At 49.2% G+C, this 144,179-nt stretch overlaps 5 protein-coding genes across 9 annotated transcripts in view; 4 read left to right on the top strand and 1 right to left on the bottom strand.

Moving 5' to 3' along the window:
- LOC140065294 (phospholipase A2 inhibitor and Ly6/PLAUR domain-containing protein-like) overlaps positions 1–6,059 on the top strand; it is a 7,703-nt gene extending 1,644 nt beyond the window's left edge. The window contains exons 2-5 of the mRNA XM_072112888.1: positions 1,226–1,348; positions 1,886–2,032; positions 4,082–4,225; positions 5,725–6,059. Of these exons, the coding sequence (XP_071968989.1) occupies positions 1,226–1,348; positions 1,886–2,032; positions 4,082–4,225; positions 5,725–5,852 (542 nt within the window). The 3' untranslated portion in view covers positions 5,853–6,059. The remainder of the gene's footprint in view (positions 1–1,225; positions 1,349–1,885; positions 2,033–4,081; positions 4,226–5,724) is intronic.
- Positions 6,060–14,849: 8,790 nt separating this feature from the next.
- LOC140065293 (phospholipase A2 inhibitor and Ly6/PLAUR domain-containing protein-like) lies at positions 14,850–18,890 on the top strand. Its single transcript, XM_072112887.1, has 5 exons — positions 14,850–14,943; positions 15,065–15,184; positions 15,257–15,403; positions 16,442–16,585; positions 18,614–18,890. The coding sequence occupies exons 1-5, from the start codon at positions 14,892–14,894 to the stop codon at positions 18,739–18,741; spliced, it is 591 nt and encodes a 196-aa protein (XP_071968988.1). The 5' UTR covers positions 14,850–14,891; the 3' UTR covers positions 18,742–18,890.
- A 7,669-nt stretch (positions 18,891–26,559) lies between these two features.
- LOC140065292 (phospholipase A2 inhibitor and Ly6/PLAUR domain-containing protein-like) lies at positions 26,560–34,147 on the top strand. The gene is made up of 6 exons (XM_072112886.1): positions 26,560–26,714; positions 27,512–27,619; positions 28,011–28,166; positions 30,105–30,251; positions 30,371–30,461; positions 33,944–34,147. The coding sequence occupies exons 1-6, from the start codon at positions 26,663–26,665 to the stop codon at positions 33,993–33,995; spliced, it is 606 nt and encodes a 201-aa protein (XP_071968987.1). The 5' UTR covers positions 26,560–26,662; the 3' UTR covers positions 33,996–34,147.
- A 12,982-nt stretch (positions 34,148–47,129) lies between these two features.
- On the top strand, positions 47,130–77,812 carry LOC140066246 (ly6/PLAUR domain-containing protein 3-like). Its single transcript, XM_072113816.1, has 5 exons — positions 47,130–47,355; positions 57,765–57,902; positions 58,092–58,262; positions 72,640–72,786; positions 77,317–77,812. The coding sequence occupies exons 1-5, from the start codon at positions 47,277–47,279 to the stop codon at positions 77,703–77,705; spliced, it is 924 nt and encodes a 307-aa protein (XP_071969917.1). The 5' UTR covers positions 47,130–47,276; the 3' UTR covers positions 77,706–77,812.
- A 5,769-nt stretch (positions 77,813–83,581) lies between these two features.
- On the bottom strand, positions 83,582–143,591 carry PHLDB3 (pleckstrin homology like domain family B member 3). 5 transcript variants are annotated; one of them, XM_072113812.1, is made up of 16 exons: positions 143,461–143,591; positions 126,850–127,100; positions 122,319–122,450; positions 120,765–120,902; positions 120,445–120,573; positions 118,383–118,538; positions 114,413–114,523; positions 112,691–112,774; positions 105,833–105,889; positions 104,178–104,268; positions 103,884–104,070; positions 103,732–103,810; positions 86,239–86,367; positions 85,948–86,131; positions 85,783–85,868; positions 83,582–85,688 (listed from the first exon to the last, which is right to left on the bottom strand). In XM_072113812.1, exons 2-16 carry the CDS (start codon positions 127,078–127,080, stop codon positions 85,554–85,556), a joined length of 1,929 nt encoding a protein of 642 aa, XP_071969913.1. In that variant the 5' UTR covers positions 127,081–127,100; positions 143,461–143,591; the 3' UTR covers positions 83,582–85,553. The 5 variants fall into 5 exon arrangements, with proteins under 5 accessions (XP_071969913.1, XP_071969914.1, XP_071969912.1 ...); XM_072113813.1 differs by lacking the exon at positions 143,461–143,591 and adding an exon at positions 133,098–133,117; XM_072113811.1 differs by lacking the exon at positions 143,461–143,591 and adding an exon at positions 130,649–130,691.
- Positions 143,592–144,179: the final 588 nt, after the last annotated feature.

Below are 144,179 nucleotides of genomic sequence, written 5' to 3'. Positions count from 1 at the left end.
TAGGTCTGTACTGGTGGCCATGGTTAGGTCTGTAATGGTGCCGTGGTTATCTCAGTACCAGTGGTCATGGTTAGGTCTGTACTGGTGGTCATGGTTAGGTCTGTACTGGTGGTCATGGTTATCTCAGTAGTGGTGGTCATGGTTATCTCTGTACTGGTGGTCATGGTTAGGTCTGTACTGGTGGCCATGGTTAGGTCTGTACCGGTGGCCATGGTTAGGTCTGTACTGGTGCCATGGTTATCTCAGTACTGGTGGTCATGGTTATATCAGTACTGGTGGCCATGGTTATCTCTGTACCGGTGGCCATGGTTAGGTCTGTACTGGTGGCCATGGTTATCTCAGTACTGGTGGTCATGGTTATATCAGTACTGGTGGCCATGGTTAGGTCTGTACTGGTGCCGTGGTTATCTCAGTACTGGTGGTCATGGTTAGGTCTGTACTGTGGCCATGGTTATCTATGTACTGGTGGTCATGGTTAGGTCTGTACTGGTGGCCATGGTTATCTCAGTACTGGTGGTCATGGTTATATCAGTACTGGTGGCCATGGTTAGGTCTGTACTGGTGCCGTGGTTATCTCAGTACTGGTGGCCTTGGTTAGGTCTGTACTGGTGGCCATGGTTATCTCAGTACTGGTGGCCATGGTTAGGTCTTTACTGGTGCCGTGGTTATCTCAGTACTGGTGGCCATGGTTATCTCAATACTGGTGGCCATGGTTAGGTCTGTACTGGTGGCCATGGTTAGGTCTGTACTGGTGGCCATGGTTAGGTCTGTACTGGTGGCCATGGTTATCTCAGTACTGGTGGTCATGGTTATGTGTGTACTGGTGGCCATGGTTATCTCAGTACTGGTGGTCATGGTTATCTCAGTACTGATGGCCATGGTTAGGTCTGTACTGGTGGCCATGGTTAGGTCTGTACTGGTGGCCATGGTTAGGTCTGTAGGGGTGGCCATGGTTAGGTCTGTAGGGGTGGACATGGTTAGGTCTGTAGGGGTGGACATGGTTAGGTCTGTAGGGGTGGCCATGGTTATCTATACTTCTTTGATAAACGTAAACTATACAACTGCTGCCATTGTCCTGACAATTGTTTAGGAGAGCAGCCATGATTGTTGTATGTAAATGTGACCTGTCGCCCTCAGTGAGACATTTCTGCCTGTGACTGTACAGTAACTTATGTGTAATTTAAGAGAAGACCAAGTGGTGACTTTTCTGACCTTTATATCCCAGGGTCATGTCTTGTCTGTCAGAAATGTAACGACTTAATCGGAAGAAACTGCACGGAGCCGAGCAATGAGACGTGCGCTTCATCAGTCAAGAGCTGCCTCACCAACCTGGTGGCTACAAAGATCGGTAAGTGCTCCTTATCTGGGCTCTCCATTCCATTTTACCTTGTACCTAAATTGGTGACCCAAAAACAAGTCCGTGCAGCCCAGAGAGTGTAGAGCACATCCCAGCACCATCCGATGTATCTATGGATCTTAGAAAGAGTTAAAATTTGGTAAATCCATCCTCAGATCACACATCACTTGGCCATTACTAAAGTACTAAAAATGAAGCCAAAATTCACATGAAATATGTGATAAATTAAGTTCTCCCCAACTTAGGAATTAGGAGGTTAAGTGACCGGTGGTGGAAAGCAATTGACTTTGATTAATTGATCATCAGCCGGTGTGACCACCTCTATAACAGCAGAAGTTCAGCCAGCTTTAAGATAAAGAGAAACGCGTCACACAATCCGACTCAACACTAACCGCCCCTTTATGCGCAGACACGTTAATAAATGTGGCCCAGTGTCTGCGGTCGGAGTTTATAAGAAGGAGGAGAAGTTTATAGTGGACCACATGATGTACATGGACTTTCATCTAACATTGAGTTTTCTTCTTGTAGGAGGAAAGTTCTACGAGTTTGTCACAAAGTTCTGCGCAACAAACCCCATTCTGTGCCACATGACGTACAACGTGTCCAACGGGATCGAAAGCTACAACGTGGCGAAGTGCTGCGGGGGAGACCTGTGCAATAACGGATCCATCACATGTAAGTGTCTCCTATAGAAACTAAGGGGGTTGTTTATCATTAGGCTCCTTGGGACGGTTCTATGTCTATTGTTATTGTCTATTGTGGCTTTGGGATTATGTTCTTATGTTCTTATTCTCTATTTTCTGTCTGGGATCTTTTTTTCAAAAAGTCCCACAAAAGTCTCAAAATGCATAAAAAGTCTCAGCACATAGAGCAGCAGGGGCTGGAGGAACTGTGAGACTTTTTACGAGACTTTTTGCAAAAGTCTCAAGTCATGTCTCTGCTTTGCTCGGGGCTGTAACTGCAGTAGTTTTATGATTACACCAGATTAATGAAGAGGTGCATATAGTCCTGTGAGACTTTTTTAGCAGTGAAAAGTCTCAAAAACCCTCAATTTGACTACTTTGAGACTTTTATACGCCAAAAAGCCCAGAAAAACCAACGATAAATAACCCCCTAAAGTCTGTAAAATGTTGTAAGCAGAATAGTGAGTGCAGCTCTCGTGTAGAAGGATGTAGTAAGCAGAATAGTGAGTGCAGCTCTCGTGTAGAAGGATGTAGTAAGCAGAATAGTGAGTGCAGCTCTCGTGTAGAAGGATGTAGTAAGCAGAATAGTGAGTGCAGCTCTCGTGTAGAAGGATGTAGTAAGCAGAATAGTGAGTGCAGCTCTCATATAGAAGGATGTAGTAAGCAGAATAGTGAGTGCAGCTCTGATATAGAAGGATGTAGTCAGCAGAATAGTGAGTGCAGCTCTGATATAGAAGGATGTAGTAAGCAGAATAGTGAGTGCAGCTCTGATATAGAAGGATGTAGTAAGCAGAATAGTGAGTGCAGCTCTGATATAGAAGGATGTATTAAGCAGAATAGTGAGTGCGGCTCTCATATAGACGGATGTAGTAAGCAGAATAGTGAGTGCTGCTCTCATATAGAAGGATGTAGTAAGCAGAATAGTGAGTGCAGCTCCCATATAGAAGGATGTAGTAAGCAGAATAGTGAGTGCAGCTCTCATATAGAAGGATCTAGTAAGCAGAATAGTGAGTGCTGCTCTCATATAGAAGGATGTAGTAAGCAGAATAGTGAGTGCAGCTCTCATATAGAAGGATGTAGTAAGCAGAATAGTGAGTGCAGCTCTCATATAGAAGGATGTAGTAAGCAGAATAGTGAGTGCTGCTCTCATATAGAATGATGTAGTAAGCAGAATAGTGAGTGCAGCTCTCATATAGAAGGATGTAGTAAGCAGAATAGTGAGTGCAGCTCTCATATAGAAGGATGTAGTAAGCAGAATAGTGAGTGCTGCTCTCATATAGAAGGATGTAGTAAGCAGAATAGTGAGTGCAGCTCTCATATAGAAGGATGTAGTAAGCAGAATAGTGAGTGCAGCTCTCATATAAAAGAATATAGTAAGCAGAATAGTGAGTGCAGCTCTCATATAAAAGAATATAGTAAGCAGAATAGTGAGTGCAGCTCTCATATAGAAGGATGTAGTAAGCAGAATAGTGAGTGCAGCTCTCATATGGAAGGATGTAGTAAGCAGAATAGTGAGTGCAGCTCTCATATAGAAGGATGTAGTAAGCAGAATAGTGAGTGCAGCTCTCATATAGAAGGATGTAGTAAGCAGAATAGTGAGTGCAGCTCTGATATAGAAGGATGTAGTAAGCAGAATAGTGAGTGCTGCTCTCGTATAGAAGGATGTAGTAAGCAGAATAGTGAGTGCAGCTCTCATATAGAAGGATGTAGTAAGCAGAATAGTGAGTGCAGCTCTCATATAGAAGGATGTAGTAAGCAGAATAGTGAGTGCAGCTCTCATATAGAAGGATGTAGTAAGCAGGATAGTGAGTGCAGCTCTCATATAGAAGGATATAATAAGCAGAATAGTGAGTGCTGCTCTCATATAGAAGGATGTAGTAAGCAGAATAGTGAGTGCAGCTCTGGAGAATATGACCCATGTGATTGGATACGGCTCCCTCTGGTGGACACTACAGGATATAGATGATGTATAATGTAGCTATACATTTGTAGTGTCGGATTGTCAGGTGACTGTACTGATGGGGATGTTGTTTTTCTGCAGTGCCCCCAATAAACCGGACGGAGAACGGGGTGCAGTGTCCGGGGTGTTTTGCAAAAGCAGAGAACTGTACCCCAACCCAGAACATCAAATGCCGAGGACCACAGACTAAATGCTACACGTTCTCCGGAGGAATCTATAACGGAAGTAAGAAGATAAGAGATGAGGAGAAATTATAATATCCTATCTATCTCCTATCTATCTATCTCCTATCTATCTATCTATCTCCTATCTATCTCCTATCTATCTATCTATCTATCTATCTATCTCCTATCTATCTATCTATCTCCTATCTATCTCCTATCTATCTATCTCCTATCTATCTATCTCCTATCTATCTCCTATCTATCTATCTCCTATCTATCTATCTATCTATCTATCTATCTATCTATCTATCTATCTATCTATCTATCTATCTATCTATCTCCTATCTATCTATCTATCTATCTCCTATCTATCTATCTATCTATCTCCTATCTATCTATCTCCTATCTATCTATCTATCTATCTATCTATCTATCTATCTATCTATCTATCTATCTATCTATCTATCTATCTATCTATCTCCTATCTCCTATCTCCTATCTATCTATCTCCTATCTATCTATCTGTCTATCTATCTATCTCCTATCTATCTATCTATCTCCTATCTCCTATCTATCTATCTATCTATCTATCTATCTATCTATCTATCTATCTCCTATCTATCTATCTATCTCCTATCTATCTCCTCTCTATCTCCTATCTATCTATCTATCTATCTATCTATCTATCTATCTCCTATCTATCTATCTATCTCCTATCTATCTATCTCCTATCTATCTATCTCCTATCTATCTATCTATCTCCTATCTATCTCCTATCTTTCTATCTATCTATCTATCTCCTATCTATCTATCTATCTATCTATCTCCTATCTATCTCCTATCTATCTATCTCCTATCTATCTCCTATCTATCTCCTATCTATCTATCTCCTATCTATCTATCTCCTATCTATCTCCTATCTATCTATCTATCTATCTCCTATCTATCTATCTATCTATCTATCTATCTATCTCCTATCTATCTATCTATCTCCTATCTATCTCCTATCTATCTCCTATCTATCTATCTATCTATCTATCTATCTATCTATCTATCTATCTATCTATCTATCTATCTATCTATCTCCTATCTATCTATCTATCTCCTATCTATCTATCTCCTATCTATCTATTTATCTCCTATCTATCTCCTATCTATCTATCTATCTATCTATCTCCTATCTATCTATCTATCTATCTCCTATCTATCTCCTATCTATCTATCTCCTATCTATCTCCTATCTATCTCCTATCTATCTATCTCCTATCTATCTATCTCCTATCTATCTCCTATCTATCTATCTATCTATCTATCTATCTATCTATCTATCTATCTATCTATCTATCTATCTATCTATCTATCTCCTATCTATCTATCTATCTATCTATCTCCTATCTATCTATCTCCTATCTATCTATCTCCTATCTATCTATCTATCTCCTATCTATCTATCTATCTATCTATCTATCTATCTCCTATCTATCTATCTATCTATCTATCTATCTATCTATCTCCTCTCCATGTATGATATTCTTATACATTGTATTTCTGTGTTATTAGCTCAGTTTGAGCGCTGGTCCCATCAGGGCTGCACCACTGAGAACGTCTGTGGTCACCGGGCCCCCACCTACCCCGAGACCCTGCTCCAGGACGGCTACACCCTGACCTGCTCCGACCCCAAACCCTGAAGAGCCCCCCAGGCCCGGAGACTCCTCCCACTTCCTGTGTCTCCGGATTATATGGAATTATTTAATTTCCTGTATTTTAAATGAATCTGTGACGGAAAGATTTTTCTGTAATAACTTTTATATTATTTCTGGAAAAATGTTCTGATTCTGTGAAACTTAAGAATGAGATTTATTTTTCTGGTGATCGGTTTCTTTTAAAAAATTATCAGATTTATTAAAAATGAATTTTATCCGGATGACTTGGGTCTTTCTGTGCCTTGTACAATCCCTACACGACCCGAGTGACCCCAGAGATGTGCGTTATCTGGTGGTGGAGGGTTTTATCTCCCTGCAGCGCCCCTACAGGGGGAATGAGGCATTACATGACGTCTATGGGGATCGCTGTGTAATGCAGGACTGGAGGGGTCCTCCAGGGGGGGAGGCTCAGTAACCGCTCTCGCTCATGTAGCTTCCAAAATGGCACTGTTAGGGTTGGGTAACACAGAAGACAGGGGATAGTGAGCCCTGAGCTTGTCCCAACCTCTGTCCCTTCCTATAGCCCCCCCACGCTAAACCGTGGGGCGACTACTTGAAGACTCGGAATACACTGATAAGTGCGGGAAGGGAAACACAAACAGACTGACAAACATAAAACAAAAGAATGGTAAACTAGCCGGAGTCACAACGAGAGGGAACGTCAATAGCAAAATCAGTAAGCAAAGAGTCAATGTCAAAGACTAGCCGAGGTCACAACAACACAGATACAGAGCAATACAACTAGCCGAGGTCACAACAACACAGATACAGAGCAATACAACTAGCCGAGGTCACAACAACACAGATACAGAGCAATACAACTAGCCGAGGTCACAACAACACAGATACAGAGCAATACAACTAGCCGAGGTCACAACAACACAGATACAGAGCAATACAACTAGCCGAGGTCACAACAACACAGATACAGAGCAATACAACTAGCCGAGGTCACAACAACACAGATACAGAGCAATACAACTAGCCGAGGTCACAACAACACAGATACAGAGCAATACAACTAGCCGAGGTCACAACAACACAGATACAGAGCAATACAACTAGCCGAGGTCACAACAACACAGATACAGAGCAATACAACGAGCCGAGGTCACAACAACACAGATACAGAGCAATACAACTAGCCGAGGTCACAACAACACAGATACAGAGCAATACAACTAGCCGAGGTCACAACAACACAGATACAGAGCAATACAACTAGCCGAGGTCACAACAACACAGATACAGAGCAATACAACTAGCCGAGGTCACAACAACACAGATACAGAGCAATACAACGAGCCGAGGTCAAAACAACACAGATACAGAGCAATACAACTAGCCGAGGTCACAACAACACAGATACAGAGCAATACAACTAGCCGAGGTCACAACAACACAGATACAGAGCAATACAACTAGCCGAGGTCACAACGATACAGATACCGATATAGATATAGATACAGATACAGATACCGATATAGATACAGATACAGAGCAATACAACCTAATGCTGAGAGCGAGCGATGGAGGGATCTCACACACCGGCACAGGTGACTAGTGAAGGTGCAATTTATGCAGCCAGAACTCCACCTCCAGAACATGATAGGAGCTGGACAGCTTCTGGGAATTAACCCCTCATGGTGCAGAACAACCAGGCACCATGCAGAGGTACCACAAGTCCCAGCAGTTCCGAACACAACTCCTAGACAGCGCGAGATCTTAGCAGCCGCTGCCCGGGACGAGAGGTGGAGTTTGCACGGATACGCGCCAGGGGTCGGAGAACCAGCAGAAGAACCAGAAGTCCCAGCATTCTCCCTAGCGACCCTGACAGTACCCCTCCCCCTGACGGGGGGCCTTCGGACCCCTAGATCGCAAAGATGTCTTCTGAGGATAGGCCTGATGAAACAACCTGAGTAACCGCGGAGCATGAACATCTCTAGCCGGAACCCAAGACCTATCCTCAGGACCAAAACCTTTCCAATGGACCAGGTACTGCAGGGAGTTACCTACCCATCTGGAATTCACCACCTTTTCCACCTCAAATTCCAGATTCCCCTCCACAATAGATATAGAAGGAGGGTCGGAAAGAGGCAAAACAGGCTCAACATAGCGCTTCAGAAGACTCTTATGGAAGGTGTTATGGACCCGCCACCCTGCTGGAAGTGTAATCTTGAAGGAAACCGGGTTAACAATATGCGTAACAACAAACGGACCCACAAACCTGGGCGCAAACTTCAAAGAGGGGACCTTCAATTTAAGGTTTTTTGTTGATAACCACACTTTATCCCCCACCACAAACGTATCGGAGTTAGTGCGCTTTCTTTCAGTCTGTTGGACCATAGACTCAGTCTGAGGACACAGACATCAGGGGCGTCCAGTACCTCACAGGTGACCATCCGCTCCATCAGACAGAGGACTTCATTATGACTTCACCCGGCCGAGGTTTATCACAGATCTTCAGCTCTGAGTCTCCACACTGCGACCCTAAAAATCATTGTGGTTCTGTTACAGAGTTACAAGCCTCTACAAGGCAAATGGTTTTCAATGGAATTCAGCTCCGGAGAAAGTGCCGCCTCCATGTGAGGTCCTGTCTCTCTCCTTGGCATCTCCACCATCGTTTCTGCTCGGGAATGGACTTTCATCAGTGAAAAGATGGAGGCCGCTGCATCCGCTGTAGATGATTCCTGGTCCATATAAGACAGAAGTGTCACACTCACTTTCCCGGGGGCCCATATTAGCCTTGTGGTTGCCTTAAAGGGGCCGACTGTCATTTTATTGTACTCAGAGTGACCCCACAGAAGCCTCAGTGCCCACCACAGCTGCCACACTGCCCCCCATAGTAGTCAAAGTGCCCCCCACAGATGCCCAATGAATGTCCCTCTGTGAAAAAACTATGCTCACCGTTCCACGCCCTATGCAGTGGCCGTCATCTTCTTTACTCCAGTGAATGACGGCCGCTGCATCAGAGAGCGGAGAAAGGTGAGCATAGTAGTTTCCCTGCCCCTAGGTTATGCTCCTCACTAGCGCTGCCTAGGGGCAGGGAGCCGGATAACACATAAGACAATGACACCTGTGCCTAGTGGTGTGATCAGGGACAGGGGCGTAATTATAGGTGTAGTGACCATAGTAGCTGCTACAGGGCCCGCAGGGACAGGGGACCGAGCACTCGACTAAAGAATGGAGTATATACAGGTATATATTTTGCTGCGCCTTGTATAGTATAAAATGTATATGACACTGCACCTCTCCCACAGTACACACCGGAGCCGGGGGCTAAGATAAGAAATGGAGGGGAACGGGACGGCAGGACTAGGAATCTCCCATCTTGACTTCCCCCATTGGGTCAGAAGCTATTGAACCCCCGGGGCTCAGACTCATCATGTGTGTAGTAGTGTATAAATGTGTGAGAATATGCTGTATATGTTCTACGTGTGTATATACTGTATGTGTATATGCTGCATGTGCCACATCCCCCACCGGGGCCTGGCCTTTTCCTATGGCCGATGAAGGCTGGCAAGTGTGGCCAAGCACACGGTGGTGGTCATGGTGCTTGGTATGAGGAGCGGAGGCCTCGTCCACAGCCTGGCAGCTCTCCAGCAGGTGGTGTGTGCAAGAAAGATGGAGGGAGAGGCTGATAGAATAGGTTTCTCCCCGGGGCAATCCCTGAGTGTAGATAAGGATCCCTGGGGATGAAGGATGGGAAGCCCGTGATGGTGTACAGCCAGATCCAGGGATCACTCAGAGGCAGGTTGGTGAAATATAACTAACAGTTCTTTATTGGAACAGGCAACGGCATTAACAGCAGCAAAACCTCAGCTGGATGGATCCCAGGTCCTCAGGAAGTTGTGCTCACAGCCTGGATAATAGCTTCCAGCTGGGCTGGTAGGGATGGAGCAGAGTCCTGATGGTGGATCTCTGCTCTGGGCCTAGTCTCCTCTGACTGGCCAAGGTGTCAGGCAGCTTCCCTACGGACACCTCTGCTTCCTGGGATATGTGTGTGAAGAGAGACCACCCAGAGACCTAGACCACCCTCAAAGGGTTTTATAGCCTCCCCTTGTGAGGTAGCAAGTCCTTTATTCAACCAGCTCCTTACTTACAGCACAGAAGGGCAAAAAACTCTATTCAGTTCCCTCCCCAGCCCCGGGCTCTCACTGGGCTCAATCAAAGTCCTTGCTGGATTCCAGTCCTTGGATGCGACCACCTGTATGTCTTCTACTGGTCCAAAGTCCTCCTGCTGCCTGCAGGATACACGGCGGCGTCTTACTGTGAGCTCTCTCTTTGGAGTTGGCCAAGGATGGGAGTGGTCAAGGTCCCTTTTATGCCCTGGATCACTCTCATGTGCCCTCTAGGTTCACAGTTTTACAGTTTATATTATTTATGTGTCCGGCATCCATCATCCACAGGACATCATTCACGATGAAGCAATCATCAGTCTCTCTGTATCTAGGTACAACCTGCTGATGACTCTTTTTGAATCTCTTAGCTCAAGGACCACACAAGGTGTCCTCCTGGTCTCATGATGTCAGAATGTGAACAGCATGATAAGGAGGACTGTTTCAATATCAAATGTAACTGTACCGAGAAATGTATTTGCTGATTCGTCATCAAACAACCGTTGTGAAATCTGGTTTAAATATGCCTTTGTCAGCATTCTGAATTATTTCAGTACTTTGTATAAGTTTAATTCCCACTACCTTGCTCCCTGCCAGCAGCGTGTGGTGAGTCCTGGGGAGGGGGAAGCTCCAGCCTGTGTCAGTCTCTTCTCCTCCACGCTCATCCAGCTCCCTCCTCCCTCCCTGCCATGTGTGTTGAGCTGGGGAGGGAGTGGGATGGGGTGGAGGAGAAGAAGAATGGATGAGAAGAACAAAACACAGGCTATAGCTGCCCCTCCCCAGGGGCTCACTGCACGCTGCTGGCAGGGAGCCGAGTTATGTGAAATAAACCACTGAACAAGTGCACATGTGCAGTCACACGTTTAGAGAAGGTCACATTAAGTTCCCCGGTGCATTTAGAGGGCAATTTAGGGTAATCCTGAGAGGTTAACTGTTAAAAGAAATATCCCGGACTTGTTGTGAGTAGTGTTAGTGTTAGTGTAGCTACACCTACATCCTTCACGGTGTACCTAGCCCTCCTAGGCAGCCCTCACAGTGTAGCTAGCCCCCCTGGGTAGTCCTTAGGGTGTAGGTACCTCTATGGGTGTAGCCAGCCCTCCTGGGTAGTCCTTAGGGTGTAGCTAGCTCTCCTGGGTAGACCTCATGATGTAGCAAGCCCTCCTAGGTAGCCCTTAGGGTGTAGATAGCCCTCCTGGGTAGCCCACAGGGGGTATCTAGCCCTCCTGAGTACCCCTATGGGTGTAGCTATCCCTCCTGGGTAGTTCTCAGGGTGTAACTAGCCCTCCTGGGTAGTTCTCAGGGTGTAGCTAGCCCTCCTGGTTAGCCCACAGGGTGTAGCTAGCCCTCCTGGTTAGCCCACAGGGTGTAGATAGCCCTCCTGAGTACCCCTATGGGTGTAGCTATCCCTCCTGGGTAGTTCTTAGGGTGTAGATAGCCCTCCTGAGTATCCCTCTGGGTGCAGCTAGCCCTCCTGAGTATCCATCAGGGTGTAGCTATCCCTCCTGGGTAGTCCTCAGGGTGTAGCTAGCCCTCCTGAGTATCCATCAGGGTGTAGCTAGCCCTCCTGGGTAGATGAATTGAGATGTTTGATGGAAGGTTGGGGGAAGTGGTCATCAGTTTCTCCACCTTCCTGCATCCACTGACCTTCGCTTTGGAGGAGGGTGCACTTCATCCATTCCATGACTGACAATGACCCATGCCCTGGTGCACTGTGGGAGGAGTTAGGGGTTTCCCAAAGCTTCAGGAGGAGGAATCTAGGACCACCTCAGAGAGAGTCAGGGGAGGCTCACAGTGGACCAATCTCTTTATAGAGAAGACCTTGTGATGACCCAAATACCTGGTCCACATCTTCAGTGGAGGTCAGAATGGATGGAACCTTCTGGAGGATCTTCTTACCTTCAATACCTGAAGAACAAGTTCCAAGACCCAGCAGAGACGACTTTAATAACTGCGGGAAATATTCTGAATCAGAGTCTGGGGGTGGTGAAGGGAGCGGGAGGTTTCCTGTAAGGTCTGATATAAGATGTGGAAACCTCTGAATGTGAGGACATTAGTAAAGTGCTGACTTTGCATAAAGTCCTCGTTGGGAATTTTTTTCCTTTTGGAAAACCTTCTCAGACACGAGACAAGTTCTTGTGACTTTTGTGCGATTATTCAGGTAAGATTCCTAAATCTTGTGCCGGTTCTGACTCTCTCCAGTCCGGTCCTCTTGGCTCCGATCCAGTCCCATCCTCTTCCTTCTTCTAGTATCTATTGTGTTCCACCAAAAAATTATTTACGGCTGATTTTCTGGGACGTCCATTTTCTCCATCAACAAAAATCCACATTTATCAAAACTCATCAAGTCCTCAAGGTTATTTATCATTGGTTCTCCTGAGATTTTTTGGCATAATTGAGGTTTTTTAAGACTTTTCACTGCTAAAAAGTCCCACAGGACAATTTCTACCTCCTGATTATTCGGGTGTAATCATAGAACCTCCAGCGAGTGCAGAACCGAGCAAAGCAGAGACATGACTTGGGACTTCTTCAAAAAGTCTCATAGAAAGTCTCACAGTTCCTCCAGTCCCTGCTGCTCTATGTGATGGGACTTTTTTATGCATTTTGAGACTTTTTTGGGACTTTTTGCAAAAAAAAAAAAAAAAATCCCAGACAGAAAATGGACCATAAGAACATTTATTAAAGAGCCAAAAGCCACTTTAATTAATCTGATGGGCACCGGAGCTCCAAAAATAGACGGAGGACTGTCCCAAGAATAACCCTCATTAGCCCCAGTTTTTCGGGTCCAGTGATGACCCTTTCCATCCATGAACCCCTCTTGACCACGTGGCTGCTTGTCGCCTTCACATCTGTCAGCTCCCTCTTCCCTGCAGCTTCCTCCTCCTCCTCGCTAACGTCAGCAGACAGATTGGAAGGGGTACATTTCAAACTGCTTAAATTCTATACCCTGGCACCTAGAAACACAGTTCTGGTGTTATTATAAACTAGAGAGTCTCCTCTTTAATACCGCTATGTGTTTGTAAGTGTAAATGTACATGCAGGTGCCGAGCTGTATATGAAAATTACACTCACAACTCTGATTTAAAGGGGGGATATATCTGATTCTGTGGCACCTAGAAACACAATCCTTGTATGACATTACAACTGAACTGTGTTTCTAGGTGCCCCAATTTAGAAAATATAGATAAATTGTAACAAGGGCTTATTTCAGGGGTAGGCTTATTTTCGGATACCAGGGTAGTTATTAGAACCTGTCCCAGGGTCCAGACGTCTACAAGTGCGGAATCCTATCCCTGGATATTTACATGTGTTGTGACCTTTATTAGTCTCAGGACTAATCTGTGAGTTCATAACCTTCCATATGTGATGGATATCATGTCTGACCTCGGCTCGGTGCCCAGACTTGTCGTTTTGGATGTATCCGCTCTCTTCTGGCTCATCTATTGGGATAAACTCTGTCTGTGATTTCCTTCTGTTTGTCCTTGATTGTGAGCTGCGGGGTCCCACTGGGTCTTCTCCGGCTAAGCCCAATCAATGGTGACCACCAAAAAGAAGACTGAGACTCTGCGGCGTGAATGGATGTGTGATAGTAGGATAACAAGGTGATGGATGAGGGTCCAACTGCTGGAACTCCCCCCCCATCACAACAACAGGACCCCCAGAAACCCGGAGAATGGGAATAATTTCTCTTTACACCCAATGTTACAGGTGTAAGAAACTGCAACTTATCAAATCTAATAATCATCTACTGCATGGAGAACCTACCTACCTAACAAATCAGATGATCATCTATTGCTTGGGGCGTAGGGGGCGCCATTCCATAGCTCGCCTCAGGCAGCACTGAGTCCTCCTCAGAGACCCTCTCTTCTTCAGGACCGGCTCATGAAGCCCTTCCATTACACTGGAGCCTGTGATATGGGGATCATCCTGCTTCAGGTTTCAGGTTCGGGATTTAAAGGGATTTTCCAGGAAACTTGAAAATCTCCTGGAATGGGAAAAAAGAGAGAAGAAAGCAAATTTATCCTGTTTATGCTCCTGGTCCAATTGCCACTTCAGCACTTCTGGTTTCCGTGCATAGCACCTGGTCTGAAGTTCTGGGGGGTCACGGGACACACTGTAGCCAATGAATAGCAATCTTGGACACCGAGGAGGCTCATAATTGGCTGAAGTGGGTTTTGTGACCAATCACAACTTCTGTCCCAAAACTGGAAGTGACTAAACCAGAGCAGAACTAAGAGAAGCCGGGCACCACAGCAGACTACAGGGGCTACATCTGGGGTACAATGGGGATCCCCAAACCCCATTATTATGATCCGATCCTATGGAGATCCACTGGAGAACCCCTTTATATATTCACACTCTCATACACACACGTCCGTGGTGCCATCAAGGTGCTGACATGTAGCGCGTCTTCTGCATGACAACTTCCTAAAGAATCTGCTGCCAGGATCTACACACTGCGCCCCTAAAGATACCACAGTCACAGAATAATGTCCCCTAGATAACAACACTGCCCTCCTAATCTATCCAGACCCCTCACAAAACAAGTGCCCACCCTGTGCCCGCACAAATATGACAAAATATTCACTTCCCCGTCTACTCGTGATGCTGCAGCACAGTTCATTGTAGCGGCGGAAACCAACCCTCCGGGCTCAGATGTGGTAACAGCCATTACATACAGTCCCTGCCCTTGTATAAGGCGTATCCTCACCCTCCGTAGCTCCTGGCACTATTACAATATCTTCCATTTCAAAAATGTGGGATTTTCCTTGAGGTTTATTGGGACATTTCCACTTCCTTGAGATGATGCATGGTCTTGGTGGGGCCCTAGAAATGGTGCAACCTCCGGGTGGAATGGTATAAATACTGGTCCTGGTACCAGGGACATCAGTCCATCATCTGATCCACCATGAAGACAGCGCTCAGCATCTGCCTGGTGTTCTCCATCACCATCGCAGCCGGTGAGTCTCGCTTTACTGCCGGCCATGTGTAGGACCATGGACGCCCCTTCTACTATGGGTTCGCCATAAGTCCAGGGGTTCTCAGTTCTGAGAGGTGACGATTCTCCGCCTTGTACCGCAGGGTCGTGTCTTGTCTGTCAGTCCTGTCAGAACTACACAGGATATAAATGTACGGAGACCCCCGAGACCTGCGCCCCCTCCGTCACCCGCTGCGTCACCAACCTGATGGCTGTACAGATCGGTAAGTGACTCTGATCACACACACATACCACACGTTACATCCGTCACCTGACGCCCAGGTATTCTCCTGCAGGGGACAACGTTTATGAGCAGATCACGAAATCCTGTGCGACAAACCCGGCTCTGTGTGACATGACGTACAACATGTCCGTAGGGATCGAATTCTACAATGTGGCGAAGTGCTGCGAGGGAGACCTGTGCAATAACGGATCCATCACATGTAAGTGTCTCGTATAGAAGGATGTAGTAAGCAGAATAGTGAGTGCAGCTCTCATATAGAAGGATGTAGTAAGCAGAATAGTGAGTGCAGCTCTCATATAGAAGGATGTAGTAAGCATAATAGTGAGTGCAGCTCTCATATAGAAGGATGTAGTAAGCAGAATAGTGAGTGCAGCTCTGATATAGAAGGATGTAGTAAGCAGAATAGTGAGTGCAGCTCTCATATAGAAGGATGTAGTAAGCAGAATAGTGAGTGCAGCTCTCATATAGAAGGATGTAGTAAGCAGAATAGTGAGTGCAGCTCTCGTGTAGAAGGATGTAGTAAGCAGAATAGTGAGTGCAGCTCTCATATAGAAGGATGTAGTAAGCAGAATAGTGAGTGCAGCTCTCATATAGAAGGATGTAGTAAGCAGAATAGTGAGTGCAGCTCTCATATAGAAGGATGTAGTAAGCAGAATAGTGAGTGCAGCTCTCATATAGAAGGATGTAGTAAGCAGAATAGTGAGTGCAGTTCTCATATAGAAGGATGTAGTAAGCATAATAGTGAGTGCAGCTCTCATATGGAAGGATGTAGTAAGCAGAATAGTGAGTGCAGCTCTCATATAGAAGGATGTAGTAAGCAGAATAGTGAGTGCAGCTCTCATATAGAAGGATGTAGTAAGCAGAATAGTGAGTGCAGCTCTCATATAGAAGGATGTAGTAAGCAGAATAGTGAGTGCAGCTCTCATATAGAAGGATGTAGTAAGCAGAATAGTGAGTGCTGCTCTCATATAGAAGGATGTAGTAAGCAGAATAGTGAGTGCAGCTCTCATATAGAAGGATGTAGTAAGCAGAATAGTGAGTGCAGCTCTCATATAGAAGGATGTAGTAAGCAGAATAGTGAGTGCAGCTCTCATATAGAAGGATGTAGTAAGCAGAATAGTGAGTGCAGCTTCCTCTGGTGGACACTACAGGATATAGATGATGTATAATGTATCTATACATTTGTAGTGTGGGATTGTCAGGTGACTGTACTGATGGGGAAGTTGTTTTCCTGCAGTGCCCCCAATAAACCGGACGGAGAACGGGGTGCAGTGTCCGGGGTGTTTTGCGAAAGCAGAGAACTGTACCCCAACCGAGAACATCAAATGCCCAGGACCACAGACTAAATGCTACACGTTCTCCGGAGGAATCTATAACGGAAGTAAGAAGATAAGAGATAAGGAAAAATTATAATTTGTTTTAATATTACCCCAAGTCCTGGTATTCAGGTTCTGTACCTGGAAGGATATCCCCAGGATCTTCTGCTATCAGCTCCCTGCTCCACCACTCACCCTGTGCCTCTGCTGTCAGCTGCCTGCTCCACCATTCACCTTGTGTCTCTGCTGTCAGCTCCCTGCTCCACCATTCACCCAGTGTTTTTGCTGTCAGCTCCCTGCTCCACCATTCACCCTGTGTCTCTGCTATCAGCTCCCTGCTCCACCATTCACCCAGTGTTTCTGCTGTCAGCTCCCTACTCCACCATTCACCCCCTGTCTCTGCTGTCAGCTCCCTGCTCCACCGCTCACCCTGTGTTTCTGCTGTCAGCTCTCTGCTCCACCATTCACCCAGTGTTTCTGCTGTCAGCTCCCTGCTCCACCATTTACCCTGTGCCTCTGCTGTCAGCTCCCTGCTCCACCATTCACCCTGTGCCTCTGCTGTCAGCTCCCTGCTCCACCATTCACCCTGTGTCTCTGCTGTCGGCACCCTGCTCCACCATTCACCCTGTGCCTCTGCTGTCAGCTCCCTGCTCCACCACTCACCCTGTGTCTCTGCTGTCAGCTCCCTGCTCCACCATTCACCCTGTGCCTCTGCTGTCAGCTCCCTGCTCCACCATTCACCCTGTGCCTCTGCTGTCAGCTCCCTGCTCCACCATTCACCCTGTGCCTCTGCTGTCAGCTCCCTGCTCCACCATTCACCCTGTGCCTCTGCTGTCAGCTCCCTGCTCCACCATTCACCCTGTTCCTCTGCTGTCACCTCCCGGCTCCACCATTCACCCAGTGTTTCTGCTGTCAGCTCCCTGCTCCACTACTTACCCTGTGTTTTTGCTATCAGCTCCCTGCTCCACCATTCACCCTGTGTCTCTGCTATCAGCTCCCTGCTCCACCACTCACCCTGTGTTTCTGCTGTCAGCTCCCTGCTCCACCATTCACCCTGTGCCTCTGCTGTCAGCTCCCTGCTCCACCGCTCACCCTGTGTCCCTGCTGTCGGCTCCCTGCTCCACCATTCACCCTGTGCCTCTGCTGTCGGCTCCCTGCTCCACCATTCACCCTGTGCCTTTGCTGTCAGCTCCCTGCTCCACCGCTCACCCTGTGTTTCTGCTGTCAGCTCCCTGCTCCGCCACTCACCCTGTGCCTCTGCTGTCAGCTCCCTGCTCCACCATTCACCCTGTGCCTCTGCTGTCAGCTCTCTGCTCCACCATTCACCCTGTGTCTCTGCTGTCAGCTCTCTGCTCCACCATTCACCCTGTGTCTCTGCAGTAAGCTCCCTGCTCCGCCACTCACCCTGTGCCTCTGCTGTCGGCTCCCTGCTCCACCATTCACCCTGTGCCTCTGCTGTCGGCTCCCTGCTCCACCACTCACCCTGTGCCTCTGCTGTCAGCTCCCTGCTCCACCGCTCACCCTGTGTTTCTGCTGTCAGCTCCCTGCTCCGCCACTCACCCTGTGCCTCTGCTGTCAGCTCCCTGCTCCACCATTCACCCTGTGTCTCTGCTGTCGGCTCCCTGCTCCACCATTCACCCTGTGCCTCTGCTGTCGGCTCCCTGCTCCACCATTCACCCTGTGCCTCTGCTGTCAGCTCTCTGCTCCACCATTCACCCTGTGTCTCTGCTGTCAGCTCTCTGCTCCACCGTTCACCCTGTGCCTCTGCTGTCAGCTCCCTGCTCCACCGCTCACCCTGTGTCTCTGCTGTCGGCTCCCTGCTCCACCATTCACCCTGTGCCTTTGCTGTCAGCTCCCTGCTCCACCGCTCACCCTGTGCCTCTGCTGTCAGCTCCCTGCTCCACCGTTCACCCTGTGCCTCTGCTGTCAGCTCCCTGCTCCACCGTTCACCCTGTGCCTCTGCTGTCAGCTCCCTGCTCCACCATTCACCCTGTGTCTCTGCTGTCAGCTCCCTGCTCCACCGCTCACCCTGTGTCTCTGCTGTCGGCTGAGTTGTTATATATCATGTATAATATTTGTGTCTTTGTTATTAGCTCATTTTGAGCGCTGGTCGTATCAGGGCTGCACCACTGAGAACGTCTGCAGTGACCGGGCCCCAACCTACCCCGAGACCCCCATACAGGACGGCTACACCCTGACCTGCTCCGACCCCAAACCCTGACGCAACCACCGGGTCCTGGATATCAGAACAGAGCGACAGTCATTGGGTTTTACCTGATTTATAGAGAAAGTGATAATTGTCTCTGATGAGGATTGTATTAACTCTGTAAATTTTATGACTAATTAAACATATCTGACATCAAACATGAAGGAGTCTGGACAATCCCTACATCACAGAGAGACCCTTCCACAATGATGAGATAGCAATCCTGTGGTAGGAGGTGCTCACTTTCCCTACAGCTCCCCCACAGGTTGAAAGAGGTACTGCAACATGTCTATTGAAGTGCTGTCTGTGTGATACAGGGCAGAACATGGTGGGTAAGTACTTTGTGTTCTGTCTATGGCCTAAAAGAGTATGTGGTCGAGGATATCCATCCAGTAGGTAGGTGGCTGCACAGTGACCTCTTTGTAGCCCTATTGGCTCTGCTGTGTCTCTGCTTGCTCTTTATTAATCACTCCTAACCAAAGATCGCCTAATGGAAGACTAGACAAAAACCTCAGAAGAAAAACAAACTAATGAGCAAAGAACCAGAACCCCTTTTATGAAGGACAGGATTCTCTGGAATACTCAGAGTGCCAGCCAATCTGACAGCCTGCTTAACACCAGGTGAAACAGTAAATGCAGATTTGAATGACAATACATTTAGGTTCAATAAAGGTTTTATTAACACAAAGAAACAGCATCGAGTATAAGCACAACGAGGCACATAAAATAAATGAATCTTGGAAGAGAAGAAGCAAACAAGCAGATTACACATCACTCCATGTATTACGCATGTAACCCACTCACCGCCAGAGTGTGAACATTCCCATAGAAACCTCATCACACAAAAGCCAAATAAAGGCTTCATACGTCCAACAAACAGGAATAAACTCTCACAACAACATATTTAAATAAGTGGCACATGAACTAAAAGGTCAGCCGTTACCTGGTGGTGGGACATGAGCTCAGCCGTTACCTGGTGGTGGGACATGAGCTCAGCCGTTACCTGGTGGTGGGACATGAGCTCAGCCGTTACCTGGTGGTGGGACATGAGCTCAGCCGTTACCTTGTGGTGAGACATGAGCTCAGCCGTTACCTGGTGGAGGGACATGAGCTCAGCCGTTACATGGTGGTGGGACATGAGCTCAGCCGTTACATGGTGGTGGGACATGAGCTCAGCCGTTACCTGGTGGTGGGACATGAGCTCAGCCGTTACCTGGTGGTGGGACATGAGCTCAGCCGTTACCTGGTGGTGGGACATGAGCTCAGCCGTTACCTGGTGGTGGGACATGAGCTCAGCCGTTACCTGGTGGTGGGACATGAGCTCAGCCGTTCCATGGTGGTGGGACATGAGCTCAGCCGTTACCTGATGGTGGGACATGAGCTCAGCCGTTACCTGGTGGTGGGACATGAGCTCAGCCGTTACATGGTGGTGGGACATGAGCTCAGCCGTTACCTGGTGGTGAGACATGAGCTCAGCCGTTACCTGGTGGTGGGACATGAGCTCAGCCGTTACCTGGTGGTGGGACATGAGCTCAGCCGTTACCTGGTGGTGGGACATGAGCTCAGCCGTTACCTTGTGGTGAGACATGAGCTCAGCCGTTACCTGGTGGAGGGACATGAGCTCAGCCGTTACATGGTGGTGGGACATGAGCTCAGCCGTTACATGGTGGTGGGACATGAGCTCAGCCGTTACCTGGTGGTGAGACATGAGCTCAGCCGTTACCTGGTGGTGGGACATGAGCTCAGCCGTTCCATGGTGGTGGGACATGAGCTCAGCCGTTACCTGGTGGTGAGACATGAGCTCAGCCGTTACATGGTGGTGGGACATGAGCTCAGCCGTTAAATGGTGGAGGGACATGAGCTCAGCCGTTACCTGGTGGTGGGACATGAGCTCAGCCGTTACCTGGTGGTGGGACATGAGCTCAGCCGTTACATGGTGGAGGGACATGAGCTCAGCCGTTACCTGGTGGTGGGACATGAGCTCAGCCGTTACCTGGTGGTGGGAGATGACCTCAGCCATTACCTGGTGGTGGGACATGAGCTCAGCCGTAACATGGTGGTGGGACATGAGCTCAGCCGTTACCTGGTGGTGGGACATGAGCTCAGCCGTTACCTGGTGGTGGGACATGAGCTCAGCCGTTACCTGGTGGTGGGACATGAGCTCAGCCGTTACCTGGTGGTGGGACATGAGCTCAGCCGTTACCTGGTGGTGGGACATGAGCTCAGCCGTTACATGGTGGTGGGACATGAGCTCAGCCGTTACCTGGTGGTGGGACATGAGCTCAGCCGTTACCTGGTGGTGGGACATGAGCTCAGCCGTTACATGGTGGTGGGACATGAGCTCAGCCGTTACCTGGTGGTGGGACATGAGCTAAGCCGTTACCTGGTGGTGGGACATGAGTTCAGCCGTTACATGGTGGTGGGACATGAGCTCTGCCGTTACCTGGTAGTGGGACATGAGCTCAGCCATTACCTGGTGGTGGGAAATGAGCTCAGCCGTTACATGGTGGAGGGACATGAGCTCAGCCGTTACCTGGTGGTGGGACATGAGCTCAGCCGTTACCTGGTGGTGGGACATGAGCTCAGCCGTTACCTGGTGGTGGGACATGAGTTCAGCCGTTACATGGTGGTGGGACATGAGCTCAGCCGTTACCTGGTGGTGGGACATGAGCTCAGCCGTTACATGGTGGTGGGACATGAGCTCAGCCGTTACATGGTGGTGGGACATGAGCTCAGCCGTTACCTGGTGGTGGGACATGAGCTCAGCCGTTACATGGTGGTGGGACATGAGCTCAGCCGTTACCTGGTGGTGGGACAAGAGCTCAGCCATTACCCGGTGGTGGGACAAGAGCTCAGCCGTTACCCGGTGGTGGGACATGAGCTCAGCCGTTACCCGGTGGTGGGACATGAGCTCAGCCGTTACCTGGTGGTGGGACATGAGCTCAGCCGTTACCTGGTGGTGGGACATGAGCTCAGCCGTTACATGGTGGTGGGACATGAGCTCAGCCGTTACATGGTGGTGGGACATGAGCTCAGCCGTTACATGGTGGTGGGACATGAGCTCAGCCATTATATGGGGGTGGGACATGAGCTCAGCCGTTACATGGTGGTGGGACATGAGCTCAGCCATTACATGATGGTGGGACATGAGCTCAGCCGTTACATGGTGGAGGGACATGAGCTCAGCCGTTACATGGTGGTGGGACATGAGCTCAGCCGTTCCATGGTGGAGGGACATGACCTCAGCCGTTACATGGTGGTGGGACATGAGCTCAGCCGTTACCTGGTGGTGGGACATGAGCTCAGCATTTACCTGGTGGTGGGACAGGAGCTCAGCCGTTACCTTGTGGTGGGACAGGAGCTCAGCCGTTACCTGGTGGTGGGACATGAGCTCAGCCTTTACCCGGTGGTGGGACATGAGCTCAGCCGTTCCATGGTGGAGGGACATGACCTCAGCCGTTACATGGTGGTGGGACATGATCTCAGCCGTTACATGGTGGTGGGACATGAGCTCAGCCGTTACATGGTGGTGGGACATGAGCTCAGCCGTTACATGGTGGTGGGACATGAGCTCAGCCGTTACATGGTGGAGGGACATGAGCTCAGCCGTTACATGGTGGTGGGACATGAGCTCAGCCGTTCCATGGTGGAGGGACATGACCTCAGCCGTTACATGGTGGTGGGACATGACCTCAGCCGTTACATGGTGGTGGGACATGAGCTCAGCCATTATATGGGGGTGGGACATGAGCTCAGCCGTTACATGGTGGTGGGACATGAGCTCGGCCATTACATGGTGGAGGGACATGAGCTCAGCCGTTACCTGGTGGTGGGAAATGAGCTCAGCCGTTACCTTGTGCTTGGATATGAGCTCAGCCATTACCTATTGGTGGGACATGAGCTCAGCCGTTACCTGGTGGTGGGACATGAGCTCAGCCGTTACCTGGTGGTGGGACATGAACTCAGCCGTTACCTGGTGGTGGGTCATGAGCTCAGCATTTACCTGGTGGTGGGACAGGAGCTCAGCCGTTACCTTGTGGTGGGACAGGAGCTCAGCCGTTATATGGTGGTGGGACATGAGCTCAGCCTTTACCCGGTGGTGGGACATGAGCTCAGCCGTTCCATGGTGGAGGGACATGACCTCAGCCGTTACATGGTGGTGGGACATGAGCTCAGCCGTTACATGGTGGTGGGACATGAGCTCAGCCATTATATGGGGGTGGGACATGAGCTCAGCCGTTACATGGTGGTGGGACATGAGTTCAGCCATTACATGGTGGTGGGACATGAGCTCAGCCGTTACATGGTGGAGGGACATGAGCTCAGCCGTTACCTGGTGGTGGGACATGAGCTCAGCATTTACCTGGTGGTGGGACAGGAGCTCAGCCGTTACCTGGTGGTGGGACATGAGCTCAGCCGTTACATGGTGGAGGGACATGAGCTCCGCCGTTACCTGGTGGTGGGACATGAGCTCCGCATTTACCTGGTGGTGGGACAGGAGCTCAGCCGCTATATGGTGGTGGGACATGAGCTCAGCCTTTACCCGGTGGTGGGACATGAGCTCAGCCGTTCCATGGTGGAGGGACATGACCTCAGCCGTTACATGGTGGTGGGACATGAGCTCAGCCGTTACATGGTGGTGGGACATGAGCTCAGCCATTATATGGGGGTGGGACATGAGCTCAGCCGTTACATGGTGGTGGGACATGAGCTCAGCCATTACATGGTGGTGGGACATGAGCTCAGCCGTTACATGGTGGAGGGACATGACCTCAGCCGTTACATGGTGGTGGGACATGAGCTCAGCCGTTACATGGTGGTGGGACATGAGCTCAGCCATTATATGGGGGTGGGACATGAGCTCAGCCGTTACATGGTGGTGGGACATGAGCTCAGCCATTACATGGTGGAGGGACATGAGCTCAGCCGTTACCTGGTGGTGGGACATGAGCTCAGCCGTTACCTTGTGCTTGGACATGAGCTCAGCCGTTACCTGGTGGTGGGACATGAGCTCAGCCGTTACATGGTGGTGGGACATGAGCTCAGCCGTTACCCGGTGGTGGGACATGAGCTCAGCCGTTACCTGGTGGTGGGACATGAGCTCAGCCGTTACCTGGTGGTTGGACATGAGTTCAGCCGTTACATGGTGGTGGGACATGAGCTCAGCCGTTACCTGGTGGTTGGACATGAGCTCAGCCGTTACATGGTGGTGGGACATGAGCTCAGCCGTTACATGGTGGTGGGACATGAGCTCAGCCATTATATGGGGGTGGGACATGAGCTCAGCCGTTACCTGGTGGTGGGACATGAGCTCAGCCGTTACCTGGTGGTGGGACATGAGCTCAGCCGTTACATGGTGGTGGGACATGAGCTCAGTCGTTACCTGGTGGTTGGACATGAGCTCAGCCGTTATATGGTGATCAGGTAAGTAGGGTTATGGCCTCACCTATTGGACCCCTCTAACCTGCTGAACCGAGGTGATATAAGTAATGAGCGGTTATTGTTATGAGATGATATATGTGATGACAATATAATTAGAGGTTGAGGCTGCTCGTCCAGTGTCACAGAACAGTCTGTAATACAAGTGACGTGTAACGTTTACAGACAACAAATACCTGGAAATGGACATTCTCCAAAATTATAGACTCTATTGAAAATGAGTGCGACTGGAGCAATGGCAGTGAGAAGGTTAATAAAAGTATGACTGGGGGAAGCGCGGACCTGGTGGTCACTCACGTCTTCAGAATCCTGTATAATCCATTAGGGGGCGCCAGATTCATGTAGACCTGGCGCCGGTACTGGTGAATTTGCCGATCCCCGGGCACTCCACAGGCTAAAGCACATAATACAGACTGAGCTGGTTCTGATCGATGTGGCCCAATGTTTTCCGGGTTGAAATTACGTAAACACAAAATAAATCAACAAAAACTTCATGTGATGTAAACGCAACTTGTGAACAGGGATAGTTCTGTGTATGAGGTCCATTTCTTAGGCTGTATCCGCGCTCAATCCCCAATAAAATGTAACAAAATTAGGTCATTCTTGTGTGTATCCCACAGTTACTGATGGGGATGAACTGCCCACTGTAAACCCGTGTCACCCTGTGGCCTGTTACTTGGTGTTCCATCATAATACATGTCCTGAGTGCAAACAGGGTCAGGAATAAGAGATCTAATAATGGAGACTTTGCCAGTTAAGGCGCCGTGTAGGCTTTTGGAGACTTATAGCCATTGATGCACCGCTAGGGGATTGTGGGAAAATATGCAAATACATTTTCCAGGATGGGACAAGGAAAACATTGCCCCTCATCCCCAGTATCCCATATAGATTGTGATCCCTCAGGGTCCTCCGCCCACTTGTCTCGTGATCACTGTAACGTTGTATTTGTTTTTGCCTCTATGTAAAGTATATGAACCCTCACTGATTGGACAGCACCAGGGAATAATGCTGCTCTATGGATAAATAAGAAGAGGAAGAAGAATTCTTGTAACCTTGTAATGCAGCCCCCTTACCATCAAGCATGACTGTCAGGAAGCCAAGAACCAATCCATCTATTCCAGAAGGAAGACGCTATAAGGTCAGGGAAAACGTATTTCCATATTTCTCAGATTCCCCTAGCGGAGCGTCCATGGATATAATGACTCGACAAGCCTATAAGGCGGCCTTGACTGGAAGTCTCCTTAAGGAGAGCTCTTACTTCCTGACCCTGGTCACAAGCCTCTCCCTCAGCCAAACCAGTTCCCTGCACTGTGCTGAAGAGACACAACCACATCCAAACAGCTGGGAGTCTGTAACTTCAGGAATCGATGGACTGGTTTGGCTTAATCCCACATCCTATGGTTAGGCTTCCTGAAAGTCATGCTTGATGTATAGGGTGCTGCCTTACAAGGTAGGTAAGGTGTGGTTTTCCTTGGAAAATGTATTTGTATATGTCCTGTGTGTATGTAAATAGTGTAGAGCTGAGCGCACAGAGATCCTGGAATATGATCAGTTATGTTCAACAGAGAATGCGGCGCGTTGTCTGATGAGGATTCGGGTCTGCTGCGATTCACTAAGATGGTGCGCCCGAGTTCCTGCATCCGTTGCTTCTGCGCCATGTTAAATCCTGCAGTTTGTCCTAATCCGTCGGGTTGTCCGATGGCCCGCCCCCCGATTTCTGTCACATGCAAGCTGGCACCGATGCAGCAAAATCCGATCGCGTGAGCAATTCGGCGCAAAATGGGAAACGTTGGGAAACCCAACGAAAATGCATCTGATGGACCCTTAGCCCCAATAAGTTAATCTAAGAGGTTAGTAGCTGCTATTTGGTGGTCGATCATTTCCTCCGGGTGCAGCTTCTTCCTCAGTCTCCAGCTTGATGTGAGAGAGCACAGATTCTGTTTAGAGGTAACATCAGATTCCGAGGTTCTGAGATGAGGTGAGACAAGTGAAGCTAAGGTACGGGGGCTCCTCAGTTTCCATAGTCCTCCGCAGGATCTGAGAGAATTCTGGTTTATGTTCTGCTTTGTTTAAAGAGGGGCATCAGACTTTGATATTAGGAAAAAAAACTTTTAATTCTTGTGTGTTATGACTTGAGGTTTTATCTGTCAATCAATCCTGAAGTTCTGGAACGTCCCCAAAGACAAATCATTCATCCTGAGCCTATACTACGGTACAAATTAATGATCATCTACCAGCTGCCTCCACGTCACTGCGCCCGCGCTCTTCATTCTATATTTACCGGGAGACGGGGCAATGACAGTAATTATACTTGTGGCAGGGAATCATTATGGAATATTTTGGAGGAACCCGCCTCATATCTGCTCCGCAGGTGGTATTTAACCGGGAAGACAGGAAATAATTAGACCTGTCCGCTGGATATTGGTCCTCCTCCCCTGGGATACTGATATATATATACATTGAGGAGTCTCCAAGTCTACAACTTCCAGGAGTCACCATGAGGACCTTCTTGGCCATTATCTTCATCATCTCTGCAACTGTCAAAGCAGGTAAGGTCTGTTTTGTCCTTCAAGATGATAATAAGAACTTGATATGAGTCCGAGACACTGAGCTGCAGAGGTCTGGTTGAGAAGGACATTTTTTAGATTGGATTGATCCACCTTCTACTTGGTGCAAAGGTCTACAGGAAACTTCTCAGCGGGCATCAAAATTTGGCAAAGAAAGTAGGAAGAATGAGATGAAGGGACATATTACTCTTATCTCCTTAAGGGAAAACATAGGAAGGAGCCCAGCTGGCACCAGAACACAAACATCCGAGCTCAGGAGGCCACAACCAGAAGAGAACATTTTTCGTGCTGCTTTATGGACCTTCTCCTATTGTCATTTTTATCCAAACTCTTTCCATTTGTCTTGTACGTAGCTTCGGGTTTTCCATCCAGTAGAATTCAACCAAAAGCTGAATTATTATGAGATCTGGAATGAAGCAAACCCTACATCCAGTAGTCAGTATGATATCCGTTGACTTGACAGGTTCACCCAAGGAGGACCAGAAGGAGGTCTTCTGCCAACAACCTTCCATGGTTATATGCAATATATGTTTAGTGCTAAGAACATAAACATCCTCAAATCCATTGAAGACCTCTGAGAACTGTAGAGAGCACTGTGGTCCATTATTGGCACCATGCAAGGTCCACCACCAGTGTTGAGGGAGGACAAGCCTAAGTATTCTCTTAGAACAGGATTGACTCTGATATGTATCTCATTGGATATCATCACTTCCTATGTAATAGGTCATGAACAATCTGATGCTTATGACCTCACAAGTTTCTGTCTCCGGTCACTCCAGGTGAATGTTTGGTGTGCATCGAATGCAAAAATAGCACAAACCCCGACTGTGCGGGCAACGAGGTGACATGTGGGACCTGCATGACAACGGTGGCTGAGATAGACCCGAGTAAGTACTGAATACATTACTGAGACCTCTTATCTGTCCTTGTGTTCTACTAGACCTTCATCCTGGCCCCTAATATCCTGGTACCTAGAGACTCTGCCCATCTACTGTCCCATCTAACCCAAATCTTAGTCTATTTCATCAATGCTCCACCCATGCATTCCAAACTCCCACCCATGCTTGACTAAGCCCCACCCATTCCTATCCAAATCTTACTGAATCTCTGTTTCCTGGTGGATCTGAAGGACTCTATGCAAGACCAAAAACATCTTCTATATTTCATTTGTGTGAATGTTCAGCTCTGTGCTGGGCTCTCCCACCCTGTGCCATAATAACAATCCCTACCATTATAGACTCCTCTAGTTTAGTGATGGACGTTTTCTCCACTGCACAGGAAATGGAAGCAGCAAGTCATTGTCCGTGGAAAAGACGTGTAATCTGAACCCCGAGATCTGCAATATCACCTACAGTATCAGTGGCAGCAAATCCCGCGTCAGATACACCGTGAAATGCTGCAACACCGACCTCTGCAATAAGGAGGCGCCTGAAGGTAAAATCACCACAACAAGTTACTGGTCTCAATGAGAAAGGAAAATGTATCTATTATGTATATAATTCCATAGGAAAACATATAGGTTGTCCCAGACCTTATACAGATAACAGAACCATCATCTGTGCAGAGGGGTCTGAAGGAGGAGGAGGACAGAGGAGTCTGGAGGAGGAGGACAGAGGAGTCTGGAGGAGGAGGACAGAGGAGTCTGGAGGAGGAGGACAGAGGAGTCTGGAGGAGGAGGACAGAGGAGTCTAGAGGAGGAGGAGGACAGAGGAGTCTAGAGGAGGAGGAGGACAGAGGAGTCTAGAGGAGGAGGAGGACAGAGGAGTCTAGAGGTGGAGGAGGACAGAGGAGTCTGGAGGAGGACAGAGGAGTCTGGAGGAGGACAGAGGGGTCTGGAAGAGGACAGAGGAGTCTGGAGGAGGAGGACAGAGGAGTCTGGAGGAGGACAGAGGAGTCTGGAGGAGGAGGAGGACAGAGGAGTCTGGAGGAGGAGGAGGACAGAGGAGTCTGGAGGAGGACAGAGGAGTCTGGAGGAGGACAGAGGAGTCTGGAGGAGGAGGACAGAGGAGTCTGGAGGAGGAGGAGGACAGAGCAGTCTGGAGGAGGAGGACAGAGCAGTGTGGAGGAGGAGGAGGAGGACAGAGCAGTCTGGAGGAGGAGGAGGAGGACAGAGGGGTCTGGAGGAGGAGGAGGAGGACAGAGGGGTCTGGAGGAGGAGGAGGAGGACAGAGGGGTCTGGAGGAGGAGGAGGACAGAGGGGTCTGGAGGACGAGGAGGACAGAGGGGTCTGGAGGACGAGGAGGACAGAGGGGTCTGGAGGACGAGGAGGACAGAGGGGTCTGGAGGAGGAGGAGGACAGAGGGGTCTGGAGGAGGAGGAGGAGAAGGACAGCGGGATCTGGAACAGGACAGAGGGGTCTGGAAGAGGAGGACAGAGGAGTCTGGAGGAGAAGGAAAAGGACAGAGGAGTCTGTAGGAGAAGGAGGAAGCCAGAGCGATCTGGGGGAGGAGGAGGACAGAGGAGCCTGGTGGAGGAGGAGGACAGAGGAGTCTGGAGGAGGAGGAGGACAGTGGAGTCTGGGGGAGGACAGAGGAGTCTGGAGGAGGAGGACACAGGGGTCTGGAGGCCGAGAAGGACAGAGGAGTCTGAAGGAGAACTTAGGGGTCTGGAGGCCGAGAAGGACAGAGGAGTCTGAAGGAGGACGAGGACAGAGGGGGCTGGAAGAGGACAGAGCAGTCTGGAGGAGGAGGACAGAGGAGTCTGGAGGAGGACAGAGGAGTCTGGAGGAGGATGACAGAGGTGTCTGCAGGAGGATGACAGAGGAGTCTGGAGGAGGATGACAGAGGTGTCTGCAGGAGGATGACAGAGGTGTCTGCAGGAGGAGGGCAGACTGGGCTGTGGGAGGAAGAGGAGGACAGAGTAGTCTGGAGGAGGAGGACAGAGGAGTCTGGAAGAGGACAGAGCAGTCTGCAGGAGGAGGACAGAGGAGTCTGGAGGAGGACAGAGGAGTCTGGAGGAGGATGACAGAGGTGTCTGCAGGAGGAGGGCAGACAGGGCTGCGGGAGGAGGAGGACAGAGGAGTCTGGAGGAGGAGGACAGAGCAGTCTGGAGGAGGAGGAGGACAGAGGAGTCTGGAGGAGGAGGAGGACAGAGGAGTCTGGAGGAGGAGGAGGACAGAGGAGTCTGGAGGAGGAAAAGGACAGAGGAGTCTGGAGGAGGAGGAGGACAGAGGAGTCTGGAGGAGGAGGACAGAGGTGTCTGCAGGAGGAGGAGGAGGACAGAGGAGTCTGGAGGAGGACTTAGGGGTCTGGAGGAGGAGGACAGACAGGGCTGCGGGAGGGAGCAGAGGAGCATTGGAGTTAGGTGGACAGGTCTTGGGGGAGGCAGAGGTGTCCGGCTCATATAATACTCATCTCATCGCTCCTATTACAGTCTCTCCCTGGAATGTCACCAGCACCGGTCTGCAGTGTCCCGCATGTTATGAGCCAAATGCAGAGACTTGTGTGGCCAACACCCCCGTCCAATGTACAGGAGATGAGAACAGGTGCCTCGTCTTCTCCGGGAAATTCCCCCAGTCAGGTCAGTTCTGCCGATGGTTGAGATGGAAAAGCAATGCAAAGATCTGTGACACAGGAGGCGCATTACTCTGCACAGGAGCTGTGTACATTACATGATATGTGACGTTTCTGTCTTCGTAGGGAAATGTGAGACAATCGCTTTCCAGGGCTGTGCCAGCGAGCTGGTGTGCAACAACTTTGGATACCTGTACCCAGACAATGCGCTGTGCCCAGGGGCGGACTGGGAATTTAAAATGGCCCTGGAAAAAACTATAAAAGTGGCCCCATTTTATGGGCGGAGTCAAAACAAGTGGGTGTGGTCAGATAATGTGGATGGGGTTATAACAGACAAATTGTTGGTAGATGGCATTACTGGAAAAGATGTTCTTGTTTTGCATTAAGTGAATTTAATGTGCAAAGAATGTGACCTGTCGATCAGTAAATGATGCAAACACACGACCCGATAAGCCTTAAATACCTTTCCCCTGTGCCATACATGTACAATTCAGAGAAAGAATATATTGATACTGCCTCCTATGTACAGGAATAATGCTACAATAACACATTCAATCCTGCCTTCTATATACAAAATAAAACTACTACCATACCTTCTCCCATATACAAGCCAACTACTATAATACTGCCCCCTATGTACAAGAATATAACTACTATAATACTGCCCCCTATGTACAGGAATATAACTACTATAATACTGCCCCCTATGTACAAGAATATAACTACTATAATACTGCCCCCTATGTACAAGAATATAACTACTATAATCCTGCCCCCTATGTACAAGAATATAACTACTATAATACTGCCCCCTATGTACAGGAATATAACTACTATAATACTTCCCCTATGTACAGGAATATAACTACTATAATCCTGCCCCCTATGTACAAGAATATAACTACTATAATCCTGCCCCCTATGTACAAGAATATAACTACTATAATCCTGCCCCCTATGTACAAGAATATAACTACTATAATACTGCCCCCTATGTACAAGAATATAACTACTATAATACTGCCACCCATGTACAAGAATATAACTACTATAATACTGCCCCCTATGTACAAGAATATAACTACTATAATACTGCCCCCTATGTACAAGAATATAACTACTATAATACTGCCCCCTATGTACAAGAATATAACTACTATAATACTGCCCCCTATGTACAGGAATATAACTACTATAATACTTCCCCTATGTACAGGAATATAACTACTATAATACTGCCCCCTATGTACAAGAATATAACTACTATAATCCTGCCCCCTATGTACAAGAATATAACTACTATAATCCTGCCCCCTATGTACAGGAATATAACTACTATAATACTTCCCCTATGTACAGGAATATAACTACTATAATACTGCCCCCTATGTACAAGAATATAACTACTATAATCCTGCCCCCTATGTACAAGAATATAACTACTATAATCCTGCCCCCTATGTACAAGAATATAACTACTATAATACTGCCCCCTATGTACAAGAATATAACTACTATAATACTGCCACCCATTTACAAGAATATAACTACTATAATACTACATATATAAACAGAAGCGAACAGGAAAAAAATCAGTATTTATCATATACAGCTAAAAAAACACATGAGATCCTCACCTATTGCATCCAGTAACATCAGGTGACGTCTCCTCGGATTGTTCTTGTTCCTCATCTTCTCCTTTAGTTCCACCATCACCTTGTCTCTTCCTCCAGGTACACAGCTTTCCTGCAGAGTTTACCACACAGACGTCTTATGTTCTGCACTTTCCCATTGTCCCTTCTTCTGCTGCCACCAATACTGTGCCCCAAATACTGTAATAGAGCCCCCTACAATATTAGTACCACACAAATAGTGCCCCATAATGTAACATACTGTAATAGTATAGGATATTTTATTTCTTCTTTCTCTCCTTTAACCCCCTTAAGTCCCCCAACCCCAGTATTGACAGAGCTCCGACTATGACCCAGGCGTAATAATAATGGCCCCCAACCTACCCCAGACATAGAATTAATGGCCCCAGCCTGCCCCAGACATAGAATTAATGTCCCCAGCCTACCCCAGACATAGAATTAATGGCCCCAGCCTACTCCAGACATAGAATTAATGTCCCCAGCCTGCCCCAGACATAGAATTAATGGCCTCAGCCTGCCCCAGACATAGAATTAATGGCCCCAGCCTACTCCAGACATAGAATTAATGTCCCCAGCCTGCCCCAGACATAGAATTAATGGCCCCAGCCTACCCCAGACATAGAATTAATGGCCTCAGCCTACCCCAGACATAGAATTAATGGCCCCAGCCTACCCCAGACATAGAATTAATGTCCCCAGCCTGCCCCAGACATAGAATTAATGTCCCCAGCCTGCCCCAGACATAGAATTAATGGCCCCAGCCTACCCCAGACATAGAATTAATGGCCCCAGCCTGCCCCAGAAAAAGAATTAATGGACCCAGCCTACCCCAGACATAGAATTAATGGCCCCAGCCTACCCCAGACATAGAATTAATGGCCCCAGCCTGCCCCAGAAAAAGAATTAATGGACCCAGCCCGCTCCAGACATAGAATTAATGCCTCCTGACAGCCCCAGATATTGAATAATGCCCCCCCGCACGCCCCAGACATATAATTAATGCCCCCTGCCCGCCCCAAATATAGAATAATGCCCCCCCCCCCGCCAGACAAATAATCAATGCCCCTTGCTAGCCCCAGATATAGAATAATGCCCCCCCCCCTCAGACATATAATCAATGCCCCCTGCCAGCCCCAGAAATAGAATAAGGCCCCTACTCGCACGCCCCAGACATATAATCAATGCCCCTTGCATGCCCCAGATATAGAATAACGCCCCCCCCCACCCCAGACATATAATTTATGCCCCCTGCCAGCCCCAGATAAAGAATAATGCCCCCCCCCGCCCCAGATAAATAATAATGTCCCCCCCCGCCCCAGATAAATAATAATGTCCCCCCCCCCCCGCCCCAGACATATAATTTATGCCCCCTGCCAGCCCCAGATAAAGAATAATGCCCCCCCCCGCCCCAGATAAATAATAATGTCCCCCCCGCCCCAGATAAATAATAATGTCCCCCCCCCCCCGCCCCAGACATATAATTTATGCCCCCTGCCAGCCCCAGATAAAGAATAATGTCCCCCCCCCCCCCGCCCCAGACATATAATGTATGCCCCCTGCCAGCCCCACATAAAGAATAATGTCACCGCCCCCCCCCCCCCCAGATAAAGATTTAATGTCCCAATTCTATAATTTAAACAAAAAAAAACCCATAATACTCACCTCTATGGCGCAGGTTCGTCTCGTCCCCGGTCTTCAGCAGCTTGGTGTAGAGGCGCGGGATAGTGACGTCACTGCTCCGCGCCTCTCACATCAAGCCGCGGAGCTACATGGAGGCAGGCTGACATTTGGTAGGTGTCAGCGCTCCTCCACTGAGTGTATACACAGACGCAGAAGCAGCAGCGCTGCGCTGCGTCTGTGTACTAATCTATAGTACCTGCATCTTACGATGCAGGTACTATAGATTAGATGAAAAGTTGAAGGGAGGGAGGGAGTGCGGACCGGCCCCGGACGAGCTCCGCACCGGCCCCACACCGGCCCAGGACCGACCGGCCCACCGGGAAAATTCCCGGTGGGTACTATGGCCAGTCCGCCCCTGGCTGTGCCCGCGCGGCAGCCTGAACTGCACCACCCAGACCAGCAGCTCCTATGTATCATGAGACTGGTGGAAAAACTGATAGATGGACTCACCAGGGATACTCACATGGACATCAATGTTATGAAACCAATGTCGTGGCACCAAAATTAAGGAAATTCTTTTGCCCCCTACAATATCTGAGGGTCAATAAATGATTTTCCTTCTGAATGTGAAGGCGACTCCAGTCCTCATTATTACTCTGGGAAATGTTGTTCCGGGGATTGTAACATTGGACTCAGGACGGAATTTATCCCCTAAGGTAGAGTAACTGGTGTCCATCTGCAATGTTACCCCTGACCTTGGTGTGGGGGCAGCTGGATTCCCTGGTACCTGGGGGGCTTGTAGTACAGCTAAAGACGGTCTATCCTGCAGGCAGACAGCAGGCGGTGGATTGGTTGCTTGTGGTGGAGAAGTGATTTAGTAGAACTGCAGACTTGACCAAGTGGTCAGAAGGCTGAAAATAAGAGCCAGGTTGGCTCTGCTGCTTGGGCATCAATCTATGTACAGAGATCAAAAGACAAAGAACAACCCAAAAATCCAGACAGAGTGACAATGATACTTTTGCCTTTTTCTTAAATTTTTTTTGACTTTTCATGGCGCTTGTGCTCATTTGTAAGGTTTTTTTGTGCCTAAAACTGTCTCCTTTTAAAGTCTCACCTTTGACTGCAGTGTTCCCTTAGTTACGACCAGAATTGATACGTGAAAGCTGAAACTTCTTTAAGTTGCAAAAAAGTTGAAAATTTTGGCGCAAATCTACAGCTACCCCTGACCTGTGTCAAAAGGTGTATGGAGGAGAGATGAGGAGTCTGGTGATACAGGTGTATGGAGGAGAGCTGAGGAGTCTGGTGATACAGGTGTATGGAGGAGAGATGAGGAGTCTGGTGATACAGGTGTATGGAGGAGAGCTGAGGAGTCTGGTGATACAGGTGTATGGAGGAGAGATGAGGAGTCTGGTGATACAGGTGTATGGAGGAGAGCTGAGGAGTCTGGTGATACAGGTGTATGGAGGAGAGCTGAGGAGTCTGGTGATACAGGTGTATGGAGGAGAGCTGAGGAGTCTGGTGATACAGGTGTATGGAGGAGAGCTGAGGAGTCTGGTGATACAGGTGTATGGAGGAGAGCTGAGGAGTCTGGTGATACAGGTGTATGGAGGAGAGATAAGGAGTCTGGTGATACAGGTGTATGGAGGAGAGCTGAGGAGTCTGGTGATACAGATGTATGGAGGAGAGATGAGGAGTCTGGTGATACAGGTGTATGGAGGAGAGCTGAGGAGCCTGGTGATACAGGTGTATGGAGGAGAGCTGAGGAGTCTGGTGATACAGGTGTATGGAGGAGAGCTGAGGAGTCTGGTGATTCGGGTGTATGGAGGAGAGATGAGGAGTCTGGTGATACAGGTGTATGGAGGAGAGATGAGGAGTCTGGGGATACAGGTGTATGGAGGAGAGCTGAGGAGTCTGGTGATACAGGTGTATGGAGGAGAGATGAGGAGTCTGGGGATACAGGTGTATGGAGGAGAGCTGAGGAGTCTGGTGATACAGGTGTATGGAGGAGAGCTGAGGAGTCTGGTGATACAGGTGTATGGAGGAGAGATGAGGAGTCTGGTGATACAGGTGTATGGAGGAGAGATGAGGAGTCTGGTGATACAGGTGTATGGAGGAGAGATGAGGAGTCTGGTGATACAGGTGTATGAAGGAGAGCTGATGAGTCTGGTGATACAGGTGTATGGAGGAGAGATAAGGAGTCTGGTGATACAGGTGTATGGAGGAGAGCTGAGGAGTCTGGTGATACAGATGTATGGAGGAGAGATGAGGAGTCTGGTGATACAGGTGTATGAAGGAGAGATGTGGAGTCTGGTGATACAGGTGTATGGAGGAGAGATGAGGAGTCTGGTGATACAGGTGTATGAAGGAGAGCTGATGAGTCTGGTGATACAGGTGTATGGAGGAGAGATAAGGAGTCTGGTGATACCGGTGTATGGAGGAGAGCTGAGGAGTCTAGTGATACAGGTGTATGGAGGAGAGCTGAGGAGTCTGGTGATACAGGTGTATGGAGGAGAGCTGAGGAGTCTGGTGATACAGGTGTCTGGAGGAGAGATGAGGAGTCTGGTGATACAGGTGTATGGAGGAGAGATGAGGAGTCTGGTGATACAGGTGTATGGAGGAGAGATGAGAAGTCTGGTGATACAGGTGTATGGAGGAGAGCTGAGGAGTCTGGTGATACAGGTGTATGGAGGAGAGCTGAGGAGTCTAGTGATACAGGTGTATGGAGGAGAGCTGAGGAGTCTGGTGATACAGGTGTTTGGAGGAGAGCTGAGGAGTCTAGTGATACAGGTGTATGGAGGAGAGCTGAGGAGTCTGGTGATACAGGTGTATGGAGAAGAGCTGAGGAGTCTGGTGATACAGGTGTATGGAGGAGAGCTGAGGAGTCTGTTGATACAGGTGTATGGAGGAGAGATGAGGAGTCTGGTGATACAGGTGTGTGGAGGAGAGATGAGGAGTTTGGTGATACAGGTGTATGGAGGAGAGCTGAGGAGTCTGGTGATACAGGTGTTTGGAGGAGAACTGAGGAGTCTGGTGATACAGGTGTATGGGGGAGAGCTGAGGAGTCTGGTGATACAGGTGTATGGAGGCGAGCTGAGGAGTCTGGTGATACAGGTGTATGGAGGAGAGATGAGGAGTCTGGTGATACAGGTGTGTGGAGGAGAGATGAGGAGTTTGGTGATACAGGTGTATGGAGGAGAGCTGAGGAGTCTGGTCATACAGGTGTATGGAGGAGAGCTGAGGAGTCTGGTGATACAGGTGTATGGAGGAGAGCTGAAGAGTCTGGTGATACAGGTGTATGGAGGAGAGCTGAGGAGCCTGGTGATACAGGTGTATGGAGGAGAGCTGAGGAGTCTGGTGATACAGGTGTATGGAGGAGAGATGAGGAGTCTGGTGATACAGGTGTATGGAGGAGAGCTGAGGAGTCTGGTGATACAGGTGTATGGAGGAGAGCTGAGGAGTCTGGTGATACAGATGTATGGAGGAGAGATGAGGAGCATTGTGATACAGGTGTATGGAGGAGAGCTGAGGAGTCTTTGGATACAAGTATGTGGAGGAGAGCTGAGGAGCCTGGTGATACAGGTGTATGGAGGAGAGCTGAGGAGTATGGTGATACAGGTGTATGGAGGAGAGATAAGGAGTATGGTGATACAGGTGTATGAAGGAGAGATGAGGAGTCTTTGGATACAAGTATGTGGAGGAGAGCTGAGGAGTCTGGTGATACAGGTGTATGGAGGAGAGATGAGGAGCCTGGTGATACAGGTGTATGGAGGAGAGCTGAGGAGTCTGGTGATACAGGTGTATGGAGGAGAGATGAGGAGTATGGTGATACAGGTGTATGGAGGAGAGATGAGGAGTATGGTGATACAGGTGTATGAAGGAGAGATGAGGAGTCTTTGGATACAAGTATATGGAGGAGAGCTGAGGAGTCTGGTGATACAGGTGTATGGAGGAGAGATGAGGAGTCTGGTGATACAGACACAGTGGTCAGAAGGCTGAAAATAAGAGCCAGGTTGGCTCTGCTGCTTGGGCATCAATCTATGTACAGAGATCAAAAGACAAAGCACAACCCAAAAATCCAGACAGAGTGACAATGATACTTTTGCCTTTTTCTTAAATTTTTTTTGACTTTTCATGGCGCTTGTGCTCATTTGTAAAGTTTTTTTGTGCCTAAAACTGTCTCCTTTTAAAGTCTCACCTTTGTCTGCAGTGTTCTCTTAGTTACCACCAGAATTGATACGTGAAAGCTGAAACTTCTTTAAGTTGCAAAAAAGTTGAAAATTTTGGCGCAAATCTACAGCTATCCCTGACCTGTGTCAAATGTTGTATGAAGGAGAGATGAGGAGTCTGGTGATACAGGTGTATGAAGGAGAGCTGAGGAGTCTGGTGATACAGGTGTATGGAGGAGAGCTGAGGAGTCTGGTGATACAGGTGTATGGAGGAGAGCTGAGGAGTCTGGTGATACAGGTGTATGGAGGAGAGCTGAGGAGTCTGGTGATACAGGTGTATGGAGGAGAGATGAGGAGTCTGGTGATACAGGTGTATGGAGGAGAGCTGAGGAGCCTGGGGATACAGGTGTATGGAGGAGAGCTGAGGAGTCTGGTGATACAGGTGTATGGAGGAGAGATGAGGAGTCTGGTGATACAGGTGTATGGAGGAGAGCTGAGGAGCCTGGTGATACAGGTGTATGAAGGAGAGATGAGGAGTCTTTGGATACAAGTATGTGGAGGAGAGATGAGGAGTCTTTGGATACAAGTTTGTGGAGGAGAGCTGAGGAGTCTGGTGATACAGGTGTATGGAGGAGAGATGAGGAGTCTGGTGATACAGGTGTATGGAGGAGAGCTGAAGAGTCTGGTGATACAGGTGTATGGAGGAGAGCTGAGGAATCTGGTGATACAGGTGTATGGGGGAGGGCTGAGGAGTCTGGTGATACAGGTGTATGGAGGAGAGCTGAAGAGTCTGTTGATACCGGTGTATGGAGGAGAGATGAGGAGTCTGGTGATACAGGTGTATGGAGGAGAGCTGAGGAGTCTGGGGATACAGGTGTATGGAGGAGAGCTGAGGTGTCTGGTGATACAGGTGTATGGAGGAGAGCTGAGGAGTCTGGTGATACAGGTGTATGGAGGAGAGCTGAGGAGTCTGGTGATACAGGTGTATGGAGGAGAGATGAGGAGTCTGGTGATACAGGTGTATGGGGGAGAGCTGAGGAGTCTGGTGATACAGGTGTATGAAGGAGAGCTGAGGAGTCTGGTGATACAGGTGTATGGAGGAGAGCTGAGGAGTCTGGTGATACAGGTGTATGGAGGAGAGCTGAGGAGTCTGGGGATACAGGTGTATGGAGGAGAGCTGAGGAGTCTGGTGATACAGGTGTATGGAGGAGAGATGAGGAGTCTGGTGATACAGGTGTATGGAGGAGAGCTGAGGAGCCTGGTGATACAGGTGTATAAAGGAGAGATGAGGAGTCTTTGGATACAAGTATGTGGAGGAGAGATGAGGAGTCTTTGGATACAAGTTTGTGGAGGAGAGCTGAGGAGTCTGGTGATACAGGTGTATGGAGGAGAGATGAGGAGTCTGGTGATACAGGTGTATGGAGGAGAGCTGAAGAGTCTGGTGATACAGGTGTATGGAGGAGAGCTGAGGAATCTGGTGATACAGGTGTATGGGGGAGGGCTGAGGAGTCTGGTGATACAGGTGTATGGAGGAGAGCTGAAGAGTCTGGTGATACAGGTGTATGGAGGAGAGCTGAGGAGTCTGGTGATACAGGTGTATGGAGGAGAGATGCGGAGTCTGGTGATACAGGTGTATGGAGGAGAGCTGAAGAGTCTGTTGATACCGGTGTATGGAGGAGAGATGAGGAGTCTGGTGATACAGGTGTATGGAGGAGAGCTGAGGAGTCTGGGGATACAGGTGTATGGAGGAGAGCTGAGGTGTCTGGTGATACAGGTGTATGGAGGAGAGCTGAGGAGTCTGGTGATACAGGTGTATGGAGGAGAGCTGAGGAGTCTGGTGATACAGGTGTATGGAGGAGAGATGAGGAGTCTGGTGATACAGGTGTATGGAGGAGAGCTGAGGAGTCTGGTGATACAGGTGTATGGAGGAGAGCTGAAGAGTCTGTTGATACCGGTGTATGGAGGAGAGATGAGGAGTCTGGTGATACAGGTGTATGGAGGAGAGCTGAGAAGTCTGGGGATACAGGTGTATGGAGGAGAGCTGAGGTGTCTGGTGATACAGGTGTATGGAGGAGAGCTGAGGAGTCTGGTGATACAGGTGTATGGAGGAGAGCTGAGGAGTCTGGTGATACAGGTGTATGGAGGAGAGATGAGGAGTCTGGTGATACAGGTGTATGGAGGAGAGCTGAAGAGTCTGGTGATACAGGTGTATGGAGGAGAGATGAGGAGACTGGTGATACAGGTGTATGGAGGAGAGCTGAGGAGTCTGGTGATACAGGTGTATGGGGGAGAGCTGAGGAGTCTGGTGATACAGGTGTCTGGAGGAGAGCTGAGGAGTCTTTGGATACAGGTGTATGCAGGAGAGATGAGGAGTCTGGTGATACAGGTGTATGGAGGAGAGCTGAGGAGTCTGGTGATACAGGTGTATGGAGGAGAGATGAGGAGTCTTTGGATACAGGTGTATGCAGGAGAGATGAGGAGTCTGGTGATACAGGTGTCTGGAGGAGAGCTGAGGAGTCTTTGGATACAGGTGTATGCAGGAGAGATGAGGAGTCTGGTGATACAGGTGTATGGAGGAGAGCTGAGGAGTCTGGTGATACAGGTGTATGGAGGAGAGCTGAGGAGTCTGGTGATACAGGTGTATGGAGGAGAGCTGAGGAGTCTAGTGATACAGGTGTATGGAGGAGAGCTGAGGAGTCTGGTGATACAGGTGTATGGGGGAGAGCTGAGGAGTCTTTGGATACAGGTGTATGCAGGAGAGCTGAGGAGTCTGGTGATACAGGTGTCTGGAGGAGAGCTGAGGAGTCTTTGGATACAGGTGTATGCAGGAGAGATGAGGAGTCTGGTGATACAGGTGTATGGAGGAGAGCTGAGGAGTCTGGTGATACAGGTGTATGGAGGAGAGATGAGGAGTCTTTGGATACAGGTGTATGCAGGAGAGATGAGGAGTCTGGTGATACAGGTGTCTGGAGGAGAGCTGAGGAGTCTTTGGATACAGGTGTATGCAGGAGAGATGAGGAGTCTGGTGATACAGGTGTATGGAGGAGAGCTGAGGAGTCTGGTGATACAGGTGTATGGAGGAGAGCTGAGGAGTCTGGTGATACAGGTGTATGGTGGAGAGCTGAGGAGTCTGGTGATACAGGTGTATGGAGGAGAGATGAGGAGTCTTTGGATACAAGTTTGTGGAGGAGAGCTGAGGAGTCTGGTGATACAGGTGTCTGGAGGAGAGCTGAGGAGTCTGGTGATACAGGTGTATGGAGGAGAGCTGAGGAGTCTGGTGATACAGGTGTATGGAGGAGAGCTGAGGAGTCTGGTGATACAGGTGTATGGAGGAGAGCTGAGGAGTCTGGTGATACAGGTGTATGGGGGATAGATGAGGAGTCTGGTGATACAGGTGTATGGAGGAGAGCTGAGGAGTCTGGTGATACAGGTGTATGGAGGAGAGCTGATGAGTCTGGTGATACAGGTGTATGGAGGAGAGCTGAGGAGTCTGGTGATACAGGTGTATGGAGGAGAGCTGAGTAGTCTGGTGATACAGGTGTATGGAGGAGAGCTGAGGAGTCTGGTGATACAGGTGTATGGAGGAGAGCTGAGGAGTCTGGTGATACAGGTGTATGGAGGAGAGCTGAGGAGTCTGGTGATACAGGTATATGGAGGAGAGATGAGGAGTCTGGTGATACAGGTGTATGGAGGAGAGCTGAGGAGTCTGGTGATACAGGTGTATGGAGGAGAGCTGAGGAGTCTGGTGATACAGGTGTATGGAGGAGAGATGAGGAGTCTGGTGATACAGGTGTATGGAGGAGAGATGAGGAGTCTGGTGATACAGGTGTATGGAGGAGAGCTGAGGAGTCTGGTGATACAGGTGTATGGTGGAGAGCTGAGGAGTCTGGTGATACAGGTGTATGGAGGAGAGCTGAGGAGTCTGGTGATACAGGTGTATGGAGGAGAGATGAGGAGTCTGGTGATACAGGTGTATGGAGGAGAGCTGAGGAGTCTGGTGATACAGGTGTATGGAGGAGAGATGAGGAGTCTGGTGATACAGGTGTATGGAGGAGAGCTGAGGAGTCTGGTGATACAGGTGTATGGTGGAGAGCTGAGGAGTCTGGTGATACAGGTGTATGGAGGAGAGCTGAGGAGTCTGGTGATACAGGTGTATGGAGGAGAGATGAGGAGTCTGGTGATACAGGTGTATGGAGGAGAGCTGAGGAGTCTGGTGATACAGGTGTATGGAGGAGAGATGAGGAGTCTGGTGATACAGGTGTATGGAGGAGAGCTGAGGAGTCTGGGGATGATGGAGGGTCCTGGGGGCGTCTATGAGAACTAAAGGATTCTGGAGGATGTAGAAGCTCCCCCTTAATGATCAATCATCAGTGCTACATAATGGGGCACATTTACTTACCTGGTCCAGTCGCGATCCAGCGGCGCGTTCTCTGCACGGGATTCGGGTCCGGCCGGGATTTATGAATGTAGTTCTTCCGCCGTCCACCAGGTGGCGCTGCTGCGCTGAAAGTCATCTCATCGCGCCGGAATGCACCACCTCGGACCAGGTGAAGGTAAGCGCTCCCCAAGCGACACTTTTTCGGTTTTTAAATGCGGCGGTTTTTCCGAATACGTCGGGTTTTCGTTCGGCCACGCCCCCCGATTTCCGTCGCGCGCATGCCGGCACCGATGCGCCACAATCCGATCGCGTGCGCCACAATCCCTGGGCAATTCAGGTACAATCGGCGCAAATCGGAAATATTCGGGTAACACGTCGGGAAAACGCGAATCGGGCCCTTAGTAAATGACCCCCAATAATGAGATGACTTTTATTTCTCTTCCTTCTAGTTGGGACTTATTGGGGCTCATTGGGTTTCCCGAGGATTTCCATTTTGTGCCACATCGTGCCGGGGATTGTGTCGCACACAATCGGATTTTGGCGCATCGGCGCAGGCTTGCACGCAAAACTAATTGGGGGGTGGGCTGTCGGACAACCCGACCGATTCGTACTACGCACGGGATTTAACACTTAGAATTGTGTCGCAAGACACACATTTACAAGCACCGGGAAGAAGAAGATGAACTCCGGCGGACCTCGGCAGGGAAGCAACGGATGCAGGATATCGGGCGCACAAGCTTCGTGAATCGCGCCAGACTTCATCTTTGTTGGACTGTCCGAATCGGGGATCGTGACAGGACTGGGTAAGTAAATTTGCCCCATTATTATTATTCTATATGATAAGGGAAAGCGTCGGGATGGAATAGTCCTTACCCCTAGTGTTATCCGGAATAGGGCTGCTTTATGGGATCTTAATAAAGGATTAGATTAATAATTGATGTAAAGCCAAGAGTTGGAAGGAGATGGAGGAGATGCCTGAAGCCTCGGGCCCCATGAGGTCATGATATGGAGGTATCACAGACGCGCCCTGGTGCCCGGGACCTCTGGTCACTCCGGCTCTTCAGCTTCTGATTTTTCGGATTGTATTGTGAACAAGCCATAAAAGTTTCACCGATTTGGGCAGAGGGTTCAGATCTGCTGCCAACATGTGCCATAAATACCTACCTGCCATCACCTCTCCGGCCATGAGTCTGAGGGTGGGGGGTGGGACATCACCTGAATGATTTATACCAGGGACCACCATAGTCTCTTGCCCTACACCCGCCTCCAGTGCCCCCCACCCAGGTGATACCTATTGTCTGACTGCAGGTTTTCTTCTTGTCTTTCTGTAATGTATGTGAACCTCCTACAGATTATACAACACCATGGAATTAATGTGCTCTATAAATAATATAATTATAATCCAGGGCCGCGCCATTCACGTCACAAGTCACTTCCAGCAATGAGAAATGTACATATTGCCACATATCAGTCTATTAGAAAGCACATAATGGAGCACAGATCTCATTACACACAACAGGCGTCTCCTCACAATGTGCATGTAATGACCCGCTAATGAAACTTTACACCTAAGTGCACCCCCAGGATGTACAGTGCACTCCCAGGCTATACAGTGCACCCCTAGACTGTATAGTGCACCCCCAGGATGTACAGTGCACCCCCAGGATGTATAGTGCACCGCCAGGCTGTACAGTGCACCCCTAGACTGTATAGTGCACCCCCAGGATGTATAGTGCACCCCCAGGCTGTACAGTGCACCCCCAGGCTGTACAGTGCACTCCCAGGATGTATAGTGCACCCACAGGCTGTATAGTGCACCCCCAGGATGTACAGTGCACCCCTAGACTGTATAGTGCACCCCCAGGCTGTATAGTGCACCCCCAGGATGTATAGTGCACCCCCAGGCTGTACAGTGCACCCCCAGGATGTACAGTGCACTCCCAGGCTGTACAGTGCACCCCTAGACTGTATAGTGCACCCCCAGGCTGTACAGTGCACCCCTAGGCTGTACAGTGCACTCCAAGACTGTATAGTGCACCCCCAGGCTGTACACTGCACCCCAAGGCTGTATAGTGCACCCCCATGATGTATAGTGCACCCCCATGCTGTACAGTGCAGCCCCAGGATGTATAGTGCACCGCCAGGCTGTACAGTGCACCCCCCATGCTGTACAGTGCAGCCCCAGGATGTATAGTGCACCCCCAGGCTGTACAGTGAACCCCCAGGCTGTACAGTGAACCCCCAGGCTGTATAGTGCACCACCAGGCTGTACAGTGCACCCCAGGTTGTACAGTGAACCCCCAGGCTGTATAGAGCACCCCCAGGCTGTATAGTGCACCCCAGGTTGTACAGTGCATCCAAGGCTGTATAGTGCACCCCCATACTGTACAGTGCACCCCCAGGCTGTACAGTGCACCCCCATACTGTACAGTGCACCCCCAGGCTGTATAGTGCACGCCCAGGCTGTATAGTGCACCACCAGGCTATGTACAGTGCACCCCAGATTGTACAGTGCATCCTAGGCTGTATAGTGCACCCCCATACTGTATAGTGCAGCCCCAGGCTGAAAAGTGCACCCCCATACTGTACAGTGCACCCCCAAGGCTGTATAGTGCACCCCCATGATGTATAGTGCACCGCCAAGCTGTACAGTGCAGCCCCAGGCTGTATAGTGCACCACCAGGCTGTACACTGCACCCCAGGTTGTACAGTGCATCCAAGGCTGTATAGTGCACCCCCATACTGTACAGTGCACCCCCATACTGTACAGTACACTCCCAGGCTGTATAGTGCACGCCCAGGCTGTATAGTGCACCACCAGGCTATGTACAGTGCACCCCCAGGCTGTATAGTGCACCACCAGGCTGTATAGGGCATCCTAGGCTGTATAGTGCACCCCCATGGTGTACAGTGCACCCCCAAGCTGTACAGTGCACCCCCAGGCTGTACAGTGCACCCCCATGCTGTACAGTGCACCCCCAGGCTGTATAGTGCACCACCAGGCTATGTACAGTGCACCCCCATACTGTACAGTGCAGCCCCAGGCTGAAAAGTGCACCCCCATACTGTACAGTGCACCCCCAGGCTGTATAGTGCACCACCAGGCTGTACAGTGCACCACCAGGCTGTACAGTGCACCCCCAGGCTGTATAGTGCACCACCAGGCTGTATAGGGCATCCTAGGCTGTATAGTGCACCCCCATGGTGTACAGTACACCCCCAGGCTGTACAGTGCACCCCCATGCTGTACAGTGCACCCCCAGGCTGTATAGTGCACCACCAGGCTATGTACAGTACACTCCCAGGCTGTATAGTGCACCACCAGGCTATGTACAGTACACTCCCAGGCTGTATAGTGCACCACCAGGCTGTACAGTGCAGCCCCAGGCTGTACAGTGCACCCCCATGCTGTATAGTGCACCCCCAGGCTGTACAGTACACCCCCAGGCTGTATAGTGCACCCCCAGGCTGTACAGTACACTCCCAGGCTGTATAGTGCACCCCCAGGCTGTATAGTCCACCCCAGGCTGTATAGTGCACCCCCAGGCTGTACAGTGCACCACCAGGCTGTATAGTGCACCACCAGGCTATGTACAGTACACTCCCAGGCTGTATAGTGCACCACCAGGCTATGTACAGTACACTCCCAGGCTGTATAGTGCACCACCAGGCTGTACAGTACACCCCCAGGCTGTACAGTGCAGCCCCAGGCTATGTACAGTGCACACCATGTTGTACCGTGCACCCCTAAGCTATGTCCTGTAAACCACAAGTCATTATAGTGTACAAGGCTGTGAGCTGACTGCTTCTAGGTAAAGTGGTGGGGGACACGGGGCACATGCTCCTGGATCCCTCCATATCGTCTGACCCTGATAGTAAGCAATGTTATAAACCTCTATTTATGCCCAACCCCTTGTACCCTCTCACAGCGATGGATCTGCCAGATTCCCCTGCACCTTGTCCCTCAGAGTATAATGAGAAATGACGGAGAAGTTTACATTTTATTAATTACAGAAAATGAAGCAATTATCTGTAATTAGGTCACTGAGACAGCGAGTGATTTCTCACTGATCCTCACGTCCCGGCATGTCTGATCCTGTCTGACAACGAGAACGGCCCAGAATAACAGAGGAATCACCCGGGACGACCCGTCCCCACAAGGCGCTGGAGCCGGGATGTCAGGAGGGGTCTGCAATCTGGGTGACAACTGGTGAAAGCCGAGAAACCGGGAGAGGTCAACCGAAAAAAAATGAAATTGGAGAAAAAATATTTGGAGGAACTAAGACCAACCAAAAAACTTGACCATCTGCATGTCCCCCAGAGGCCACGGCTGCCACGCTACTTACTGTGTCCACTATATTGTCTCTGTCTTCTCCTGTCACCATGTTCCTCCTCTTTTCTCCCTTAACCCTTAGGTCGCACAAGTCTTTCATCACTTCCCCAACCAATCCCACGTGACCCCTCAGTATGTACAGCACACCCCCTGCCTGGAAGGTGCCTGAGATTCAAGGCTCTGAGATAATAATTTTGCAAATTCCGAATATTTGGTTTAATTAATTTTCCTCTTCATGTCTTTGGGTGTTCAACCTTGCTAAACTTAGTTTGTATCTGACAACTCTGCCTCGCCCACAATGCATTGCACCAGTGTCTCTAGGTCTCTCCAGTGTCAGGACCACTTCAAGTGTTAGTGACCTGATGATTCCCTTAGCGCAAGGTCCAGGGACCTGTATAGAGGTTAAAGGGTGGAGACCAGGAAGTCCACCTAGATAACACCTGAGTTGTGGCTTCTCTTGGGTTCTCTGGCTGAGGACAAATACCTGGACCTATACACCCACTGAAGAGATGGTCACTTTTGGGCCACCAGACTTTATGGTCAACTTTACTGGCCTATAGCACTAGCAACGCAGAAGGTTCATCACATCGTAAGAGCATGAAAAGCTTATAAAACAGGATTTACAGCTGATGCCACTGGAAGCAGTGACGGAGCGTGTCATCTCCATGACTGTGATGGTAATAGATGCTGCAGGGAAAGTTTGGCTTGTGTTATTCCGGTTATTGAGCTGATGACTACACGACTATGGGAGGATCCCACCTATGACTGATGGACTGGATCCAAAGACAGTGGATAAACACCCGAGACAATAGAACCGCAGATGACACTTATTATAGCCGACTGGATGGAACCAGAATAAGTCTCTCGAGGAGGAGCAGAGTCAATGAAGATGAAGAGGACATCTGCATGGGGAGGATCTGCTCTCATGCTCCTCGGCTTGGTCTTCACGCTTGGTCTGCAAGGTAAGACGTCTCCTCACGACACCCAAGTTCTTTTATGTTGAATTGATGAGAAAATGAAGTCTCCAGAGTCTTCTGATATCCCGGTGCTACCTGTGAGAAGATGACATTGGAGAAGTGTTTGACCTTGGGCCACCAATGATGGACCCCGACTGCTTCCTCCTGCTTCCAGGTGAACATAGGTGATGAGACTAGAGAAGAGCACGTGAGGACACAAACTGAAGAACATGTTTGTGGACATTTCAAGTAGATTTATTAACTTAGTGGAAGAATGTCCACATTTGTTGATGCCGGAGAATGTGGGTCCATGGGGAATTCTCTTTACCTGTCTATCGGTCTATCACCCCCTGAGGTTTAGCTCCTGTTTGGGTTTCGGGCAATGTACTGGAAATACCTCGTAACATTCGTAGGAGCTTCTGGAAAGTAACGGTGTGGAGGGGGCATTTTTGGGGAGTCTATAATCGAGTAGTCCACACATGATTAGCATAGAAGCTTCTATCATACAAGTTCTTCCAGCACATATTAATGAGGTGTCTCCACCTTCCCCTGTCCCTCCCTCCTCTCTGTTCCCAATAATCTTGTCCTGGATTGTGAAAACGATCTAAAAGGAATTGTCCTCCTATACACAGAATAGTGGGTGGAGGCTCCATGGAGATGTTCTTCCATGTTCTTATGGGTCAAATGAGGGTGAAATATTCCTACACATAAGACTATGGAGGATCCTAACCCTACAACTGGTTATTGATGAGCACTTGTGGCGTCTCTGTACGTAGACAATCCATGCAATCAGTATCCAATGACAAAAAATTGTAGATTTCTAAGTTTTTGTAGATCTTTGTAGATTTTAAGACTGTTTTCAACAGTGAACATTTTGACACGAGAACATAGAGGGTGTCATCACCCTACAGTGGGGGTCCTGTAGGTGTAGGGCTCGTAGTCACTGTCACCATTCTTTCTGCCATCATTGACCCTTCTCTATAAGTTGTGTTTGATACTATGGCTCACCTCCATTAAAGCGAATAGGACTGCAATACCACCGGCAACCTCTGATCAGATGTGGCGCTGATGTTGGAAGGAATTGGCCATGTTTTTCTTATAGTGTACAACCCCTTTAAGACTCCATTTTGAATATTTAATGTATGGTAAACATCTCACCCCAAGACTTTTAAGATAAGAAAGAGGAGAAAGAAGATGTGAAGTGGAACAATTTAGATGCCTGAAGGTCACACCTGCTGACGGGTTCCTCTAATGCTTTGCACTCGTGAAATTATCGGCACTTTTAGATATATTGTTATAACGGCCACATCTTCTGTGTTTCTGTCGGATCATCGATATTGCAGGAAAGTGGAAATGTACACAAGATATTTACACTCTTCATCTACAGAAGAAGGACACAATTACTTAAAGGGGACATTTACCACCATCATAAACCCCGACTCTACATCCTTTAATAAAACCTATTATAGGATCCTTGCAAGTTGGAGTTCAAATGTTCCCTGTAAAAACTGTCAGTACTACAAAAATTCACACAAAAAGGCGGATTTTAACTTATTTATAGCTTACAAAGCTAGTTGTTATCTGGTAGGGCCTGAGGTTGAGGTCTAGTTGTTATCTGGTAGGGCCTGAGGCTGAGGTCTAGTAATCATCTGGTAGGGGCTGAGGCTGAGGTCTAGTTGTTATCTGGTAGGGCCTGAGGCTGAGGTCTAGTTGTTATCTGGTAGGGCCGGAGGCTGAGGTCTAGTTGTCATCTGGTAGGGCCTGAGACTGAGGTATAGTTGTTATCTGGTAAGTCCTGAGGCTGAGGTCTAGTCATCATCCGGTAGGGTCTGAGGCTAAGGTCTAGTTGTTATCTGGTAGGGCCTGAGGCTGAGGTCTAGTCATCATCCGGTAGGGCCTGAGGCTTGAAGATGCGCTAGCAAGCGCGAAACGGCCCGTCGCCGTATGGCTCCAGTGTTCCCCCTGTACCACACCGCTTTGCTGAATAAAAAGAAGTAGTTCCACCAGTCCGGTGAGTGCCGCCTCTTCTTCTCTCTATTTACGTTATATGGTAGGACCTGAGGCTGAGGTCTAGTTGTTATATGGTAGGACCTGAGGCTGAGGTCTAGTTGTTAGCTGGTAGGGCCTGAGGCTGAGGTCTAGTTGTTATCTGGTAGGGCCTTAGGCTGAGGTCTACTTGTTATCTGGTAGGGCAGAGTCTGAGGCTGAGGTATAGTTGTTATCTGGTAGGGTCTGAGGCTGAGGTCTAGTCATCATCTGGTAGGGCCGGAGGCTGAGGTCTTGTTGTTATCTTGTAGGACCTGAGGCTGAGGTCTAGTTGTTATCCGGTAGGGCCGGAGGCTGAGGTCTAGTCATCATCTGCTAGGGCCTGAGATTGTGGAATTGTAATCATCTGGTAGGGCCTGAGGCTGAGGTCTAGTTGTTATCTGGTAGCACCTGAGGCTGAGGTCTAGTTGTTATCTGGTAGGGGCTGATGCTGAGGTCTAGTTGTTATCTTGTAGGGCCTAGGTCTGAAGTCTAGTTTTTATCTGGTAAGGCCTGGGTCTGAGGTCTAGTTGTTATCACCAGGGAGGGCCTGAGGCTGAGGTCAAGTTGTTATCATCAGGTAGGGCCTGAGGCTGAGGTCTAGTTGTTATCTGCTAAGTCCTGAAGCTGAGTTCTAGTCATCATCCGGTAGGGTCTGAGGCTGAGGTCTAGTTATTATCTGGTAAGGCCTGAGGCTAAGGTCTAGTCATCATCTAGTAATGCCTGAGGCTGAGGTCTAGTTGTTATCTGGTAGAGCCTGAGGGTGAGATGTAGTTGATATCTGGTAGGGCCTGAGGCTGAGGTCTAGTTGTTATCCGTTAGGGCCGGAGTCTGAGGTCTAGTAATCTTCTGGTAGGGCCAGATATTGTGGATTTGTTATCATCTGGTAGTGTCTGAGGCTGAGGTCTAGTTGTTATCTGGTAGGACCTGAGGCTGAGGTCTAGTTGTTATCTGGTAGGACCTGAGGCTGAGGTCTAGTTGTTATCTGGTAGGACCTGAGGCTGAGGACTAGTTGTTAGCTGGTAGGGCCTGAGGTTGAGGTCTTGTTGTTATCTGGTAGGGCCTTAGGCTGAGGTCTACTTGTTATCTGGTAGGGCAGGGCCTGAGGCTGTGGTCTAGTTGTTATCTTGTAGGGCCTTAGGCTGAGGTCTAGTTGTTATCTGGTAGGGCCTGAGGCTGAGGTCTAGTCATCATCTGGTAGGGTCTGAGGCTGAGGTCTAGTTGTTATCTGGTAAGGCCTGAGGCTGAGGTCTAGTCATCATCTGGTAGGGCCTGAGGCTGAGGTCTAGTTGTTATCTGGTAGGGCCTGAGACTGAGGTCAAGTTGTTATCATCAGGTAGGGCCTGAGGCTGAGGTCTAGTTGTTATCTGCTAAGGCTTGAAGCTGAGTTCTAGTCATCATCCGGTAGGGTCTGAGGCTGAGGTCTAGTTGTTTTCTGGTAAGGCCTGAGGCTAAGGTCTAGTCATCATCTAGTATTGCCTGAGGCTGAGGTCTAGTTGTTATCTGGTAGAGCCTGAGGGTGAGATGTAGTTGATATCTGGTAGGGCCTGAGGCTGAGGTCTAGTTGTTATCCGTTAGGGCCGCAGTCTGAGGTCTAGTAATCTTCTGGTAGGGCCAGATATTGTGGATTTGTTATCATCTGGTAGTGTCTGAGGCTGAGGTCTAGTTGTTTTCTGGTAGGGCCTGAGGCTGAGGTCTAGTTGTTATCTGGTAGGACCTGAGGCTGAGGACTAGTTGTTAGCTGGTAGGGGCTGATGCTGAGGTCTAGTTGTTATCTTGTAGGGCCTAGGTCTGAAGTCTAGTTTTTATCTGGTAAGGCCTGGGTCTGAGGTCTAGTTGTTATCATCAGGGAGGGCCTGAGGCTGAGGTCAAGTTGTTATCATCAGGTAGGGCCTGAGGCTGAGGTCTAGTTGTTATCTGCTAAGGCTTGAAGCTGAGTTCTAGTCATCATCCGGTAGGGTCTGAGGCTGAGGTCTAGTTGTTATCTGGTAAGGCCTGAGGCTAAGGTCTAGTCATCATCTAGTATGGCCTGAGGCTGAGGTCTAGTTGTTATCTGGTAGAGCCTGAGGGTGAGATGTAGTTGATATCTGGTAGGGCCTGAGGCTGAGGTCTAGTTGTTATCCGTTAGGGCCGCAGTCTGAGGTCTAGTAATCTTCTGGTAGGGCCAGATATTGTGGATTTGTTATCATCTGGTAGTGTCTGAGGCTGAGGTCTAGTTGTTTTCTGGTAGGGCCTGAGGCTGAGGTCTAGTTGTTATCTGGTAGGACCTGAGGCTGAGGACTAGTTGTTAGCTGGTAGGGGCTGATGCTGAGGTCTAGTTGTTATCTTGTAGGGCCTAGGTCTGAAGTCTAGTTTTTATCTGGTAAGGCCTGGGTCTGAGGTCTAGTTGTTATCATCAGGGAGGGCCTGAGGCTGAGGTCAAGTTGTTATCATCAGGTAGGGCCTGAGGCTGAGGTCTAGTTGTTATCTGCTAAGGCTTGAAGCTGAGTTCTAGTCATCATCCGGTAGGGTCTGAGGCTGAGGTCTAGTTGTTATCTGGTAAGGCCTGAGGCTAAGGTCTAGTCATCATCTAGTATGGCCTGAGGCTGAGGTCTAGTTGTTATCTGGTAGAGCCTGAGGGTGAGATGTAGTTGATATCTGGTAGGGCCTGAGGCTGAGGTCTAGTTGTTATCCGTTAGGGCCGCAGTCTGAGGTCTAGTAATCTTCTGGTAGGGCCAGATATTGTGGATTTGTTATCATCTGGTAGTGTCTGAGGCTGAGGTCTAGTTGTTTTCTGGTAGGGCCTGAGGCTGAGGTCTAGTTGTTATCTGGTAGGACCTGAGGCTGAGGACTAGTTGTTAGCTGGTAGGGCCTGAGGTTGAGGTCTTGTTGTTATCTGGTAGGGCCTTAGGCTGAGGTCTACTTGTTATCTGGTAGGGCAGGGCCTGAGGCTGTGGTCTAGTTGTTATCTTGTAGGGTCTGAGGCTGAGGTCTAGTTGTTATCTGGTAGGGCCTGAGGCTGAGGTCTAGTCATCATCTGGTAGGGTCTGAGGCTGAGGTCTAGTTGTTATCTGGTAAGGCCTGAGGCTAAGGTCTAGTCATCATCTAGTATGGCCTGAGGCTGAGGTCTAGTTGTTATCTGGTAGAGCCTGAGGGTGAGATGTAGTTGATATCTGGTAGGGCCTGAGGCTGAGGTCTAGTTGTTATCCGTTAGGGCCGCAGTCTGAGGTCTAGTAATCTTCTGGTAGGGCCAGATATTGTGGATTTGTTATCATCTGGTAGTGTCTGAGGCTGAGGTCTAGTTGTTTTCTGGTAGGGCCTGAGGCTGAGGTCTAGTTGTTATCTGGTAGGACCTGAGGCTGAGGACTAGTTGTTAGCTGGTAGGGCCTGAGGTTGAGGTCTTGTTGTTATCTGGTAGGGCCTTAGGCTGAGGTCTACTTGTTATCTGGTAGGGCAGGGCCTGAGGCTGTGGTCTAGTTGTTATCTTGTAGGGTCTGAGGCTGAGGTCTAGTTGTTATCTGGTAGGGCCTGAGGCTGAGGTCTAGTCATCATCTGGTAGGGTCTGAGGCTGAGGTCTAGTTGTTATCTGGTAAGGCCTGAGGCTGAGGTCTAGTCATCCTCTGGTAGGGCCTGAGGCTGAGGTCTAGTTGTTATCTGGTAGGGCCTGAGGCTGAGGTCTTGTTGTTATCCGGTAGGGCCTGAGGCTGAGGTCTAGTCGTCATCCGGTAGGGTCTGAGGCTGAGGTATAGTTGTTATCTGGTAAGGCCTGAGGCTGAGGTCTAGTCATCATCTAGTAGGGCCTGAGGCTGAGGTCTAGTTGTTATCCGGTAGGGCCGGAGGCTGAAATCTAGTAATCATCTGGTAGGGCCTGAGATTGTGGATTTGTAATCATCTGGTAGGGCCTGAGGCTGATGTCTAGTTGTTATCTGGTAGGGCCTGAGGCTGAGGTCTAGTTGTTATCTGGTAGGGCCTTAGGCTGAGGTCTACTTGTTATTTGGTAGGGAAGGGCCTGAGGCTGAGGTCTTGTTGTTATCTGGTAGGGCCTGAGTCTGAGGTCTAGTTGTTATCTGGTAGGGCCTGAGGCTGAGGTCTAGTCATCATCTGGTAGGGTCTGGGTCTGAGGTCTAGTTGTTTTCTTGCAGGGCCTGAGGCTGAGGTCTAGTTGTTATCCGGTAGGGCCTGAGGCTGAGGTCTAGTCATCATCTGGTAGGGCCTGAGGCTGAGGTCTTGTTGCTATCTGGTAGAGCCTGAGGCTGAGGTCTAGTTGTTATCTGGTAGGGCCTGAGGCTGAGGTCTAGTTGTTATCTGGTAGGGCCTGAGGCTGAGGTCTTGTTGTTATCCGGTAGGGCCTGAGGCTGAGGTCTTGTTGTTATCCGGTAGGGCCTGAGGCTGAGGTCTAGTCGTCATCCGGTAGGGTCGGAGGCTGCGGTCTAGTTCTTATCTGGTAAGGCCTGAGGCTGAGGTCTAGTCATCATCTAGTAGGGCCTGAGGCTGAGGTCTAGTTGTTATCCGGAAGGGCCGGAGGCTGTAATCTAGTAATCATCTGGTAGGCCCTGAGATTGTGGATTTGTAATCATCTGGTAGGGCCTGAGGCTGAGGTCTAGTAATTATCTGGTAGGGCCTGAGGCTGAGGTCTAGTTGTTATCTGGTAGAGCCTGAGGCTGAGGTCTACTTGTTATCTGGTAGGGCCTCAGGCTGAAGTCTAGTTGTTATCTAGTAGGGCCTGAGGCTGAGGTCTAGTTGTTATCATCAGGTAGGGCCGGAGGCTGAGGTCTAGTCATCATCTGGTAGGGTCTGGGTCTGAGGTCTAGTTGTTTTCTTGCAGGGCCTGAGGCTGAGGTCTAGTTGTTATCCGGTAGGGCCTGAGGCTGAGGTCTAGTCATCATCTGGTAGGGCCTGAGGCTGAGGTCTTGTTGCTATCTGGTAGAGCCTGAGGCTGAGGTCTAGTTGTTATCTGGTAGGGCCTGAGGCTGAGGTCTAGTTGTTATCTGGTAGGGCCTGAGGCTGAGGTCTTGTTGTTATCCGGTAGGGCCTGAGGCTGAGGTCTTGTTGTTATCCGGTAGGGCCTGAGGCTGAGGTCTAGTCGTCATCCGGTAGGGTCGGAGGCTGCGGTCTAGTTCTTATCTGGTAAGGCCTGAGGCTGAGGTCTAGTCATCATCTAGTAGGGCCTGAGGCTGAGGTCTAGTTGTTATCCGGAAGGGCCGGAGGCTGTAATCTAGTAATCATCTGGTAGGCCCTGAGATTGTGGATTTGTAATCATCTGGTAGGGCCTGAGGCTGAGGTCTAGTAATTATCTGGTAGGGCCTGAGGCTGAGGTCTAGTTGTTATCTGGTAGAGCCTGAGGCTGAGGTCTACTTGTTATCTGGTAGGGCCTCAGGCTGAAGTCTAGTTGTTATCTAGTAGGGCCTGAGGCTGAGGTCTAGTTGTTATCATCAGGTAGGGCCAGAGGCTGAGGTCTAGTAATCATCTGGTAGGGCCTGAGATTGTGGATTTGTAATCATCTGGTAGGGTCTGAGGCTGAGGTCTAGTTGTTATCTGGTAGGGTCTGAGGCTGAGGTCTAGTTGTTATCTGGTAGGGCCTGAGGCTGAGGTCTTGTTGTTATCTGGTAGGGCCGAAGGCTGAGGTCTAGTCGTCATCCGGTAGGGTCGGAGGCTGAGGTCTAGTTGTTATCATCAGGTAGGGCCTGAGGCTGAGGTCTAGTTGTTATCTGGTAAGGCCTGAGGCTGAGGTCTAGTCGTCATCCGGTAGGGTCGGAGGCTGAGGTCTAGTTGTTATCTGGTAAGGCCTGAGGCTGAGGTCTAGTCATCATCTAGTAAGGCCTGAGGCTGAGGTCTAGTTGTTATCCGGTAGGGCCGGAGGCTGAGGTCTAGTTGTTATCTGGTAGAGCCTGAGGCTGTGGTCTAGTCATCATCTGGTAGGGTCTAAGATTGTGAACTTGTTTAGTCACAATCTTGCAAACCCTGAGACTGTTGTATAGTAACCATTGTGTAGGGCATAGGGTGTAGTCTTGTTGTTATCCGGTAGGGCCTGAGGCTGAGGTCTAGTCATCATCTGGTAGGGCCTGAGGCTGAGGTCTTGTTGCTATCTGGTAGAGCCTGAGGCTGAGGTCTAGTTGTTATCTGGTAGGGCCTGAGGCTGAGGTCTAGTTGTTATCTGGTAGGGCCTGAGGCTGAGATCTTGTTGTTATCCGGTAGGGCCTGAGGCTGAGGTCTTGTTGTTATCCGGTAGGGCCTGAGGCTGAGGTCTAGTCGTCATCCGGTAGGGTCGGAGGCTGCGGTCTAGTTCTTATCTGGTAAGGCCTGAGGCTGAGGTCTAGTCATCATCTAGTAGGGCCTGAGGCTGAGGTCTAGTTGTTATCCGGAAGGGCCGGAGGCTGTAATCTAGTAATCATCTGGTAGGCCCTGAGATTGTGGATTTGTAATCATCTGGTAGGGCCTGAGGCTGAGGTCTAGTAATTATCTGGTAGGGCCTGAGGCTGAGGTCTAGTTGTTATCTGGTAGAGCCTGAGGCTGAGGTCTACTTGTTATCTGGTAGGGCCTCAGGCTGAAGTCTAGTTGTTATCTAGTAGGGCCTGAGGCTGAGGTCTAGTTGTTATCATCAGGTAGGGCCGGATGCTGAGGTCTAGTAATCATCTGGTAGGGCCTGAGATTGTGGATTTGTAATCATCTGGTAGGGTCTGAGGCTGAGGTCTAGTTGTTATCTGGTAGGGTCTGAGGCTGAGGTCTAGTTGTTATCTGGTAGGGCCTGAGGCTGAGGTCTTGTTGTTATCTGGTAGGGCCGAAGGCTGAGGTCTAGTCGTCATCCGGTAGGGTCGGAGGCTGAGGTCTAGTTGTTATCATCAGGTAGGGCCTGAGGCTGAGGTCTAGTTGTTATCTGGTAAGGCCTGAGGCTGAGGTCTAGTCGTCATCCGGTAGGGTCGGAGGCTGAGGTCTAGTTGTTATCTGGTAAGGCCTGAGGCTGAGGTCTAGTCATCATCTAGTAAGGCCTGAGGCTGAGGTCTAGTTGTTATCCGGTAGGGCCGGAGGCTGAGGTCTAGTTGTTATCTGGTAGAGCCTGAGGCTGTGGTCTAGTCATCATCTGGTAGGGCCTAAGATTGTGAACTTGTTTAGTCACAATCTTGCAAACCCTGAGACTGTTGTATAGTAACCATTGTGTAGGGCATAGGGTGTAGTCTTGTTGTTATCTGGTAGGGTCTGAGGCTATGGTCCAGTTTTTACATCCTATTAAACCCTGGCATGTTCCATGGTTATCATCTAAATTTGCCAAGATCTGAAACTTAGTCATCATTTGGTTGTGCCAGGGTCTGTGGTCTACTCATAATCTCCTCTAACCTGAGTAATTTGCCTGGCATTAAGCCTGGGGCTGTGACCTAATCCTCATCTCATTGGTCTTTACTTTGGTTAATATTTTATTTTGTACTGTACTGTATCTGTGGACTAGCAATAATCTTATTGAGGGTTAAGGTTAGTCTTATTGAGTTTGATTGATCTCCTGTATCTGTGACTTGGTCAGTCTCCTAGGTTTGAAGACTTATCATCCTCTCTTGTTTTGGTCTTCAGCCTGGTCATCATCATCTGTTGATGACCTCGTCATCATCGCTTGTTTTGGTCGGTGGCCTTGTCATCATCATCTGTTTGTTCTGTGACCTGGTCATCATAACTTCTTTTGATCGGCAGCCTGATTGTCTCACCTGTTTTGGTCTGTGGCCTGGTCATCATCACCTCTTTTGGTCTGTGGCCTGGTCATCATCACCTCTTTTGGTCGGTGGCCTGGTCATCATCACCTCTTTTGGTCGGCGGCCTGGTCATCATCGCCTGTTTTGGTCGGTGGCCTGGTCATCATGACCTCTTTTGGTCGGTGGCCTGGTCATCTCACCTGGTTTGGTTGGCGGCCTGGTCATCATCACCTGTTTTGGTTGGCGGCCTGGTCATCATCACCTCTTTTGGTCGGTGGCCTGGTCATCATCACCTCTTTTGGTCGGTGGCCTGGTCATCACACCTGTTTTGGTCGGTGGCCTGGTCATCACACCTGTTTTAGTCGGTGGCCTGCTCATCATCTCTTGTTTTAGTCGGTGGCCTGGTCATCTCACCTGTTTTGGTCGGTGGCCTGGTCATCTCACCTGTTTTGGTCTGCGGCCTGGTCATCATCACATAGAATTTGGTACTAAAGTCTGGACATCAATTTATCTTTCATGGATCTGAGGCCATCATGTTTTTGGGAATTGTCCTGTGGCCTGGTCTTTGTCTTGGTGGTTACCATCACTGAGTCTTTAGCACATTGCAGCCATGATGCATCTGTCTCTAAGGTTGCATGATAGAAGATCTATGAGAATGTCTCCATTGAACCTGACTACTGTGTATAAGACTGTATATATCTTGTGTATACCGACTAATCGTCTCTTCTCCTATAGATGTGACATTGCAGCCCCTTGAGTGTTACTCCTGCACAGATCGGGGTGACGGGAGCTGTCTACCTGAGAACGCGGCCAACATCTCCTGCACCGAGGACCACAATGTGTGCGAGGAGACCATCAGTGCCATAAGGACAAGTATGTATAGCTCAGACATCGCACTGGGTGAAGATGGCGGCTGGCAGAAAGATAAACTAAGGGCGTTATAGAAGCAGCTGGACAGGGCATCACCTGCTCTGGAGACCCTCCTGCCCATCGTCCTGGAGCTGCTGTGGCTCCATCTTTACATATTTCATCCATTTCTGCCATTTCTGACTTATTTCTCAGGTCACGACAGTCACGTTGTTCTGAAGAAGGGCTGCGGTTACGGCACAGCGGCAAAACTGAACCAAACCATTTCCTTCCATGGGATCTCCATATTTATTCAGATGAATCAATGCAACAGCAGCTTCTGCAATGGAAACCTGACCCTGAGGGACCCCCAGCTCAGCCCGGAGGGTAAATGTATATCATATACTGTAATATCTGCGGCCCGGAGGGTAAATGTATATCATATACTGTAATATCTGCGGATAGAGGATCAACTGCTGAGCATTATACTATGTATCATAGTGCACATAATACTCATATATATAGTACACATAATACTCCTATATATAGTGCACATAATACTCCTATATATAGTGCACATAATACTCCTATATATAGTACACATAATACTCCTATATATAGTGCACATAATACTCCCATATATAGTGCACATAATACTCCCATATATACTGCCCATATTATACTATACCTCATAGTGCACATAATACTCCTATATATAGTGCACATAATACTCCTATATATAGTACACATAATACTCCTATATATAGTGCACATAATACTCCCATATATAGTGCACATAATACTCCCATATATACTGCCCATATTATACTATACCTCATAGTGCACATTATACTCCTATATATAGTGCACATAATACTCCTATATATAGCGCACATAATACTCCTATATATAACGCACATAATACTCCTATATATAGTACACATAATACTCCTATATATAGTGCACATAATACTCCTATATATAGTGCACATAATACTCCTATATATAGTGCACATAATACTCCTATATATCGTGCACATAATACTCCCATATATACTGCCCATATTATACTATACCTCATAGTGCACATAATACTCCTATATATAGTGCACATAATACTCCTATATATAGTACACATAATACTCCTATATATAGTGCACATAATACTCCCATATATAGTGCACATAATACTCCCATATATACTGCCCATATTATACTATACCTCATAGTGCACATTATACTCCTATATATAGTACACATAATACTCCTATATATAGTGCACATAATACTCCTATATATAGCGCACATAATACTCCTATATATAGCGCACATAATACTCCTATATATAGTACACATAATACTCCTATATATAGTGCACATAATACTCCTATATATAGTGCACATAATACTCCTATATATAGTGCACATAATACTCCTATATATCGTGCACATAATACTCCTATATATAGTGCACATAATACTCCTATATATAGCGCACATAATACTCCTATATATAGTGCACATAATACTCCTATATATAGTGCACATAATACTCCTATATATAGTACACATAATACTCCTATATATAGTACACATAATACTCCTATATATAGTGCACATAATACTCCTATATATAGTGCACATAATACTCCTATATATAGTGCACATAATACTCCTATATATAGTACACATAATACTCCTATATATAGTACACATAATACTCCTATATACAGTGCACATAATACTCCTATATATAGTGCACATAATACTCCTATATATATAGTGCACATAATACTCCTATATATAGTGCACATAATACTCCTATATATAGTGCACATAATACTCCTATATATAGTGCACATAATACTCCTATATATATAGTACACATAATACTCCTATATATAGTGCACATAATACTCCTATATATAGTGCACATAATACTCCTATATATAGTGCACATAATACTCCTATATATAGTACACATAATACTCCTATATATAGTGCACATAATACTCCTATATAGTGCACATAATACTCCTATATATAGTGCACATAATACTCCTATATATATAGTACACATAATACTCCTATATATAGCGCACATAATACTCCTATATATAGTACACATAATACTCCTATATATAGTGCACATAATACTCCTATATATAGTACACATAATACTCCTATATATAGTGCACATAATACTCCTATATATAGCGCACATAATACTCCTATATATAGCGCACATAATACTCCTATATATAGTACACATAATACTCCTATATATAGTGCACATAATACTCCTATATATAGTACACATAATACTCCTATATATAGTGCACATAATACTCCTATATATAGTACACATAATACTCCTATATATAGTGCACATAATACTCCTATATATAGTACACATAATACTGCTATATATAGTGCACATAATACTCCTGTATATAGTGCACATAATACTCCCATATGTAGTGCACATAATACTCCTATATATAGTGCACATAATACTCCTATATATAGTGCACATAATACTCCTATATATCATGCATATAATACTCCTATATATACTGCACATATTATACTATACCTCATAGTGCACATAATACTCCTATATATAGTGCACATAATACTCCTATATATAGTGCCAGGATAATACTACCTGTGGTGTCATCATATAGTGTCCAAATAACATGTAATATCTAAATTAGACCTAATTAGCACCCACATAATACAGACAGTGGTGAAAATCCTAAAGGCTGATATTCTACCATAAAATATTGTCCACATAAATAATCAAATTGTATCCAAATTATTCCCATATAAAGAACCACCCGGGGAGTAACTACAGGAGTAGCGGCTGCTATGGGGCCCGCAGTGTCAGGGGGCCCCGGCATCCAACCGGACACTGAGGACTGGAGGATGTGCTGCACTATATACATAATATACTGCACATTGTACATAATGGGGGACAGTAATCATAGGGGGGTCTCAGATTTGCTTATTTTTGCGGCTGGTTTGTTCTTTTTTTTGGCTTGTGATTATGATGGATCTGGTTCTGACTTAGTAAAGGAGTTTTTGAATTTAGAATTTATTATAATGTCCAGCAAATGGAGACTGATAATATCCTCACATCTGTACAATAAGACAATAATCACTGTTAGGGATTTTTATGCAGGGCCCCAACAGCCCTCTTGACTTTTGTAAGGTGAGTCCTAATTAACCCTTGATTGAACATAGAGACCAAGACATGTCAATCTCTTAGTCAAGATCTTCTACCCTTTAATAATCAAAATGCATAATATATATCAGACAGAAGAGTCATCAAAGGGGTGTGAATAGTATACTGCAAAGCTATTGGACATCAGCACATTCTGGGAAATAAGTGAATTAATTGTGCTCAGTTCTCAGAGACCTTGTACACAGATATTGTTTCTTTATCATTCTTGCTTTATTGAATTAGAGTAAAACAGATAACATCCAATTTGCAGTTTGTATGACACAGTTCACAATTACAGGTTATACATTGCTTGTATTTCGTATATTGTGAGAAGATGGTGATGAGATAGTGAGGACTTTCTCTTGGATGTTGTAACATATATATCAGAATACTATTAAGCTTGATAACATTTAGTAAAGGTTATGAAAGATGTTAGAATAAGTGATAGGTAACAGGGGAGTTGGGAGTTGGGAGAGATGGGAAGGAAAGTTGGGTAAGGTTGGGGGTGGGGGAAGAGTGGGGGACCTGGTCCGAGCTAATTGGTCATCTTGACAGTTATGTTATAGAATGGTTTTTAATTCTTGACTATTCTGCTATAGAAAGGAATGTCGGAGACGATTTGAATGTTATCCACGGCTCCCATGACTTTAGATATTTGTCCTGTGCTTTTTTGTTCTCTGCAGTGAGTTCTTCCATTTTTTGTAAATGGAGGACTTCATTAAACCAGTCGGTAATAGAGGGGACTTCGGTGGTCTTCCATAGCCTAGGGATTAGCGTGCGAGCCGCTGTTAGCATGAAACCTATTAATGGGTATTTGCTTCTTTCTATTTGTGTGGGAAATATGGATAGTAGCAACATTGAGGGATCATTACTGATCACACATCTTGTGATTTTTGTGATTATTTTACAGACATTTTCCCAAAAAGGTTGAATAATGGGGCACTCCCACCATATGTGTTTCATTGTCCCTATTGAACCTTTACATCGCCAGCATTCAATTGGGGATGTGGGGAAAATTTTGTGCAGTTTTGCGGGGACCCAATACCATCTAGATAGTATTCTGTAATTTGTTTCTTGGGACTTTGATGAGGTTGATATCTTATGAGTGCATTCATATGCTCTCAGCCACTCTTCTATTTAGCTCCTCTTCCCATGTTTTGGAGAATTGTGGAGGTAGATCAGCCCATTTATCGAGTAGGAGATTGTAAATGGCTGAGATCATGTGGGGGGTTGGAGCAGATGAGAGACAGATTTCCTCAAATGGAGATAATTTTCTGTGTAGTTTTAGTTTAATTTTGTGCTTAAAGTAGAAGTTGGACAATTGTCTGTATTCCCATTGTGTTTTTGGGGGGCAGTTGATATTCTTGCTGAGTGTGTCGTAGGGTATCAGTGAGGCGGTTTCTAGAAAGGTGATGAACCTCAATGGTTTGTGCTGATCTCTGAATATGTTCAGATAGTTTGCATTGGTCCCTGGTGGAAAGTCTGGATTGTCAGAGATTGGGGTGAGGGGACCATTATTTTCCAAGAGTCTTGTGGTTTCAGGTGATTTAGTCAGTATTTTCAATGTTTGGGCAGCGATAAATGGGAGGTTGTTTAACCGATGTGGAAGAAAAACAGAAGCAGAAGACCAGGGAAGGCCTGTCAGGGGCTGAGGGGAGATGTGTTCTTCAAGCTTTACCCATAGTTTAGATCTCTGGTGGAACCAGTCCGTTATTCGGGCTAGGGCTGCAGCATAAAAGTATCCTTTAAAGTCTGGTAGGCCTAGTCCACCTTGTGTTTTTCTACGTATTAGTGTATTTTTGGCTATTCTAGGTGTTGAGGGGTACCATAAGAATCGGTTTATTAAAGATGAGAGTTTGTTAAAGAAGATTTTTGGTAGTGAAATGGGTATGGTTTGGAATAGGTACAGTAGTTTTGGGAGAATGGTCATTTTTGTGCAATTAATTCTACCTAACCAGGAGATCTTTTTGGAACCCCATTTTGTAAGGTTTGTTTGAAGGGTTTGGAGGAAGTTTTTATGGTTGTGAAGGTATATGGTCTCTGATTTTGCTGGTATTTGGACTCCTAGGTAAGTGAAGGCGTCCTTCTTCCATGTGAATGGGTATTTATTTTGTAGAGTGTTAATTAGAGATTCATTAAGCCCTATTCCCATAGCTGTGGATTTAGTCAGGTTGATTTTGTGGTTGCTGAACCTTCCAAATGTTTGTAGTGTGTCCATGAGATATGGGAGGGATTTGTCTGGATTAGTGAGGTATATTAACACATCATCTGCGAATGCAGAACAAGTATAAGAGGTTTCTCCTATTCTGATTCCTGTTATTTTTGGGTGCTTGCTTATAGCTACCAGAAGGTGTTCGATGACTAATGCATACAGTAATGGTGAAAGGGGACATCCCTGTCTGGTGCTGTGTTGATTGTAAATGTAGGGGAATATGTTCCGTTGATTCTGATTTGGGCTTTGGGTGATTTATATAGGGCCTGTATTTTTGTCAGCATGTTGTGCCCCATTCCTATTTGTTTTAAGGTTGCATCTAGGAATCTCCAGTCCACCCGGTCAAAAGCCTTCTCAGCGTCTAGAGATAAGGCGAGAAAGGGAGAAGATGTTTTATTTGCATGGTGGATGAGTGAGAAGGTCTTTAAAGTGTTATCTCTAGCTTCTCTGTTTGGTATAAATCCTACTTGGTCCGGATGGACTAGAGATCCGAGGAGGTTGGACAATCTTCTGGCTATGAGTTTGGCGAATATTTTTGTGTCTGTATTTATAAGTGAGATGGGTCTATAGCTTTGGCACAATTGGGGGTCTTTCCCTTCTTTGGGTATAACAGTAACATATGCATGGAGGAAGGAGGGTGGGAATTGTACAGTGTCAGAGACCGCGTTGAAGGTTTCTAAAAGGGGGGGTATTACTTCTTCCATTATTGTTTTATAGAATATGGCGGTATAGCCATCTGGCCCTGGGCTCTTACCATTAGGTAAGGAGTGTATGACTTGACGCAGTTCCTCTGCTGTGAAGGGTTCTTCCAAGCGGTCTGTTTCTTCTTTTGATATTGTGGGAAGTGAAGTCTCTTGAATATATTGTGCTAGAGTTTTGACTGCTGATGGGGGCACATTGGTTGTGGAAGGTTGGGGGAGGTTATAGAGGTCTGAGTAATAATCAGTAAATGATTTAGCAATTTCCTCTGTCTTGTGCACAATAGAGCCTGTTGCTGTTTTTATATTGGGAATAAAGGATGCCGCTTTTTTATCCCTTAAAGCTCTGGCTAGATATTTGCCTGGTTTATTGCTCCATTCATATATTGTTCCGGAGCAGATCTGATGAAGTCTTTTTTGTTTGGTTTCCATTAATGTGTTTATCTCATGTCTGACCAGAGTGAGTTCTCTAAGCGTTTCTAGTTGTAAGGATAGTTTATGTTTATTTTCAAGGGTGTGTCATTTTGTGAGACGTTCTTGGAGTTTGGCTTCTGCCGCTCTCTTTAATCGTGCTCCGTGTTTAATTAAAACTCCCCTAAATGAGCCTTTCAGTGTTTCCCAGCGTGTGGTGGGTGTTGTTGTGTCTCGGTTATGTTCTTTCTTAAATGTTGTTGCTTGTTCTTTTAGTTCTGCAAGGCAGTTTGGATTCTTTAGTAGCGATTCGTTTAGTTTCCAGTTATATGAAGAGCGTTTTGGGGGGAATAGTGCTAACGTACAGAATACTGGGGCATGGTCGGAGAGGAGTATTGAACCTATTTGGGAGTTTTGAGCTATGGAAAGCAGTTTGTGTTGCGTGAAGATATAATCTATTCTACTGTATGAGTTGTGTGGTGTTGAGAAGAAGGTATAGTCTTTAACTTCCGGGTTTTGTAGTCTCCAGATGTCACAAAGCTGCATTCTTTTAAGTTCTTTTCTAATTCTGTTCAGTTTATTGTAGGAGATGGATGATTTACCTGACGATGTGTCTACGAGTGGGTTTAATGCCAAGTTGAAATCACCTACAAGGACTAGTGATCCCCGTGTGAATAAGCACAATTCGTCTAGTATATTAATTATGAAGTTCGTTTGGTCTATGTTTGGAGCATAGATGTTGGCGATAGTAAATAATGTACCTTGAATATCACATCTCAGGAATAGAAACCTGGCGTTATTGTCAGTTTTGATCTCTTTAATCTTAAAAGGAACACTTTTGTGGATGAAAATTGATACACCTTTTGACTTTCCTTCTGGGTTGGTGCAGTGGAAAGATGTTGGGTAATATCTGTTTCTAGTGTCTGGAGTGTGGTTAGTTTTAAAGTGTGTTTCTTGGAGACACAATGGGGCACATTTACTTACCCGGCCCATTCGCGATCCAGCGGCGCGTTCTCTGCACAGGATTCGGGTCCGGCTGGGATTTAAGATGGTAGTTCCTCCGCCGTCCACCAGGTGGCGCTGCAGCGCCGAAAATAATCTTAACGCCCCGGAATGCACCATCCCATAGAAGGTGAAGGTGAGCGCTTCCCAAGCGACACATTTTCGGTTTTTAAATGCGGCGGTTTTTCCGAATACGTCGGGTTTTCGTTCGGCCACGCCCCCCCGATTTCTGTCGCGCGCATGCCGGCCCCGATGCGCCACAATCCGATCGCGTGCGCCAAAAACCCGGGGCAATTCATGTACAAGCGGCGCAAATCGGAAATATTCGGGTAACACGTCGGGAAAACGCGAATCGGGCCCTTAGTAAATGACCCCCAATATGTGAACTTTTTGCTTGTGCATTGTGTAGAGGAGTTTAGATCTCTTTTCTGGTTGGTTGAGTCCTTTTATATTGAGAGATGCTATTTTTAATGATGAAAGCATTTTCATTTTATAGTCAAGTTTATGTATAGCTTATTTCAGTTTAAGTTGACCAGGGATGGGGGTTGAGGTGAGATTAGGGTAAGGAGGAGAGGAAAGAACTGGGTACCGGACTTAAAAGAGAAAAGCCGGGCTTTATCTAATGTTCGATGCAGTTAAGCAGTGTAGGAACCGTAATACTATATTACAGTTTAGCCTATTGGGGGGGTAGATGTTTGTATACAGGTGTCTTTCGTTCGCCTTTAGAGAATAGGTCGTATGGGCGTTTTCATACGTGTCCGTGCGGGCCTATGTATGGTTAGGATGATCGGTGTGGTGTGTTCTGGGGTATTATAGAGTAGAATTGAGTGTGGGGGGGGAGTCCTTGAGGCTCCGGGGAATTTAAAATTTTTCCGGAGGGAATGTATTTTCTTGGTATCAGATGGTGTATCTAAATAAGGTCTGGGAGAGGAGGGTTTTGTTTGGGACCTGAGGATCATTTTGATTCTTAGTATAGGAAAAATATTGTAGCACAGTTTTGTGTTGACAGAGATTGAATATTGAATCTTACATGGTAGATCTAAACTTGTGCTCTATAATGTGTCCAGAGCCCCTAGTGAGGTCGCGGTTCCTGATTTTATGTAATGGTGGATCAGTCTTGGATCCGCTATAGTGGGGTGTTTTATGTTGGAGACCGCGTGCTCACTCTGGGGTCCAGTGACATTTATATAGTAACAAAACCTATAGAATACATAACTATCTGGCAAGAAAATTTGTGTAACACAAGTGTCTTAATATATAGTGTGTGATACCCGTAATGAGTTCGCGGCTCCCATTTTTGTGTTCTTGCGAACGAATCTTTAGGGTATCGGTTTATGTGGAGTGATGCATGGTGGGTACCGCGAAGTCGCTCCGGTTCACAGTTAATAAATGCGCCTATAAACATTATATAATATCTATACAGTTTGGTTTAGCAGAAAGGCATTACAGTTACTGGTAGGTTTAACATCACCAGATTGTGTTGTTTTACTGTTCATCTTCTTGGAAGGTTTCAGTTGAAGGTTGTCTGTTAGCTCTCTGCCTCTGAGGTCGAGGGGTGTATGTTCTGTAAGAAGGATCTTGATTCCATGTCGCAGCTCTTGGTGCTTGTCTTTGTGTTTGATCGCGGAAGGGGTCATCCCAGTTGGGGAGCGTAATAGGTGGGAGGTTGAGCTCGTCGAGGAACGATGTCAGATCTTCAGGATGTGTCAGCGTTACTTGCTTGCTTCCTAGTTTGGCATGCAAAGCGAATGGGAATCCCCACCTGTAGATGATGTTTTTATCTTGGAGAAGTGATAGCAATGGACGTAGCATAGCTCTTTGGCGTAGAGTTCTCCTTGATAAGTCAGGGAATAAAGTTATTTTTGCTCCGTCGAAGTCTATTTTGCCTCTATTACGTACTTTCTGCATTATTTGTTCTTTAAGCGCATAATAATGTATGCGACAGATTACGTCTCGTGGTCTAGAGGGGTCGGCACTTCTTGCTCTAACAGCTCTGTGTGCTCTATCTATCTCAATTGGAGTGTCTGGTCGACGATCTAGAAGGCCATTGAAGATGCCAGTAAGGGTGGGAATTAGATCTGTTGTGTGTGTGGCTTCTGGGAGACCTCTAATTCTTATATTGTTCCTTCTATTTCTGTTTTCCAAGTCGTCTATTTGTGCCGCTAGATGGCGCTGTTGGCTTTCTTGGCTATTTGTGGAGGCTTGCAGGTCCAGTAATGTGGAGGAAACCTCTGATTTAAAGGCTTCTAGCTCTTCTATTCTGTCTTGTAAAGAAGATACATCTGATTGGACTTTTTGTAGGTCCTGTCTCCAGGCTCCTTTCAATTCAGATGCAAGAGAGTCCATATCACGTTTTGATGGCAGAAGAGCCAGTTGTGCTTGTAGTTCAGGGTGGTCTTTCAGTGCTAGGACTGCTTCCTCAGGTGGGGGTAAGTTTGTGAGAGTCTTAGCATGAGGTCTTAGCATAGTTCCTGATTTTTGTGAAATGTTAGTGGTTAAGGTCTCTGTTGGTGCACCTTGATCATTTTCATTGCCATTAGTTTCACAGTTTGTGGCTTGCTTTCTAGCATTAGTTTTGATTATTTGAGGGGTTTCTGGTGAACCAAATAGTGTGCGCTTTGAGGGAGGACTATTTCCTAAGCCTCCAGTGTTCCCTGCTCCTTTTTTGTTGGAGTGAGGATTTTGCTGTTGGGGCTTGTGTGGAGGAGCCATGATATGTGAGTCTTTTGAGCTTTTGGCACTCTCAGGGTTAAGGCTGGATTCACACGACCGGTGCCCGCCGTACCGTGGCACACGGCAGCGCGCGGGGAGAGGAGGAGGGGGAGAGCGCTGCTCACCCCCGCCCCTCTCCATAGGGATATATGGCGCACGGCACCGTATGCCCTGAAAAAATAGGACATGTCCTATTTTTTCACGGGGCACGGAGCAGTACGGTGCTGCACGTGTGCTGCACCGTACCGCTCCCGTAGGGCGTCGTGCGCCCATTGCCGTCTATGGGGGACGTATATCGGCCGTATATACGTCGGCCGTATATACGTCCCCCTTGCGGTAGTGTGAATGCAGCCTAAGTGTGTGTCTATAGCTGGCTTGGTCTGTGAGGCTTATCAGTGCAGACTTAGCCCTTATCTCAGTGATCGGTGTGGCTGACTCACCTTCTGTCCTGTCTTATTGTTCTCCTTATCTTCTGATCTGGAAGGAAGGAGCCCGGCAGCTTCTGATGTGGGTCTCTTCACTGCTTGTCCTGCACCACGTGGAGAGAGATAGCGTGCAGCGCCTCCTGAGGGAGCTGAGCGCTTCTGTAACAAGGTGTAAAAGTTGCAGATGGGTGCAATTGGTATTCCCCGGTCTTGCAGCCTCTTAGAGGATCTTCTTGTGTCGGACTCCCCCATATACGATGGGTTGCAGACCCCTAATTGTTGTGGCCCAGAGCAGAGCTCTCTTACATGCTGCTTCTCTGCATGGCAGCTAGACACGCCCCCCGTACACAGATATTGTTTATACTAATGCTGAGAAGAATAAGATAAGTGGCTCCAGAATCATATTATTATCAAGGACAGACTGGCTTCTCATTACATGTCACAGGGTATTAGCTGACAGGCAGCAAACATGTTACATAAAATGAAGTTTGAATCATGACATTAACTTGACAATGGTCAGGGAACATGGCCGCTGTATCTAAGATGGCGGACAGTAGTCAAGATGGCGTCCGAAACCAGTGCGACCTCCTTAACAATTCCCCCCTTTGAGCTTTGCTGGCCTGTAACTCCATCCTGAGCGACCTCCTCAAGCTCCAGGTACCCACAGGTAGGCTAAGCCCGTACCTGCTGGACTTGTTAACTCTTCACCAGATCCCCTGGAGGCTGGTCACTCAGGGGTTACAGGCCCGCACACTCACATCACATCACTGAGTCCCCATAGTCCATAGGTTTATACACAGGCAGCATCATCCTCCGCTCCGGGCACTTCTCCTGTCGTGGTTCTTACCGCATGGACGGCCATCTGGGACACGGTGGACTTGATGAGGGGGACCACACAGCACGCAATAAGTGACAAGAGCAAAATCACAATCCCCAATATCACCCCCACTTATAGGAAACCCCTCCAATCCCCCAACCACAAAGTGAAGGACAAAGTGTCCACCCCAGAGTTTCTCTTGAGTTCCCTGGACAGTCCTTCAATCTTTTCACGAGCATGGGTAATGGATCCATAGGGGGCGATGTCATCTGGGATGTATATGCGACAAGCCACTCCCACCATCTTACAGACTCCTCCCTTCTCAGCAAGGGTCATGTCCAAAGCCGTGCGGGTCTGGAAGCATCTCCGATATAATTCACAAATCTCTGTTGATTACAATAAAAAAACAGTTATAACCCAACCAGCATCTTTGCTCATAGCTCTCTGGGGAATAATGGACTCTAGACTTGCCCATATCTGATTGTGGGCCTTGTACTCATCTGGGACCCCCCCCTGGTGCTCCCACTGTATCCATATAAACGTTGTCCTCTAGGTGCTTCTCTCCGACCTCCAGAATCCTTTGGGATTCTCTACCTTTTCTTTATGTGTCTGATCAAACACAGAGAAGATCCCATAGACAATGGAGAAGTCGTTACTGGAGAAATGTTACATTGTATTCTGCGCTGATGGATTTTCCATGTTGTATTCAGTTAATTTTTCATTTGGGAATCAGAATCCTTTGTTTCCAGGAATGAAAAGTGACATTTATTTCCAGTGCAGAGTAGATAGGTGGATAGGTGGATAGGTGAAGAGGTGGATTTTTGTGCCATTTTTGTGACTTTTTAGGCGCAAATTAGTGATAGATGCCGCACAAACCTCTGTATAGCAGCCGCTCACTATGTCAGATAAGGCGCAGGGACTCAGAACCACTAAGTGCCGGACTTTTGCTTGCACCCAAAATAGTCGCAAATTAGAGACAAATTTACTAACTGCGCCAAAAAATTGTGCAAAAATACACCAAAAACTGTCTAAGAAACGACGATCAATGTCCCCCAATATGTATATAACACTGCACACCAGAGCCGGGAGCTGAGATAAGGACAGGAGCAGGGACCTTCCATCTCCCCCCGTGTGCTCAGCAGCTACTGGGACTGGGATCTGTGTGTCAGGGTTGGGGGTCATTGGACCCCCTGGACCACCGCAGGAGATGATGGTACTAGCCAACACCTGGGACCGGAGTGTAAGTGGCACCTGGTCTTCACCAGAGCCCACCGAAAAAGTAGGATGTACCACCAGGTCGTTCCACAGGTGCGACTAGCTAGGAACGGGATAGGAACCAACGCAGGGAACAGGGAGCTTTCTATTCTCACCAAATAGCTCAAAGATCCGGCAGGGAATCCTGGAAACAGGCGGCCTTTAAGGAAACCCGGACGTGGCCAGCGCCAATCAGCGGTGCGCTGACCCTTTAAATCTCCGAGTGCCGGCTCGCGCGCGCCCCGGGGAGTAGGGACACGCATGCGAACCAGGCCGGACGGGAGAAGGAGCGTGGAGAGGTGAGTATGGTGCGGGGGCCGGGGCAGAGGGGCACGGGTGTGCCTGCGATCCGTGACATTGATGGCGGAGGCACCTGTGACACTGTGTAAGAGTATAAATGTCTAAATATACAAATATGTATCATTTCTGAGGGGGTAGGGGCCTCATTCAGTAGTCAACTGTGGGTCGTTGCCTCGCCGAGATACACCCCAAACAATGTCAATATACAATGCAGCGCCCAAATAACCGTACACATAATAAATACCCGTACACATAATAAATACCCGTACACATAATAAATAACCGTACACATAATAAATACCCGTGCACATAATAAATAACCGTACACATAATAAATACCCGTGCACATAATAAATACCTGTACACATAATAAATACCTGTACACATAATAAATACCCGTACACATAATAAATAACCGTGCACATAAATACCTGTACACATAATAAATACCCGTGCACATAAATACCTGTACACATAATAAATACCCGTACACATAATAAATAACCGTGCACATAATAAATACCTGTACACATAATAAATAACCGTGCACATAATAAATACCCGTACACATAATAAATAACCGTACACATAATAAATACCCGTACACATAATAAATAACCGTGCACATAATAAATACCCGTACACATAATAAATACCCGTACACATAATAAATACCCGTACACATAATAAATACCCGTGCACATAATAAATAACCGTACACATAATAAATACCCGTGCACATAATAAATACCTGTACACATAATAAATACCTGTACACATAATAAATACCCGTACACATAATAAATAACCGTGCACATAAATACCTGTACACATAATAAATACCCGTGCACATAAATACCTGTACACATAATAAATACCCGTACACATAATAAATAACCGTGCACATAATAAATACCTGTACACATAATAAATAACCGTGCACATAATAAATACCCGTACACATAATAAATAACCGTACACATAATAAATACCCGTACACATAATAAATAACCGTGCACATAATAAATACCCGTACACATAATAAATAACCGTACACATAATAAATACCCGTACACATAATAAATAACCGTACACATAATAAATACCCGTACACATAATAAATAACCGTACACATAATAAATACCCGTACACATAATAAATACCTGTACACATAATAAATACCCGTACACATAATAAATACCTGTACACATAATAAATACCTGTACACATAATAAATAACCGTGCACATAATAAATACCCGTACACATAATAAATAACCGTACACATAATAAATACCCGTACACATAATAAATAACCGTACACATAATAAATACCCGTACACATAATAAATAACCGTGCACATAATAAATAACCGTACACATAATAAATACCCGTACACATAATAAATAACCGTACACATAATAAATAACCGTACACATAATAAATACCTGTACACATAATAAATACCCGTACACATAATAAATACCTGTACACATAATAAATACCCGTACACATAATAAATACCTGTACACATAATAAATACCCGTGCACATAATAAATACCCGTGCACATAATAAATACCCGTACACATAATAAATACCCGTGCACATAATAAATACCCGTACACATACAATAAGGTACTGGCATACAGCGCTGATACAATGTAGCACATGAATTATCCTGCTGTCATATGTTTGTGTCCTGCAGATAACATCACCCGTGTCCCTACTGATGATCAGTGTTACATCTGCATGGGGAGGCCCGGAGCGGAGTGCACCCCATCCAACGCCCCCGTCCTGCCCTGCTATGAAACCTACAGTCACTGCTTCGATGGAAACCTCACCATATCCCTGGGTAAATATCTACAAGTCTCATCATCATCTGCACAGAAATCTTCACTTGATTTTTTCAGCCATTTGATTCTTTTTGCAACATCCCCCACCGGGGCCTTTTCTTGGGGCCTGTGGTCTAGGGCACGCTGTGGTCACGGTGCTTGGTATGGGGACCGGAGGGATGTCTTACAGCCTGGCAGCTCTCCAGCAGGTGGTGTGTGCAAGAAATATGGAGGGAGAGGCTGATGTACTGGTTCTCCCTGGGGCAACCCCTGAGTGTCTGTAATATATGTTCCTGGTTAATGGATGGGGAGCCCGTGGTGGTAACAGCCGTATCCAGGGATCAGACGGAGGCAACGTTGTGCAAGTCAACTTACAGTTCTTTATTGAACTTCAAACAGCAGGTTCTGGTACTGGAGTGGTCATGGAGAGGGGTCCTCAGGAATAGCGCACCAGCCCGGTAGTAGAAGCAGCCCGGTAGTAGAAGCAGCCCGGTAGTAGAAGCAGCCCCGTAGTAGAAGTAGCCCGGTAGTAGGTGCAGCCCGGTAGTAGAAGCAGCCCGGTTGTAGAAGCAGCCCGGTAGTAGAAGCAGCCTAGTAGTAGGTGCAGCCCGGTAGTAGAAGCAGCCCGGTAGTAGATGCAGCCTGGTAGTAGAAGCAGCCTGGTAGTAGAAGCAGCCTGGTAGTAGGTGCAGCCCGGTAGTAGAAGCAGCCTGGTAGTAGAAGCAGCCTGGTAGTAGGTGCAGCCCGGTAGTAGAAGCAGCCTGGTAGTAGAAGCAGCCTGGTAGTAGGTGCAGCCCGGTAGTAGAAGCAGCCTGGTAGTAGAAGCAGCCTGGTAGTAGATGCAGCCCGGCAGTAGAAGCAGCCCGGTAGTAGATGCAGCCTGGTAGTAGAAGCAGCCTGGTAGTAGAAGCAGCCCGGTAGTAGAAGCAGCCCGGTAGTAGAAGCAGCCCGGTAGTAGATGCAGCCCGGTAGTAGATGCAGCCCGGTAGTAGAAGCAGCCTGGTAGTAGAAGCAGCCCGGTAGTAGAAGCAGCCCGGTAGTAGAAGCAGCCCGGTAGTAGATGCAGCCCGGTAGTAGATGCAGCCCGGTAGTAGAAGCAGCCCGGTAGTAGATGCAGCCCGGTAGTAGATGCAGCCCTGTAGTAGAAGCAGCCCGGTAGTAGAAGCAGCCCGGTAGTAGATGCAGCCTGGTGCAGTCCGGTAGTAGATGCAGCCCGGTAGTAGATGCAGCCCGGTAGTAGATGCAGCCCGGTAGTAGATGCAGTCTGGTGCAGTCCGGTAGTAGATGCAGCCCGGTAGTAGATGCAGCCCGGTAGTAGAAGCAGCCCGGTAGTAGAAGCAGCCCGGTAGTAGGTGCAGCCTGGTAGTAGTTGCAGCCTGGTAGTAGGTGCAGCCCGGTAGTAGAAGCAGCCCGGTAGTAGAAGCAGCCCGGTAGTAGATGCAGCCCGGTAGTAGATGCAGCCTGGTAGTAGGTGCCGCCCGGTAGTAGATGCAGCCCGGTAGTAGAAGCAGCCCGGTAGTAGATGCAGCCCGGTAGTAGAAGCAGCCCGGTAGTAGATGCAGCCCGGTAGTAGAAGCAGCCCGGTAGTAGAAGCAGCCCGGTAGTAGAAGCAGCCTGGTAGTAGGTGCAGCCCGGTAGTAGAAGCAGCCTGGTAGTAGATGCAGCCCGGTAGCAGGTGCAGCCCGGTAGCAGGTGCAGCCCGGTAGTAGAAGCAGCCTGGTAGTAGATGCAGCCTGGTAGTAGGTGCAGCCCGGTAGTAGATGCAGCCTGGTAGTAGAAGCAGCCTGGTAGTAGAAGCAGCCCGGTAGTAGATGCAGCCCGGTAGTAGAAGCAGCCTGGTAGTAGATGCAGCCCGGTAGTAGATGCAGCCCGGTAGTAGATGCAGCCTGGTAGTAGATGCAGGCTGGTAGTAGATGCAGCCTGGTAGTAGAAGCAGCCTGGTAGTAGAAGCAGCCCGGTAGTAGATGCAGCCCGGTAGTAGGTGCAGTCCGGTAGTAGATGCAGGCTGGTAGTAGATGCAGCCTGGTAGTAGATGCAGCCCGGTAGTAGATGCAGCCCGGTAGTAGAAGCAGCCCGGTAGTAGATGCAGGCTGGTAGTAGGTGCAGCCCGGTAGTAGGTGCAGCCCGGTAGTAGAAGCAGCCCAGTAGTAGAAGCAGCCTGGTAGTAGATGCAGCCTGGTAGTAGATGCAGCCTGGTAGTAGATGCAGCCTGGTAGTAGAAGCAGCCTGGTAGTAGAAGCAGCCCGGTAGTAGATGCAGCCCGGTAGTAGGTGCAGTCCGGTAGTAGATGCAGCCCGGTAGTAGAAGCAGCCTGGTAGTAGATGCAGCCCGGTAGTAGATGCAGCCCGGTAGTAGAAGCAGCCCGGTAGTAGATGCAGGCTGGTAGTAGGTGCAGCCCGGTAGTAGGTGCAGCCCGGTAGTAGAAGCAGCCCGGTAGTAGAAGCAGCCTGGTAGTAGATGCAGCCCGGTAGTAGAAGCAGCCCGGTAGTAGAAGCAGCCTGGTAGTAGATGCAGGCTGGTAGTAGGTGCAGCCCGGTAGTAGGTGCAGCCCGGTAGTAGAAGCAGCCCGGTAGTAGAAGCAGCCTGGTAGTAGATGCAGCCCGGTAGTAGATGCAGCCCGGTAGTAGAAGCAGCCTGGTAGTAGAAGCAGCCCGGTAGTAGAAGCAGCCCGGTAGTAGAAGCAGCCTGGTAGTAGGTGCAGCCCGGTAGTAGGTGCAGCCCGGTAGTAGAAGCAGCCTGGTAGTAGGTGCAGCCTTGTAGTAGAAGCAGCCTGGTAGTAGAAGCAGCCCGGTAGTAGAAGCAGCCCGGTAGTAGATGCAGCCCGGTAGTAGATGCAGCCCGGTAGTAGGTGCAGTCCGGTAGTAGATGCAGCCTGGTAGTAGATGCAGCCTGGTAGTAGAAGCAGCCCGGTAGTAGAAGCAGCCTGGTAGTAGGTGCAGCCTTGTAGTAGAAGCAGCCTGGTAGTAGAAGCAGCCCGGTAGTAGATGCAGCCCGGTAGTAGATGCAGCCCGGTAGTAGATGCAGCCCGGTAGTAGATGTAGGCCGGTAGTAGATGCAGCCCGGTAGTAAATGCAGCCCGGTAGTAGGTGCAGTCCGGTAGTAGATGCAGCCTGGTAGTAGAAGCAGCCTGGTAGTAGAAGCAGCCCGGTAGTAGATGCAGCCCGGTAGTAGATGCAGCCCGGTAGTAGAAGCAGCCTGGTAGTAGATGCAGCCCGGTAGTAGATGCAGCCCGGTAGTAGAAGCAGCCCGGTAGTAGATGCAGGCTGGTAGTAGGTGCAGCCCGGTAGTAGGTGCAGCCTGGTAGTAGAAGCAGCCCGGTAGTAGAAGCAGCCTGGTAGTAGGTGCAGCCTTGTAGTAGAAGCAGCCCGGTAGTAGAAGCAGCCTGGTAGTAGATGTAGGCCTGGTAGTAGATGTAGGCCGGTAGTAGATGCAGCCCGGTAGTAGATGCAGGCCGGTAGTAGATGCAGCCCGGTAGTAGAAGCAGCCCGGTAGTAGATGCAGCCCGGTAGTAGATGCAGCCCGGTAGTAGGTGCAGTCCGGTAGTAGATGCAGCCCGGTAGTAGAAGCAGCCCGGTAGTAGATGCAGCCTGGTAGTAGAAGCAGCCCGGTAGTAGAAGCAGCCCGGTAGTAGAAGCAGCCTGGTAGTAGGTGCAGCCTGGTAGTAGAAGCAGCCTGGTAGTAGAAGCAGCCCGGTAGTAGATGCAGCCCGGTAGTAGATGCAGCCCGGTAGTAGATGCAGCCCGGTAGTAGATGTAGGCCGGTAGTAGATGCAGCCCGGTAGTAAATGCAGCCCGGTAGTAGGTGCAGTCCGGTAGTAGATGCAGCCTGGTAGTAGAAGCAGCCTGGTAGTAGAAGCAGCCCGGTAGTAGATGCAGCCCTGTAGTAGATGCAGCCCGGTAGTAGATGCAGCCCGGTAGTAGATGTAGGCCGGTAGTAGATGCAGCCCGGTAGTAGGTGCAGTCCGGTAGTAGATGCAGCCTGGTAGTAGAAGCAGCCTGGTAGTAGAAGCAGCCTGGTAGTAGGTGCAGCCCGGTAGTAGGTGCTGGGATAATGGGGATAAAGCTGTGTCCAGACTGTGGAAGCTGCAGCCCTGGGTTAGAGTCTCCTGACTCCTGGGATTGGGTTCTGTGTCAGTACTTATGGTGCGCTGTGCACTGACTCTCTCTTCACTCAGACCCTGTGCTCCCCCTGCACAGGGGTTTTATACTCCCCTTGGTCAAGTGGTAGCATCTCTCCAATCACACTCCAGCTTCAATACAGCCACATCATTGGATAATTACTTACAGCCATTTAACTTTTGCCTTTCCAGGCAGAATACATTACTGCTATTACACTATATTCTCCTAGTATTATCCTCTGGGTGAGTTGTGTGGAGGCTTACTAAAGAGTTCCTGACACATAGAGGGCGCTATTCGTAACTACCCCCTTGCCTGTAGGTTGGCAGGGGGTGTTGCATTTGCAACTTTTTGCAGATTTGTTAAATGTAGACAAACGTCCAAATTTATGATACCTAATAAAATAATATCTCTCACTTTCCTCCTCCTCGCCAGACAATGACACGACCCTCATACACATCAAGAGCTGCGCCATGAGTTACCGCTGCGAGGTGCAGACGGTCACCTACGGAAGTACAAGCTATGAGATAAAAGGAGCCTGCTGCTCGGGAGAACGCTGCAACCTGGACCTCTCCAACAGCACCCAGCTGGAGGGCCTCCCCTTCCTAGAAATCCTCCATAATGATATAGAGGAGCCCACCACCACCCCCACCGCAGCACCCCCACCATCGCCGACCCCAACACACACACAGCCCACCCCAACAGACACACAGCCAACCAAATGTGCCCCCCAACGCTCCAGCTATCAGGGGTGCAGCGCCAGTAACGGGGGCACTGGACTGCTCCACACCCCATGGCTCATCCTCCTCCTCAGCCTTTTCTGAGGGTTGGGCTCCATCTTAATTAGGACTTTGTGTTTTGTATTGAGGTTGTCTGAGGCCTGTAAATTATAATGTGTTTCAGTATTAGTAAAATCTCTTCCAAAATCTGGGTCTGGTCGTCTTCAATTCCACAAACACAAAGGAGAAGAGTCGCCTGGACTGCTGGAGTATAACTGGACAGAGGGTCTGGAGGAGGAGGACATGTAACGTCCTCCCACTGGGGCCTGAACTTGTGATGTGGGGGCAGCTGGGTCACTCTGGTACCTGAGTGGCTTACAGCGCAGCCTACCCCGGGTAGCAGGTCCAGGTGAGCAGGTCTATTCCACTCCGGGCAGGGCCAATAAGAGAGGGAGACTACAGTATGATGGAGGGTCCCACGGTGTATGAGTGGTGCAGGGACACCTGGGAAGAGGGTGAAGGTGAGGCCCGTGGTGTTAACAGCAACCAGGGATTGCACGTGGAGACAGGGATAATGAGCATGAAACTCACAGGCCACATTTATTACAGTGTGTGCGCCAGTTTTCTGTCTGACTTTACACTGCAAAGAACGAGGAAACTGCTTGTACATTTATTTATAAAGTGTCTGCGCCAGTTTTGTGTCGTGGGTGCACTGTGTCCATCTCACCACAAAATTCTGCACCTAAAGGGGTGTCCGGTGCCGGACCGCACCACATTTATTACTGTGATTGATTGAATGATTCATCTGCCGAACTTTGCACACTCCACCGGCAAACGGCACCCAGTGCAGTACCTACTTTTTTTGATAAATGAGGCCCATAGTCTCTTTATTCAAAGACTCCAACACAGCAATGGGTAACAGGTTAAGGTAGCAAGGTCCTTCCTGCTCGGTCCCCGAGGATCTGGTGGTAGCAGTTTGGGTGTCGCTCACATTCCTGGTCCGGCAGCTCGGGGCTGGAGAATGAGTGAGCCAATGGCTTACTTAACCCCGCCCCTAATTGACTCACCACGCCCCCTCTAACCCAATAAAATTGGGCTGAAAATGGTGTGGAGTAGGAAACGGCCTGAGGCTATTATATATTTAATAGGGAGCCAAAAGGAGCCAAAAGAGTCGGTTTTTCTTAGAAAGCGGAGCCTAATAAACCAGATGACTAAGAGGAGCCGGACTTCTCATCACTAGGGACAACATTCTGGACTGACAGAATCCACAGTCCTGCAAGGAGCCGCTATAAATCAACAAGACATTCCCAGGCATCCAACCAATGGCGGCCCTCACTACAGAGAAGGATGACTAATAAGACACAATTATCATCTACAAGTAACATGTAACCCTTCCTTCACAGCCAGATGGAAATAGCAGCTGCAACCACAACCATCACCACCAGATGGCGGCAGGGACTAAGGAATAGTCACTGAAACGAGCAAATTACCCCCTAGATCAGTGGTGGCGAACCTATGGCACGGGTGCCTGAGGTGGCACTCAGAGCTCTTTCTGTGGGCACTCAGGCCATCACTGCAGGTCAGAGTTCACCAAACAGGACCAAATCTTTCTGCAGTCGCAGGCGATTTATGAGATGCTGCTCTCAGCGCTATTTTAAAGCGACACTTCATTGGCCGTTTGGAACTGCGGGAAAAGTGAGAAGGTGCTGACAGAACTACATTGTCTTTGGAGGTCTTCCTGCTGGACCCACCAATCTTCCTGTACAGAGAGACCCTGGAGAGAAGCGACAATGATGGGCTGATTTGCCCGCTTTGTTTCGACTGTATTGGTGGCCTCAGGCGGCTGATACATTTGAAATAAGTGGAAGAGCAGGGAGCAATAAGTTACTGCTTAAAATGCCACGTTGGCTCTTCACCGTAAATAAGTGGATTTCCTTGTAGTTTGGGCACTCGGTCTCTAAAAGGTTCTCCATCACTGCCCTAGATGATGTACAGAGGTGATGGAGCTCTGCCTGACCTATAGGAAGCTGAAGGGAGAGGGTTAGGTCATTATCCATTACACAACCCTCTTTAAATTAAACTGCCCACATCTTGACTGTGAACCTATTCTGGAGCTGCTATGTGTAGGCGCAGCTTCCGGGAGGTCCGGATATGCCCCTGGTAGGGGTAAATATAAAAGTATTAACATAGTGCACATTCAGAGTATCCAGATGTCGCTGTCGTGGGGTCTATGGTGAAAACAGACTAGGGCTGTACAGTCCTGGCCATAAGTCCTGAGAATGACACAAATCTCCTCCTGTCACATGATGTGTCCCTCTGGTCTGTCAGATGTTTATCACATACAGAGATACAAGTGCAATCATATTATGGGGAGCAGAAGCTTTTATTGTCAGGTGGGAGGAGTTACTGCAGCCAGTCAGTATCTGCAGGACCTCTCCTTCTTCTTCAGGACCTCTGCAATTCTCCCTGGCAGCTCTCACTCACCTCCTGCACCAGATCCTGACTGATCGCCGTCCATTCCTGCACTATCACTGCTGCATTCTGTCACAATGTGTTGGTTTTGTTTGTCCCCCGTCTCCTGATGATTGACCACAAGTTCATAATGGGATAAAATCTGGAGAGTTTCCGGGCCATGGACCCAGAATCTCTGTGTTCTGTTCCCGGAGCCATGGACCCAGAATCTCTGTGTTCTGTTCCCGGGCCATGGACCCAGAATCTCTGTGTTCTATTCCCAGGCCATGGACCCAGAATCTCTGTGTTCTGTTCCCGGCCATGGACCCAGAATCTCTGTGTTCTGTTCCCGGGCAATGGACCCAGAATCTCTGTGTTCTGTTCCCGGGCCATGGACCCAGAATCTCTGTGTTCGGTCCCCGGAGCCATGGACCCAGAATCTCTGTGTTCTGTTCCCGGGCCATGGACCCAGAATCTCTGTGTTCTGTCCCCGGAGCCATTTAGTTCTCCCCTTTATGGCCGGTGCTCCATCATGCTGGAGGAGGCTCTGCTCATCACCATCTGGTCCTGGAGGGTCGGGAGAAGCGGCTCCTGGAGGACATTCTGCTCCATTCCTTATTCATGGAGGTGTTATTAGGCGATTCCCTTGGCTGAGAAGCCCCCCCCCCCCACATGAATGGCTGCAGGAGCTTTACAGGTGCAGGAGACAGGACTGGGGGCATCGCTCACCTTGTCTTCTCCCAACAATCGGAAAGGGGATTCATCAGAGACAATGCCTTTCCCCCAGTCCTCAGCGTCCACTCCCTGCACCTCCTGCAGAATATCCGTCTGTCCCTGATGGTCCCTGGAGAGAAGCGGCTTCTGTGCTGCCCTCCTGGACACCAGGCCTTGCTCCAGGAGTCTCCACAGTGTCACAGTGCGTGCAGATGCCTCACACCTGCTGCTGCCATTCCTGAGCTCTGCGATGCTGGGAGTCCCATCCCCAAGCTGAGACACTTGTAAGAGACGCTCCTGGCGCTTGCTGCTCCTTCTTGGGCGCCTGGAGCCTTTTTGGTAACAATGGAGCCTCTCTCCTTGGATTCCTTGAGGATGCGATAGATTGGTGACTGAGGTGACATCTTTCTCGCTGCGATACTCTTCCCTGTGGCCAGTTTTGTGCAGTGCAATGCTGACTGGCCATGACTGTACACACTCTAGGTCAGAAACAAGCCGCCCACAGGTCTATCTAGAGCAGTGATGGCAAACCTTTTAGATGCTGAGTGCCCAAACTACAACCAAAACCCACATATTTTTTTTGCAACGTGCCAATGTGACAATTAAATCAGTAACTTATTACCCCCTGCTCTGTCACATGTTTGTATTGTATAGGCACCTGTGGACACCAATACAGTAGAAAGAAGGAGAAGAATTTTGGATTATCATTGTAGCTTCCTTCTAGGGTTCTGGGCTGCCTGGGACTGCAAGAGGCCTTGAGTCCTGTTTGGCGAACTCTGCGCTGGGGTGATGGCCTGGGTGCCCAGAGAGAGGACTCTGAGTGCCACCTCTGGCACCCGTGCCATAGGTTCGCCACCACTGATCTAGAGGATAGTCAGGCCAATACAAATATACAACCGCCCCTTAAACCAATTGTTCAGACTGGTAAGAAGGGACGTCACGTCACACAAACACTATACAGGATTACACATAAATACTTTAAACCAGTGACAGAGCAGGGAGTCATAAATTACTGCTTAAATTGCTGCATTGGCACTTCACTAAAAATATGTGGATTTTGGTTGTAGTTTGGGCAGTCGGCGTCTAAAAGGTTCGCCATCACTGCCTTAGATGATCTACAGAGGGGATCAAGGTCTGCCTGTCATACAGGAGGCTGAAGGGAGAGGGGTCTGGAGGAGGAGGAGGACAGAGGAGTCTGGAGGAGGAGGACAGGGGAGTCTGGAGGAGGAGTCTGGAGGAGGAGGACAGGGGAGTCTGGAGGAGGAGGAGGACAGAGGAGTCTGGAGGAGGAGTCTGGAGGAGGAGGACAGAGGAGTCTGGAGGAGGAGGACAGAGGAGTCTGGAAATGGTTTGGCCATCTCTCCCCTGACTTTTCCAAACTTATAGCACCTTTAATTCAACCCCTTTAAGAGGAGTCACTGTTATTTATAACAATTTAACACCTGCTCAGCTATTCTATGTATGAATACAATGCTGCCCCCTACTGTACAGAGAGAGTGTTTCTACAAGGATTTCATGGTGTACCTCCCACTAAGGGTTAACGTCTGCATTTGCATTATGGCTGTTACATTCTGTATCTTCCTGCAGGTTTCCAGGCTAATAAGTGGCTGACACTCTGAGACTCTATAAATTCTAAAATGTTTCTAGATGAGATTAGTCTGGAATCTTGTTTCTGTCTCACTGCTGAGATTTCTTCTCTGCTCACCGATTGCTAAAATGCTGCTGATGTAGCAAAGCCCATCTGGCTCCATAGGAGATTCCTCCCAGCTGACCACAGGTCTACACTGTGAGCCCTAAGCCAAAGGCGAGTGTTATCAGCATACAGCCGGGTAATCTACAGCCCTACCAGCCGCTAAAAGGAAGGAGTGATTGCCAGCCTGATGTGTGGGGCTGCAGTGTCAGGGGGCCCAACGAGGATTCGGGTCCAAGTCACTAAGCCCGGTGTTTGAGTTCCTGCATCCGTCGCTTCTGCGCCGAGGTCCGCCGGAGTTCACCTGCTTCTTCCTGGTGCATGAGAGTGCTGATCTTGCGACACAATTCTTTTTTTAAATTCCACGTTTTTTCTGAATCCATCGGGTTATCCGACGGCCACGACCCCCGATTTCTGTCCCATGCATGCTGATGTGCCACAATCCGATCATGTGCGCCAAAACACGGGGCAATTCAGAGCACATCGGAAATATTTGCGTAAATGAGCCCCTATATTTGTGTACATTCTGTTTGTGTGAGTGTAGAATTCTATATATAATTGTATACATGTATGTGTAAAAGTATATAAATGTGTTACATTGTATAAACGTATGTGTACAAATAAGTTTGGATTATTTAAGGGGTCCCTATGCATAAATCTGCTATGGAGCACAGTCTCTTCTAGTTACACCCCTACATGGGTGTGGAGGAGGTCCACACAAGAACCACGGCTTCTGTGACACCATCATAGCCATCCACCTCAATCCCTGTGAATCCAACTGCCCCCTCCCCGGACTGTGACCAGGCCTCATTGGGGTAGCATTGCACATCAGGAGGCTCCGCAGGCTGTAGTCAGTTTATAGGCCCTGTGCAGGTCCACTCGGTGCCGGTTGCACCCTATTTCACACCCATTGGCTTGGAGGTGGCGTGATGGTGAAAATGTCCTGGGAAACGCCCCCCCCATGTGTGTATGAGCCTATAGAAATACATGGTGATAGGAATTAAAGGATAGACCCTCCCCCCACCAGAGCCATGGGCGACCCCTCATACCGCCATAATGGTAATGAGTAATTGTTACTATCACCCTAATCCTCCTCCTCCCACAGGAAACACTCGGCGCCTCCACAAACAATCCAAGATTTTTATTTGGGAGTATAATAAATAAAATACATGTGACATTTACACAGTAACGACCCGATCACCAGAGAAACGTTCCCCAAAATATACAAACTTTATACAGATGTACAGTCCTGCACGGGGGGGCGGATCCAAAAACTGAACAAAAATACTAAATTAGATGATAAAAATGCACATAAAACCTGGCGCTTTGTGTCCTGGGGACGGTCCGTACGATATTCCTCGCTCCGCACTGGCAAAGAGGGAGCAATCAGTTTTGGGAATGTGAGGGACTGGAACATCCAGAGATTTGTGACTAAAACCCCTGAGGGTTGTGCTTTACGGCTGCTGGGACACATTTGCGCCATTTTGCTGCGCATTTACATTCGTGGCTATGGGAGATGGGACTGTACATAACATGTAAATATATACAATGATTGGCGCCTATTCACATGTCTGTAGTGACAGAGGATAATGCGCTCAGGCGCACAGGCGGCCATATTGTGCGCAGAGCACCTCAGTATTGCCTATTACAAGGTGGCCATTTTGTTTTATTGGTTCTATGCACAAAATGGAATCTTTTATTCCTTCTGGAACATTATTAGTCTTAAAATGCTCATTATCTGGTTATATTTTGGCAGAATCGGGGGGCGCAGATATCACACGTGACTAAGGCTTGGTTCACATTGTTATTATCCCGGCCTCTCACTCATTTCTGCCCTTAGCAACCATGGAAGATGGCCGTGTACCTGTAGTAACCAATCACAGTGCAGCTTAAATTTTTCCACAGACACTTGAAAAATAAAAGCAGAGTTCTGATTGGTCACAAAGACAAGTTTTACTGAGAGAGATTTATCAAAAGTGCCTGAAAGCAAAAAAGTTGTAGTTGCTCATGGCAACCAATCAGAGCTCAGCTTTCATTTTCCCTCAGCAGCTTATGAAATCACAGCTGAGCTCTGATTGGTTGCCATGAGTAACTAGCACATTGATTCTTGTTGCACCACGTTACATGGCGCCCAGATGGAAGGCGAGCCAGTGTACAGCAGACATAACGGGCCTCGGTATCTAAACGCCCATTCTTGCTCTAAGAACCAATGAGAATCTTTGTTTCATTTTTCCAGCATACTGTAAAACAACTTAGAAGAATTGTGATCGGTTGCTATAGGCAGAAAGGTCACCTGAGGCCTAGTGTTAACTTTACAACTTTATTTATAAATTTATAAACATTGCACAGAATATAAATGTCTCTTATTCTGTTTTAGGACCCCCTTCCTATACGGGCCGCTGAGGGCTACATCGGATTATTACTTAGACAGGCCTCATAGAGACACGTACATTAACCCTATAACTGCCGGACGCTTCAGTTCTGCCCGTACACAATCCAAAAACCATTAGTAAATTTTAAGGCGTTCAATGAGAACGACTGTGGGGAAGAGGCCGGCGCCATGTTTCCGGTGTGGAGGTCACTGAGCATCACCACGCGCACCCCATGCTGGGTGACATCCATGTTCCAGGCACCATGGAGCAGAAATAGTCTTTGCGGCCTGTACGTCGGCTGTAGTATCGCCCTCGTTACCACCATCTCCATAGTCCCCCTCCAGGTGCCCCCGTACATTCAGGGCGGCCATTTTCTACCTCAGGTTCTCAGGCATCGGCTTTGTATGATCCTCATACTGTCCACCTTGCACCATGTAACTTTTCCTGAGATTTGATATAAAGTATAAAGCAGTGGTAATCCTCGTCATGTGTATACGGTATATACAGTATATATATTCATGGCTCATAGACTATACTACATCCAGGATACAAGAGGCATATATATATATATATTATATAATCCGCTCTGCACCAGGGAGCGCCGCCTGAGGCCACGGGCTCCACACAGGACGCAGCTTCTTATCCTTCCTCATAGCTCCTTCTTATATATAAAGTCTGTGCTCCTGTGTCCTTCCTCTTCTCCTTTGGCACAAGTCCCATAAGATGTCAGTACCGTGAGTTCTCTTCGGCGGCCGTGACCATGACATCCATCCATATCCTCATGGCCTCCGGGGTCGGCGCCACCATACAAAATAGACGCTCAAAGGTCTTCAAACAAAATGTCAGTTTTGGGTGCGGACTCTGAAAAAATAGTGAATGAATGAATGAATGAATGAACGAATGAACTCCCAGCCATCGGTATTCAGTAAGTTTACTTCACATATTCATCGCTCACCTTGAAGGCGCTGCGTAAGTGGTCGTAGTACACCTCCTCTATGGCCTGGAAATAGATCACCCCCTTCAGCTTCTGCTCTTCCTTGTCTGCAGAGCATTACACCCGTTATTATACACACAGATACCTCCTGTACACACATCACACGGTATAGAAGGGGACAGCTACCTGCATAGTACGCCAATCTTCTCTTCTGACGGTCAAACACAAACCAGCGCTTCTTCCAGGTCTTTATCCGGCCCCCCATCTTCACCAGGTAACCCTTGCAGCACATCGCGCTGACCCGTACATGCGGGCAGGTCTCTACACTGTGACCTGATGATTCCAAGTACGACCTGAGGTCAAGAGGCCGCTGCAAGGAAGACCGAGACAGGATAAGCAGAGAGGAAATCTACAGATCCCTGAGTTATAGATGCAGTAATAACCCCCGGCGGCTGAGCACTGGGGTGCAGGACTTACGGGCTCCGCTGTGGCCTCCGGTACCAGCGCCTGCACTATGGGGGGGTTAGAGACAGACGCTTCTTCCTTCACGTGGTTCTGTTCCGCTTCCAGGCGTTTAGTCATCTCTTTGGCCGCTCTCTTCTCCTCCTGCAATGAAACACAGGGTAAGGTTACAGTCTGTATCACACAGTGGCGCCTCCTGCAGGTGGAGTGCAGTAGTGCAAGGAAAAAACCCAGATCCAGGAGCTCAGCGTGCGAGGAGGTGAGAGGAGCGCAGGTGTCTGCACGGCACAGGAGCCGCATTGTGAGGAGGTGAGAGGAGCGCAGGTGTCTGCACGGCACAGGAGCCGCATTGTGAGGAGGTGAGAGGAGCGCAGGTGTCTGCACGGCACAGGAGCCGCATTGTGAGGAGGTGAGAGGAGCGCAGGTGTCTGCACGGCACAGGAGCCGCATTGTGAGGAGGTGAGAGGAGCGCAGGTGTCTGCACGGCACAGGAGCCGCATTGTGAGGAGGTGAGAGGAGCGCAGGTGTCTGCACGGCACAGGAGCCGCATTGTGAGGAGGTGAGAGGAGCGCAGGTGTCTGCACGGCACAGGAGCCGCATTGTGAGGAGGTGAGAGGAGCGCAGGTGTCTGCACGGCACAGGAGCCGCATTGTGAGGCGCTGAGACGTGTCGGGTCACGCTCGGCCTCCGTCGTATTACCAGAACAATTAGACTTTATAGTGAGAGCTCCGCCCTGCGACAATAATAACAAACCGCAGGATCCTGGCGATGCGGTCTCTCTCTGCAAAACCCACTGACCTACATCTTATTCACCGCCACTACCTGCAGATGTAGCAGAGTCAGGTTCGCTGTGTGAAATACGGTGTTGGATATTTGCGTCGCAGCGTGTTGCAAGTCGCATGAGATTTGGTAATGTGACGCAGCAGCTTGTAAGCGCATTACGTCCACATTCAAATTGTAGTGTGAATCATATGGCAACACCACAGACGGAATACAAAATGAACTCTGCTACATCTGCTGCTGCTATGCTATCACTAACAATTTGTGGTCCTTTCTGACACAGGTCACATGTCTGACCCCATCGCCCCCTTCCAACAATATCAGGAACAGGGACCCCGCGACCCCTTCTAATGACAGAAGGTGAAATGTCTGACCCTTTCCAATGACAGCGGGTCACATGTCTAATCTGATTATCCAGAAGGTCCAACAGAGGCAGAACCAACATTATAGATTCATCCAAGCAATGAAGAAACAATGGACAAGAGGGTCATGGCCACCATATTGATTAGAAAACTTGCACATGTCTTAGAGTCCGTCACCCAGCTTTCCCAAACCCCTGAACAACATATCGGCACAGTCATATAGCGATTCCCCTGTTCTGTTACATTGTGGGTGACAATAACTATGTATAGCTGTCACCCAGCTTTTCCACGTCGCGATAACAAGGAAAGTGACGGATACAATGTATCAGAATGGTTTCTTCTACATTTATATTGTGAGATTTCTGCAGGAAACGCTCCATGAATTCTCCTTCTTATCTTCTGTCTATGTAAAGGCTCAGAGCAAACATGAGAAACTTGTTTGTCAGGTCCAGGGAGGACACAGAAAGGCCGAGCAGCGATACAGAGTGGTTACAGTGTTACATTATATAGAATCAGTCATATAGAATATCATACACACACATACACCGGGCACACACACCACAGCCGACACCTCATACCCCCGTCCTGTGCCGCGTCTAATGCCGTCCTCCCAGAGCTGGCGCACGGGGCTCGTCTCCAAAAAGCAGAAGCACTTGTATGACAGTCATGTGACAGCGAGGTCAGGAGGCTGCATGAAAGCTCAGCCCCACACAACACTATAGGGATGGGGCTGGGGGAGAGAACTCGTCAGCCTCCACCTCTGACCAAAGTGTGCTTAACCCTTTAATGATGTAGTAATATTGGAGGAGTTTCTCTTGGTTATTTTGTCAACCTTCTATAGACATCAGATATAATATACACAGAGCAGCCACAACATTAATACCGCAGGAAAAACTAAGAATATAATCAGAGCAGAGCGCCCATGGTGAGCCCTGACCACTACTGGCTATGATAGAAAGGTGTCAGGACACACAGGACATGGCAGCTCGCTGTGTATGGGGGGTGTAGTCACAGAGGGGTCAGAGCACCCATGCTGACCCCTGACCACTGCTGGCTATGATAGAAAGGTGTCAGGACACAGGACATGGCAGCTCGCTGTGTATGGGGGGTGTAGTCACAGAGAGGTCAGAGCCCCCATGCTGATCCCTGACCACTGCTGGCTATGATAGAAAGGTGTCAGGACACAGGACATGGCAGCTCGCTGTGTATGGGGGGGTGTAGTCACAGAGGGGTCAGAGCGCACATGCTGACCCCTGACCACTGCTGGCTATGATAGAAAGGTGTCAGGACACACAGGACATGGCAGCTCCCTGTGTATGGGGGTGTAGTCACAGAGGGGTCAGAGCACCCATGCTGACCCCTGACCACTGCTGGCTATGATAGAAAGGTGTCAGGACACACAGGACATGGCAGCTCGCTGTGTATGGGGGGTGTAGTCACAGAGGGGTCAGAGCGCCCATGCTGACCCCTGACCACTGCTGGCTATGATAGAAAGGTGTCAGGACACACAGGACATGGCAGCTCCCTGTGTATGGGGAGTGTAGTCACAGAGGGGTCAGAGCGCCCATGCTGACCCCTGACCACTGCTGGCTATGATAGAAAGGTGTCAGGACACACAGGACATGGCAGCTCGCTGTGTATGGGGGGTGTAGTCACAGAGGGGTCAGAGCACCCATGCTGACCCCTGACCACTGCTGGCTATGATAGAAAGGTGTCAGGACACAGGACATGGCAGCTCGCTGTGTATGGGGGTGTAGTCACAGAGAGGTCAGAGCGCCCATGCTGACCCCTGACCACTGCTGGCTATGATAGAAAGGTGTCAGGACACACAGGACATGGCAGCTCGCTGTGTATGGGGGGTGTAGTCACAGAGGAGTCAGAGCACCCATGCTGACCCCTGACCACTGCTGGCTATGATAGAAAGGTGTCAGGACACACAGGACATGGCAGCTCGCTGTGTATGGGGGGTGTAGTCACAGAGGGGTCAGAGCACCCATGCTCACCCCTGACCACTGCTGGCTATGATAGAAAGGTGTCAGGACACACAGGACATGGCAGCTCGCTGTGTATGGGGGGTGTAGTCACAGAGGGGTCAGAGCGCCCATGCTGACCCCTGACCACTGCTGGCTATGATAGAAAGGTGTCAGGACACACAGGACATGGCAGCTCGCTGTGTATGGGGGGTGTAGTCACAGAGGGGCCAGAGCACCCATGCTGACCCCTGACCACTGCTGGCTATGATAGAAAGGTGTCAGGACACACAGGACATGGCAGCTCGCTGTGTATGATGGGTGTAGTCACAGAGGGGTCAGAGCACCCATGCTGACCCCTGACCACTGCTGGCTATGATAGAAAGGTGTCAGGACACAGGACATGGCAGCTCCGTGTGTATAGGGGGTGTAGTCACAGAGGGGTCAGAGCGCCCATGCTGACCCCTGACCACTGCTGGCTATGATAGAAAGGTGTCAGGACACAGGACATGGCAGCTCGCTGTGTATGGGGGGTGTAGTCACAGAGGGGTCAGAGCACCCATGCTGACCCCTGACCACTGCTGGCTATGATAGAAAGGTGTCAGGACACACAGGACATGGCAGCTCGCTGTGTATGGGGGGTGTAGTCACAGAGAGGTCAGAGCGCCCATGCTGACCCCTGACCACTGCTGGCTATGATAGAAAGGTGTCAGGACACACAGGACATGGCAGCTCGCTGTGTATGGGGGGTGTAGTCACAGAGAGGTCAGAGCGCCCATGCTGACCCCTGACCACTGCTGGCTATGATAGAAAGGTGTCAGGACACACAGGACATGGCAGCTCGCTGTGTATGGGGGGGTGTAGTCACAGAGGGGTCAGAGCACCCATGCTGACCCCTGACCACTGCTGGCTATGATAGAAAGGTGTCAGGACACAGGACATGGCAGCTCGCTGTGTATGGGGGGTGTAGTCACAGAGGGGTCAGAGCGCCCATGCTGACCCCTGACCACTGCTGGCTATGATAGAAAGGTGTCAGGAAACACAGGACATGGCAGCTCGCTGTGTATGGGGGGGTGTAGTCACAGAGGGGTCAGAGCGCCCATGCTGACCCCTGACCACTGCTGGCTATGATAGAAAGGTGTCAGGACACACAGGACATGGCAGCTCGCTGTGTATGGGGGGTGTAGTCACAGAGGGGTCAGAGCACCCATGCTGACCCCTGACCACTGCTGGCTATGATAGAAAGGTGTCAGGACACAGGACATGGCAGCTCCGTGTGTATAGGGGGTGTAGTCACTGAGGGGTCAGAGCGCCCATGCTGACCCCTGACCACTGCTGGCTATGATATAAAGGTGTCAGGACACACAGGACATGGCAGCTCGCTGTGTATGGGGGGTGTAGTCACAGAGAGGTCAGAGCGCCCATGCTGACCCCTGACCTCTGCTGGCTATGATAGAAAGGTGTCAGGACACAGGACATGGCAGCTCGCTGTGTATGGGGGTGTAGTCACAGAGGGGTCAGAGCACCCATGCTGACCCCTGACCACTGCTGGCTATGATAGAAAGGTGTCAGGACACAGGACATGGCAGCTCGCTGTGTATGGGGGGTGTAGTCACAGAGGGGTCAGAGCGGCCATGCTGACCCCTGACCACTGCTGGCTATGATAGATAGGTGTCAGGACACACAGGACATGGCAGCTCGCTGTGTATGGGGGGTGTAGTCACAGAGGGGTCAGAGCACCCATGCTGACCCCTGACCACTGCTGGCTATGATAGAAAGGTGTCAGGACACACAGGACATGGCAGCTCGCTGTGTATGGGGGGTGTAGTCACAGAGAGGTCAGAGCGCCCATGCTGACCCCTGACCTCTGCTGGCTATGATAGAAAGGTGTCAGGACACAGGACATGGCAGCTCGCTGTGTATGGGGGTGTAGTCACAGAGGGGTCAGAGCACCCATGCTGACCCCTGACCACTGCTGGCTATGATAGAAAGGTGTCAGGACACAGGACATGGCAGCTCGCTGTGTATGGGGGGTGTAGTCACAGAGGGGTCAGAGCGGCCATGCTGACCCCTGACCACTGCTGGCTATGATAGATAGGTGTCAGGACACACAGGACATGGCAGCTCGCTGTGTATGGGGGGTGTAGTCACAGAGGGGTCAGAGCACCCATGCTGACCCCTGACCACTGCTGGCTATGATAGAAAGGTGTCAGGACACACAGGACATGGCAGCTCGCTGTGTATGGGGGGTGTAGTCACAGAGAGGTCAGAGCGCCCATGCTGACCCCTGACCTCTGCTGGCTATGATAGAAAGGTGTCAGGACACAGGACATGGCAGCTCGCTGTGTATGGGGGTGTAGTCACAGAGGGGTCAGAGCACCCATGCTGACCCCTGACCACTGCTGGCTATGATAGAAAGGTGTCAGGACACAGGACATGGCAGCTCGCCGTGTATGGGGGGTGTAGTCACAGAGGGGTCAGAGCGGCCATGCTGACCCCTGACCACTGCTGGCTATGATAGATAGGTGTCAGGACACACAGGACATGGCAGCTCGCTGTGTATGGGGGGTGTAGTCACAGAGGGGTCAGAGCACCCATGCTGACCCCTGACCACTGCTGGCTATGATAGAAAGGTGTCAGGACACACAGGACATGGCAGCTCGCTGTGTATGGGGGGGTGTAGTCACAGAGGGGTCAGAGCGCCCATGCTGACCCCTGACCACTGCTGGCTATGATAGAAGGGTGTCAGGACACACAGGACATGGCAGCTCCCTGTGTATGGGGGGTGTAGTCACAGAGGGGTCAGAGCGCCCATGCTGACCCCTGACCACTGCTGGCTATGATAGAAAGGTGTCAGGACACACAGGACATGGCAGCTCGCTGTGTATGGGGGGGTGTAGTCACAGAGGGGTCAGAGCACCCATGCTGACCCCTGACCACTGCTGGCTATGATAGAGAGGTGTCAGGAGACAGGACATGGCAGCTCGCTGTGTATGGGGGGTGTAGTCACAGAGGGGTAAGAGCACCCATGCTGACCCCTGACCACTGCTGGCTATGATAGAAAGGTGTCAGGACACACAGGACATGACAGCTCGCTGTGTATGGGGGGGTGTAGTCACAGAGGGGTCAGAGCGCCCATGCTGACCCCTGACCACTGCTGGCTATGATAGAAAGGTGTCAGGACACAGGACATGGCAGCTCGCTGTGTATGGGGGGTGTAGTCACAGAGGTCAGAGCTCCCGTGCTGACCCCTGACCACTGCTGGCTATGATAGAAAGGTGTCAGGACACACAAGACATGGCAGCTCGCTGTGTATGGGGGGTGTAGTCACAGAGGGGTCAGAGCGCCCATGCTGATCCCTGACCACTGCTGGTTATGATAGAAAGGTGTCAGGACACACAGGACATGGCAGCTCGCTGTGTATGGAGGGGAGTAGTCACAGAGGGGTCAGAGCGCCCATGCTGACCCCTGACCACTGCTGGCTATGATAGAAAGGTGTCAGGACACAGGACATGGCAGCTCGCTGTGTATGGGGGGTGTAGTCACAGAGAGGTCAGAGCACCCATGCTGACCCCTGACCACTGCTGGCTATGATAGAAAGGTGTCAGGACACACAGGACATGGCAGCTCGCTGTGTATGGGGGGTGTAGTCACAGAGGGGTCAGAGTGCCCATGCTGACCCCTGACCACTGCTGGCTATGATAGAAAGGTGTCAGGACACAGGACATGGCAGCTCGCTGTGTATGGGGGGTGTAGTCACAGAGGGGTCAGAGCGCCCATGCTGACCCCTGACCACTGCTGGCTATGATAGAAAGGTGTCAGGACACACAGGACATGGCAGCTCCCTGTGTATGGGGGGTGTAGTCACAGAGGGGTCAGAGCGGCCATGCTGACCCCTGACCACTGCTGGCTATGATAGAAAGGTGTCAGGACACACAGGACATGGCAGCTCGCTGTGTATGGGGGGTGTAGTCACAGAGGGGTCAGAGCGCCCATGCTGACCCCTGACCACTGCTGGCTATGATAGAGAGGTGTCAGGACACACAGGACATGGCAGCTCGCTGTGTATGGGGGGTGTAGTCACAGAGGGGTCAGAGCACCCATGCTGACCCCTGACCACTGCTGGCTATGATAGAAAGGTGTCAGGACACACAGGACATGGCAGCTCGCTGTGTATGGGGGTGTAGTCACAGAGGGGTCAGAGCGCCCATGCTGACCCCTGACCACTGCTGGCTATGATAGAAAGGTGTCAGGACACAGGACATGGTAGCTCGATGTGTATGGGGGGTGTAGTCACAGAGGGGTCAGAGCACCCATGCTGACCCCTGACCACTGCTGGCTATGATAGAAAGGTGTCAGGACACACAGGACATGGCAGCTCGCTGTGTATGGGGGTGTAGTCACAGAGGGGTCAGAGCGCCCATGCTGACCCCTGACCACTGCTGGCTATGATAGAAAGGTGTCAGGACACACAGGACATGGCAGCTCGCTGTGTATGGGGGGTGTGGTCACTGAGGGGTCAGAGCGCCCATGCTGACCCCTGACCACTGCTGGCTATGATAGAAAGGTGTCAGGACACACAGGACATGGCAGCTCACTGTGTATGGGGGATGTAGTCACAGAGAGGTCAGAGCACCCATGCTGACCCCTGACCACTGCTGGCTATGATAGAAAGGTGTCAGGACACACAGGACATGGCAGCTCGCTGTGTATGGGGGGTGTAGTCACAGAGGGGTCAGAGTGCCCATGCTGACCCCTGACCACTGCTGGCTATGATAGAAAGGTGTCAGGACACACAGGACATGGCAGCTCGCTGTGTATGGGGGGTGTAGTCACAGAGGGGTCAGAGCACCCATGCTGACCCCTGACCACTGCTGGCTATGATAGAAAGGTGTCAGGACACAGGACATGGCAGCTCGCTGTGTATGGGGGGTGTAGTCACAGAGGGGTCAGAGCGCCCATGCTGACCCCTGACCACTGCTGGCTATGATAGAAAGGTGTCAGGACACACAGGACATGGCAGCTCGCTGTGTATGGGGGGTGTGGTCACTGAGGGGTCAGAGCGCCCATGCTGACCCCTGACCACTGCTGGCTATGATAGAAAGGTGTCAGGACACACAGGACATGGCAGCTCACTGTGTATGGGGGGTGTAGTCACAGAGAGGTCAGAGCGCCCATGCTGACCCCTGACCACTGCTGGCTATGATAGAAATGTGTCAGGACACACAGGACATGGCAGCTCGATGTGTATGGGGGATGTAGTCACAGAGAGGTCAGAGCGCCCATGCTGACCCCTGACCACTGCTGGCTATGATAGAAAGGTTTCAGGACACACAGGACATGGCAGCTCGCTGTGTATGGGGGGTGTAGTCACAGAGGGGTCAGAGCGCCAATGCTGACCCCTGACCACTGCTGGCTATGATAGAAAGGTGTCAGGACACACAGGACATGGCAGCTCGCTGTGTATGGGGGGTGTAGTCACAGAGGGGTCAGAGCACCCATGCTGACCCCTGACCACTGCTGGCTATGATAGAAAGGTGTCAGGACACAGGACATGGCAGCTCGCTGTGTATGGGGGGGTAGTCACAGAGGGGTCAGAGCGCCAATGCTGACCCCTGACCACTGCTGGCTATGATAGAGAGGTGTCAGGACACACAGGACATGGCAGCTCGCTGTGTATGGGGGGTGTAGTCACAGAGAGGTCAGAGCGCCCATGCTGACCCCTGACCACTGCTGGCTATGATAGAAATGTGTCAGGACACACAGGACATGGCAGCTCGATGTGTATGGGGGATGTAGTCACAGAGAGGTCAGAGCGCCCATGCTGACCCCTGACCACTGCTGGCTATGATAGAAAGGTATCAGGACACACAGGACATGGCAGCTCGCTGTGTATGGTGGGTGTAGTCACAGAGGGGTCAGAGCGCCCATGCTGACCCCTGACCACTGCTGGCTATGATAGAAAGGTGTCAGGACACACAGGACATGGCAGCTCGCTGTGTATGGGGGGTGTAGTCACAGAGGGGTCAGAGCACCCATGCTGACCCCTGACCACTGCTGGCTATGATAGAAAGGTGTCAGGACACACAGGACATGGCAGCTCGCTGTGTATGGGGGGTGTAGTCACAGAGGGGTCAGAGCGCCCATGCTGACCCCTGACCACTGCTGGCTATGATAGAAAGGTGTCAGGACACACAGGACATGGCAGCTCGCTGTGTATGGGGGTGTAGTCACAGAGGGGTCAGAGCGCCCATGCTGACCCCTGACCACTGCTGGCTATGATAGAAAGGTGTCAGGACACACAGGACATGGCAGCTCGCTGTGTATGGGGGGTGTAGTCACAGAGGGGTCAGAGCACCCATGCTGACCCCTGACCACTGCTGGCTATGATAGAAAGGTGTCAGGACACACAGGACATGGCAGCTCGCTGTGTATGGGGGGTGTAGTCACAGAGAGGTCAGAGCGCCCATGCTGACCCCTGACCACTGCTGGCTATGATAGAAAGGTGTCAGGACACACAGGACATGGCAGCTCGCTGTGTATGGGGGGTGTAGTCACAGAGGGGTCAGAGCACCCATGCTGACCCCTGACCACTGCTGGCTATGATAGAAAGGTGTCAGGACACACAGGACATGGCAGCTCGCTGTGTATGGGGGGTGTAGTCACAGAGGGGTCAGAGCTCCCATGCTGACCCCTGACCACTGCTGGCTATGATAGAAAGGTATCAGGACACACAGGACATGGCAGCTCGCTGTGTATGGGGGGTGTAGTCACAGAGGGGTCAGAGCGCCCATGCTGACCCCTGACCCCTGCTGGCTATGATAGAAAGGTGTCAGGACACACAGGACATGGCAGCTCGCTGTGTATGGGGGGTGTAGTCACAGAGAGGTCAGAGCACCCATGCTGACCCCTGACCACTGCTGGCTATGATAGAAAGGTGTCAGGACACACAGGACATGGCAGCTCGATGTGTATGGGGGATGTAGTCACAGAGAGGTCAGAGCGCCCATGCTGACCCCTGACCACTGCTGGCTATGATAGAAAGGTATCAGGACACACAGGACATGGCAGCTCGCTGTGTATGGTGGGTGTAGTCACAGAGGGGTCAGAGCGCCCATGCTGACCCCTGACCACTGCTGGCTATGATAGAAAGGTGTCAGGACACACAGGACATGGCAGCTCGCTGTGTATGGGGGGTGTAGTCACAGAGGGGTCAGAGCACCCATGCTGACCCCTGACCACTGCTGGCTATGATAGAAAGGTGTCAGGACACACAGGACATGGCAGCTCGCTGTGTATGGGGGTGTAGTCACAGAGGGGTCAGAGCGCCCATGCTGACCCCTGACCACTGCTGGCTATGATAGAAAGGTGTCAGGACACACAGGACATGGCAGCTCGCTGTGTATGGGGGGTGTAGTCACAGAGGGGTCAGAGCACCCATGCTGACCCCTGACCACTGCTGGCTATGATAGAAAGGTGTCAGGACACACAGGACATGGCAGCTCGCTGTGTATGGGGGGTGTAGTCACAGAGGGGTCAGAGCGCCCATGCTGACCCCTGACCACTGCTGGCTATGATAGAAAGGTGTCAGGACACACAGGACATGGCAGCTCGCTGTGTATGGGGGGTGTAGTCACAGAGGGGTCAGAGCACCCATGCTGACCCCTGACCACTGCTGGCTATGATAGAAAGGTGTCAGGACACACAGGACATGGCAGCTCGCTGTGTATGGGGGGTGTAGTCACAGAGGGGTCAGAGCACCCATGCTGACCCCTGACCACTGCTGGCTATGATAGAAAGGTGTCAGGACACAGGACATGGCAGCTCGCTGTGTATGGGGGGGTAGTCACAGAGGGGTCAGAGCGCCAATGCTGACCCCTGACCACTGCTGGCTATGATAGAGAGGTGTCAGGACACACAGGACATGGCAGCTCGCTGTGTATGGGGGGTGTAGTCACAGAGAGGTCAGAGCGCCCATGCTGACCCCTGACCACTGCTGGCTATGATAGAAAGGTGTCAGGACACACAGGACATGGCAGCTCGCTGTGTATGGGGGGTGTAGTCACAGAGGGGTCAGAGCACCCATGCTGACCCCTGACCACTGCTGGCTATGATAGAAAGGTGTCAGGACACACAGGACATGGCAGCTCGCTGTGTATGGGGGGTGTAGTCACAGAGGGGTCAGAGCTCCCATGCTGACCCCTGACCACTGCTGGCTATGATAGAAAGGTATCAGGACACAGGACATGGCAGCTCGCTGTGTATGGGGGGTGTAGTCACAGAGGGGTCAGAGCGCCCATGCTGACCCCTGACCCCTGCTGGCTATGATAGAAAGGTGTCAGGACACACAGGACATGGCAGCTCGCTGTGTATGGGGGGTGTAGTCACAGAGAGGTCAGAGCACCCATGCTGACCCCTGACCACTGCTGGCTATGATAGAAAGGTGTCAGGACACACAGGACATGGCAGCTCGCTGTGTATGGAGGGTGTAGTCACAGAGGGGTCAGAGCGCCCATGCTGACCCCTGACCACTGCTGGCTATGATAGAAAGGTGTCAGGACACACAGGACATGGCAGCTCGCTGTGTATGGAGGGTGTAGTCACAGAGGGGTCAGAGCGCCCATGCTGACCCCTGACCACTGCTGGCTATGAGAAAGGTGTCAGGACACACAGGATATGGCAGCTCGCTGTGTATGGGGGGTGTAGTCACAGAGGGGTCAGAGCGCCCATGCTGACCCCTGACCACTGCTGGCTATGATAGAAAGGTGTCAGGACACACAGGACATGGCAGCTCGCTGTGTATGGGGGTGTAGTCACAGAGGGGTCAGAGCGCCCATGCTGACCCCTGACCACTGCTGGCTATGATAGAAAGGTGTCAGGACACAGAACATGGCAGCTCGCTGTGTATGGGGGTGTAGTCACAGAGGGGTCAGAGCACCCATGCTGACCCCTGACCACTGCTGGCTATGATAGAAAGGTGTCAGGACACACAGGACATGGCAGCTCGCTGTGTATGGGGGGTGTAGTCACAGAGGGGTCAGAGCACCCATGCTGACCCCTGACCACTGCTGGCTATGATAGAAAGGTGTCAGGACACACAGGACATGGCAGCTCGCTGTGTATGGGGGGTGTAGTCACAGAGGGGTCAGAGCGCCCATGCTGACCCCTGACCACTGCTGGCTATGATAGAAAGGTGTCAGGACACACAGGACATGGCAGCTCGCTGTGTATGGGGGTGTAGTCACAGAGGGGTCAGAGCGCCCATGCTGACCCCTGACCACTGCTGGCTATGATAGAAAGGGGTCAGGACACACAGGATATGGCAGCTCGCTGTGTATGGGGGGTGTAGTCACAGAGGGGCCAGAGCGCCCATGCTGACCCCTGACCACTGCTGGCTATGATAGAAAGGTGTCAGGACACACAGGACATGGCAGCTCGCTGTGTATGGGGGGTGTAGTCACAGAGGGGTCAGAGCGCCAATGCTGACCCCTGACCACTGCTGGCTATGATAGAGAGGTGTCAGGACACACAGGACATGGCAGCTTGCTGTGTATGGGGGGTGTAGTCACAGAGAGGTCAGAGCGCCCATGCTGACCCCTGACCACTGCTGGCTATGATAGAAAGGTGTCAGGACACACAGGACATGGCAGCTCGCTGTGTATGGGGGTGTAGTCACAGAGGGGTCAGAGCGCCCATGCTGACCCCTGACCACTGCTGGCTATGATAGAAAGGTGTCAGGACACAGAACATGGCAGCTCGCTGTGTATGGGGGTGTAGTCACAGAGGGGTCAGAGCACCCATGCTGACCCCTGACCACTGCTGGCTATGATAGAAAGGTGTCAGGACACACAGGACATGGCAGCTCGCTGTGTATGGGGGGTGTAGTCACAGAGGGGTCAGAGCACCCATGCTGACCCCTGACCACTGCTGGCTATGATAGAAAGGTGTCAGGACACAGGACATGGCAGCTCTCTGTGTATGGGGGTGTAGTCACAGAGGGGTCAGAGCACCCATGCTGACCCCTGACCACTGCTGGCTATGATAGAAAGGTGTCAGGACACACAGGACATGGCAGCTCACTGTGTATGGGGGTGTAGTCACAGAGGGGTCAGAGCGCCCATGCTTACCCCTGACCAGTGCTGGCTATGATAGAAAGGTGTCAGGACACACAGGACATGGCAGCTCGCTGTGTATGGGGGGTGTAGTCACAGAGGGGTCAGAGCACCCATGCTGACCCCTGACCACTGCTGGCTATGATAGAAAGGTGTCAGGACACACAGGACATGGCAGCTCGCTGTGTATGGGGGGTGTAGTCACAGAGGGGTCAGAGCGCCCATGCTGACCCCTGACCACTGCTGGCTATGATAGAAAGGTGTCAGGACACACAGGACATGGCAGCTCGCTGTGTATGGGGGTGTAGTCACAGAGGGGTCAGAGCGCCCATGCTGACCCCTGACCACTGCTGGCTATGATAGAAAGGGGTCAGGACACACAGGATATGGCAGCTCGCTGTGTATGGGGGGTGTAGTCACAGAGGGGCCAGAGCGCCCATGCTGACCCCTGACCACTGCTGGCTATGATAGAAAGGTGTCAGGACACACAGGACATGGCAGCTCGCTGTGTATGGGGGGTGTAGTCACAGAGGGGTCAGAGCGCCAATGCTGACCCCTGACCACTGCTGGCTATGATAGAGAGGTGTCAGGACACACAGGACATGGCAGCTCGCTGTGTATGGGGGGTGTAGTCACAGAGAGGTCAGAGCGCCCATGCTGACCCCTGACCACTGCTGGCTATGATAGAAAGGTGTCAGGACACACAGGACATGGCAGCTCGCTGTGTATGGGGGGTGTAGTCACAGAGGGGTCAGAGCACCCATGCTGACCCCTGACCACTGCTGGCTATGATAGAAAGGTGTCAGGACACAGGACATGGCAGCTCGCTGTGTATGGGGGGGTAGTCACAGAGGGGTCAGAGCGCCAATGCTGACCCCTGACCACTGCTGGCTATGATAGAGAGGTGTCAGGACACACAGGACATGGCAGCTCGCTGTGTATGGGGGGTGTAGTCACAGAGAGGTCAGAGCGCCCATGCTGACCCCTGACCACTGCTGGCTATGATAGAAAGGTGTCAGGACACACAGGACATGGCAGCTCGCTGTGTATGGGGGGTGTAGTCACAGAGGGGTCAGAGCACCCATGCTGACCCCTGACCACTGCTGGCTATGATAGAAAGGTGTCAGGACACACAGGACATGGCAGCTCGCTGTGTATGGGGGGTGTAGTCACAGAGAGGTCAGAGCGCCCATGCTGACCCCTGACCACTGCTGGCTATGATAGAAAGGTATCAGGACACAGGACATGGCAGCTCGCTGTGTATGGGGGGTGTAGTCACAGAGGGGTCAGAGCGCCCATGCTGACCCCTGACCCCTGCTGGCTATGATAGAAAGGTGTCAGGACACACAGGACATGGCAGCTCGCTGTGTATGGGGGGTGTAGTCACAGAGAGGTCAGAGCACCCATGCTGACCCCTGACCACTGCTGGCTATGATAGAAAGGTGTCAGGACACACAGGACATGGCAGCTCGCTGTGTATGGGGGGTGTAGTCACAGAGGGGTCAGAGCGCCCATGCTGACCCCTAACCACTGCTGGCTATGATAGAAAGGTGTCAGGATACACAGGACATGGCAGCTCGCTGTGTATGGGGGATGTAGTCACAGAGAGGTCAGAGCGCCCATGCTGACCCCTGACCACTGCTGGCTATGATAGAAAGGTGTCAGGACACACAGGACATGGCAGCTCGCTGTGTATGGGGGTGTAGTCACAGAGGGGTCAGAGCGCCCATGCTGACCCCTGACCACTGCTGGCTATGATAGAAAGGTGTCAGGACACACAGGACATGGCAGCTCGCTGTGTATGGGGGGTGTAGTCACAGAGGGGTCAGAGCTCCCATGCTGACCCCTGACCACTGCTGGCTATGATAGAAAGGTATCAGGACACAGGACATGGCAGCTCGCTGTGTATGGGGGGTGTAGTCACAGAGGGGTCAGAGCACCCATGCTGACCCCTGACCACTGCTGGCTATGATAGAAAGGTGTCAGGACACACAGGACATGGCAGCTCGCTGTGTATGGGGGGTGTAGTCACAGAGAGGTCAGAGCGCCCATGCTGACCCCTGACCACTGCTGGCTATGATAGAAAGGTGTCAGGACACACAGGACATGGCAGCTCGCTGTGTATGGGGGTGTAGTCACAGAGGGGTCAGAGCGCCCATGCTGACCCCTGACCACTGCTGGCTATGATAGAAAGGTGTCAGGACACACAGGACATGGCAGCTCGCTGTGTATGGGGGGTGTAGTCACAGAGGGGTCAGAGCTCCCATGCTGACCCCTGACCACTGCTGGCTATGATAGAAAGGTATCAGGACACAGGACATGGCAGCTCGCTGTGTATGGGGGGTGTAGTCACAGAGGGGTCAGAGCGCCCATGCTGACCCCTGACGGCTATGATAGAAAGGTGTCAGGACACACAGGACATGGCAGCTCGCTGTGTATGGGGGGTGTAGTCACAGAGGGGTCAGAGCGCCCATGCTGACCCCTGACCACTGCTGGCTATGATAGAAAGGTGTCAGGACACACAGGACATGGCAGCTCGCTGTGTATGGGGGTGTAGTCACAGAGGGGTCAGAGCACCCATGCTGACCCCTGACCACTGCTGGCTATGATAGAAAGGTGTCAGGACACACAGGATATGGCAGCTCGCTGTGTATGGGGGTGTAGTCACAGAGGGGTCAGAGCGCCCATGCTGACCCCTGACCACTGCTGGCTATGATAGAAAGGTGTCAGGACACACAGGACATGGCAGCTCGCTGTGTATGGGGGTGTAGTCACAGAGGGGTCAGAGCACCCATGCTGACCCCTGACCACTGCTGGCTATGATAGAAAGGTGTCAGGACACACAGGACATGGCAGCTCGCTGTGTATGGGGGTGTAGTCACAGAGGGGTCAGAGCGCCCATGCTGACCCCTGACCACTGCTGGCTATAATAGAAGGGTGTCAGGACACACAGGACATGGCAGCTCGCTGTGTATGGTGGGTGTAGTCACAGAGGGGTCAGAGCACCCATGCTGATCTCTGACCACTGCTGGCTATGATAGAAAGGTGTCAGGACACAGGACATGGCAGCTCGCTGTGTATGGGGGGTGTAGTCACAGAGGGGTCAGAGCGCCCATGCTGACCCCTGACCACTGCTGGCTATGATAGAAAGGTGTCAGGACACAGGACATGGCAGCTCGCTGTGTATGGGGGTGTAGTCACAGAGGGGTCAGAGCGCCCATGCTGACCCCTGACCACTGCTGGCTATGATAGAAAGGTGTCAGGACACACAGGACATGGCAGCTCGCTGTGTATGGGGGTGTAGTCACAGAGGGGTCAGAGCACCCATGCTGACCCCTGACCACTGCTGGCTATGATAGAAAGGTGTCAGGACACACAGGACATGGCAGCTCGCTGTGTATGGGGGGTGTAGTCACAGAGGGGTCAGAGCGCCCATGCAGACCCCTGACCACTGCTGGCTATGATAGAAAGGTGTCAGGACACACAGGACATGGCAGCTCGCTGTGTATGGGGGGTGTAGTCACAGAGGGGTCAGAGCACCCATGCTGACCCCTGACCACTGCTGGCTATGATAGAAAGGTGTCAGGACACACAGGACATGGCAGCTCACTGTGTATGGGGGGTGTAGTCACAGAGGGGTCAGAGCGCCCATGCTGACCCCTGACCACTGCTGGCTATGATAGGAAGGTGTCAGGACACTCAGGACATGGCAGCTCGCTGTGTATGGGGGGTGTAGTCACAGAGGGGTCAGAGCACCCATGCTGACCCCTGACCACTGCTGGCTATGATAGGAAGGTGTCAGGACACACAGGACATGGCAGCTCGCTGTGTATGGGGGGTGTAGTCACAGAGGGGTCAGAGCGCCCATGCTGACCCCTGACCACTGCTGGCTATGATAGAAAGGTGTCAGGACACACAGGACATGGCAGCTCGCTGTGTATGGGGGGTGTAGTCACAGAGGGGTCAGAGCGCCCATGCTGACCCCTGACCACTGCTGGCTATGATAGAAAGGTGTCAGGACACAGGACATGGCAGCTCGCTGTGTATGGGGGATGTAGTCACAGAGAGGTCAGAGCGCCCATGCTGACCCCTGACCACTGCTGGCTATGGTAGAAAGGTGTCAGGACACACAGGACATAGCAGCTCGCTGTGTATGGGGGGTGTAGTCACAGAGGGGTCAGTGCGCCCATGCTGACCCCTATATATTGAGAGTCTGAGAACACTATAATATTGGGGGATTCGGGTCCTGGAGCTTGGTTAGTTATGCTGTATATCACTACTCACCCTGGCCTTCAGGAGGCGCTCTTTCTCTGCCATGGCCTCCAGCAGCTGGCGCTCCATCTCTGCGATCTTCGGTAATGGTCTATAGAGGAGGGAGATGTCATTGCAGATACAATAAGGCAGATGATGAAGGTGAGGACAGGTGAGACACCTACCTGTATGTTAGAGGCAGCCTGGGTGCGACGCTCTGCAGCCTCCCTCCGCACGACCTTCTGTCGTCACCCTGAAGATTGCGGTTCCTTGTGAATTGAAGATTTGGGCTGATGGCTAATGCGATCTTCCCGCCAGAACTACTGGAGGACACAGCGAGATGCAGAGCCAGGCCGGCGCCCTCCAGACAAGCTGCAAGACCACGGGGGACAAGTGTCACACAGCAAATATAGGATCCTACGGATGTGATTCCACTTCACTGACAGCAAGCAGAGATCTTACTAATGGTGAGAACTTACTGTTTCCGTGCAGTGACACTGGGCGGTCAGACTGTCGCACAAATGTGGCGTTTCCTCTTCTCCTGGGAAGGCTGGCCGTCCTCTGGAGCCCCTAGTGGACGGGGGAGGAACATTGTAGTAAGGGGGGGGGAGATTTTGTGGAAAATTACCTAAAGGCATTGTCTAGAATGATAAAACACGAATCCTTTCCTCTACACAGCAGATGAATTATCAGGGTGATCGGATCTATACAGGGGGCGCTGTGATCTGGAAAGCAAAATGATTGGCAAAAATTCTCAAGGATTTGTCTGAATCCCAAATACAGGAGGATTGGAGTAATCACAGAAAGTCAGAATATCGGAGGGAAATTCCAACATTTACCAGAAGGGGGCAGCAGAGCGCAGTCACTGTAATCCTATGATCAACTACAATCACAGATTATACCATAGATTATATCACAGATTATACCATAGATTATACCATAGATTATACTATAGAGCAGTGGTGGCGAACCTATGGCACGGGTGCCAAAGGTGGCACTTAGAGCCATTTATGTGGGCACTCAGACCATTGCCCCAGGACAGAGTTCAACAAATCTTCCTGCAGTTCCAGGCAAAAGATGCTGCTCTCAGGGCTGTTTTAAAGTTGTTTGGAACTGTATGAAAAGTGAGAAGGTTTTGACAGAACTGCAATATCTTTGGATGTCCTCCTGCTGGACCCACTATTCTTCCTCTACAGAGACACACTGGAGAGAAACTACAAAGACAGTCTGAATTTGCCTTTCCTTTTTCTATTGTATTGGTGTCCTCAGGCGGCCGATATGATTGAAAGATTAGAAGAGCAGGGAGCAATAAGTTACTGCTTAAAATGCCATGTTGGCACTCCACAGTAAATAAGTGTATTTTTGTTGTAGTATGGGCACTCTGTCACCAAAAGGTTCGCCATCACTGCTATAGAGTCTCTCACAGATTTTACCATAGATTATACCATAGATTATACCATACATTATACTATAGAGTCTCTCACAGATTATACCATAGATTATACTATAGAGTGTATCACAGATTATACCATAGATTATACTATAGAGTGTATCACAGATTATACCATAGATTATACCATACATTATACTATAGAGTCTCTCACAGATTATACCATAGATTATACCATAGATTATACCATAGATTATACCATACATTATACTATAGAGTCTCTCACAGATTATACCATAGATTATACTATAGAGTGTATCACAGATTATACCATAGATTATACTATAGAGTGTATCACAGATTATACCATAGATTATACCATAGATTATACCATACATTATACTATAGAGTCTCTCACAGATTATACCATAGATTATACTATAGAGTGTATCACAGATTATACCATAGATTATACTATAGAGTGTATCACAGATTATACCATACATTATACCATACATTATACTATAGAGTGTATCACAGATTATACTATAGAGTGTATCACAGATTATACCATAGATTATACCATACATTATACTATAGAGTCTCTCACAGATTATACCATAGAGTGAAGTACAGATTGTCTCATAGATGGACATGTTGTGATGATGAATGATTTGTGAGGAGGGGGTCAGGAGGTCGCTATATAATATACATCACACACGTTCCTTTGGGGGGGGTACTCACTTTTGATTTGGAGGTGCGAGGTTTGGGCTTTGCAGTGAGCGCCACTAGGTTACATTCCTTGAGAACGAGCAGAGAGAAGGAAAGAAAAAGTTGAGCGGAGTATAAAAGAAGGCGAGAGGGAGAGCAGCTGCTATGGGGCCCGCAGTGTCAGGGGGCCCGGCACCCGACCTGCCACACTAAAGAGCAGAGGATGTGCACAGAATAATATGTGTATAACACTGCAAACTTCCACCAGCAGGGGGAGGGGACGGCAGGACACGGGTCTCATCTCTACTTCCCCCATGTGGGCAGCAGCTACAGACTGGATGAGGTTACATCTGTGACCTCTGACCCCCATGGGACAAGAAGACCGATATTTTATACATTATATATACACATCCAGTATATGAGTGTATAGATGTGATGTGAAAATGCTGTATGTGTATATATGTGTGATGTGTATATGTAATGTGTATATATGTGTGATGTGTATATATGTGTGATGTGTATATGTGATGTGTATATATATGTGATGTGTATATATGTGTGATGTGTATATATGTGTGATGTGTATATATGTGTGATGTGTATATATGTGATGTATATATAAATGATGTGTATATATGTGATGTGTATATATGTGATGTGTGCATATGTGATGTGTGCATATGTGATGTGTGCATATGTGATGTGTATATATGTGATGTGTATGTATGTGTGTATATGTGATGTGTATGTTCTGTATATGTGATGTGTATATGTGTGTATTTGCTGTATGTGTCTCAATATGCTGTATGTGTGTATATGTGATGTATATAAGCTTTATATGTGATGTGTATGTATGTGTTTATATGTGATGTGTATTTGCTGTATGTGTGTATAAGTGATGTGTATATGTGTGTATTTTCTGTATGTGTGTATATGTGATGTGTATATATGTGATGTGTGTATATATGTGATGTGTATATATGTGTGATGTGTATATATGTGTGATGTGTATATATGTGATGTGTGTATATGTGATGTATATATAAGTGATGTGTATATATGTGATGTGTATATATGTGATGTGTGCATATGTGATGTGTGCATATGTGATGTGTGCATATGTGATGTGTATATATGTGTGTATATGTGATGTGTATGTGCTGTATATGTGATGTGTATATATGTGATGTGTATATATGTGATGTATTTGCTGTATGTGTGTATATGTGATGTGTATATATGTGATGTGTTTGCTGTATGTGTGTATATGTGATGTGTATATATGTGATGTGTATATATGTGTGTATTTGCTGTATGTGTGTATATGTGATGTGTATACAAGTGATGTGTATATATGTGATGTGTTTGCTGTATGTGTGTATATGTGATGTTTATATATGTGTGTAAATATGTTGTGTGTATGGTGTATAAATACTGTACTTGTGTATATATATATATATGCTGTATGTTCTTAGCTGCACCCCTCTGTCTATGGTCTATGTAGAACGGGTGTTTGCTATTCTAAGTGGTTTCACTCTCCACTTTTCAGTACAATTGCCAAAACAAGCAGCGCACCAATGTAAAAAAGAAATGTGGGCACTTTATTCACCCAATTGCTACATTCTTTGGCAATTATATGCTACATATCTGTGTGTGCGCGTATATGCGATTGTGTATTGTACTGTCTGTGTGTGCGTGTATATGGCGTGTATATGCGATTGTGTATTGTACTGTCTGTGTGTGCGTGTATATGGCGTGTATATGCGATTGTGTATTGTACTGTCTGTGTGTGCGTGTATATGGCGTGTATATGCGATTGTGTATTGTACTGTCTGTGTGTGCGTGTATATGGCGTGTATATGCGATTGTGTATTGTACTGTCTGTGTGTGCGTGTATATGGCGTGTATATGCGATTGTGTATTGTACTGTCTGTGTGTGCGTGTATATGGCGTGTATATGCGATTGTGTATTGTACTGTCTGTGTGTGCGTGTATATGGCGTGTATATGCGATTGTGTATTGTACTGTCTGTGTGTGCGTGTATATGGCGTGTATATGCGATTGTGTATTGTACTGTCTGTGTGTGCGTGTATATGGCGTGTATATGCGATTGTGTATTGTACTGTCTGTGTGTGCGTGTATATGGCGTGTATATGCGATTGTGTATTGTACTGTCTGTGTGTGCGTGTATATGGCGTGTATATGCGATTGTGTATTGTACTGTCTGTGTGTGCGTGTATATGGCGTGTATATGCGATTGTGTATTGTACTGTCTGTGTGTGCGTGTATATGGCGTGTATATGCGATTGTGTATTGTACTGTCTGTGTGTGCGTGTATATGGCGTGTATATGCGATTGTGTATTGTACTGTCTGTGTGTGCGTGTATATGGCGTGTATATGCGATTGTGTATTGTACTGTCTGTGTGTGCGTGTATATGGCGTGTATATGCGATTGTGTATTGTACTGTCTGTGTGTGCGTGTATATGGCGTGTATATGCGATTGTGTATTGTACTGTCTGTGTGTGCGTGTATATGGCGTGTATATGCGATTGTGTATTGTACTGTCTGTGTGTGCGTGTATATGGCGTGTATATGCGATTGTGTATTGTACTGTCTGTGTGTGCGTGTATATGGCGTGTATATGCGATTGTGTATTGTACTGTCTGTGTGTGCGTGTATATGGCGTGTATATGCGATTGTGTATTGTACTGTCTGTGTGTGCGTGTATATGGCGTGTATATGCGATTGTGTATTGTACTGTCTGTGTGTGCGTGTATATGGCGTGTATATGCGATTGTGTATTGTACTGTCTGTGTGTGCGTGTATATGGCGTGTATATGCGATTGTGTATTGTACTGTCTGTGTGTGCGTGTATATGGCGTGTATATGCGATTGTGTATTGTACTGTCTGTGTGTGCGTGTATATGGCGTGTATATGCGATTGTGTATTGTACTGTCTGTGTGTGCGTGTATATGGCGTGTATATGCGATTGTGTATTGTACTGTCTGTGTGTGCGTGTATATGGCGTGTATATGCGATTGTGTATTGTACTGTCTGTGTGTGCGTGTATATGGCGTGTATATGCGATTGTGTATTGTACTGTCTGTGTGTGCGTGTATATGGCGTGTATATGCGATTGTGTATTGTACTGTCTGTGTGTGCGTGTATATGGCGTGTATATGCGATTGTGTATTGTACTGTCTGTGTGTGCGTGTATATGGCGTGTATATGCGATTGTGTATTGTACTGTCTGTGTGTGCGTGTATATGGCGTGTATATGCGATTGTGTATTGTACTGTCTGTGTGTGCGTGTATATGGCGTGTATATGCGATTGTGTATTGTACTGTCTGTGTGTGCGTGTATATGGCGTGTATATGCGATTGTGTATTGTACTGTCTGTGTGTGCGTGTATATGGCGTGTATATGCGATTGTGTATTGTACTGTCTGTGTGTGCGTGTATATGGCGTGTATATGCGATTGTGTATTGTACTGTAGGCGTGTGCGTGTATATGGCGTGTATATGCGATTGTGTATTGTACTGTAGGCGTGTGCGTGTATATGGCGTGTATATGCGATTGTGTATTGTACTGTAGGCGTGTGCGTGTATATGGCGTGTATATGCGATTGTGTATTGTACTGTATGCGTGTGCGTGTATATGGCGTGTATATGCGATTGTGTATTGTACTGTGTGCGTGTGCGTGTATATGGCGTGTATATGCGATTGTGTATTGTACTGTGTGCGTGTATATGCGATTGTGTATTGTACTGTGTGCGTGTGCGTGTATATGCGATTGTGTATTGTACTGTATGCGTGTGCGTGTATATGGCGTGTATATGCGATTGTGTATTGTACTGTATGCGTGTGCGTGTATATGGCGTGTATATGCGATTGTGTATTGTACTGTATGCGTGTGCGTGTATATGGCGTGTATATGCGATTGTGTATTGTACTGTATGCGTGTGCGTGTATATGGCGTGTATATGCGATTGTGTATTGTACTGTATGCGTGTGCGTGTGCGTGTATATGGCGTGTATATGCGATTGTGTATTGTACTGTATGTATGTGTGTGTATATGGCGTGTATATGTGATTGTGTATTGTACTGTATGTATGTGTGTGTATATGGCGTGTATATGTGATTGTGTATTGTACTGTATGTATGTGTGTGTATATGGCGTGTATATGTGATTGTGTATTGTACTGTATGTATGTGTGTATATGATGTGTATATGTGATTGTGTATTGTACTGTATGTATGTGTGTGTATATGGCGTGTATATGTGATTGTGTATTGTACTGTATGTATGTGTGTATATGATGTGTATATGTGATTGTGTATTGTACTGTATGTATGTGTGTATATGATGTGTATATGTGATTGTGTATTGTACTGTATGTATGTGTGTGTATATGGCGTGTATATGTGATTGTGTATTGTACTGTATGTATGTGTGTATATGATGTGTATATGTGATTGTGTATTGTACTGTATGTATGTGTGTATATGATGTGTATATGTGATTGTGTATTGTACTATATGTATGTGTGTATATGGTGTGTATATGTGATTGTGTATTGTACTGTATGTATGTGTGTATATGATGTGTATATGTGATTGTGTATTGTACTGTATGTATGTGTGTATATGATGTGTATATGTGATTGTGTATTGTACTGTATGTATGTGTGTATATGATGTGTATATGTGATTGTGTATTGTACTATATGTATGTGTGTATATGTGATTGTGTATTGTACTGTATGTATGTGTGTATATGATGTGTATATGTGATTGTGTATTGTACTGTATGTATGTGTGTATATGATGTGTATATGTGATTGTGTATTGTACTGTATGTATGTGTGTATATGATGTGTATATGTGATTGTGTATTGTACTGTATGTATGTGTGTATATGATGTGTATATGTGATTGTGTATTGTACTGTATGTATGTGTGTGTATATGGCGTGTATATGTGATTGTGTATTGTACTGTATGTATGTGTGTATATGATGTGTATATGTGATTGTGTATTGTACTGTATGTATGTGTGTATATGATGTGTATATGTGATTGTGTATTGTACTATATGTATGTGTGTATATGGTGTGTATATGTGATTGTGTATTGTACTGTATGTATGTGTGTATATGATGTGTATATGTGATTGTGTATTGTACTGTATGTATGTGTGTATATGATGTGTATATGTGATTGTGTATTGTACTATATGTATGTGTGTATATGTGATTGTGTATTGTACTGTATGTATGTGTGTATATGATGTGTATATGTGATTGTGTATTGTACTATATGTTTGTGTGTATATGTGATTGTGTATTGTACTGTATGTATGTGTGTATATGATGTGTATATGTGATTGTGTATTGTACTGTATGTATGTGTGTATATGATGTGTATATGTGATTGTGTATTGTACTGTATGTATGTGTGTGTATATGGCGTGTATATGTGATTGTGTATTGTACTGTATGTATGTGTGTATATTCTCTATGTATAAGTGTATGACTGTAAATATGAGTTATAAATGGTTGCGCATGAGTGTATCAAAGTGTGTAACAATGTATATATGAGTGCTTAGAGCCGTATGTGTGTATATAAGTATATAAATGTGTGCATGCAGGAGCCTGCTATGGGGCCCTGCCTCTTCCAGTCACGCCCCTGACCCTGAGGAGGGGGAGATAAGACCCTGAGGGAGGGTGATAGGGCCCCGAGGGAGAATATAGGACCTAGAGGAGAGGGATAGCATCCTGAGGGATGATAGGACCTAGAGGAGAGGGATAGCATCCTGAGGGATCATAGGACCTAGAGGAGAGGGATAGCATCCTGAGGGATGATAGAACCGTGAGGGAGGGGATAGGTCCCTTAAGGGGTTGGCAGGACTCTGAGAAGAGGGGAAAGGACCCTGAGGGAGAGGATAGGACCCTTAAGGGGGTTGTAGGACCCTGAGGCGGAGGGGAAAGGACCCTGAGGCAGAGGGGAAAGGACCCTGAGGCGGAGGGGAAAGGACCCTGAGGCGGAGGGGAAAGGACCCTGAGGCGGAGGGGAAAGGACCCTGAGGCGGAGGGGAAAGGACCCTGAGGCGGTGGGGAAAGGACCCTGAGGCGGTGGGGAAAGGACCCTGAGGCGGAGGGGAAAGGACCCTGAGGCGGAGGGGATAGGACCCTGAGGAGGAGGGGATAGGACCCTGAGGAGGAGGGGATAGGACCCTGAGGAGGAGGGGATAGGACCCTGAGCAGGAGGGGAAAGGACCCTGAGGAGGAGGGGAAAGGACCCTGAGGAGGAGGGGATAGGACCCTGAGGAGCAGGGTAGGACCCTGAGGAGGAAGGGAAAGGACCCTGAGGAGGAGGGGAAAGGACCCTGAGGAGGAGGGGAAAGGACCCTGAGGAGGAGGGGAAAGGACCCTGAGGAGGAAGGGAAAGGACCCTGAGGAGGAAGGGAAAGGACCCTGAGGAGGAGGGGAAAGGACCCTGAGGAGGAGGGGAAAGGACCCTGAGGAGGAGGGGAAAGGACCCTGAGGAGGTGGGGAAAGGACCCTGAGGAGGAGGGGAAAGGACCCTGAGGAGGAGGGGAAAGGACCCTGAGGAGGAGGGGAAAGGACCCTGAGGAGGAGGGGAAAGGACCCTGAGGAGGAGGGGAAAGGACCCTGAGGAGGTGGGGAAAGGACCCTGAGGAGGAGGGGAAAGGACCCTGAGGAGGAGGGGAAAGGACCCTGAGGAGGAGGGCAAAGGACCCTGAGCAGGAGGGGAAAGGACGCTGAGAGAGGTGATGGTAAATAAGGGAGGATGATGGAGGGATGATGGAGGGATGGGGGAGGGCTGGGGACACACCAGTCATGTGTACATTATATATTACTCACTTTTTTGGGGGACCCCTCCTTCCCGTCTTGTTGGTCGGGGCTGTTCCCGCTCAGTGCGCTGAGAGCGAGGAGACGATCCTTCTCCTGGAAAGTAATCAGGGTCTTAGAATTAGAATCAGTCACTTGATCAGTGTTACACACAGCGCCCTCACCCCCGGTGTGGAGGAGCCCGGCATTACATGGCCAATAAGACCCATGTCACACTGCATTCTACTGTGGGATGTGCGGTGGTCCCGTGATTTCCTGGGGTCTCATCTGACAGCAGGTGGGGAGACCCTGTAATATGCAGCCATTTACAGTCATCCACATGCAGCTACTTCTCTGCCATGTTACTATAGGGAGCAGACTCAGCTGTCCTGATACAAAGCTCCAAACCCCCTGCACAACACAGAAGTGGATAATGCATGGGATAGTGGAGCAGCAGTCTGCTAACACATTGTGCTGACACCTCAGCTCTCTATGGTGCTGGCAGCTCTCCCAGGCCGGGGGTGTGATCGCCCGCTGCCAGGGATCTGGGCTGTGATCCCATTCATTCAGTAATAGGATTAAGGTGGAGGAGATCACTGAATCCTGACACAGGGGGAGAGCAGCCAATACACCTCCTCCTCCTCCAGGCTCCTCTGTCCTCCTCCAGACCCCTCTGTCCTCCTCCTCCTCCACGCTCCTCTGTCCTCCTCCTCCTCCACGCTCCTCTGTCCTCCTCCTCCTCCACGCTCCTCTGTCCTCCTCCTCCTCCAGGCTCCTCTGTCCTCCTCCTCCTCCAGGCTCCTCTGTCCTCCTCCAGACCCCTCTGTCCTCCTCCAGACCCCTCTGTCCTCCTCCTCCTCCAGACCCCTCTGTCCTCCTCCTCCTCCAGACCCCTCTGTCCTCCTCCTCCTCCAGACCCCTCTGTCCTCCTCCTCCTCCAGACCCCTCTGTCCTCCTCCTCCTCCAGACTCCTCTGTCCTCCTCCTCCTCCAGACCCCTCTGTCCTCCTCCTCCTCCAGACTCCTCTGTCCTCCTCCTCCTCCAGACTCCTCTGTCCTCCTCCTCCTCCAGACTCCTCTGTCCTCCTCCTCCTCCTCCAGACTCCTCTGTCCTCCTCCTCCTCCTCCAGTCCCCTCTGCCCTCCTCCTCCTCCAGACCCCTCTGTCCTCCTCCTCCTCCAGACCCCTCTGTCCTCCTCCTCCTCCAGACCCCTCTGTCCTCCTCCTCCTCCAGACCCCTCTGTCCTCCTCCTCCTCCAGGCTCCTCTGTCCTCCTCCTCCTCCTGGCTCCTCTGTCCTCCTCCAGGCTCCTCTGTCCTCCTCCTCCTCCAGGCTCCTCTGTCCTCCTCCTCCTCCAGGCTCCTCTGTCCTCCTCCTCCAGACTCCTCTGTCCTCCTCCTCCAGACTCCTCTGTCCTCCTCCTCCAGACCCCTCTGTCCTCCTCCTCCAGACCCCTCTGTCCTCCTCCTCCAGACCCCTCTGTCCTCCTCCTCCAGACCCCTCTGTCCTCCTCCTCCAGACCCCTCTGTCCTCCTCCTCCAGACCCCTCTGTCCTCCTCCTCCAGACCCCTCTGTCCTCCTCCTCCAGACCCCTCTGTCCTCCTCCTCCAGACCCCTCTGTCCTCCTCCTCCAGACCCCTCTGTCCTCCTCCTCCAGACCCCTCTGTCCTCCTCCTCCAGACCCCTCTGTCCTCCTCCTCCAGACTCCTCTGTCCTCCTCCTCCAGACTCCTCTGTATACGTCCCATGTGCTGTACCTTATTCAGAGATTGGAAGACACGTGTGTTCTCCTCGCTTATCCTCAGCCTCTCTGCCTGCGCTTGCTCCTCTGCGTTGCGCACCTGCTCCTCCAGACGTAGCACCTTGTCCTGTAAGACAAAACGTTGCGGTTAATCTCGGTTATGGTTCCCCCTTCCTCTCCTGCAGAACATGTCGGAGTTGCATCTGCATAATCAGCAATACAAACGGTAATCCTCTGAGGGGCTTATTGTCCTCTTGTGGAGTTCATTCTGTCTCTGAGATCTGCTTCTAGGACAGGTTCTGGGAGATCTATCGGGTTTGGGCTCTTACCTTCCTCTTGTTGAGGTCGTTCTGCTTCTGGGACAGGTTCTGGGAGAGCTATCGGGTTTGGGCTCTTACCTTCCTCTTGTTGAGGTCGTTCTGCTTCTGGGGCAGGTTCTGGGAGAGCTATCGGGTTTGGGCTCTTACCTTCCTCTTGTTAAGGTTGTTCTGCTTCTGGGACAGGTTCTGGGAGATCTATCGGGTTTGGGCTCTTACCTTCCCTTTGTTGAGGTCGTTCTGCTTCTGGGACAGGTTCTGGGAGAGCTATCGGGTTTGGGCTCTTACCTTCCTCTTGTTGAGGTCGTTCTGCTTCTGGGACAGGTTCTGGGAGAGCTATCGGGTTTGGGCTCTTACCTTCCTCTTGTTGAGGTTGTTCTGATTCTGGGGCAGGTTCTGGGAGAGCTATCGGGTTTGGGCTCTTACCTTCCTCTTGTTAAGGTTGTTCTGCTTCTGGGACAGGTTCTGGGAGATCTATCGGGTTTGGGCTCTTACCTTCCTTTTGTTGAGGTCGTTCTGCTTCTGGGACAGGTTCTGGGAGAGCTATCGGGTTTGGGCTCTTACCTTCCTCTTGTTGAGGTCGTTCTGCTTCTGGGACAGGTTCTGGGAGAGCTATCGGGTTTGGGCTCTTACCTTCCTCTTGTTGAGGTCGTTCTGCTTCTGGGACAGGTTCTGGGAGAGCTATCGGGTTTGGGCTCTTACCCTCCTCTTGTTGAGGTCGTTCTGCTTCTGGGACAGGTTCTGGGAGATCTATCGGGTTTGGGCTCTTACCTTCCTCTAGTTAAGGTTGTTCTGCTTCTGGGACAGGTTCTGGGAGAGCTATCGGGTTTGGGCTCTTACCTTCCTCTTGTTGAGGTCGTTCTGCTTCTGGGACAGGTTCTGGGAGAGCTATCGGGTTTGGGCTCTTACCTTCCTCTTGTTGAGGTCGTTCTGCTTCTGGGGCAGGTTCTGGGAGAGCTATCGGGTTTGGGCTCTTACCTTCCTCTTGTTGAGGTTGTTCTGCTTCTGGGACAGGTTCTGGGAGAGCTATCGGGTTTGGGCTCTTACCTTCCTCTTGTTGAGGTCGTTCTGCTTCTGGGACAGGTTCTGGGAGATCTATCGGGTTTGGGCTCTTACCTTCCTCTTGTTGAGGTCGTTCTGCTTCTGGGACAGGTTCTGGGAGATCTATCGGGTTTGGGCTCTTACCTTCCTCTTGTTGAGGTCGTTCTGCTTCTGGGGCAGGTTCTGGGAGATCTATCGGGTTTGGGCTCTTACCTTCCTCTTGTTGAGGTCGTTCTGCTTCTGGGACAGGTTCTGGGAGAGCTATCGGGTTTGGGCTCTTACCTTCCTCTTGTTGAGGTCGTTCTGCTTCTGGGACAGGTTCTGGGAGAGCTATCGGGTTTGGGCTCTTACCTTCCTCTTGTTGAGGTCGTTCTGCTTCTGGGACAGGTTCTGGGAGATCTATCGGGTTTGGGCTCTTACCTTCCTCTTGTTGAGGTCGTTCTGCTTCTGGGACAGGTTCTGGGAGATCTATCGGGTTTGGGCTCTTACCTTCCTCTTGTTGAGGTCGTTCTGCTTCTGGGGCAGGTTCTGGGAGATCTATCGGGTTTGGGCTCTTACCTTCCTCTTGTTGAGGTCGTTCTGCTTCTGGGACAGGTTCTGGGAGAGCTATCGGGTTTGGGCTCTTACCTTCCTCTTGTTGAGGTCGTTCTGCTTCTGGGACAGGTTCTGGGAGAGCTATCGGGTTTGGGCTCTTACCTTCCTCTTGTTGAGGTCGTTCTGCTTCTGGGGCAGGTTCTGGGAGAGCTATCGGGTTTGGGCTCTTACCTTCCTCTTGTTAAGGTTGTTCTGCTTCTGGGACAGGTTCTGGGAGATCTATCGGGTTTGGGCTCTTACCTTCCCTTTGTTGAGGTCGTTCTGCTTCTGGGACAGGTTCTGGGAGAGCTATCGGGTTTGGGCTCTTACCTTCCTCTTGTTGAGGTCGTTCTGCTTCTGGGACAGGTTCTGGGAGAGCTATCGGGTTTGGGCTCTTACCTTCCTCTTGTTGAGGTCGTTCTGCTTCTGGGGCAGGTTCTGGGAGAGCTATCGGGTTTGGGCTCTTACCTTCCTCTTGTTAAGGTTGTTCTGCTTCTGGGACAGGTTCTGGGAGATCTATCGGGTTTGGGCTCTTACCTTCCCTTTGTTGAGGTCGTTCTGCTTCTGGGACAGGTTCTGGGAGAGCTATCGGGTTTGGGCTCTTACCTTCCTCTTGTTGAGGTCGTTCTGCTTCTGGGACAGGTTCTGGGAGAGCTATCGGGTTTGGGCTCTTACCTTCCTCTTGTTGAGGTTGTTCTGATTCTGGGGCAGGTTCTGGGAGAGCTATCGGGTTTGGGCTCTTACCTTCCTCTTGTTAAGGTTGTTCTGCTTCTGGGACAGGTTCTGGGAGATCTATCGGGTTTGGGCTCTTACCTTCCTTTTGTTGAGGTCGTTCTGCTTCTGGGACAGGTTCTGGGAGAGCTATCGGGTTTGGGCTCTTACCTTCCTCTTGTTGAGGTCGTTCTGCTTCTGGGACAGGTTCTGGGAGAGCTATCGGGTTTGGGCTCTTACCTTCCTCTTGTTGAGGTCGTTCTGCTTCTGGGACAGGTTCTGGGAGAGCTATCGGGTTTGGGCTCTTACCCTCCTCTTGTTGAGGTCGTTCTGCTTCTGGGACAGGTTCTGGGAGATCTATCGGGTTTGGGCTCTTACCTTCCTCTAGTTAAGGTTGTTCTGCTTCTGGGACAGGTTCTGGGAGAGCTATCGGGTTTGGGCTCTTACCTTCCTCTTGTTGAGGTCGTTCTGCTTCTGGGACAGGTTCTGGGAGAGCTATCGGGTTTGGGCTCTTACCTTCCTCTTGTTGAGGTCGTTCTGCTTCTGGGGCAGGTTCTGGGAGAGCTATCGGGTTTGGGCTCTTACCTTCCTCTTGTTGAGGTTGTTCTGCTTCTGGGACAGGTTCTGGGAGAGCTATCGGGTTTGGGCTCTTACCTTCCTCTTGTTGAGGTCGTTCTGCTTCTGGGACAGGTTCTGGGAGATCTATCGGGTTTGGGCTCTTACCTTCCTCTTGTTGAGGTCGTTCTGCTTCTGGGACAGGTTCTGGGAGATCTATCGGGTTTGGGCTCTTACCTTCCTCTTGTTGAGGTCGTTCTGCTTCTGGGGCAGGTTCTGGGAGATCTATCGGGTTTGGGCTCTTACCTTCCTCTTGTTGAGGTCGTTCTGCTTCTGGGACAGGTTCTGGGAGAGCTATCGGGTTTGGGCTCTTACCTTCCTCTTGTTGAGGTCGTTCTGCTTCTGGGACAGGTTCTGGGAGAGCTATCGGGTTTGGGCTCTTACCTTCCTCTTGTTGAGGTCGTTCTGCTTCTGGGACAGGTTCTGGGAGATCTATCGGGTTTGGGCTCTTACCTTCCTCTTGTTGAGGTCGTTCTGCTTCTGGGACAGGTTCTGGGAGATCTATCGGGTTTGGGCTCTTACCTTCCTCTTGTTGAGGTCGTTCTGCTTCTGGGGCAGGTTCTGGGAGATCTATCGGGTTTGGGCTCTTACCTTCCTCTTGTTGAGGTCGTTCTGCTTCTGGGACAGGTTCTGGGAGAGCTATCGGGTTTGGGCTCTTACCTTCCTCTTGTTGAGGTCGTTCTGCTTCTGGGACAGGTTCTGGGAGATCTATCGGGTTTGGGCTCTTACCTTCCTCTTGTTGAGGTCGTTCTGCTTCTGGGACAGGTTCTGGGAGATCTGCCTGTATGAAGCTTCCCGTTCCTCTTCCCGGCTGCTCTCCTTCTCCAGCTGCTGGAACTCCAGATCTTCAAAGGATTTGATTGCGCTCTCCATCATGTCTGTCATCTGTGATACAAAGGTGCAAATCTATAAACCCGCCCTACAACAACATCCAAACCCCGGCCCACGCAGGAGGACAATGTCACCCGCACAAAGGCCCATTCATGCTGGAAATAGTAACATCTCCAAAATATGAATAGCAGGGTGTGCCCCACGATACCCCCCGTGATGTGCTGCAATCAGGGATGGCGATAGATAACAGGTGTGCAGCGCCTCCACAGCTGACATCAGGTATCAACACAATGGAGCAAATTTACTTACCCGGTCCTATCGCAATCCCCGATTCAATTGCACCAAATCCGATTGCGTGCGCCAAAATCCCTTGTTAAATGCGGCGCAAAATCGAAATCAAAGGGTAACCCGACGAAAATGCGCTCCGAGGACTAAATGAGCCCCAATGTGTTGAGGTCGTTCTGGGACGTTCTGGGAATCAAGGACGAGCCGATTCATTCTACACTCTACATTATTGGTAAAAATCCTGACTGTGGGACCTCTCCCTTTGTTATTGACACCTGTCAGCAGGTGTGACTATACAGACTGCAGCCAGTGCTATGTATTGTCCCTGGAGAGATGTGTAATCATACCTCACACTGCTGTGCTCTGTGCTCTCTGCAGCCAGTGTTATGTACTGTCCCTGGAGAGATGTGTTATCAGTCCTCACACTGCTGTGCTCTGTGCTCTCTGCAGCCAGTGTTATGTACTGTCCCCGGAGAGATGTGTAATCAGACCTCACACTGCTGTGCTCTGTGCTCTCTGCAGCCAGTGTTATGTATTGTCCCTGGAGAGATGTGTAATCAGACCTCACACTGCTGTGCTCTGTGCTCTCTGCAGCCAGTGCTATGTATTGTCCCTGGAGAGATGTGTAATCAGACCTCACACTGCTGTGCTCTGTGCTCTCTGCAGCCAGTGCTATGTATTGTCCCTGGAGAGATGTGTAATCATACCTCACACTGCTGTGCTCTGTGCTCTCTGCAGCCAGTGTTATGTACTGTCCCTGGGGAGATGTGTAATCAGACCACACACTGCTGTGCTCTGTGCTCTCTGCAGCCAGTGTTATGTACTGTCCCTGGAGAGATGTGTTATCAGTCCTCACACTGCTGTGCTCTGTGCTCTCTGCAGCCAGTGTTATGTACTGTCCCTGGAGAGATGTGTAATCAGACCTCACACTGCTGTGCTCTGTGCTCTCTGCAGCCAGTGTTATGTACTGTCCCTGGAGAGATGTGTAATCAGACCTCACACTGCTGTGCTCTGTGCTCTCTGCAGCCAGTGTTATGTACTGTCCCTGGAGAGATGTGTAATCAGACCTCACACTGCTGTGCTCTGCAGAGAGCACAGAGCACAGCAGTGTGAGGTAAGATTACACATCTCTCCAGGGACAATACATAGCACTGGCTGCAGAGAGCACAGAGCACAGCAGTGTGAGGTCTGATTACACATCTCTCCAGGGACAATACATAACACTGGCTGCAGAGAGCACAGAGCACAGCAGTGTGAGGTCTGATTACACATCTCTCCAGGGACAGTACATAACACTGGCTGCAGAGAGCACAGAGCACAGCAGTGTGAGGTCTGATTACACATCTCTCCAGGGACAGTACATAACACTGGCTGCAGAGAGCACAGAGCACAGCAGTGTGAGGTCTGATTACACGTCTCTCCAGGGACAATACATAACACTGGCTGCAGAGAGCACAGCAGTGTGAGGTCTGATTACACATCTCTCCAGAGACAATACATAACACTGGCTGCAGAGAGCACAGAGCACAGCAGTGTGAGGTCTGATTACACATCTCTCCAGGGACAATACATAACACTGGCTGCAGTTTGTGGGGTCACATCTGCTGACAGGTTCCCTTTGAGTATATTGTCTGCAGCAGACATTTAGGTCCCCCTGTGTCTAGGATCTGCTCACCTCTTGGACCTGCCGCTGGATCTGCTCGTGTTGGCTCTCGGGCTGATTCTCCAGCTGTGCTCGGCACTCAGAGATTTTCTTCTCCAGTTCTTTCACTTTCTTCTTCTCATTCTGTAATTGTACCTTGTCCTGTGGGTAAAAGACCGAAAATTAAACCTTCAAAATAGTCGTGGAGACGCTACCACAACCCACCGGCAGCACTACCACCCAGAGGGAGTCCCACAACCTGGCACTACCCTTCTGCAACCCATGCTGCATACTGTATGAGAGGGGTGGATTTGTTTCAGTGTATTAGTGAATGTGCACAGATCACACTGTACCTTCTCCTTCTCCTCCTGCCACCTCCACTCTGTCTCCCGGAGCTGCTCCTGCAGGACACGGATGGTCTCCTCGTCCTTCTCCATCTCCTTTCTCTCTGTCCTCAGCTCCCCTTCCAGCAGGGCCAGCTCCATTTCCACCTGCATGAAACAGGTAATACAGGGGTAGTACAGGGGTATCAGGGCACAATCAGGTAATGTATTGGGAACACTGGATGACAGTATTATATAATGATAGCCATTTTCTTAACCACTGCACAGCATTGTTATATGGGCACTATATGGCGGTATTATCTAGTCACCGTCCCCTGGTGTCCCTGTGAGCAGGTATAAGGATTTGGTTGACCCCAGGTGACTAATATACACATGTAATATAATAATATCTGTTATCTGTCCTCTGCCCCAATCTGCAGGAAATATCTGAGATTTGTCCCTAAACGCCCTCAAGCCACAAACTGTTTCGGCTGATCGGAAGACGACAAGAATCTCTGTGACTCAGAGACACCTCCCCGGACTGAGCAGAGGGGGGCGCCACTGTCCATAACTTGTCCATATAACTTGTGGTAAGAGAGTGAACCTATAATTATAGATCAATGGATTGAAGCACCAATAGGACGAATTTATGTACCCACCCCATGGGGTGCATGTGGGCTATGGACGGAGGGGGGCACAGGTGAATTCTGGGGAGCACATGGCACGGATGTGTCTGTATGTGCAGGTATGTGGGTGGGCGACTGGTTATAAAACTAAAGGAAGAGCAGCTCTGGAGCATAAACTTCCGCTCTGTCAGGTGCTACAGTAACAAAATTACAATTATAGTTAGTAAAATAGGAAAGTTTTAAGTCCCACTCCGGACCCCTCTGCAGGTTTGGGGTAGGATCTATCATAATTCCTTTTCACTGCAGTGCTTTACCATCTCTAAGAACTCTGCTTACTGTCAGTGAGTGGAAATATATGTTTTCAATGAGAAGCCGCACTGATACATTGTAACAAACAGCAGTGCACTGAACACTACCAATTATGTGGGGGGGAAATATTCAATAATGGTTCCATTCAATGACAGCAAGCACATTTTGACAATTGTTTAGGAAATTGCAGATATTTTCATTGTACAGTGATGTAGACTAAGTGGTCCCTAGGACGGGCTCCTGGGGGGTCAGTGGAGCAGGATGCTGGGAGTCATCCTCTACACAGAAGCCGCTGAGCTCGTGTGACATGATACATCTCCCGGAGTGATGTTCCCAGACGCCGGTGCCATCCCTCGCCTGCTCCAGTTTCGGTTCCTCCCCCCTTAGGGTGCACGGTCTGGAAATACTGGTTTGTCAAGATGCTGGGGGTGACGCAGAACGGAAAGAGGGATGAATGGACGTGAGCGATGGATCAGGAATGACACCAGAGCAGATATGTACAGAAACCTGAATATTATACGTTATAATGATATGTCCCAGGCAGATCAGCTCCTGGGAAAGCTGGGTGATGAGTAATTCCCATATGACCAATTATACAGTGAGATGTGAGAAGACCATGTATTGGGGTGCACTATTGAGGAGGGGGTACCTCGATTTTCAGCTCCCGCCTCTGCAGCTGCAGCTCCCGAATCTCCTGCTCCAACTGAGAGATTCTGCTCATCACTTTCATCTGCTCGGCCTCCAGACGCCTCTGAACCGGATTTCCCGCTAATTCCTCGCGCTGTGGGGACAAAAAGATGAGCCAGTAAGAAAACTGGGGTAACAGCGGCCATATTGGTGATCACCCAGCTTTCCCAAGACTCTATTGCAGGACGCATACGTTATAACAATAAAGTGGTGACTTATTATCTGTAGTAAGTTATTATGTGGATACAATGTTGCAATCGTTGGTGACCTAATATTCTCATTCATTCCCGGAAGTTTCCATGAGCGCGGGGTCTGGGCCTCGTCATGTAAACAGCGCTTCACTAGTGACGACTGACTCTGCGTGGTGTAAACCTTCTACGGTGTGGGATGAAGCAGAGGCAATTCAGCTACATGCACAGCGTGACTCTGATTACTCACCAGGACAATGATAACAATCCCAAAATCCATGATATAGCAGAGCGGAGATTGTCATTTCACTCTGTAGCACCGTGATTTGTGCCATATAACCCACTCAACTCTGCTACACGTGTTAGGGCTAAATATCCCCACGCAGTCAGATATGGAGAAACTTGTATATCCTATGCGGCAGTATACAAATGTAGCAGAGCTGAGTTTGTCATTGATCTCTATGTAGGATTGCAGTAGATTTTCCCCAACAGTCGTACACATGGCTGCAAATTTCGTCATGAGTTTTGCCAGATGATAAACTCAGCTCTACTACATGCGTCACGGCCATTTGTAAAGGATCTGGCAATGTCTGCAGCACATCGTCACTGCTGGTAATAGTCTGCGGAGGTGAGAACTCTTCTGACAATTTGAAGCACAGGGACGGTTTCGTTGCCAGCTGGAGAGGAGTAGTAGAGACGAGTGTGTGTGGAGGAGCTGTAGCCACTTATGCTGTGATATACAGATGTAGCAGAGCTGAGTTTATCCTTCAGCTTGACAGCCGGATTGCATTAGAATTAATGCTTCAAATAGCACATTGAGACATCATGATGACATGTGCCAGATGACAAGCCCAGCTCTGCTACACGTGTGACGATAATGCCTGAGTAGCACCAAGGGGAATGTGACCACTTAGAGTCAGATAACAGCCCTGCTAAGGGGTCACATGGGGGGGCGGGGGTGCTGTCATCACGCAGCGCTGTGCTATACATGATATACAGATGTAGCAGAGCTGAGATGGTCATTAATACAGTCCTAAGTAACATAGATAACACAAGGGGTGGGGGGCAAGTTCTCATTCAATGTTTTTTCCTCTCTTCTTCATCTTTGATGTTTACAGGTGAATTCCTCTGCTTTGATAACATGGATCCATCACAGGAGGACCCTATGGGGGGGGGGGGTCATCTGATGACCTGCGGAGGTCATGACCCTTGATAATGCTGTGATTATTTACTCACTTAGTAAATGACCCCCATTATGTGGTTTATACCCCGGGGGTCAGACGTCAGGGCGCTTCCATGGCGACTGGAAGTTTTGGCCACAGCTGCTCCATTACTGTCCATTAATGGTTAATTTTACAAGCTGGCGGCCATTAATAAGGCATGAAAGTCATAAATCCTCACCCATAGAGGGGAGGAGCTTCCTCTCAGGGCGGTGGGATGCGTCATTGTTGCCTGGCAAAGGCCATTACAACTATAAACATGTTACTACCATTCCCCAGACTCCTAGTGATCCTTAAAAAACTAGTCCCCAGTCCACTATGGTCACTAGGGGAGATTATTTATGGAGCTGTCCATAGCAACCAATCACAGCGCAGCTTTCAGTGTTCAAGAGCAACACACAAAATGACAGCTGCTCTGTGATTGGTTGCTATGTTTTATAATGGGTCTGTGAATAAAATGGCTGCCACACTGGATGTAAACAAGCTCCGAAAACCACCGGCCCGAATCTGTTATGTGAATGTGGGCAGAGGGTTCTTGCAGCCCACATACACAATGGCGCCATTAGCATGACCTAATGTCATTGTAAAATATACAAATATTAAAACATACAATAATCATAAATGTCCTGATCGTCACATTATATATTATATCACACGGCTCTGGATATCATAAAACGCGCTTTGCAGTGTGTCCATGGACCTGGGCGCTCGGACGCCGTCACTGGGGACTGTAGCCAGTGACTCACATAACGTGACATACAGTGAGAGATATGACAAGATGTCGCCATCACCTCTCCAGCCCCGGGCACAGAGCCCGCACCACTTCACTCTCTTCACCATCTACATTACAGGAAACTGTGGGGTGAGGGCTCTTAAAGGCAAAGGTTTAGGGTGATGTCACACGTTCCGTTTTTCAGATGCACTTTTTGATGCCCAAACCAGGAATGGAGTGAAAGTAGGAGGAGGTGCAGCACCTTTCAATTATTTGTCTCACCCATTATGATCCACACCTGCTTTTGGCTTTAAAAACTGCATCTGAAAAACTGAACGTGTGCCATCACCCTTAAAGACCCCCTGCCTCTCCCGTCTTACTATTACTATTGGATTTGGCTGTTTTTAGCCATATCTGTTTCTGGGAGAGTTGGGTGACCAGCACAGAGATAGAAGACTTCCATACAGACTGCTGATGTGGTAGCACCCGCTGTTTCACATATTTAACATGCAAAACACTGGGTGCCCATTACCAATCACATATGTTTCAATGGAAATACATAGGAGATCAGGCCGAGCCTCACCCACTTGCATGACATTTCTAAATACAATTAAAAACCAATGTGTGAATGCAGCCTAAGGTGTGCGTTTTTGACCAGTTGGAATCAAGATAATTGGTCAAACCTGTCAAAAACTGATACATTTTCAAAAAACGCATGTGTTCTGAACCTGTTTTTAGTCCTTTTTTAGTCATTCTTTTACAGTCCGTTAAAAATGCATGCATTTTTGAAAACTCATCAGTTTTTGTCAGTTTTCAATTAAGATAATTGGGAAAACCAGACAAAAACGGATGCGCGTGTCAACTGCCTTAATAATCAGGCAGAGTGATCCGTGACGTGCTACTGTAAACCACTGTGCTGCTGTGAAGTGTTCTGCTGTAACACCTCTGTACTTCCATTATGAGTGCTGCTATGCTGTTACATGTGCTGCAGTGACATGCAGCTGTAACACCTCTGTGCTGCTGTGACATGCAGCTGTAACACCTCTGTGCTGCAGTAACATGCAGCTGTGACACCTCTGGGCCGCTGTGACACCTCTGGGCTGCTGTGACACCTCTGGGCCGCTGTAACATGTAGCTGTAAGACCTCTGTGCTGCTGTGACATGTGCTGCTGTGACACCTCTGTGCTGCTGTTACATGGGCCGCTGTGACACCTCTGGGCCGCTGTGACATGTAGCTGTAAGACCTCTGTACTGCTGTGACATGTGCCGCTGTGACACCTCTGGGCCGCTGTGACACCTCTGGGCCGCTGTGACACCTCTGGGCCGCTGTGACACCTCTGGGCCGCTGTGACACCTCTGGGCCGCTGTGACACCTCTCGGCCGCTGTAACATGTAGCTGTAAGACCTCTGTGCTGCTGTGACATGTGCTGCTGTGACACCTCTGGGCCGCTGTGACACCTCTGGGCCGCTGTGACACCTCTGGGCTGCTGTGACATGTAGCTGTAAGACCTCTGTGCTGCTGTGACATGTGCTGCTGTGACACCTGTGCTGCTGTTACATGCAGCTGTAACACCTCTGCTGCTGTGACGTTTAGCAGGTACTTTGATGGATGTTTCCTGTAACCCCTGTAATTATGTTGTCACTGTGGAGCGCTGGGAGCGGTTTTATTGTCTTCACTCCCTTGTATTGCCAAATACTTGTGCTACACAGCAGATAAGTACAGAACCACAGAGGAGTCTGCGCTGGTAGAGGACTCCCTTAAGTACATAATAACATCCCCTTTAAACTACTGCTGCACATTACAGGGAGCTGTGCGGTGATGTGAGGACCCTGACATAAGCGCTGTTCACACAGGGGTCTCAGGTGAGGATCCTTTGGGTGCAATGAGACAGGAGCGTCTTACCAGTGTCCGGGTGCAGGTCCTACGTAGTTGTCCTCCTCAGGATCTATGGACTACACGATGCAGGGGGATGAGATGTGCTGCCGTATTATAAGATGTCAGTCAGACACTTAAGGGCAGCATCCTGTCTCAGGCCCTTAGGAAGAACCTACACATCTCACCATTGTCATTGCATCTTCAAAGGGGCCGTACACTTCCCTCAAAATTGCTACTTTTTGAAATGTCTTATTCTCGGCTCCTTCTAGTCATAACCATTCTTTTAGGGTGATGGCACACTTGGCGTTTTGAACACGTTTTCAAACCATTTTGAATCAAGATAATTGGTCAAACCTGTCAAAAATACATGCGTTTTTCAACGGACTGCTCAAAAACGGCCCAAAAATGCACTCAAAACGCCACCTGTGCCATCACTCTTATTGGGCAAAGGCGGATAGTTCCATAGTAGACCTACATGTATTGGTCAGACTTCTCACCTGAGTGTGAGCACTTTCCGTACTGCTGGTCTCCTCATCATCCGTGGTGCTGTCCGTCCCTCTTCCACCCTCCGAGGACACGGAGTCTCCTTCTAGCTCTTCCACACGGGGCTCCCATCCACACTCCTCCTTACGTTCGGGGGACATGGACTTGGCTTTGTGGTCGGCTGTCTCCAGACAGATCTGAAGCTCTGGCTGCCCCAACCTAGTTCCAGGACATCCAACAACCATGAGTGACCAAGACGTGATCCCTGCGAGGAGAAGACAATGTTACATGGAATCTCCAACATCAGTTTAAGACTGACCACACACCAGCCCCCTGTCACCACCAGCATTGGGGCCTCATATAGACTGCCCCTGTACAGTTATATTCCACCTCACTAGGCACCCCTTTACTGTTATGGTGCACAGGAGAAGAGGGTTACCAGCCTTATTACCCCACCCATGGGGGTCTCACAATCCAGAATCCTAGGAAATGAGGGGACAAAATCCAATCACTCAAACCTAACCAGGTTACTAAGCTCCATAAAGAAAACAAAGAGAACCGCCATGGGGCCTCATTTCATCCCATAATTTTAACAATATGGAAATTACATATTTTCAGTTTTAAATATTTTCAGGATGGGGGGTAAGTTATTTGGGTACTAATTTATATAGGGAGACAACTCCAATCAAAGTGTATAGTAGTAAAAGAAGAGGCACAGGGGGTGTAAAGCGTCTCCTGTGGATACTTCACTTTCCCTGCAGTTTTACTGGGACCTTGAACCCTGAAACCTAAGAAAAAGATGCTCCAAAATGGGAGTAGTTTCATCAAAATTATAGTAAGAGATCTCCGGGCCCAGAAGGGTCACAAGCCGAGTCTATAAGATTACAAATTTCGTAAGACATCCGTAGGAGTGTTACTATAGTGGGAGGGTCAGAAGTAACTCTTAAGTTCTAGAGTCAGATGGGGGTCCCAGGGGTCCCTTTGTTTGTGATCTTTGTGGATTCTTTACAGAATTTGTATTGGTGTCCCAGAGCTTTAAATCCCTCCCCCGAGGAACACAGAAGAGCAGTAGAACATCACAGAACATCACAGAGAGCGCCCTCGACCCACTATCCTTGATTGTTGCAGTAAATCTGAGCAATGTAACAGTATTCCACATCCATGGAACAGTTGGTGATAAGGGGTGATGATCCCTTTAAGAGCAGTGTGTTTTTGTGGAGTTCCCATGCTCTCCTCCGTGTACTTTTCTCATGATATACCGCGCTGTTTGTTTATTGGCTTCTAACTATAACCGCAGCCATGATTCAGCGCCGTCTCCTGTAATCTCCTCGGATGTTTCATTCTAAATATCTAGATATTTACAGCAAACACGAGGCCGCCCCTCGGGGGACCAGAGGTCATGTTGTGCAAGCGGGCCCCGGCCAGCCGCGCTCACCCGCACTCCCAGGCTCCACTTCTGCTGTGACAGCAGATGTAACATCTGGGGACTTTCACTACTGCATATTGTGGCTATAAATGCTGCGATGACGAGGATCTGCATGGAAACTCCCCGAGCCTGGAGCCATCAGTGACCAAAATATCTGGACGCACTGGAGATGGAGAAGACAGGACTTTCCATCCAAAACCCCCAAAAATATTGATTGACAGATGAGATAGATAGATGATAGATAGAATAGTGAGGTTCAGTAGGGGGCGCTGTCTGGTGTGACGCACAGCACATTTGCTCTATAGCTCTTCTACCTGAGCCCTTATTAAATATTTAGCCCGATACCAGCCCCCGGCACCTCATTGTCTGCACAGTGGGATAACAGCTGCGGAGCAGGAGAGAGGAGGCCACGGCCTCTGCTGCCTCCATATCAGAGACGGGAGAAAGACGAGGCCTTGGGGGCGGAAAATGTACTGGATAATAGTGGTGTCACCTGTCACAATGGACATCATATTACCAGGACCTGGAGATCAGCAGACGCCACTGAAGCCACTTATCTCCACAGTACAAGTATATTCCACCCCATAGAGGCAACGCTACACAAGTATTGGACATAAGAGAGGAAGGGGATCATGCCATGGAGGGGTCTAACTCACTTCCACAATCCATTATCCCCGCCAGTGAGGGGGCTGCAGTCATTCACCCCAATCTAGTAACCAATGTTACATATTAGAAGGAACCGCCATGGGGTCTCCTCTAACCCCATCATCTTTACACCGCAGAAAATACATATTCTTAGCTTAGGGTGCATGTATTCCAAAACTCAATGCAACAGCGGAAGAGAGATTTGCCAAATTGAATTGCTGTTAACATTTGCACCCAAACATTGAGACATTGTGTTAACATTGTGTTAATGGTTGCGTTTTGTTAACATTAATTTCATTAGGCAAATCTTTCTCTTTAGCTGTTACATTGTATTTGGAAACAAATGTGTTAAACACCATTCCATGTGTGCATGCGCCTTACAATATTTATTTACAGGGGAGGGGGGGTTGTTTTATATAGTAAATAGAGCACAGTTTGCCCCCCTTAGTCTCTAAGCCCCTGAATCGTCCTCTAATGATGCGTTATGATCCATGGATTTCTCCGGAAACACCTCTTATTGTCAGTGGTTAACGAGGCTTAATGAAGCATCGCCTCCATTCACATCCATGGTATTATTGTCTTAAAGGGGCGGTAATGGGGGCTCCCTTCACGCTGCCTCAGATCTACTGTTGGAAGCGAATTTAAGACGCAGTAACGTTAAGTTTGTCATTTTCTTTTACATATATATTTGTCCTATTTTGTCGCCCGGTTTTTGGCCCCTGGTTGGGCTCTGCTACGTGTGCGGCGGCTTTCTGCGGAGCTGCGGATGTTGCTAGACAGGTCCTGGCTGTCACGGGATGGATTGTAATTCTCCCGTGCCGCAGCCTGGGAGTGGGCGCCGTGAGTCGCAGGGTGTAGCTTGGATTCATTTTCCAGGTCAGACAATGCTATTATTTAATGCGGTGCCTGCCCCGACATGCGCGAGTGTGTATAGATGCTTACATGCAGATGCAGCAGAGCTGAAGTTGAAGTTTAACCCTTTGAGGCTGAATTGTTGACTATAGTGTAAGCGGAGCTACGCACTGCAGGACATTAGTCTGGGCCCCGTGTGTGAGGCGTCCCCGCTGGCGTCCTTGACATCGTCCCTGGCCTTGTATTTGTCTTTGATGTTTGCTCTTTGCTCTTGGATACGGCGTCAGGTGTTAACTCTCTAGGTGCTGGGTCTGTATTAGCAGTGCCCCCTCTGTGCCCGGGGGATGGACAGTGTGGGACACCCCTGCCACTACTTCCTGTGACCACCCCTGGGGCTACACGGTGGTCACCCAGACAGGAAGTAGGTGCTGGGGCTGCAGGGCACACGGCATGGGCAGCGCTGGTGACCCAGGGAGGAATGTAGACAATGGCCACTGACCGGCTGCTGATGGGTAGGTCCGCACACTATTTATATGGCTAATAATATCCCGCTGCCATGCCCTGTTATTACATGAGCGGAGGGTGTGGATCCTGCTTTCCCGTCATGATACCTGACACAAATATTATCACAGGCCGGGGATGTGTGGGAACAGCACCCAGTGTACTAAATATACCCATCATGGCAGCGCCACTAGACCCGGATATCACAGGGTCCAATAGTAGATGGCAATCACAATGAACAGCGCCACCCCTGTCCACAGGACGTGTCAGGTAGTGCAGCTCATATACATTCACCAAGCTGCAGCAACAATACCAGATGGTTCTAATGGCCAGGGGTGGCGCTGTCTCTTCATCACGTCTGTAGGGTCAGGCAGATGGGCAGCACTTACCTGAGCGGGCACCTCCATACCCTGCCATCCAGGAATGCTGCAGTACTACACCCCCCTCCTGCTGCTGGACTGTACAAACACTGCAGCTGTGTGCAAATATTATGCATGGAAACCTTCCAGGGAAGGGCAGCGACAATGTGACACCGTGACCGGGTACCCTGAGCCGCGCACTGCAGCACAGAGGATTTCAGGAGTGTGGGGGCTCCACTAATGTGTCTGACCAGTGCATATTATATGAGCTACAAGTCTACAGGGTACAGAGTATTTAAGGTGAGCAGGACGGTGCACCCACCCCCCACACCCGCTGTGTCTCCAGTAAAGACTTCCTGATTCTGCGGCTTATTTCATTTTAAGTTCCTAATCTCATTGTTCAATTTACAAGAACACATCACGCTCCGGCCCATTACAATCCCACCTGGGTGCACTGCTCATCCTGAGCTATCTGGTGCACGAGCAGAATACCAGAACAGCAGTGCACGCTGACACACAGGCATCAGCATGAGATTTGTTATTCTACTCATGTACATAGTCTTCTGTGTCTCTCAGTAGATATTGAGGGTAGTAGTAGTCTACCTCTGTTCTGTTACAGTGTGTCAGCGGTTATGTGACACGCAGGGGAGCTGCGTACTGTGAGGATGGCAGCGCCAGTCCATAGGTCACCCTGGTGTGTTATTACCTTATCCCTCTCACATAGCACAGAAATATTAAAGTGACAGGAGCCTTGTTATAGGTGATAAGGTCCAGGTGTGGGGGCCATGTTTACATCATGAGAACAGGTTCTGCACGTCTCCGTGTGACAGGACATTAGGGGGGGAAGGCGCTGCCATTCCTGTCACTGATTTGACTACGTGGAAATAATATGGCGCCGATTTCCCTGTTTTGACATATATTTGCATATGCACCTGTCATGCAGAAGAGCACTTAAAGGGGCACTCCACAGTGACGGCCTAGTGCAGGACATCAGAGTCACCCTGGGGCAGATTGTCAGTGCACTGCGATGCCCCCCTCAGGTGTGATGTGATCTGCCACCATTGTGCCATCTGTTCCTGACAAAATATTACAAGGTCCTGACTGAAAACGAAACAGATTGCAGGACACAGGCGCCCCTAACCCCCGCCATCACACAAACCTTCCAGATGGTTCCACAGAAAACCATAAAAACCCACAAAATAATGTGACTTTTATGGGAATGTTTTATGTCCTCCATTACTGTGCCTGGTTTTCACACAATTTCACAGTCGGCCATTCATGTGGCTGGAGCTGAAAGCTTCCATTGTGATTTACAGCGGGGAGCAGAGCGGCCATGAAAAGAGGGGAAACGACAGAGCAAAACCAGGACAAAAGACGCCAGAGCCAAGGATGGAGGGATGGAGGGGAGCCGAGAAAGAAACCTTCCATGTATAAAGGCCGGAATCACAGAGTAATGTATGCAAGATGGCGGCATAGTTACCACAGGTATAATGTATGCAAGATGGCGGCATAGTTACCACAGGTATAATGTATGCAAGATGGCGGCATAGTTACCACAGGTATAATGTATGCAAGATGGTGGCATAGTTACCACAGGTATAATGTGTACAAGATGGTGGCATAGTTACCACAGGTATAATGTGTACAAGATGGTGGCATAGTTACCACAGGTATAATGTGTACAAGATGGTGGCATAGTTACCACAGGTATAATGCATGCAAGATGGCGGCACAGTTACCACAGGTATAATGCATGCAAGATGGCGGCACAGTTACCACAGGTATAATGTATGCAAGATGGCGGCACAGTTACCACAGGTATAATGCATGCAAGATGGCGGCATAGTTACCACAGGTATAATGTATGCAAGATGGCGGCATAGTTACCACAGGTATAACGTATGCAAGATGGCGGCACAGTTACCACAGGTATAACGTATGCAAGATGGCGGCACAGTTACCACAGGTATAACGTATACAAGATGGCGGCATAGTTACCACAGGTATAACGTATAAAAGATGGCAGCATAGTTACCACAGGTATAATGTATGCAAGATGGCGGCATAGTTACCACAGGTATAATGTATGCAAGATGGCGGCATAGTTACCACAGGTATAATGTATGCAAGATGGCGGCACAGTTACCACAGGTATAATGTATGCAAGATGGCGGCACAGTTACCACAGGTATAATGCATGCAAGATGGCGGCATAGTTACCACAGGTATAATGTATGCAAGATGGCGGCATAGTTACCACAGGTATAACGTATGCAAGATGGCGGCACAGTTACCACAGGTATAACGTATACAAGATGGCGGCATAGTTACCACAGGTATAACGTATAAAAGATGGCAGCATAGTTACCACAGGTATAATGTATGCAAGATGGCGGCATAGTTACCACAGGTATAATGTGTACAAGATGGCGGCATAGTTACCACAGGTATAATGTATGCAAGATGGCGGCACAGTTACCACAGGTATAATGTATACAAGATGGCGGCACAGAGCACAGCAGTGTGAGGTGTGATTACACATCTCTCCAGGGACAATACATAACACTGGCTGCACAGAGCACAGAGCACAGCAGTGTGAGATCTGATTACACATCTCTCCAGGGACAATACATAACACTGGCTGCAGAGAGCACAGAGCACAGCAGTGTGAGGACTGATTACACATCTCTCCAGGGACAATACATAACACTGGCTGCAGAGAGCACAGAGCACAGCAGTGTGAGGTCTGATTACACATCTCTCCAGGGACAGTACATAACACTGACTGCAGAGAGCACAGAGCACAGCAGTGTGAGGTCAGATTACACATCTCTCCAGGGACAATACATAACACTGGCTGCAGAGAGCACAGAGCACAGCAGTGTGAGGTCTGATTACACATCTCTCCAGGGACAATACATAACACTGGCTGCAGAGAGCACAGAGCACAGCAGTGTGAGGTCTGATTACACATCTCTCCAGGGACAATACATAACACTGGCTGCAGAGAGCACAGAGCACAGCAGTGTGAGGTCTGATTACACATCTCTCCAGGGACAATACATAACACTGGCTGCAGAGAGCACAGAGCACAGCAGTGTGAGGTCTGATTACACATCTCTCCAGGGACAATACATAACACTGGCTGCAGAGAGTACAGAGCACAGCAGTGTGAGCTCTGATTACACATCTCTCCAGGGACAATACATAACACTGACTGCAGAGAGCACAGAGCACAGCAGTGTGAGGTCTGATTACACATCTCTCCAGGGACAATACATAACACTGGCTGCAGAGAGCACAGAGCACAGCAGTGTGAGGTCTGATTACACATCTCTCCAGGTACAATACATAACACTGGCTGCGGAGAGCACAGAGCACAGCAGTGTGAGGTCTGATTATACATCTCTCCAGGACAATACATAACACTGGCTGCAGAGAGCACAGAGCACAGCAGTGTGAGGTCTGATTATACATCTCTCCAGGACAATACATAACACTGGCTGCAGAGAGCACAGCACAGCAGTGTGAGGTCTGATTACACATCTATGCAGGGACAATACATAACACTGGCTGCAGAGAGCACAGAGCACAGCAGTGTGAGGTCTGATTACACATCTCTCCAGGGACAATACATAACACTGGCTGCACAGAGCACATAGCACAGCAGTGTGAGGTCTGATTACACATCTCTCCAGGGACAATACATAACACTGGCTGCAGAGAGCACAGAGCACAGCAGTGTGAGGTCTGATTACACATCTCTCCAGGGACAATACATAACACTGGCTGCAGAGAGCGCAGAGCACAGCAGTGTGAGGTCTGATTACACATCTCTCCAGGGACAGTACATAACACTGGCTGCAGAGAGCACAGAGCACAGCAGTGTGAGGTGTGATTACACATCTCTCCAGGGACAATACATAACACTGGCTGCAGAGAGCACAGAGCACAGCAGTGTGAGGTGTGATTACACATATCTCCAGGGATAATACATAACACTGGCTGCAGAGAGCACAGAGCACAGCAGTGTGAGGTCTGATTACACATCTCTCCAGGGACAATAAATAACACTGGCTGCAGAGAGCACAGAGCACAGCAGTGTGAGGTCTGATTACACATCTCTCCAGGGATTATACATAACACTGGCTGCAAAGAGCACAGAGCACAGCAGTGTGAGGTCTGATTACACATCTCTCCAGGGACAATATATAACACTGGCTGCAGAGAGCACAGAGCACAGCAGTGTGAGGTCTGATTACACATCTCTCCAGGGACAATACATAACACTGGCTGCAGAGAGCACAGAGCACAGCAGTGTGAGGTATGATTACACATCTCTCCAGGGACAATACATAACACTACACAGAGCGCAGAGCACAGCAGTGTGAGGTCTGATTACACATCTCTCCAGGGACAGTACATAACACTGGCTGCAGAGAGCACAGAGCACAGCAGTGTGAGGACTGATTACACATCTCTCCAGGGACAATACATAACACTGGCTGCAGAGAGCACATAGCACAGCAGTGTGAGGTCTGATTACACATCTCTCCAGGGACAATATATAACACTGGCTGCAGAGAGCACAGAGCACAGCAGTGTGAGGTCTGATTACACATCTCTCCAGGGACAGTACATAACACTGGCTGCAGGGAGCACAGAGCACAGCAGTGTGAGGTCTGATTACACATCTCTCCAGGGACAGTACATAACACTGGCTGCAGAGAGCACAGAGCACAGCAGTGTGAGGTCTGATTACACATCTCTCCAGGGACAATATATAACACTGGCTGCAGAGAGCACAGAGCACAGTAGTGTGAGATCTGATTACACATCTCTCCAGGGACAATACATAACACTGGCTGCAGAGAGCACAGAGCACAGCAGTGTGAGGTCTGATTACACATCTCTCCAGGGACAATACATAACACTGGCTGCAGAGAGCACAGAGCACAGCAGTGTGAGGTCTGATTACACATCTCTTCAGGGACAGTACACAGCACTGGCTGCAGTCAGTATGGTGACACCTGGTGACATCCCTTTAATGAAGACTATTCAGGGCTCTGTGTGAGTTTCTGTCTGAGATAAATGAAAGCAATTAAAGGACTTCACACCCTTTAATTATGTGCGGCAGTAACCAGATAGGAGGACAGCTGGGTCACTAGACCCCTAGTGTTGTGGATGCACCACATGGCGGGGGAGCTGTGAGGGGCCACATCCCCTGTGACATAGGTGTCAGGGTCACACAGAGGCGCCATAGGTCAGCACAGGTAACTATAGCATCAGGCCTGGTGTGTGCCCGCCATGCTTTACACTGCAGCTCTGCTCCTTTACATCAAACTACATGGTTATTACAGAGAGGATAAAATCATTTAAAGGGGATGTTCTCAGGTAACACTAATTCAGGGGATGGGGGATGGGGCTGGAGTTCTGCTTGTGTTATGTCAGAGCTCGAACGGCTCCTACATCCTCATTTCCTTAAGTGAAACCGGGTCTGGGGGCTAATGAATTCCAGAGCCGCAGGACCCCGGATCAATGGGCACATTCACAGCTTTACCTGATTACAGACAACATGGCCGCCACACGAACAATGGACTGACCCCACATCACGTGTATACAGTGTACACAGGGACCCCACTAATAAAAACACACCAAGCAGCCGCTACTATCCAGCATTATATGGCAGTATTATGTGCACACTATATGGCGGCATTATTCTACAAGGAGAACTTGCTGGAATTAAGGAGCGAGAGAAAATAAATATTATATGGGAACTATATGGCGGTATGGTCCTGTTACTGTATGACGGTATGTTATTAAGTGGGTTGAATATCAGCATAATTATTGCACTATATGGCGGCATTATGCTTATTATCAGTGGGTTGTATGTAGAAATATAATTATTGTACTATATGGCGGCATTATGCCTATTATCAGTGGGTTGCATGTAGTAATATAATTATTGCACTATATGGCGGCATTATGCCTATTATCAGTGGGTTGTATGTAGTAATATAATTATTGCACTATATGGCGGCATTATGCTTATTATCAGAGGGTTGTATGTAGTAATATAATTATTGCACTATATGGCGGCATTATGCTTATTATCAGTGGGATGTATGTAGTAATATAATTATTGCACTATATGGCGGCATTATGCTTATTATCAGTGGGTTGTATGTAGCATTATAATTATTGCACTATATGACGGCATTATGCTTATTATCAGAGGGTTGTATGTAGTAATATAATTATTGCACTATATGGCGGCATTATGCTTATTATCAGTGGGTTGTATGTAGCATTATAATTATTGTACTATATGGCGGCATTATGCCTATTATCAGAGGGTTGTATGTAGCATTATAATTATTGTACTATATGGCGGCATTATGCTTATTATCAGAGGGTTGTATGTAGTAATATAATTATTGTACTATATGGCGGCATTATGCCTATTATCAGTGGGTTGTATGTAGTAGTATAATTATTGCACTATATGGCGGCATTATGCCTATTATCAGAGGGTTGTATGTAGTAATATAATTATTGTACTATATGGCGGCATTATGCTTATTATCAGAGGGTTGTATGTAGTAATATAATTATTGCACTATATGGCGGCATTATGCTTATTATCAGTGGGTTGTATGTAGTAATATAATTATTGTACTATATGGCGGCATTATGCCTATTATCAGAGGGTTGTATGTAGTAATATAATTATTGTACTATATGGCGGCATTATGCCTATTATCAGAGGGTTGTATGTAGTAATATAATTATTGTACTATAACGCGTTATGCTGCTATTCTGTGGGTTGTATTATTATGATGGCACTATATGGCGGTATGGTGCCACTATGGGGGTTGTATATGACATCATTTTCATGGTAATTTATGGCGGTATTATGCTGCTTACATATAGTGGCAGTATCCTGGCCCAGTATGTGTCTTGTGCATAGCAGTGTTATGTTTCCATGGAACAGACGTGTGCTAGTATTATCTCTGTACTACGTGACGGTATAGGGGGACAGTAATCATAGGGGGGTCTCAGCTTCGCCTATTTTTGCGCCTGGTTTGTTATCTTTTTTGGCTTGTGATTTATGATGGATCTGGTTCTGCCTTAGTAAATGTGCTTTGGAATTGTCACAGGTCCGATACATTGGCGCCAAATTTGTCACAAATTCTTCCGCTACAAAGTAAATGTCATTTGTGACCAATAATGAAACGAGACTGAGAGAAGGCGACAGAAGGTTCCGGGCCTCATCTCTGCACATAAAGTATCTAAAAGTTACAATTATGTACAAATATTATTATAATGTCCAGTAAATGGCGTCTGATAATATCCTCACATCTGTACAATAATCCCAGAGAAGATCCCAGAGACAAGGATGAGGCGTCACTGGGGAAATGTCACATTATAATCTGCGCTGACCGATTCCTCATGTTCCAGGGAGATAATTTTTTAACTTGGGAAGTGAAAACCTTTGTTTCCAGTAATGAAAAGTGAGATTTATTTCCAGTGCAGCCGCTCAGAGTAGTTGGATTTTTGCAACTTTTTATGCGCAAAATAGTGATAGATGCCGAGCAAATATCTGTATAACGGCCGCTCACTGGGGCTTATTTACTAAGAGTCATCGGACTTTCAGAAGTTTTAAGGATTTTCACGGTTTTGACAGGTATATAACAGGGGTCTGTGCTGGGATTGTGTCGCACGCAATCAGTTTTTGGCGCAGCTTCCATACAGCACAATTTAGATGGCGGGCTGTTGGATGATCCGACAGATTCAGGACTGAGCGCGAGATGTGTCTTTCAAACTATGTCACAAGTCCAAGCACTTACATGAATGGGAAGAAGAAAGTGAACCCCGGGGACCTGAGCGGGGAAGCGACACATGCAGGATATCGGGCGCAGGATCTTAGTGACTCCCCGCACAGCGCATTATACACGGACAATGCACTTACATGAATGGGAAGAAGAAGGTGAACTCCGGGGACCTGAGCGGGGAAGAGACACATGCAGGATATCGGGCGCAGGATCTTAGTGACTCCCCGCGCAGCACATTATACACGGACAATGCACTTACATGCACCAGGAAGAAGAAGGTGAACTCCGGGGACCTGAGCGGGGAAGTGACACATGCAGGATATCAGGGCACAATCTTAGTGACTCCCCGCACAGCGCATTATACATGGACAATGCACTTACATGCACCAGGAAGAAGAAGGTGAACTCCTGGGACCTGAGCGGGGAAGCAACACATGCAGGATATCCACCAGGAAGAAGGTGAACTCCTGGGACCTGAGCGGGGAAGCAACACATGCAGGATATCGGGGGCACGAGCTAAGTGACTCCCCGCACAGCGCATTATACACGGACAATGCACTTACATGTACCAGGAAGAGAAAGGTGAACTCCGGGGACCTGAGCGGGGATGCGTCACATGCAGGATATCGGGCGCACAATCTTAGTGACTCCCCGCACAGCGCATTATACACGGACAATGCACTTACATGTACCAGGAAGAAGAAGGTGAACTCCGGGGACCTGAGCGGGGAAGCGACACATGCAGGATATCAGGCGCAGGATCTTAGTGACTCCCCGCACAGAGCAATATACACGGACAATGCACTTACATGCACCAGGAAGAAGAAGGTGAACTCCGGGGACCTGAGCGGGGAAGTGACACATGCAGGATCTTAGTGACTCCCCGCACAGCGCATTATACACAGACAATGCACTCACATGCACCAGGAAGAAGAAGGTGCACCCCGGGGACCTGAGCAGGGAAGCGACACATGCAGGATATCGGGCGCAGGATCTTAGTGACTCCCCGCACAGCGCATTATACACGGACAATGCACTTACATGCACCAGGAAGAAGAAGGTGAACTCCTGGGACCTGAGCGGGGAAGCGACACATCCAGGATATCGGGTGCAGGATCTTAGTGACTCCCCGCACAGCACATTATACACGGACAATGCACTTACATGCACCAGGAAGAGGAAGGTGAACTCCGGGGACCTGAGCGGGGAAGCGTCACATGCAGGATATCGGGCGCAGGATCTTAGTGACTCCCCGCACAGCGCATTATACACGGACAATGCACTTACATGCACCAGGAAGAAGAAGGTGAACTCCTGGGACCTGAGCGGGGAAGCGACACATCCAGGATATCAGGCGCAGGATCTTAGTGACTCCCCGCACAGCGCATTATACACGGACAATGCACTTACATGCACCAGGAAGAGGAAGGTGAACTCCGGGGACCTGAGCGGGGAAGCGACACATGCAGGATATCGGAGGCACGATCTTAGTGACTCCCCGCACAGCGCATTATACACGGACAATGCACTTACATGCACCAGGAAGAAGAAGGAGAACTCCAGGGACCTGAGCGGGGAAGTGACACATGCAGGATATCGGGCGCAGGATCTTAGTGACTCCCCGCACAGCACATTATACACGGACAATGCACTTACATGCACCAGGAAGAGGAAGGTGAACTCCGGGGACCTGAGCGGGGATGCGTCACATGCAGGATATCGGGCGCACAATCTTAGTGACTCCCCGCACAGCGCATTATACACGGACAATGCACTTACATGCACCAGGAAGAAGAAGGTGAACTCCGGGGACCTGAGCGGGGAAGCGACACATGCAGGATATCAGGCGCAGGATCTTAGTGACTCCCCGCACAGAGCAATATACACGGACAATGCACTTACATGCACCAGGAAGAAGAAGGTGAACTCCGGGGACCTGAGCGGGGAAGTGACACATGCAGGATCTTAGTGACTCCCCGCAAAGCGCATTATACACAGACAATGCACTCACATGCACCAGGAAGAAGAAGGTGCACCCCGGGGACCTGAGCAGGGAAGCGACACATGCAGGATATCGGGCGCAGGATCTTAGTGACTCCCCGCACAGCGCATTATACACGGACAATGCACTTACATGCACCAGGAAGAAGAAGGTGAACTCCTGGGACCTGAGCGGGGAAGCGACACATCCAGGATATCGGGTGCAGGATCTTAGTGACTCCCCGCACAGCACATTATACACGGACAATGCACTTACATGCACCAGGAAGAGGAAGGTGAACTCCGGGGACCTGAGCGGGGAAGCGTCACATGCAGGATATCGGGCGCAGGATCTTAGTGACTCCCCGCACAGCGCATTATACACGGACAATGCACTTACATGCACCAGGAAGAAGAAGGTGAACTCCTGGGACCTGAGCGGGGAAGCGACACATCCAGGATATCAGGCGCAGGATCTTAGTGACTCCCCGCACAGCGCATTATACACGGACAATGCACTTACATGCACCAGGAAGAGGAAGGTGAACTCCGGGGACCTGAGCGGGGAAGCGACACATGCAGGATATCGGAGGCACGATCTTAGTGACTCCCCGCACAGCGCATTATACACGGACAATGCACTTACATGCACCAGGAAGAAGAAGGAGAACTCCAGGGACCTGAGCGGGGAAGTGACACATGCAGGATATCGGGCGCAGGATCTTAGTGACTCCCCGCACAGCACATTATACACGGACAATGCACTTACATGCACCAGGAAGAGGAAGGTGAACTCCGGGGACCTGAGCGGGGATGCGTCACATGCAGGATATCGGGCGCACAATCTTAGTGACTCCCCGCACAGCGCATTATACACGGACAATGCACTTACATGCACCAGGAAGAAGAAGGTGAACTCCGGGGACCTGAGCGGGGAAGCGACACATGCAGGATATCAGGCGCAGGATCTTAGTGACTCCCCGCACAGAGCAATATACACGGACAATGCACTTACATGCACCAGGAAGAAGAAGGTGAACTCCGGGGACCTGAGCGGGGAAGTGACACATGCAGGATCTTAGTGACTCCCCGCACAGCGCATTATACACAGACAATGCACTCACATGCACCAGGAAGAAGAAGGTGCACCCCGGGGACCTGAGCAGGGAAGCGACACATGCAGGATATCGGGCGCAGGATCTTAGTGACTCCCCGCACAGCGCATTATACACGGACAATGCACTTACATGCACCAGGAAGAAGAAGGTGAACTCCTGGGACCTGAGCGGGGAAGCGACACATCCAGGATATCGGGTGCAGGATCTTAGTGACTCCCCGCACAGCACATTATACACGGACAATGCACTTACATGCACCAGGAAGAGGAAGGTGAACTCCGGGGACCTGAGCGGGGAAGCGTCACATGCAGGATATCGGGCGCAGGATCTTAGTGACTCCCCGCACAGCGCATTATACACGGACAATGCACTTACATGCACCAGGAAGAAGAAGGTGAACTCCTGGGACCTGAGCGGGGAAGCGACACATCCAGGATATCAGGCGCAGGATCTTAGTGACTCCCCGCACAGCGCATTATACACGGACAATGCACTTACATGCACCAGGAAGAGGAAGGTGAACTCCGGGGACCTGAGCGGGGAAGCGACACATGCAGGATATCGGAGGCACGATCTTAGTGACTCCCCGCACAGCGCATTATACACGGACAATGCACTTACATGCACCAGGAAGAAGAAGGAGAACTCCAGGGACCTGAGCGGGGAAGTGACACATGCAGGATATCGGGCGCAGGATCTTAGTGACTCCCCGCACAGCGCATTATACACGGACAATGCACTTACATGCACCAGGAAGAAGAAGGTGAACTCCGGGGACCTGAGCGGGGAAGTGACACATGCAGGATATCGGGCGCAGGATCTTAGTGACTCCCCGCACAGCGCATTATACACGGACAATGCACTTACATACTCCAGGAAGAAGAAGGTGAACTCCGGGGACCTGAGCGGGGAAGCGACACATGAAGGATATCGGGCGCAGGATCTTAGTGACTCCCCGCACAGCGCATTATACACGGACAATGCACTTACATGCACCAGGAAGAAGAAGGTGAACTCCGGGGACCTGAGCGGGGAAGCGACACATGCAGGATATCGGGTGCAGGATCTTAGTGACTCCCCGCACAGCGCATTATACACGGACAATGCTCTTACATGCACCAGGAAGAAGGAGGTGAACTCCGGGGACCTGAGCGGGGGAGTGACACATGCAGGATATCGGGCACAGGATCTTAATGATACACCATATTTGTGCCCCAATATGTCAGATACGGTGCAGAGATTTAAAACCACTAAGTGCCAGACTTTTGCCTGCACCCAAAAAAAGTTGCAAATTAGAGACAAATTTAATAACTTGTGGAAAAAAACACCAAAAACAGTATAAAAAAAACTATGATCAATGCCCCCCATAGTGTTATGTGGGTTCTATGTAGCAGCATCACTAGGGCAGCTTGTCATGCAGGACCTTGGGAAAGCTGAGTGACCACTAAGGTGACGAAGTTACCAATAACACACAACTAGTGAAAGATGAAGTTACCAAGAATATATCCACTGCCTGGAAAATACTAGAGATAGATATATAGATAGATAGGAGATAGATAGAAAGAGAGATAGCGATAGATGTTTAGTTTTCCTTCTTGGACTTTCTTATACGTAGATAGATACATATGAGATAGATATACACAGGTTTCTATATCGCCAGCATATACCGCAGCGCTGTACACAGCAGGGATACAATTATTTCTCCGCCTCCACAAGAATCATGATAAATCTATGTTCCCCTCCATCCTCCCCCACCTGTGGTGGCACTACAGCCCTCAGCATTGCTCTCTGATAGGAGCAGTAGTCATAGTCCAGGACATTGTATCAACTTCTCATAAACTTCTCATAAACTTGTAGAAACTCCAAGTCCTGCGCGTCCCCGCAGCTTGTGGCCCCCATGACCTCTTACCTTACTCCTGAGGGATCAAGGACAAGGCTCCAGGGGTCACCAGCAGCAGCAGGATCCGACCTCCGCCGCTCACACTGCAACTGCACTGGCACACTGTGACAAAGCCAATGCTCCCAGCCCGCAGACACGCCTCCTCCCTCCGGCCCCGCCCCCTCTGTTTACCCTCCTCCTCCTCACACACAATCCCATTATCTCCTGCATAACAAAGTCACAGACAGTAACAGTATCAGCTCATTGTTACATCAGGGGGAGTAGAATCTGCCAGCAGTATCATTCACCAGAGGGTCACCAGGAGAGTGCTACTATATATATATATATATATCACACTGCCTGTATATACTATCTGTGTGCTGTGTGCAGGGTCTCCAGTGTATCCTATGAGATGTGACATCACACTGCCTGTCTATACTATCTGTGTGCTCTGTGCAGGGTCTCCAGTGTATCCTATGAGATGTGACATCACACTGCCTGTCTATACTATCTGTGTGCTCTGTGCAGGGTCTCCAGTGTATCCTATGAGATGTGACATCACACTGCCTGTCTATACTATCTGTGTGCTCTGTGCAGGGTCTCCAGTGTATCCTATGAGATGTGACATCACACTGCCTGTCTATACTATCTGTGTGCTCTGTGCAGGGTCTCCAGTGTATCCTATGAGATGTGACATCACACTGCCTGTCTATACTATCTGTGTGCTCTGTGCAGAGTCTCCAGTGTAT

This window comes from Engystomops pustulosus, chromosome 6 (genome assembly GCF_040894005.1).
Source record: "Engystomops pustulosus chromosome 6, aEngPut4.maternal, whole genome shotgun sequence".
Classification (NCBI taxonomy): domain Eukaryota; kingdom Metazoa; phylum Chordata; class Amphibia; order Anura; family Leptodactylidae; genus Engystomops; species Engystomops pustulosus.
The sequence above is the reverse complement of the archived record's forward strand: the minus strand, read 5'-3'. Positions and strand labels throughout refer to the sequence as shown.

What these genes read in the sequence shown, in the direction of transcription:
- LOC140065292 (XM_072112886.1), top strand. Translation starts at nt 26,663, where the DNA reads ATGAGGACCTTCTTGGCCATTATCTTCATCATCTCTGCAACTGTCAAA. An exon ending in CAATAAGGAGGCGCCTGAAG is followed by an intron (nt 28,167 to 30,104) that starts GTAAAATCACCA and finishes CTCCTATTACAG; the next exon opens with TCTCTCCCTGGAATGTCACC. An exon ending in CGGGAAATTCCCCCAGTCAG is followed by an intron (nt 30,252 to 30,370) that starts GTCAGTTCTGCC and finishes CTGTCTTCGTAG; the next exon opens with GGAAATGTGAGACAATCGCT.
- LOC140065293 (XM_072112887.1), top strand. Translation starts at nt 14,892, where the DNA reads ATGAAGACAGCGCTCAGCATCTGCCTGGTGTTCTCCATCACCATCGCA. An exon ending in CAATAACGGATCCATCACAT is followed by an intron (nt 15,404 to 16,441) that starts GTAAGTGTCTCG and finishes GTTTTCCTGCAG; the next exon opens with TGCCCCCAATAAACCGGACG. An exon ending in CGGAGGAATCTATAACGGAA is followed by an intron (nt 16,586 to 18,613) that starts GTAAGAAGATAA and finishes CTTTGTTATTAG; the next exon opens with CTCATTTTGAGCGCTGGTCG.
- LOC140066246 (XM_072113816.1), top strand. Translation starts at nt 47,277, where the DNA reads ATGAAGATGAAGAGGACATCTGCATGGGGAGGATCTGCTCTCATGCTC. An exon ending in CATCAGTGCCATAAGGACAA is followed by an intron (nt 57,903 to 58,091) that starts GTATGTATAGCT and finishes CTTATTTCTCAG; the next exon opens with GTCACGACAGTCACGTTGTT. An exon ending in CCCCCAGCTCAGCCCGGAGG is followed by an intron (nt 58,263 to 72,639) that starts GTAAATGTATAT and finishes TGTGTCCTGCAG; the next exon opens with ATAACATCACCCGTGTCCCT.
- PHLDB3 (XM_072113811.1), bottom strand. Translation starts at nt 130,676, where the DNA reads ATGGCAGGGTATGGAGGTGCCCGCTCAG. An exon ending in TCCAGCGGCAGGTCCAAGAG is followed by an intron (nt 118,539 to 120,444) that starts GTGAGCAGATCC and finishes TTTGTATCACAG; the next exon opens with ATGACAGACATGATGGAGAG. An exon ending in AGGCTGCCTCTAACATACAG is followed by an intron (nt 103,811 to 103,883) that starts GTAGGTGTCTCA and finishes CCTCCTCTATAG; the next exon opens with ACCATTACCGAAGATCGCAG.